Consider the following 128,882-nt stretch of genomic DNA (forward strand, 5'->3'; position numbering starts at 1 on the left):
CATCTCTCCCCCCCCCCCACCCCCCCCCCCAAAACCCCCCCCCCCCCCCCTTAACAACCCGCTTCCCCCCCCCCCCCCCTGCGCAACCCTCTTCCCCCCCCCGCCCCCCCCCTTCCCCCCCCCCCCCCCCCGCGGCTTCTCTCTCTCCTACCTCTCCTCCTCCTTCCGCTTATCCTCCGCCATCTGCGTCTCAATCTCCATCTTGCGATTAAACTCTACCTCCGTCACCTGCTTCTCGCGCGTAGAGTACCCCTTCTCCTTCACGCTGTAAAACACCCCGCCTAGCTCCGCGAGCCACTTAGGGTCGACAGACGTCACGGTGGACATGTACTCCTTCGACGTCAGGATCAGCTCGTGGTAAACCACGTAATCTGGCAAGTAACCCAGCCTATACAAGGCGCTGGTGGGATGCAACTGGATCGCCACACTCGTGCACAAGTTCACATACTCCCTGATCCCCTTCACCTTCGCCGCCTGGTGATAGTACCCCGAGCAGATATAAGAGAAGAGAAAGAGAAGAGAAAGAGAAGAGAAAGAGAAGGGAAATTATAGAAAGGTAGAGGAAAGTAAGAATAGTTATAGATGTTTTATTTATTATCTTATGATTTTAATTACATGTAATATACATAAAATCTAGTTAACTACTTATCGTTCTCTGTCGTTTTAGATATGATAATTATAGGCGAACTCGGGCTGTCAGGTACCGCCTCGACGAAAGATGAGTTCGTTTGTAGACTATGATGAGATATCGTCGGCACCTCGAGCGTATCCCTCCTCGCCCTACCTCTCATCAAAGCACCTGGCGGCGTTGAGATGGTATGCATCTCAGATGATGTCCGGTCGAATGGGAACGAGGCATCGCGCGGGCTATGCGAAGGCGATGGCGACGGATGGCGTATCGAGGCTGCGCTTCCTGTAAAGCTCGCTGCTCTCGACGGTCGCATCGGTGCAACACTCCCATCTACATCCCGGGACTCGTTGAACTGTTTTCTTGTCTGATTCAACTTCGGGTTTCGCTCCTCTTCGCCGGGCAGGGTTGGCCAGCCTGCTGCTATTCCATGCTTAAACGCGTCGTAGTTAAATCGCTCTGCTGAAGGGTGGGTGATGTCGCTGAACTTTTCTAATATTTTGGCTATATTTCGTCTGTTGCCAACGTCCATTGTAGAGCCCGTCGTAGACCTGCCGAGTTTCGCCATTCTAGACTGTCCTGATGTCTCGCCAGGGGTAGAAAAGCTACGTCCCATAGCCGTAGATCGCGCGTCTGGTTCGCTCGATTCTCGCGCTGCATTCACGCTGCGCCGTTCAAGGTCATCCGTATCCGCAGAGATGACAGAGTCGGGCGATGGAACATGGCCATCTCTAGGGGTATCGAGTCGTTCTTCTAGTTCACCGCCTGCTAAGAGCAGGTATAGCGATCCCATCACGGCAAGAACAGTTCCTGCGATAGGTGCCCATTGGCCTGAAAACTGTCAGCTATGCCACGGCGATAGAGAAAAGAGACATACCAATACTAGCCATGGGTTCCGTTTTATACCTGACCTGCGCGCTGAAGAAATTCCTCTCGCCGATGATGAGGATGGCGAGCACGGCGGCACCAAACACGGGGATTTCGACGGCAAGCATGAATTTCCTAACTTGGTTTTTGACACGCATCATCGCGGCATTAGTGGCGCCATTCGTCCCGTCGATTATCTTGTTTTCTTCCCCTCCATCGCCAAAGCTTGTCTTCCACTTGATCTCGAGGATCTTATACCACATGGATATCAGCGAGAGGACGGCGGGGATGCAACAAGCAGCTGACAGCAGTGTGGCCATGCCGAAGGTGAGTATATCCGGCGCTGGGACTACGTAGACGTCGTCTGCTGAGCCACCTCGCATGGGGGAGAACGGGCCTTGATCAGTGTTACAGATGAGACCACACGTCGTGTTGTAGCCGAATTCGCTCGCCTTTGGGGATACTGCATGTCCAAACTCGTCGTGAATGCAGTCCTTTGTTGAAAGCCTGAAGAACTGGACCGTCAGGCTGAGCAGACCTTTGCAAGGTTAGTCATGATCGTCGTAGAGGAAAGCCGACTTACCAGACAGGATGAGACCGGTCCACGCAAAGATGGCGTTCCGGCCAGGGTCGTTAAAATATGTTCCTGACACCTTGACCGTCACTGGAGCGGCCAAGATGCCTATCGAGCAGAGCTGGAACGCCCCAAAGATGTCCAAATCAATACCGCCTACAGCCGTTAGTCACCGAAGCAGAACATCAATAGCTTACTTACCATCCGTGGGTACCGCGGCGAGAACGATGCCATGGAGAGCAGCAACGGCGGGGAAGAGCAATGTGGCCGCTAAACAAGCTTTTCTCAACCATTTCACGTTCCGAGCAAACACGCACGCAGCAACAAGGACATAGTATCTGGACGTGTCAGCTATGGCGTTAGGATTTTGCAAGGGGGCTGGACATACAATATTCGTGAGCCTAACCCATACTGGCCGGATACAGGCCACGCGCATACGACCTGCAAATATGGGTTGGCGGTTGCATTGGCAGCTGTCGCGTTTCGAACGACGAGCGTATTCATTAGCGACACGGAAGAGAGCGCCGGCATGGCTCGTCGTCTGTCCGCGCCCCAGCCGAGAAGGGTTTCGGATACGCCAGAGAGTTCCGTGGTCTATCTCACATTCGTTCAGAGCCGAGTGAAGTTGTTGTTCAGACACGCTGTCCTGTTTTCATTGTGTTCTCTCGCCCGACGCATGGTCTGTCGGGAGAGGTAAGAGAATCAAGTGACAGGTTCGTGGGTTCGTGATTACGCAGATCACGCTGAATCACAACGCAGGTAAGATGGATGTATGTCTCCGAGGTTCAGATCAGATTACGTGCAGTAGGAGAGTTGGCGTGTGGGGATGGTGTGGGCTTCTAGAAGGTTTATATGGGGATCTCAAAGGGAGAAGGAGAGATCGCCCGAAAGTCAATCCTACGGGACGGACTGACACGAATCTCCCTCTGTAGACTCTCCACTCGGAATCGCACCGCTACGACGGAATGTGCGGCTGAGGGATAACTGGGAGGCGGCAATGTGATGCGCGACTTTACTCGAGCAGCAGGCTGCACGGTACTTGACCCCGCATCCTCACCGGCCCTGCACTTGCACTCTTACAGTAAGCGGCAGACGTCAGTAGTTATCCAACCCGCCAGACTATCCCGCCCCGATTGCCCAAGACAGGTACGACAAGCGACTAGTGTATCATATCTCGCCGTATCTGTGGGCTCTCTCCACACCGCCGCAAATAGGCAGCAGGATATGGAAGGCGAGCCTCATTTCAGATGATCTTTATCACTCTATGCAACTGTATGAGGACAACAAGTTCCTTTCGAAGAGAAACCCACTCCCATACTCTCATACACAGTCTTATCCCCAGCCAATCCTCCCCGGCCTCTCCCGACCTCCCCCCCCATTGTGATCGCGTGCCTCTGATCGTTTCCCTGTTCTATCCAATTTGTACTCCATCGTTCTCTGCCAATCCCATGCCATGGCCGCCATCCTTCCGATTTTCCGACACAGCCTCACTTTGTTCGCACAACCGCACTAGTTGGTCTTACCCACGCTGCGCCTCGATAGGCACGTGCACGCTTTATTTGGTTTGGCAGTTCAGCCTTGTTCAACCTCTCGAGCCAAGTATCTCTGGGCCCTTGGCCGACAAATAGATTGTTCGCGATCCGTCTCCAAAAGAAACTTGCCGACGGGCTGTGTCTATTGAGCAGAGCTTTATCTCATCGACGAAGACGCTCTTAAGAGGGCCTCCCTTCTCGATCTCGATCTGCTCGACTGCTGCAAGTAATTTTTTTTAAGAATACCAGCTCCCATTGCATCTCATCTTCATGGCCGTCTGTGCGTCGCGATAAGAGCAACAGCTAAGCTGTACTTCAACTTGTGCCAACTGAGGATTTGGCACGGCTACCCTTGCATCCAAGCACACGACATTCGCGCGGCAGCATCTTACCCTCGAGAATGCCCAGCAATGGCTCACACTGAAATGGAACCAGACACTGACACCAGTCGCATTCGAAACTGGCGATCAATTGTCACATTGCTCGTTTTCATCATCACCAGTGAGTGAAATATTTTCTCGGGCAGGACATGCTGACGCCCACAGACTGCATCGTCCTGTTCCCTTTCCATATCCCAATTTACGTCCCTCGGTCGCTCTCAAATGCGTTCCTTGATACCCTGAGCACATTGCGAGTAATATCGCCGCGCTCTCACCATGACAGTGATGATAATGGCAAAGTCAAGCCCTTTGTGCGGCTGAACTTCCCCATGAACTTTGTAACTGCGCCCCTAATAGCAGACCTATTTCTACTTGCCATCCTAGCTATCGGCCGCAAGGAGGTCCACGATGGCACGATTGGCGCAGACAACATCTCCCCAATTGATATCATGGCCTTCTTCATCACGTTGGCGTACATCGCCATTTCCATCGACGCTTCCGGCCTGATCAGATTCTTGGCATTCAAGGTTCTCCAAAAAGGTGGTAAAGTTGGGCACCGGCTGTTCTTCTACCTCTATATCTTCTTCTTTGGCCTGGGCAGCTTCATAGGGAACGACCCCATCATTCTGTCCGGCACCGCCTTTCTCGCCTACATGACCCGCGTGTCGAGCAACATCGTTCACCCCCGGGCATGGATCCACACTCAATTCGCTATAGCAAACATTGCGTCCGCGATCCTCGTCTCCTCTAACCCGACCAACCTTGTCCTCGCTGGTGCTTTTAACATCAAGTTCATCAATTACACCGCAAACATGATTGTGCCTGTTGTTGTCACGGCCATTGTCCTCTTCCCTTTCTTGCTTTACATCATCTTCGCGGACGAGTCTCTTATCCCGCTCTCGATCAAGATGCACGAACTGTCAGATGAAGCGAAATCGAGAAAACCCGCAAATCCCAACATTCCTCACTCTAGGGGAAATGTCGAGGAAGAAGAGATCTTGGCGGCAAACGACGAGCAGGCCAACACTCTCTCCTTGGAGGAGATTATGAATCCATTCCTAGACAAGGGAGGCGCGGCATTCGGAGCCGCTGTCATGGCGGCGACTCTTGTTACTGTTCTCGCGCTCAACGCTGCTAGCCAGAGCGGCAACGAACGTCCTGTTTACTGGGTGACTTTGCCGGGCGCGTTTGTCATGTTTTGCTGGGACTTGGGATTCGGGTGGTTCCATCGGGAGGAGACACGCAGTATCGCGCGCAAAGGCCGGCAAGAAGTCGAGGCTGCTCGAGCCGAACGTGCAAACAGAGAGTCTGCTCTTGACCAGGAGGGCCCAGTATTCGGACATGCCATGGTTCTGACAGAGTCGCCTGTGGCTGAACCAGCTCGGGCAACTGAGAACGAGGGACAAACCCACACGCCAACCCCGTCCGATCGATCAGCTAGCGCTATTGGTATTCTCGACGAGAAGCAGGAGTTAGATCGAGATTCTGCTTCCAAACCCCGAGTCGTAGTGACTTTGAGCGAACCGGCGGACGACAAGATACCACCATCTGAGCGAAGTCAAAAACATGAGCGTGCAACGCTTACATCGCTCGGTGCAGATGCTTACAGATGGTCTCAGGAGACATTCCCTACCGTCACGGCCGTTCTAGCGCATCTACCGTTCGCACTTATTCCCTTTGCTTTCACCATGTTCATCCTTGTGCAAGCGCTGGTTACCAAAGGTTGGGTATCTGTCTTTGCCTACGGATGGGATCATTGGGTTTCCAAGACAGGGACTGTCGGTGCCATTGGCGGCATGGGTTTCCTGTCTGTTGTTCTTTGCAATGTAGGTCTTCCCAAATGACCAACAAATGTAGCCAGCTAACAATGAATAGTTTGCCGGCACCAATATCGGCACCACCATTCTTCTGTGCCGTGTAGTCCAAGCATGGACGGATATCCACGACGAAAACCTAATCCCCATCAGCAATCGGACATTTTGGGCAACAGTATATGGAATGGCTATTGGCGTGAACTATGGAGCGTTCAGCACGGCATTCAGTGCGTCGCTTGCTGGTATGCTATGGAGGGATATCCTCGCTCGGAAACACATCCATGTTAAGAGGCTCGATTTTGCACGGGTGAATCTTCCAATCATCGCAATCTCGATGGCCGTCGGTTGTACCGTCCTCGTTGGCCAGGTCTATATTGTTCGAGATACCTCGCCTTACAATGCGTGAAGATGAGTAATTCTTCACATAGTGCTGGCGACGACGTCTTTAAGCTTTGAGGTGTGACTGGTGGTAGGGGAAATACTATTTCTCCACAACCACTCTGATCCCACAATCATTACCGCATCAACCCAATATCAGCACACACATACCCCGGATTCTTCGTCTGGCCCATCGAAACATTTAGCAATTTCACGAACTTAACGACTAAAAGTAGCGTTGTACATAGATATATTATAATTGATCCTCTCAATAGATTCTGGCGATAACATAATATTATATTGATCTATGAGAGCCTTCATCCGATGTTGCAGCTCATCCCCTTGCCTCCGCCGTCGCAGTATAACTTTGATCTCCACGAGTATCAAATCCCTAAACGATAAATACCATCACGTGGAACCATCGGGGCGACGTCGGGCCGGTGGAGCTGCCATGACGAACTTTATTTGGACCCCTGCACTAAATATTTTGACCCTCGGCGTTCCTTCAATCAATTGCACTTTTGTTACTTGCTTTGTTCTGCGTCAGGCACATGGCGATACCCTCCCAGCCGATCAATTGCATATCCCACCCATGAAGAACCACAAGCTCACGGTCGAGAAGATCGCGGCCAGCGTGCAAGGCTACTTCAAACAACGCGCTCCGTTCCGGATCAATCATGGCTCAACGAACAGCACCCGCCAGGCGTTCCAACGCCAGAACACGGTCGACATCAGCGCTCTCTCCCGGGTCCTAAAAGTCGACACTAAAACACGAACTGCCCTGGTCGAACCGAACGTGCCAATGGACCGTCTCGTCGAAGCTACAATGAAACATGGCTTAATCCCACCGGTTGTCATGGAATTCCCCGGGATTACAGCTGGAGGTGGCTTTGCAGGAACCGGAGGCGAGAGCAGCTCTTTCAAGTATGGATATTTCAACGAAACCGTTAATTCGGTGGAGGTTGTACTTGGGAATGGAGAAGTTGTGACTGCTTCGGAAAAGGAGAACGCCGACCTCTTCCATGGAGCCTCTGGTGCGGTGGGAAGTTTGGGCATATCAACTTTGCTTGAGCTACAGCTCATTCAGGCAAAGAAATACGTCAAGGCAACTTACCACACAGTTAAATCCGTCCCCGAGGCTGTCAAGAAGGTGAGGGAAGAAACGGAGAATGCAAAACTTGATTATGTGGATGGCATTCTCTTCTCTAAAGACCACGGTGCGATAGTCACCGGCACGATGACAGACGAACTCCCACCAAATGCTCATGTACAGACTTTCAGCGACGCGAGGGATCCTTGGTTTTACTTGCACGTGCAGGACAAAACGAAGGGAGTCGCAGAATACACTGAATATATCCCATTGGCCGAGTATCTGTTCCGATATGATCGTGGAGGCTTTTGGGTTGGCGCGTCTGCTTTCAAGTATTTCCGATTCCCGTTCAATTGGCTCTCTCGCTGGTGGCTTGACGACTTCTTGCACACGAGGATGCTGTACAAAGCACTTCATGCTAGCGGACAATCCAGAAACTATGTCATCCAAGATCTTGCCCTTCCATATTCTACAGCGGAAGAATTCATAAACTACACGGCTGACTCATTCAAAATATGGCCCTTATGGCTATGCCCGTTAAAGCAAACTCGCCTTCCAACTCTGCACCCCCATAACCCCGAGATGGACACCGATGGCAAAACATTAAAGCCAATGCTTAATGTTGGCCTCTGGGGATTTGGCCCTGCACAGCGGGACAAATTTGTTGCCAAAAACCGCGAGCTGGAGCACAAGCTTCGTGACCTTGGAGGTATGAAGTGGCACTATGCCCACACGTACTACGAGGAGAACGAGTTCTGGAAGATGTTCGATCGCAAGTGGTATGACGGCCTACGGAAGAAATACCATGGCGAGTCGCTACCCAGTGTCTGGCACAAGGTTAAAGTTGATCCCGACGCCGCGAAGAAGGCAGATAATAGTTCGTGGGGCACATGGGCGCTCCAGTTCTGGCCCCTTGGCGGGATTTGGGGACTCCGGAAATCTATTGAAAGTCGTGAATATCTCATCGCAAGGAACTCGACTTGGAAATCAAAGAAGGGTCCAGAGGAGGGTAGATGAGATTAAGGGCGTGCTGGTGTAGGCAGTTGCAGCTTCAAGGATCCAATATTGCTCAAAGGATCTCTATTGCCATCCTCCCGAAGCAAGATCCCGCTGGAAGATAACTCACGGCTACAGAAACGGATGGGCGCCAAACTTTCGAAGGTCAGGCGGCAGGGTGCCGCGGTACGGATGTATCGAATTTCTTGAGCAAACCAATGCTCGGCATCATCTGTTAGAGTGGACATCTCCGGGGCGTGCTACACCTCTCTAGAAGGCTGGGAAACCACTCTTCGCCTCAACGTTAGAAACTGACTTCGGGTTAATATTCAATTGTATATATCAATGTAGACAAACTATTCATGTATAGTATAATTCAACTCAACGAGCAAGATGAATGCTTTGTAAATATATAATAAAGATATTTTCCAAATATAATTACAATTCAGACATCATTAATAGTCAGCTTCAGCTTTAAGACCTCAAAATTGCTTTGAGAATCTAACAGATTTTATAAAGTTCCTAAATAAGTAGAATATATAATTTTATACACTGCTATACCGAAAAATATGGGTTGTGCATCTTCTGAGCGGCATATGTGTCCGTCCCATACCCTCCCCCTCCGTATCCAATACAAATTCACCGCCCTACCTATCCAAGGCCTGGCTCTGACACATCTGGTAGTACACGCCCTTCTTGCCCAACAGTTCCGCATGACTTCCCTTTTCGAGTACTCTTGCGCCTCCCGCGCCACCCCCAAGCACAAAGATCACGTCCGCATTCTGAATCGTCGCTAGACGATGCGCGACGACGACCATAGTCCTACCCTTACCCGCCTTCTCAAACGCAGCCTGGATCAACTTCTCGGACTCGCTGTCGAGACTGGACGTCGCCTCATCTAGCAGCAAGACCTGGGGATTGCGGACAAGGGCACGGGCGATTGAGATGCGCTGCTTCTGCCCACCAGACAGAGCCACACCCTTACTGCCAATGTCAGTGCCATACCCGTCAGGAAGCGACTCGATAAAGTCGTGGATCTCAGCCTCGCGGCAAGCTTTGAAAACCTCTTCGTCTGTTGCGTCGTCCACCCCGAGAAGGATATTCTCTTTAATGGTTCCCTGGAAGAGGGTTGCCTCCTGCGCAACAAGGGACATTATCTTGCGGTACTCCTTAACATTCAGCTCCGTCACGTCCTGCCCATCGATCAATATGGAACCTCCTTGGACTTGATAAAACTGCTCTAACAGCGAGATAATCGTGCTCTTTCCACACCCTGACGGCCCCACTAATGCGGCGAATTGGCCCTTCTTGATAGTCAGGTTGAGACTTTCAAATATCGGCAAGTCTCTTGTCGGGTATGTGTATTGCACATCCTTGAACTGGATCTCGACTCCACCCTCGGCCTCAAAGGATTTCCCAGAATCGCCAGTGCCCACGTCTCTCAACTTGAGAATTCGATTGGCAGCAGCAGTCGCCTGGGCTACATTTGGGCCAAAACTCATCCATTGCCCAGCCGCCTCGGCACCCTGGATAACAGCTGTATAGATGATAATGAACTGTTTGATATCATATTCTCCACTCACTTGCAGGCGTCCTCCATACCAAAAGGTCAACGCCATGCAGAGCATATTTATACTGTCACTCAGAGCGAATACTAGAGTGCTGTACCGGGACTTCATTCTGCTCTGGTAGAGGTGGTGGTCCAGAAGGTCTTCGTACCGCTGGCATATTTTGTCTTCGAGGGTAAGGCTTGCCACGGTTCTGACGGCTCCGAACGCCTCTGATGCAAACTTCGAACTCTCGGCAAAGACATCGGCGTTCAACTTTTCGAATTGGATCTCATACCTGACGCGGAAGAAGCCAGCAGTGAAGGTTAGTGGGAGTGCAGCAACCAGCGACACAAGAGCCAGTTTCCATCCTATGGCCAAGGATAATATGATACAGGCCGTCAGCGAGGATATGGCGATATAAACAAAGCCCATGTTCGTGCCCATTAATTCTTGCAGCTGGGTTGGGTCAGACGATAGTCGAGCCACGAGAGTTCCTGTCGAATTATCCTCTTGATCAAAAAACTTGATCGGCTTGTGCACAACGCCCTCAAAGTATTGCTGGCGATATGTATTTGCAACATGCACAGATAGAGAATTGGCACACCAGCCCATAACGAAGTACGATACGCCAACACCTATTGCAAGGTAAACAAACGCCAATGCCCACGTTTGGCTAGCACTTGACATTCCCTGGACGTCGTCGGGTCGGTAATCGCTAAAGACTGAAATAACGTTCGCCATGAGGAATGCTGTGACGGGAACGGCGGCTACAAAGGTCAGCTCGATACGCCAAGGTGATGAACGCATTTCTTACCTCCTCCACCCAGTGATCCCAGTATCGTCAGAAACAACCAAGGCAGATGTCTTCTGTTTTCGAAAAGCAACACCCCAAAACTCCGAAAGACATCTTTCTGCACATAAGTATCGACCTTTGTTTCGACGGCAATCTTTTCCGAGACCTCTGTTGCCTCTAGAGAGGCGGTTGAGTCCTCTTCAATCTCCCACTCCTTGGTGCTGCCCATTATGATCTGCTGTGCGTGTACGAGGTTGTGATATACACCATCCTCATCCTTGACAAGTTCTTCGTGTGAGCCTTGCTCGACCACCTTTCCTTTCGCAACAACTATGATCTTGTCGGCCTTTTTGATGGTTGAAAGTCGATGGGCAATTGTAATCGTGGTTCGGTCTTTGGCTACTCTGTCAAGCGCAGCCTGGACAATTCGTTCTCCGCGAACATCGATGGAACTGGTGGCCTCGTCAAAGATCAAGATCTGGGGGCGTTTCACAATCGCTCGTGCGATGGCAAGTCGTTGCCGTTGGCCACCACTGAGCTTCATCCCACTCTCGCCAACCTGTGTGTCATAGCCCTGGTTATCGTTAGCGAAAGTCGACATCTAATAACAAAGATCTTACAAGGGGTAGTCTGGTAATATACTCGTCGGCGAACGACTCCTCGCACGCCTCCTTTACCCGCTCTCTTTTGATTGATTCCTCTGCGTCTTCCCACTCGGTACCAACCAGCCCGTATGCAACGTTGGCAAATATCGAATCATTGAAGATAAACGGCTCCTGTTGAACAAGGCCGATCTGAGATCTCCAGTACTTCAAGTTTATATCGTCTAGTGCATGGTTTCCCATCTTGATGGCTCCACCCAGCTGGACATTTTCAGATTTTTCTGATTCCTCGGCCTCCATTTCTGGCGTGAGATTATACCATCTCTCAATGAGGCCGACGATGGTTGATTTCCCAGATCCAGATGGCCCCACAATGGCTGTGAGCTTGCCCTTTTCAAATACAGCATTAAAGTCATCAAGAACTTTGACATGCGGCCGTGTCGGATATGCGAATGTTACATTTTCGAACTTGATATCGTCAGGAGTCAAGACAGCCGGATCGCTCAGTCCATCCCGCGACAATGTTGGCTTGTCGATGATCGCAAAAAACTCTGCGGCCGCCGCAGCCGACTTCGTGGCAGCATTCAACGGTGTAATAACGCTTCCAAGTGACATGACAGATATCAAGACGCTCATAAGGACACTGCGATAGTCAGTTATATGTTCCACGAGTATCCAGAACACTCACATTAAAATCGTGCCGACACTATCAATGTGCCCATCGTTATACAACTTCACACCATACCAAAATGTCAGGGCGTAGTCGGCAAAGACGCAGAGAAAGGTTGGACCAAGTTGGGCACCAAGGAGAGGCGACTGCCTCAATCCTCTTTTCCTTGCTTCACCGACCCAGTAGCCGTGTTTTTTTGAAACGCGCTCCTCAGCACCACAGGCAACAATCATTCGAACCGCTCCGATGGCTTCGCTAGCAATAGATGTAGCCTTGCCGTTTGCGTAGTCGACTGCTTTCTGAGACTTTAGCCACACGGGGATGACGAAGCCAAATAAGACAATGATACCAAGCAAAACAGAGCTCGTCACCAATGTCAGTTGCCACGAATACTTGAATGCGACGATGAAGGCGCTCAGAATCATTGCCGAGAATTGCAAGAGGGTACCAAGCTTGTCTGTGATTCCAATCTGGAGGGTATTGGCGCCACCAGTAATCGTCTGGGCAGCAGATCCTGCTGGCAGCTTGTCCAGCTCCGATATCGACTGGTTGAACAAGGCACGAAGATAGTCTAGCCTGATGGCAGCTGAGAGCCGCGTCCCAACGAATCTGAAGGAAAACTGAACGGTGTCAGAATGCAACTTAAAGGGGGAGAACAAGGCATAGCAACCATGGAAATATAAACGAGCACAAATTTTCCTATGAAGAGATAGACAATGTACAATCTGAGAACCGTTAGCAGTAACCTTGCGATTCAGCGTTAAGAACTTGCGCATTCTTGTTGATCGCCCCAGCCAACACTTTGCTCATGGTAGCCTTATCCATGCTTGCCGCGTTACTGAAGTCGCCAATTAGATTCCCAAAGACAATATTCATCAACGGCAAGGTCTGATTATTAGCCACATATCTTCACTGCAGAAGGTGTACAATCTGAACTTACGATCCCGGCCCCCATGGCTGCCGCAGCTCCAGCAACGAGGAAGACAAAGTCCCACGACTTCCCATAAGAGAATATCCTCTACTCAGTTTGTCAGTGATGAGATAATCGGGGCTGACGTGGAGCCTACAATGAAATGGGAAAACGAGGCATTGGTATGCTCCTCGTCCTTCTCTTTCTTTAACGCGCTTTCAACCTCCAGCTCGGTTGCCTCAATGATGGCATCTTGAGCTTCAGCAGGGGCAGCAGGCGCAACAGCTGGCGCGACTACTGGTATTCCCTTTTCGACCGCGGAGGGTAGACCAGCGTCGCGTGCCTCCAGCTCTTGTGACGATCCCATCTTCCCTATTCTGAAGGGTTGGCGAGTCGGCGTTCACAGGAGGCCGTAGAGCACTTCACTTCACTATCAAGGCAGACAGCGCTGAATAGCGCAGGGTAATATTAGAATGCCAAGCCGGAATTTGGTGGTCTCCCGTCCAAGATGGTGGCTGTTTTCTGAGCTGGGCGTCTCAGCCCTTTCACTTATACTCTACCGCCGTTAATTATATACAGTGAAAGATGAAAAGGTAGAGTACGTATGCACTTCGACAACGTTGCTAGCGACATATCTACGAAAATTACCACTCACCAGCAACACCCCCCTTCGTTCAGTAACCGAGCGTGCAATGTCCAATATCCACATAAAATGACAGCCAAGCTTCGTCTATTTTCGTAAGCTGCCGCTTGTGAGTTCTAGCCGCTTGTAACCCTCGTTTACTCGTATTGCTGCCTAGTTTGCATCGAAGGAGGTTTCGGAAGAACAGCCATCCGAGTGTGTTAATTTCATCGCCGACTCGCCGACTGACTGTTCCCCCAAGGAGATTTTGGAGATTTGCATCTAAGCAGCGGCACATTGCGCCAGATGCAGAATAGTCGCCAAAGCCACCCTTTTCGCACGTGCCTCCAATTGAAACTCGCCAAGTTCTTAAAGAGATTATCATGCCACGTTGTAGAGTCTCTCTCCAAAGGAGTCAAGGGAGTCTATGGAGTCATATAGTAACCACAGGAATGTTCCAGAATCGCATCGCCATAAAATCACCACAGGACACACACACGTACACATAACTCACATCATCATCTTCGAGACTTATACGTACAATGCATTAATTCTACATCGACTGACCGCAAAAACGCCCACCAAACACCACCAAACTTAGTTCCTGAATATGATACCCATCGCGCACACCACACCCCCCTGACGCCTACCTATCCCCCTTCCTGTCTTTGCCCTGTTTCTTCAATGTGAACTCAGCCAACAAGCTCAAGTGGTCGCTCGGGAAGTGGTAGTTTGGGAAACCGGGCAGCCGCTTCAGATACTCGGGGTCGACTGGCCCCAGGAGGCTAGTAACTTCCAGCGCATTCGTCGAGTACCAGATGTAGTCCAGAATTCCAGTGTATCCCGGCGTGTAGTTCGTGAACGTTAGCGCCTCGGGCGTGCCGTCTAGGTTTGCATACGACGAGCGCAGGGAGAATGGATGCTGCATGCCATCACGTGTAAAGTTTCCGTACTGGTAATCGCGCATTTCCTTGTGGTTTGGCTCAAGGGAGCCGTGTGCGAGCAGTTCGTAGACGGCCGAGTCTGGAGTGGAGTTGAAGTCGCCACAGACAAGCAGCGGCAGCTGGGTGTTGGTGTATTCCATCGACGGTGCTGGCTCGCCTTGGTCGTCGTTGTCCATGCCATATGCCTTCTTGTCCTTGCAGGCTGGCCACCTGGCATATTTATCGGTCAGCTTTGTCACGTACTCCATGAGAATCGCCGTCTGGATGATCTTGACGTCGGAAAAGGCCAAGTCCCAGTAGATGTGCACGTTGACAACAACCACGCGCGCCCCGGTGAGTCTATTTTCGAAGAATGTGACAACGGAGATGTTGTCTCTTGGCATGACACGGTTGAAAATGTCATGCTGGTTCTTCATATCAGGCCGGTTGATTGCGATGTTGGCGAAATCGATGAGCTGTTTGTCAAGCAGGATCCACTTGTTGCCTTTGTAAAAGGTGGCGCATCCATCAACTACCTTGGCGTCCTTCTCCGACATCGTTCTCGCTCTCGACTTTGGCCAGAATACGCCCTTGTAGCCGTTGTACGCCAGCTTCATGCTGAAGAACTCCTTGAAGCTGTCATTATCAACTTCCTGGAGAGTTATGAAATCGGCATCTGATGCTTGGACTTCTTGTAGGATCTGCTCCTTGCGGTATTCCCAGCTCAATGCTTCCGACGGAGTATAACCGTACATTTGCTCTGTGGCCATCTTGAAGCAGAGCGTATTGTACGAGAATACCTTGATATGTTCTTCAGACTCCGATGCTTCTTGGAGCTCTAACATCACTCGTGGGGGTGGGGGCATGGGGACTGACTTAATTAGCACGACCCAACACATCATTCGTCATAACAACTCACCAGGTGCAGTCTCTCTCAGGTGGAGGACCAGAGCCTTCGTGCCATTCTCCATAATCTCTCGCTTCAAGCCAACGTCCAGGGGATTCCCTTCTATTCCCAGCATCTCCAGATGATACAGCGAACCGAGTTCGTTTGGTAGCGTCCTGAGGTCGTTGTCAAAGAGGAGAAGGTGCTTCAGGTAGACGCACATGCCAAGCTCGGGAGGTAGATCCGACAATTGGTTATTTGACGCGTCCAGGTACCTGAGCTGGCGTAGTTTTCCAATTGAGGCTGGGATGTGGGTGATCTTGTTTGACGCAATATAAAGCTCATTTAAAAAGGTGTACGCAAACAGTGGCGGGGTCAGCACTCTTAGGCCTTGGCCGCTGATGTCCATATTGTGCCAATCTTGCCTCCTGATGGGGCCATCCTGATTTGACGGCCGGCCTCTGTCCTCGGTATCCTCATTTGCTGCGGGTTCAGCGGCTATGCTCCGATTCTCGTGCCCCTTTGTCCTCGCATAGTAGTTCGGCGCATGCTGCTCGAGCATTATGTTATGTGCCCGCTCAGTCTCCTTGTATGCCTTCAATTGCTCCGCCCAATGTTCAGTTATTTGTGTCTGCGCGCCTCTTTGGGGCGTGACGTGGCCAGTCTGGTTTGCTGGTGTAAAGTTTGGTGTAGAGTTGGATAGGACCCCCGATGAATACGCGGTATGGTGGGCCACATTTCCATTCGTGTGCGTATGATCTTGGTGGTGTTGTGTATGGGTTTGTTGGTGGGAAGTCTGGTGCTGGAAGTTGTACATTATGGGCAGTCGGTTGCCCGTGGTCGGCCGGCCATGCTGGCCTGGCTGATGGCCCTGGTTAAACATGCTGTACAGCCGTTCTGCTGAGGACTGTGGTGGCGATGGTGGGGATTGGTCGTCTGATATGAATGTGGCTCTGTTCGGCGGAGACGGGTTTCGCGTGTGCCTCGCCAGCTGATGTTGTGTATGGGGATAGTAGCTTCCTGCACTCGCCTGCGGAAACCTGTAACCATCGGCCATCTAAATACGCTGCGGTCTAGGTGATGGTCGCGGGCAGCACTCAGCGTGCTTTCGATATGGGTGGTCGGGTGCGTCGTGTTCTTCTTTCCAGGCACATAGGTATCCGTATGGCAGTTGCGATAATGCAGAGAGATGTCGCTAGATGGTCTTAGATAGGTCTATTCACGTAGGTGAAATGCGAGTATCTGGTGCCTGAGATTGGACACGTTGGGTCAGGTCAATCGTGCGTCATGCTACACCTGGGAGTCAGCAAGGTTCGACGGCGCGCGCATACACCAGGAGATATAAGCTTCCTCCAAGGCTCCCCAGCGCGAGCCCCACTGATATCAAGGGATTCCAAACGCACCGTACTGCGAGAGCATACTGCAATCCAGGTGAACACAATCTGGCAGGCAACCTCTTGTCTCGGGGGGTCTGTTGCTTTCTAGGTTCAGAGGACGTTGACTGTGGATGGGAGGACGACTTGTCGATTGCAAGCTAGAGATCTACTCTATCGGGGATCTTACACGCGATCTGGAATAGCGCCACAATCACGGGACGAGCGAGGTTGGGCTACTGTGAGGTGAGCAGAAGCGAAAGAGACCAGGCACAACCACAAATACAAGGTTGCAAAGAACCTCTCCCCCGCACACATGGGAAATACGGAATCCTTAGGGAGATGGCGACGGCGACTACTACTGCCGTACTTCCATTTCCTAGATATTCCATATATATCCTATAAAATATCGCGTCTCTGAACATATATATCCATATATATCCATATATATCACCCCATAACACCTCTATAAAATCTACCATCTCACCCACCCAACCAAATCCCGTGTTTCATAACCTGCAACAAACCACTGTCCGCTCCACACATGTTGTCAACAGTGGCACAGCCGACCGAATGGGGGACTCGTCACCTCGATTAGACAAGCTCCACTCCATCACCAACAGCACCAACAGCAACAACAGCGCCAACAGCTCGACAGATTCCAAAACTTCCTCCCTTCAAACCCATTCTCAAGCCAGACCTCGCAAGATACAAAGACGGCCGTCACTCAGCACTCAGTTCGCGTCGGCGTATGTGGTTGGCCCTGGAACCGCAGTTCTGGATCGACATTTGTATAGCCTGCAGCCGACCCAGCGCGTGCAGACACATCATGGGAGAGCTCAGAGTTTATCGAGTACCAGCCTCACAAATTCAAGTACGAATACTCCGTCACTGCTAGGCGGCGCCCCAGCAAAGAACGACTATGTTCAACGCCCCTTCACCATGCGTAACAGCCGGCGATATCTCGCCGATCCAACTCTGCGGTACCCCCTACCTGTGGACCTTCCAGAAATGCACCGCCAGGTCCTACGCACCATGCTTCTCGTAAATGTGTTTGGCGGGCCCGTCTGTTCACCAAACTTCCGGAACACCCCTCCCAAGAAGGTTCTCGAGGTCGGATGTGGGAATGGTTACTGGAGTGCGTTGTGCCACAAGCACTTTGCCCGACAAGGCCACAGCGTCTCCTTCACAGGCATCGATATTGCCCCTCTATCGGCCGATAACAGCACGAACGGAATGAAATGGCGATTTGTCCAACACGATTTACGAATATTACCGACTCCATTCCAGGATGAGGAGTTTGACCTTGTCATGGTCAAGGATCTAAGCATGATCTCATCGCAACTAAGCATGACGGCGAACCTCATGGACGAATACCTACGGATACTACGCCCTGGTGGCGCAATCGAGGTGTGGGATGGAGACCACACGATCCGCATGGTACTATCACATAACCCAACGCTTGCATCCCAGGATAGCGATAGCGAGGACGAGGAGACGGCACAAGCGGAGGGAACTGGTACATATATATTGACGGCTCAGACGCCATTTACGGAAGCGCAAAATCCATATCTGACCGAATACAATACTTGGCTTACAAAGGCCTTCGACGCCAGAGGGCTCTCGGCGATACCATGCACAAGCATGGCATCGCTGCTTCTCCAGGAGCCAGAGTTGGCGGACATTGAGTCCCGCAGACTAGCTATTCCTCTCGGCGAGGTCCGATGGGAGCGCGCTGGCACCGAGGGTTCCTCCAAAGGAAAGGAGGCGGATTCGGGCAAAAAGGTCCTCACAACTGGCCAAACAGCCCTTCGGCACACAGCTCTCCTAACCTTGGTCCAATACATGGAGAGTCTGGAGCCATTCTTACGGGAAGCGAGCGGGAAGAGTCAGGACGAATGGGACCGGTGGTATGGCGACATGATGAATGACCTTCTGCTCCAAAATGGAACGTCATGGGGCGAGTGTTTGGAGGTCGGTGCCTGGTGGGCGACGAAGAGGGACATGCCGAAGTCGAAGTCAAAGCCTGCCGACGAGAAACCAGACAAGCCCATGCCGTACCCGCCAGATCCACATCCTGGGAATGAGTGGAAGATACCTCACATGGAGCTGCTGTGAGTCTTGATTGTCCGATTGTCATTTCATACGACGCAAACGACCATGGGCATGGGCGTGGCGTTTCATGTTTTGAGGATGAGCAATTGATAACCCATATTTTAGTGCCAGTGCCACCCCACCATGGCCCTTTCACGGCTTATAATAGCTTTGACGCAGTGATCTGTACTTCTTCAGATAGTATCTGCATATATATTTAGCGATGTTTTTTACCCAGGTATAGGGTGGTGTATGGACGAACAATGCTTCGATCTCTGCGGCGCAGATTAGTTTTGTTCTTGAAAAGCAAACATTAAATCGGATCGTACCTTTTTGCACAAAATATGCCCTGTCAAGTGCCTTTCGAATCTCTGCCTCGTCCGTCAACCCAGCCTGACTAGAGAATGCCTTGTGCAGCTTGGGCCTAAAGTAGCTGTAGCCAAGGGGATAGTCCTTTCCTAGGTTTAAAAGCTCTGTATGGCAATTTAGCATAGCTCACATATGCCACGTAGAAAACCACAGCATCATACCCTTATACACCGCAATCACCTCCCTCCTCAGTCCATCTTTCACGGCGGTCATATCAACCAGCTTAACCGGAGCAAGTGAGGTATCTTCTCTAGATATTTAGAGGTTGTCAGACAAGTCAGTGGCTCGATTGTGAGGTATTGCACCATGAAGAGCTTCAGAAGTTGTCGGGTATAGTGGATCGAGTAGCTCCGGTAAGCCGTAGCGGCACGTCATGGCCTCGTACCTTGGTCCGTGCGGGTGTCTCTTTACGCGGGGTTGGAGCGATGGTGACGGGTACCCACGGCGACTATCTCGGCATCTCAGGCGGCCAAATCGATATAATATACAGCAGTTATTGCATATTCTCCATAGGTTTTGCTTATGTTTAGATGACGCCTGTCTGAAGCACCGCCATGATAGCAGCCAGCGTCCTCACCGGACGAGCACGAACGCTTCAATGCCTCTCCCAATCCCGGGTTGCACGCTCAATACCTTCCACCGCTAGAGCTTCGAGTCGGCCTTCCAGCAGCGATGCGGCAGCGCATTTGAAGGGCCCTGCGCTGCCTGCGCTATCTCCAAAATGGCTCTCCGATACAAAGCTACGAATCGGCAAATGCCTGACATTTGGTATGAATGCAGAGCAGGTGCAGCAAGCGGCTAAGATATGCAAAATACTGGGACAGGAATGGAAGGAGCTCCTCGCAGGAAGCGAAGGGTTCTTGACCGACGAGAAGAGAGCTGGCCTGCTCGGACACAGGGTTTCCTGGGGTGAGTTGGATAGCATGGTCAGTCTGCCCATCTACGGTGAAGAATTGGTACTAACGTGATTCCACTACAGGGCCATGTGAATAACGTCATATATATACGATACGCAGAGACTGCGAGGGTAAACTGGGCCTGCAATATTGCTATGCACTTAGATCCGGAGCATAAGCGGGAATGGATGGAGATGTGCACGCCGCTAGGAGATGGGATGATTCTGAAAAGTATCAAGACAGACTACAAATTCGTACGTGCCACCCCACCTCTTATCGAACAGGTTCTTTTCCAGTCGCTAATACAGATGATAGCCCATGGCATGGCCTGATAAGGTGTCCGTCTTTCACAAACTTCGTAAGATTCCAAAGGAGGGTGAGTCGTCGTTTGTCCTGGACGCCATGATATTGTCGGAAAGAGAACAGAGGCCGGCGGCAAGATGTCTAGAGGATATCGTGGTGTACGATTACCGCGTGGGTAAGAAGATCGCTCTCCGGCCGTTCATGTTGGACGGATTTGAGAAGATCTACCGGGAGCAGGAAGAGGCGCGTGAGAAGAACACAAGGCGAGTGCTTCAGATATTAGAAGACGTGAGGCAGATGGAGAAGGACTCCTGGGACAGAGCCGATGCAAAGGAGGACTTGGGTGGAAGAACGTAAGGCTATTAGATATTATGACATGCACATACATTTTGCCTACCTTGCTCTCTCTGCTATGCATACCTACCTACCAATGAACAGCCTCGGCCTTGGGTGCCGTCCTCCCGGACAACAGTCATCAAAGTATGGTCGTGCTCCGGCCTTCCTCCGACTGGGGTTTGAAACGTTGGAGACAACTGATGGAGGAAGCTGGAAGGTCGTTGGTGACCTACCCAATGAGAGTGTTTGGTCACACATAGTTAGGCTTGTGGGCATCTCAAAAACAAGCACAGCGATCGACATCACATGCCCGAAACAGCCTATGAGATTCGATGGATATTCAGCATTATAGGACTGGCCACGGTAATCTTCACCGCCTGATCGCTCAAACAGGAGCTTCATAGGTCAGGGAGCGAATCACAGGCAGAACGTCGAAACTCATTATGCCCTATACGGCACAAATGCCGAGCATTGCCGGCGCGATGAGTTTCCACTTGTGGAAACCATACCACGAAGTATGGTAGCCATAGATACGCCTTCGACTTTGTGAGGTGTGGAAGAGATATGGCGAGCAAGTCGATGACGGCGAACATGCAGGATGGTGAGGGGGAAAACTCGCGCATGTACGGCATCGACGATGGTCTTCGCGGCGTTGATGCTCCAGCCAGTCGTGTGCACAGACCGACAGGCTACTCTATCCGACCAAAGTACCAGCACGGAATAGATTCGGCACCGCACAGTAACAACGTTACAGTGCATATGATATTCAATACATGGAGTATCTGTATGGCCATTTGGAAGACAGCCGGCACATGCGCATGGCCATCCAGAGCACTCTTCTGTACTTATCTCTACGTGCAACCATCACCACCAACATCCTGGAGAACGCCTTTCGGTACTTGGAAGGTCGGATGCAGCCAATTCCCGGAGAGGACCCTGAGCTAGAATATGCGGGCGCCGTTGATGACTGAGATGGTGTGCACAGCGCTGTTTGGCACTGGATGGTTCTCCGCCCGGGGGGTTCCCCTTATTCTGCTTTAAGCACGGAGGTACAGACGGCACTGGCACTGCACCGGCGCAAAAGAAATACTTGGAAAGTAGTACTGTACTCCGTGCGGGCAGTACTACGGACAGTACTACTGCGGACAAACTACCGTGGAAAGATATCGGCATCAGAAGCAAGGAACCTCTCCTCTCGATCGCCAGTCCCTGAAGAACATCTCCAAATCCTCTTCTACTCCAAGGGTTGCGCTGTCATACCCGGCAGTCGCTGGTTGTTTCCTCCCGTCCTGTCTGCCGGCGTACTACTCCCACCCGTAAAAAGATTTAAGATTTTCTCGCCAGAACGCTCGGAAGGCCCATAACATTAAAAAAGCCTTCGCTTGGCGCCGAAATAACCCAGACACACCCAGAATAGCGTCGCCCACCACTCCGATACGCTACTTTTCCCATGCTGACTCAGCATTAAAACGGCTCCCGCTTCGGTGTGCGCTACTCAAACCACCGATTGCTGAATCTTACCAGACTTTCAAACAAACCTCCCCCGAATCTTCAGCTAGGGACCACACGTCCTTACCCGCCAGATCAACCACGTTCGCTCCTCGCGAACCTCACAACTCCATCCAACTCTACGCTCCATCCGCCGCATTCATCCGAAAACAACTGCCGGTCGTTCCAACCAAACCCCTTCATCTTGGCTACCTTACGACATTGGGTCTGGGACCGCCACCAGACTGAGTGCGCCCTGCAGCTTTGAGCTGGCTCAGGAAACGTCTGGGTCAGCAGAGGACGTATGGGACGCTCTGCTGCCAACAAACGACCACAAGGGCCAGCGACGAACCAGCACAACTCGAGGCACGAGAATGGCCTGGTAGGGCCAGGGAAGAGGATACAGAAGCAGAGGAGCAATGGGCACATCAATGGCGCGACGCAGCCAACTTCACAACCACCGCCAGTATCGTCGCTCCCCGGAACCCCTCCTCTGCATGAACAGACACGGCCGGGACACACTCGGCCTCCCAATGGTGCTTCGGACTCCAAGCTCGCCGCCTCTGTCGTCCGACGCGCTTCACTAAGTGGCTACTCCGAATCCTCCTCCTCCGAGTCGTACCAGAATGCCGCGACAATGTCAATTCCGCAAGAAACCCATCGCAGAATTGACGTGAACGCGGCCAAGAACCCCGCTGTGCACCGAGACGCTGGCCCTGTGACCTTCTTGTTCACAGTCCTACGCTCATGCCCGCTCTACGACACAATCGCCATCCTCATCGTACTCCTCCAAGTTCCACCCGCATTCCTCACTCTCATCCACCTCCTCTTCGCCACGCTCACCTTTGTGCCTCCGTCCACAGGCGCACATTCAAGCTTCACCTTTACCGACATATTTGAGGGGTCGTTGGGAACCCCATCCGTGGCCACACTCGTGGCTGTAGATCTACTTGTCTTGCTCGTTTGGCTATTCCTGTGGAGCCCTCTACAGGACCTGTCCTTGGATGTGGCGCAGACCGTTATTGCGCTGACACTGGGCGGAGGCACGACAAGTAAAGATGCGGGTTTCAACAACGTCCTCGTCTGTCTCGGAATCATTGGAGCATCGCATTTTGCTCGCAATGGCTCTCTCAAGCAGTCACGACTTAGCTTCCTCTTCAACTATTCGCCCGATGTCGATGATCCCCTCGAGAATTCTTCGGCAAATAATAAAGGTGCCTTCATCTGGGTCCGAACGATCTTAGCAGTCCACATATTAACTCAAGGAATTGTTCGATATATCCGGGATTGGTATATGCGACGGGAAAGACGGGACCTCATTGCATCCGCAGCTGGGGACCCGGAGGCTGCTAACGGCGCCATATCACAAGGGGAACCTACGAACCAAGTGAGCACGGCGTCAACAGCTACCACCTCTGCCGAAACGAATGGTTCGGCGAACACCGCAGACAAGTCACTGAATCCGAAAAAGAAACGCAAGGTTGGCGCTCAGGTCCGCATACAGCAGCCACTTTGGGCAGCTCTTGCTAGCACCAAGGTCGTCATGGCCAAAGAGTACGAGACCTCTCGCACGGCAGCAGAGTCTGCTGGGGCGAATGCCACTGATATCAACAACCTTGGGAACGCACCGTTCGACAGTGAAGCTGACCGTATCTGGATCACGCACATTGGTTCCGATGAGGTCTGCTTCAACACTAGCTATTTCCCTTCTCGGGCCGAAACCGACCCATCTTCGCCAGAAGACACCATAGACAGCTTCGGGGTTGATCGGTCGAAGCCATTTTTCGTCCGTGTGAATAAGACGGTATGGCAACCGACTCGAATTAACCCCCTCGACACAAATAGTGATCAATGGAGCGGCGAGATATTTGGGCTGGCTCCTAATTCAAACTACGAATGCGAATTTGTCGGCACCCTTGACGATGCCATTATCTTCTCGACCAATGTTCGAACAATGCCGGCTCCGGCCACAGATGCGACACCTCTTCCTGCGCTGTCAACCACCGCACCACGGTCAGCACGACCCGACTCTCCCACCACAACACTCAAAACGTCCATCCTCTCTGCAGAGGCCAAGCTTAATGAAGAACGCCTTCGTCAGAAGCGTGAACGCAAGGAGCAGAAAAGCAAGATGCACTCAACCCGAAAGGAGATCGATAAGCTGGGCAGTAACATTGCGTCGTCTGGCGGCAATGATGACCGGTTACGCCAGAAGGTGCAACAGAGCCATCTTCATGCGCGCCAGGCTGAGGATGCAGTTGCTTCGTTGACTGACCAACTGAGGAGCCTCGAAGATGTTCCCGACGACGACTTCAGGGGGTGGAAGTGTTCCAAGGTCTCATGGCAATCAGAGAAAGACATCCACAAAGCCTCTCGCAGCAAGTTTCACGAGGCCAAGGTCTCCTCGGAGCATGAGCTACACGCATTAACCGCAGAGGTGACGGCTTTCCTTCAGAAGCGCGAGAGGATGCAAAGCCGGATCAGCAAGCTCAACGGAGAGTTTGAGCGTATCACCGATGCCAACGCACGGGGTCTCGACGAAGCTCAACGCAAAGCAACCGAACGCGGTGCAAAAGAGGCCGAGCGCGCCCGCACCGAGATGATGTACCTCGAGCGTCTGGATCAGCTCGAGCCGCAGATCTTCGATATGCAGCAGTCCTTAGCGACACTATGGGCTAGCATCCATGCTCTCCAGAATGCCGAGATCCAGCAGGCCGCATACCTGGCGTCTCAGGTCCAGCAGCCCTCGCCGACGACGATGAACCCGTTCGAGTTTCCCGATAACGTCGCAGCATCCAATTACCCCTGGAATGCACCGAATGTCAATGTCGCCGACTACTCCGTTCCGAGCATGGCGTATACACCACCGCGGCCGCATCGCGGGCGCAGCAGCAGCATGCTGAGTGGCGTCAGCGGGTTTACGCAGAGCTCGAATGAAGATCCGGGGCCGGTACTGCCAATGCCTAGGCGTGGGAGGAAGATCAGCGACGATGGGAGCAGTGCCAGTGGGACAAGTGGGAGTGTCAGCGGTCCCAGAAGCCCAGTGGAGACGTCGCTCACCATCCCTTCGAATTGGTCTAACCCTCGGGACGGGTCGTGATTTGGCATGGGTTGTTAGCCACATAGAGAATATTAGTTTTCGCTTCTTACTTTCTGTCCTGGCTCAGTTGTGTTGCATTGTAAATTTGATAAAGTAAACGTGAATTGTAGTCCCAAATTCAATTTGTATGGGGGTATGTGCTAACTAAACCAAACTATAACCCATAGGCAAGCAACTCCTAGAAAATCGTAAATCACACCTCAATCTTAGATTCGGCTTAAAAACTTCAATCCCCGTCATCCATCTCTATCCCTACCCTGGTTTTCCATTTACCTTCCACTTTCCTTTCTCCTTCTCTTTCTCCCCCTCGCCTCCCTTCCACTTCCACTTCCACTTTCCCTTCTCTTTTCCCACGTCTCCCTTTGACTTCAACTTCTCCTTCCACTTCCCCTTCCCTTTATCCACACTCCTCTCCTTCTCTTCTTCCTCCTTCTCTTTCTCCTTCTCATTCACTTCCTTTGTGCCAATCCCCACAGAATACTCTCGCCCTCCCTTCCCTCTTTCAATATCAACTCCAATTGCATAACCCCCACTCTCAGTCTCTATATGCACTGATTTCTCATTCTCATTGCTCTCCCACCTAGCACACAACTCCTTATGGTTCACGACAACCCCCATACCCGACACATGCTTCGCTGGCATCGAAAGCTGCGCCTTGAAAAGCTCCTGCGCAGCCTCACTGTGTTCACAGAAATGCATGTTTGCAACGTACCATTCCATTCCCTGCGTCTCAGCAATTATAGGCTCGCAAAAGCGCGAGTGCTCGCGCTGGAAGCGGAAGGGTGTTATAGCTGCTGCGTGTGGGGCATCCTGGGGATACGCAATGCCTAGAGCACAGAAGGCAAGGAAGGAGTCCAGAGGTGCCTGGATGATGGCGCTTAGTGTCTGCTTGCAGTTAGCGCATGCTTTCATTCTGGGTTCAGTGGGAAGATTCTTACCTTCGGTGCGTAGACCTTATAAAATGGATCAAGCGGGAAAGGAGGCTTGGTTGCTAAATTATCCATCCCCACAGCGCGAATGAACTCTTCCGTTTCATCAGAGCGATAGTTTCCACATGACAGCGGGAAGGCACGGCGATCAACATTGTCCGACAGGTGGCTTCCCTGGTGGCCCCAATCGGCGATATGCACGTATCCCGCGTCAGAATCACAAACAGGGAGCCAGAACCGCGGAGCGCCGCCTTCGATATCCCCCAATGCATCACCACCCCAGTCAAGATACGGATCCGCATTGCCGCGAGTCTTGTAATACTCATATAGGCGCGCCATCGCATCCTTGACACCGAAATTGAGCGGAGCACCCTGTACGGTATCGAAGCCGTGCATGGGCATGCTGAAGCCACGCTTTTCCTGTGACCAGCACTCAATTTGGCATACTTTGTCCGGGCGCGGACAGATCCGCATCTGACGCTCAAGATCGGATTTGGGGGATTGTGGGTCATGGCCATCACCAGGGTCGCCATATTTTTCGCGTGCAGCAGCACTGAATTCCCAGTCGTTGAAGCCGTCGCAGAACATCTTAGCTTGGGGATGGGAGTTACATTTCATGAAGCATTTGGCGGCGCGGTAGGAAGCGGCCATCAGGCCTTCTTTCATGGCTGTTGTCATGAGGCTATAATTGGTCAGTCGGTGGTTGGGATTAAAGGAGAGTGGGACTAACTCTTCCATTTGATAAGGGTCCGTGAGTATTTGGACGACTCCAGTCTCGTTGGCCCAGATGGGGGAGGCTATCATAGATGATAATACCGAAGGGCCACTATCAAAAAACGTTCCGCGATTGAGCTGCTTCGTGCTCGCGCTCAAAGACTTGCGGAAGGCCTGGCTCGCTGCGAGTAGGGCGTTCCTCAACACAGTGATCTGCGTCGGGTCATCTGTTTTAATCATACCAAGGCCCTCGCAGAGGCGTTCGGGCGATGGGCCAGCAAGTGCCTTCGCGTTCCACATGCGCCAGATGCGCAGGGCCTTGCTGAAGATGAATACTGGGGCGGGCATGTCGAGAATCTTGCCAGGAACGAGCTGCGTTGCGGTTGGCGAGGCGAGAACCATACTGCTCATCATGGCGGCGATTCCTATTTCAGTGACGAAGTCGTTTACATTTTTGACGCTGGTGCGGATGAAGGTGCATGTCTTGGTTGCTTCTCCTGAGACCCTCTGTGTGCATGTCGTGATGATAGGGTCGATGTAGCCTCCAACATTTACGTGCGATGCCAAAAGAGTGTCCTACATAGTCAGTAACCAAGGGAGAGAATATATGATAGTTGACTTACATAGTAGGTCTTCAGCACCAGGTTAACCGTGTTGTGCAATTTCATCACAAAATACACCTTCCGTGCCAACTCTTTATCGCCTTGGTACTGCATCATGATGGTGCTACAGCTTGGCCTCCTCGTGCAGCCACCCATCTCCAAGCCACAATCATAATCATCATCTCCCAAGAACACATGGCCAAAAAGTCTCACCTCGCCATATGCCGCAAATCGCGGCCCCAGCGGCCCTGAGCTTGCCTCCTGCGTCCATGCTTGGTACCATTCCCACACGCCAGACTCCTCCAGGTTGGCAGCCGTCATCTCAAAGTAGCCGAAGTCGTCCATGCAACCACGGCCAAACTGGGGGAGCGCAAATGGCGCTGCTTTGGATAGGCGTCGCAACGAGGATTCGGGTGAAAATCTACTGATGTTGTAAGGACGAATCCCAGTGGAGTTGGAGAAGTAGTTGAACGTGTTGTTAGCCCCATTCGAGGCGACGATCGCGCATGTCTGTTCTAGCGCGGCGAGATCTATGGGAGCCAACTTCTTGCTGGCATCTTCGAAAGCAGAAGGACTGCAGATCATAGACGTCCAGCGTGCCTCGGATATATTCTGACGGTCAGCGAAACGGAACATGTCGGATGCAAAAGCATCCGCGGCAGCAAGAGTATTGCTTGTATTCAAGCTTGCAAGGCTCACGCTTGTAAGATTGTTTGCTTTGGCATATCCAGTGCCTCCAAATTCCTCTTTATGCGTGCCATTTAATATCTCTGTGATCACCCGAGTGAGAGATGAGTTCTGAGGTATAGTAGTCGTATTAAACCGGGGCGTTGTTGGTGTAGTCGGAGTCGGGAGATATGCCGTCGTAGACGTCGATGTCTCTTTGCTGCTGGTCGGTAACTCTGATATAGTCTTGCTTGTCAGTGTATATGTCAGCTTATTGCGAGTCGAGGTTGTTTTCAAGTTCGAGGTATGCATCGAGGAATGCGTGGAGTTGGAGGCCATCGTCGACGAGTTTGTCGCTGTCGAATTTGAAACGATGCCATTTCCACTGGTAGGGAGTGCAACTGCAAGCTGAATACCTAATAGATTAGTTACCCAGAGGGCAGGTGGATAGCGCATTATGCGGTCTTTGTTGATGAAAATGGAGCACAAGGCATCAAATACAGCAATAGTCGCCAAAGAGCCAGCAAAATGGGATAAAAGAGACAAGAATATGAGAGACTGCACTTACAATAAAATATCTAAGCTAGGAAATAATGAATCACGCCCATAATCACCCGGTGGGGTGTGTGGTTCCCGTCAGTTTGGTTGGCAGAAAAGGTTAAATCTCCATAGCGTGGACTCTAAATTAGTTAGCGGCACGCCCCTGTCGTCGCCGTCATGTCTAAACCAACCAAAATAAATTGGTAAGATATGAGTACCACAGAAAGTATGCCACAAGGCGGCCTAACAACCCGTACCTTGCCATCTACACCCATAAAGGTTCTCAAATCAGACAATATTCAAGGTCCGATGACTCCGTTTGAGAGGTACGAGTGCTTAGTCGCCACACATGGCCACGGATCGTGGGGACCCGGGACCAAGGTCTGGATGAAACTTTTCATGAATAACAGCCCATGTGTGGCCTGATTTAACGAAGATATAGTCCGACGACAAACCTCGGACTATCGTGGCGGCGAACGAGAAGAAGGAATATAACAAAGGCCTGTAGGAGGACTATGTCAGAGACGATCAGAAAGTCGGCCTTGGCCAGAGCATGCTCTAGGCCGAGACGGAACTTAAGACTCAGTTCTGATTTCGTATAACCAAAGTTAGTTATGATCTAGGAGCCGTAAGTAATGGTTTCCGAACGAAACTCAAACAGGGCGAAACTCACATCGTCTTCCTCCATCGAAGTTACTGCCGCATAGTAGATGGAGAACAGCAGGGCTTCATTCGCTGGCGTAAGGCTGTGCGCATGGCTGTCACGCATATCGCGGAGGTCGGAAAGCGGATGGAGCGACACACACGACGGCAATTGGTGCATGGCGCCAGCTTGTCACAGCGCACTTTTCGGCTTCAACAGACCACGCAGCTGCGCAACTTGGGGGTGGGGTCGGACCTAGATGCAGGTGGAGGCGGAGACGCAGAGGACATCGCGCTTTTCTCGGACACGAAAGACAAGCTTGTCGCGCGTGCGGTCTCTGATGCCGGAACCTTGCCGGCCGGCCCTGAGATTGCCGGGTTCAAACGATGCACTTTCTTTTACTGGAGATGTTTGGTTTTATTAGCGTGTGTGCGATCTGTGATTGCATGCGCGATCTTCTTGGCTGTGTTGCGGGGTAGCTACTCTATCTCACGGCACCTTGTTGGAGCTTGTTCCAATCCGTGGTGCAAACAAGCCTGCGTGAGCCAGGGACTACAATGCCTTACAGTGCAAGATTCACGACATATCAGCCCTGTAACGATGCGTCCCAGGAGGCTCATTGTATCCGATTAGAGGATTTTCAATCTCAACAGCAAACACCAAGCAGGACCTCCATGCCGCGTGGACCCATCCTGATCCTGGAGACTAGCGTCTTATGCCAGCCGGAAGCTAAAATATGACGTGCCCCACTTCAAGGGAAGGGCCGTCGAAAACAAACACAATCCTTGTCTCATAAAACTATAGAGTGCATAAAACAGTTATTGGGGGAGGATATGAGGAGGTGAATTGACGAAGCCTCTTGGTTTTGATTATGTTTGAATCAAATCCATACTCCATTCACCTTTGAACGAACCTAAGCAAGGACAGAATTACGGAGATCCATATATGTAGTTTTCACTTGAAGCTATCTACTATCCACTATGCAATACTGAAGTTGCTCGTATCTATAGGAAACATGCGTTTATTTAATGGTTACTTCCGCAAGGTTTGGATGTCGGTAGGCATGTAGCAGTTGAAAAATATAATGCTGTATAGTACATTCCTTCTCCGTTTGTATCTCAACATGAGATTGACACCAATCAACTGACAACCGGAAAGCTTAATTTGATTTCATCCGTTTGCTCGGTAGCAAAGGATTGGTATAAATCGCAAACAGAGAGCGTTTTCTCTTCCTTCTTCTTCCACCTCTCCAACAAATAGAATCTACAGTCAAGCCCCAGACCCTTTAGGTAAGCCGACCCAGCACCATAAAAGACGAGAACATCCCATTCCTGTCCATCAACCTCACAACCGCATCCATACCTGTTCACTCCATCTCGCAACCAAATCCATACTCACAAAAGAAGGTCTATCTACCACACTTTCACAATCACCATACCCCACACACCCTACAACCAACACACCACACCTCCCGACAAAATGGGCACCCGCCACCTCATCTGCGTCTTCTACCTTGGCCGCTTCGTAATCGCCCAATACGGCCAATTCGACGGCTACCCCGAAGTGCAAGGCCTAGCCGTCATCACCTTCCTCCTCGCTCCTAGCAACATCGCGCGCCTCAAAGCCGGGCTAACACACACCTACACCCCCACCGCCGAAGAAGTGGAGGAGATGACCCGATCGATTGCTCGACAGGGGGAGGAGTACCACGCCGCCTTGGTGCGCGGGGAGGTCAGCGTGATGAGCCGGATGAAACCTACCTGTCCGTCTATGTGGCGCGAGACGAGCGCGGGGGTGTTGGAGGTTGTGGCGGGTGCTACGGCGGGGGCGACGGTGCCGATTTATCAGGAGTTGGGGTTTATTCATGATGGGCTGTTTTGCGAGTGGGCGTATGTGGTTGATCTTGATGCGGAGGTGTTAGAGGTGTACAGTGGGGTTGAGAAGGAGCGTGAGGGGTCTAGTCAGCGGTTTAAGGATGTGGATGGGGCGGAGAAGGGGTGGGTGCCGGCGTTGGTTAAGAGTTTTGCTTTTGCGGAGCTCCCTGGGACGAAGGACGACCTTGTTCGGGAGATTAATGAGGCTATCGAGGTGAGGGCTCGGGAGGCGCTGGCTCGGGAGCAGGGAAAGGATGGTGGCGACAACGCTGCTGCTGTTTCGGCTGTTCTCTGAGAGCGGTCACTGCTGCGTCTGTTCTCTGAGAGAAGGTCCACGTCGCGCATTCAAGGCATTCTCGCAGGAAGTACCAGACTGTATTTGAGGTTTCTCATTCTAATTCTATTGTGATAAAAACTACTCGCTCCTCAGTGCTAAGAATTACTTTGGTGTACCAGCACCATCCCATCTATAATTGCCATGTCTCGCTCACTCATACAGCTCCCGCTCCATCTCTCTCTCCCAACACCCTTCCTTCAATCGCACTCACACTCCCACCCCTCATCTCACCCCTGTTCTTCACTCTCCCGATCCACGAGCCCGCGCCGAAAAACCTCATCGGTTCCTCTTCACCCGTCACCCAGTCTGCGCTCGCCCTTCTCTGTGGCGGCCATGCCCAGTCTCCACTCTCCCAAGTCATCGACGATGCGCGTCTCCCCGCCGTCACTCCAGCGACACTAGCGAAACTGAATGTCCCCCACTCCTCGCTCGTGCGGTGGCCGGTGCTGATATGACTGCTATGACTCCTCGCGCGCTGTCTCTCCTTCCCCTTGCCCTTCCCTTTCTTCTTCTTCTCCCCCATCACTAGGACATTTTCCCCCGTAGGTGAAGCGGGTATTACCTCCGGCACTGGCAAAAACCGCAATTTCTTCCCCTTCCTCTTCTCCTCCGCACTTTCAACCTCGTAGTCCCTCACTGGCGGACCCCCACGCACTCCAACGTCCCACATCCCCCTCTCGCGACACACGCGACGCCCCCTCTCCTTGCAGCGTCGGAGGATCTTCTCTTCGCGGGGCACGCCGCCGACGAAGCCGTCGCGCGCGAGGCGGCGGTCGAAGAGGACGGAGAGGCGGAGGAGGAAGATGAGGAGGCAGCCGAGGAGGATGAGGGAGAGGATTGTGGTGAGGAAGGCGAGGTAGGAGGCGGCGATGAGCTCGGCGGGGAGGGAGGTTTCGGCGTCGAAGTCGGGGCGGTAGGGGGGTTGGAGTTTGGGCATGGGGGGGGTTGGGTGGGTGTGGTGTGGTGGTTTTTGGATGGTAGGTTGTGGTGGTGGTTGTGGTAACGAGTGTGCTAGAATGAGTGAAATGCTTTTTTGGCACTTGAAGAGATTCTGTTGCTGTGGTTTGTCGAGTACTTGTTTCTCATGCGCTGAGTGAGTGTCTAATAGAGCTGTCCCTGACGTTCCTGACGTTTTTGCATTTTGAGAGGCAGGTGCGATATGTGACGTTCCTGCCGTTTTGAATATCGAGGTGGCAGGTGTGATGCTCCAACGTTCCTGCCGTTGTGGGCTTCGGGTATATCTGCTGTGCTCTTTTGTGTGGCAGGAGCGATGCTCTAACCTTCCCGCTGCTCTGTACAGCTCCACAGGGAAGGAGCAATGGTCCTACCTTCCTCTGCTGTTTTTTTGCACGCCAAAATGGCAGGAGCAACGCTCCTCGCTCCTTCCTCGTATTCGAGCTTCTCTCATCTCTATTCCACCAAATCCCTCTGTATACTGCTCATCCCCAGTATAATCCTTTCTCTCATAAAATTCGAACCCATATAATCCAAGTCCCTTGAAATCCGGTGTTCTATAGCTCTCTTCATTGATAACCCACGATCTTGGCGCAGCGATCGCAGTAGTACAGGTTATGTCCGAACTTGACCATGCCGCCGGCGCGGGCATCGTCGGCAGAGACGTCGCGGCCGTTGTGAGAGACGGTCTCGGCGCTCATGGCGCAGCGTGAGCAGCGCATGGTCTCGACTGTGGAGTGGCACTTCGAGGGGTCGAGGGGGGGTGCGCGGGGGGCCGGGGCCTCCATCGTATGCGGTTGCTGGGTTGTGAAATTGTGTGAGTGTTGGATGTGTTTGTCGGGGGTGTATAGGAGGTTCGCGGCGTTGTGTTTCGTGTTTCTCAGTTTCGTGGTTCGTTTGTGGTTGTGGCTTTGTGGTTGTATGGGTATGAGAATCTGCAGTGCAGGCAGCGGCGTGTGAGAGTGTATGAGCGTATGTGAGTATGAGCGCGAGCTGTCTATGATCTCTGATCTATGCTTCCCAAAAAATTGCAAAGGCGTTCCGTAAAGGTATAAAGTTTTTCTTGCTGGGGAGTATATAGAGTATTATAGAGTATTGCGATGGGTCTAACTTGTAGTGGGAGGGGGGGAGGGAAAAGGGCCGGTCATTATGTACTCTGGTAACAATTTTTGTTTAAAGATGTAACCAGGCATGGGGCTGGGATGGGCAGGGATGGGGCTAAGGATGGGTAGGAAGAGATAGAATGGGTTAGAGGGATTGGGGAGGGATTAGGGGGATGGGCAATGGGGGAATGGGTATAGGTGGGGGGAGAAAAAAAAGCAGCGGGCACCGCACGTAAGTCTACTCGTCTGAGATTTAGGTTAGGTTAGGTGAGGTGAGGTGAGGTGAGTGACGGTTGGGAATTTCGCATGTGGTTTGTTTCGTTTCACGCTTGTCCAAGGTTGCAGGAAGGGAAAAAAAAGGGTTTAGAGCGGATGATCCCTTGGGGGGCTAGGGAGGCTAGGAGAGCTAAGAGAAGTTACGAGTACCTGTGATGTAGTTGGGCTGTAGCTTGGGTTGTAGCTGGGAGTATAGCGCGAAAGGGAAAAAATTAGGTGTGGAGGAGGGGGAAAGGGTGGAAGGAGAGTGGTACAACTAGGTGAATTTGGGTGGAATTGGGTTGGGGGAGAGGTGGAGTATGAGGCTGGAGTGACTCGTAATATGAGTCGGAGATACTTATTAGGTACGGGACATATACATTAGGTAGGGTTAGGAAAGGTGTAACTTAGTGTTAGGTGTTAGGTGTTTGTGTTTAACTGGTTGTTGTCTTTAATGTGAGGGAGAGAGAGAGAGGGGAGAGGGAGAGAGGGAAAGGTGAAGGAAGGAGAGAGGGAGGGGAGGGAAGGGAAGACTAGGAGGTGAGAAAGGCGAGTGAGTGAGTAGACGAAGTACCATTTTGCGGTGATTGCTGCGGGTGAGGGACTTTCAAGGGTAGTCACGACGGACGATGGACGGGTTTGAACGTGGGTGGGCATGGGTAGACGATGGGGAGGGGCAGTGCGGAGGAGCAGGAGGGCAAAGATGACGTCGCCGTGCAGGGAGGGAAGACTAGAGGAAAACTATACTGTACATCGGTGTAGGTTAGTACTCGTAACTCTATGTAGGCTATGCAGGAGATGGGCAGGGGTGGGTTCAACGGGTACGGGTATGGGTACGGGCGATTACAGACGATACACACACGATTCGTAGAGACGATACACACGATTCGTAGAGACGATACACACGATCCGTAGAGACGATACACACGATACACACGATTACACACGATGCACACACGAATACACTCGATACCACTCGAGTACACTACGATACTGGTCGATACGCACTGCATTAGTGCCACCACTGGCACCACTGGCACCACTGGCACCATTGGCACCTGGCACCAACTGGCATCCAAGCTGGAAATGCCGCTTGACCGATTGACCTGTTTCATGTCGGAGATGAGTAAAGAATACAGCAGCGGTGGGTGCGTGCGTGGGTACGTGGGTGTCAGATCAAATCATGGGCCACAGCCCTGTGTGCGTGCATACGTGCGCTTGCACTGTATGTGAGATCTCTTCGTATGCAATGCACTGCACTGCACTCAGACTACGATTACGACTACGACTTCCATGACTGCTTCTGCGCTGGGACTGACTGGACAGTGCTGTGCGTGCTGTCTGTGCAGTGTCATTGCGCCTCAACAACAACAACAACAAATCGTGTACGACTCAAAATCTGCGCTGGACTCCATTATTTCTATTCTTATGATCTTACTATTATTATTATTATTATTTATTATTAGCATCTCTTCTCTCTCTCACCGACTATTCCTCCACTCGTCCCCTCTCTCTCTCTCACCGTCTGTTCGCCTCCTCTTTCCCGTCCGTGTTCGCATGTCCGCCTGTCCGCCGCTTCCTCCTTCGTCGCTCGTGACCAGGCATCAACAGCCCTCCCACCAATCCTCACCCTGCAGCACCGGTAATAGCAAGGCACCAGCAAAAAAAAACAGACACACCACCCCCCCTCCCTATCCGCATCCCCATCACATCCCACGCGACTCCATCCCATCACATCCACTGTACTGCCGCTTCCCTTCCCGTGCCTTTTGACATTTTGTCCCTCGCTTGGGCTGGCTGGCTACTGGCTGGCTACTGGCTGACTGGCAGCTCATTACATTACCACTCTTACTTACCACTCGGTCCGCTCTCGCTAGGCTGACTGACAGCTGTTCCCCTATGACTCTCCGATGTGATGGCTTGGGACCCGCGCGTCCTCCTTCATCTTGTGCCCTGCCCTTACCAGTAGTACACCTTCCCTCGGAGACGTTCTATCCGGCTGCCTGCACCCAACAACGCCCCCAAGCACAAACCAAGCACAGAGCACAGAGCACAACCATACAGGCCATGGGAAAAAACGGAAACAATATCCCATACAAAGGTGGGCCAGATTCAATATCTGCGCGACGTGATGTATACAATACAGTACGTACGTATGAGTCCTCGTACGCTTTGCCAAGGCAGGAAGGACGGAAGGAGCAGGAGATGAAGCAGGGCGCAACAAGACGCAAGAAGGCGCAAATAGAAAGAGAGAGAAAATTTGGTTGAGAAAGCCTGAGCGAGGAGGAGGTGCAGAAACACGTCGTCAGCCTCCGAGCGCACATTATTACCATGATAGTACCGCCGACGACGAGGCAAGGCACGATGCCACGATCGATGTCAATGGCCCCACGGTTTCCACGATACCGCGGCGGTATGGTATAGTATGGTATAGTACACACTCATCCTCGCTCGTTTTCGCTCGTTTTCGCTCAATACGGCCCAATGCCCGTGTCCCCCGAGCTGCACGTTGTTCTATTTATTTGCTGCCATGTATTGCCATTGCCATTTACTAACCAGTATATTCTGTGTATATACTATATATATACACAAAAATCATGATTACGTCTCATGTGTCTACTATTTTCCAAGGCACAAACCCTCACATACGCACACACAGACGGACAGACACATCCCGCAGACACATCCCGCGCGGGTGTGTCGGCTTCCCTGCTTCCATCCCTCCCTTCCACCCCTTCCATGCATGCGCCCGCCCTTCTAACTTCTTTTTTTAACCCTGCCACCCCTTAGGCCCCTACTATACTCACACTACCTCTAATTATCCAGTGCGCCGATACGATATGGTATGCCCGTGCATGCTGCCCCTCGCCATCCCAACACAGGGTCACATCGCGGCGGCGACCAGCAAACAAACGACAGGAAAAGCAGGAAAATGCATGATTGAGAGACCACAGACAGGAAAGAATAACGGTGTTCTAGCAAGGAACGCACATACGCTGCAGCATGCAAGTGTACAGCAAGTACCCTCTCCGTACCGCTCACAGACCTCGGGCATCGATCCAGCGACCCGGGCAGCAGGTTGGCTGGCTGGCAGATCTCCCGTCACTGACGATGTAACTTGTGTATGTACACGCAGTACAGAATGTACATCCCGTGCCTGTGCTGTGCTGTGTTTGCGATACCTTCGTATATACGGAGACATTCATACGATGGTACGAATCATTTGAACCAGCAAGATTCTATATTCTACGGTGCTAGGTGTGTAAGATCTTACCATACTCTACTCTACGGTGCTACTCGTGCTGCTACTCGAGCATCCATCTTATTCCCGTAACTTACCCACCATAGCACACAGCACAGCACAAACACATCAACTCGGTCATCGGTCATACTGAGCTCATCTCGCCGTTACAGTCACAGCGAGTGCCGCCATGCTAACGACTACTCCATGCTAACCTATCTCTAACAACCCATCCACCACAGCCGCGCCGGCAGTCTCGGACACGGCCTGGTGAGACTTACGGAAATGGTAAGACTCCGGAAGGGATGTGACTGTGGCATAGAGTTAGGGTGAGACTGAGGTATACTGTAGGATAGGGTGAGACCAGCCAGCGGCTCAAGGTGAGACCACGCAACGCTCTGCCAAAGCACCGCCGCACCGTTACGTACAGCCCCAGCCCGGCCCAGGTATACGCGTAAGTCAAGTCCAGTAGTTATGCCGAGCGAGCGAGCGAGGAAGCGAACGATCCAGACACACGTCCCGGGTCATCATCTATCCAGCCTTACAGCGCCGCACCGTGGTACGGTACAGTACAGTACTACAGAGTACACCGAAACACAAAGCCAAGGTCCAGATCAGATCCAACCAGTCTAGCCAGCCAGCCAGCCAGACCGACACATCCAGACCCCGTCCAGACCATTCCAGGAACGACGACACAGTCTTTTTTTTGCGAAGGTAAGCAAGTCCCCGTGACTACAAGGCCCGGTCTGGCCGTCGGAGAATTTAATCGGGGTTCGGTCCAGTTGCGTTGCCCCGACCAGTCCAGTCGAGTCCAGCCCCCAGGCCAGGCCAGCCCTGTGCGCGGGTCCCTGTTTTTTGTGTTTGTGTTTGCCCAAGATTCAAGGTTTGACCGAGGTGTAAGGTGAGGAAAAACCGGACGGGGCTGGTGTAATTAACCAGGCTTTTTTTTGGCGGGTGGTGGTGGATGGGTAAGATTAGGTGGATGGAGTTTTTTTTTTTTTTTTTTGCGCTTCACCGTTTATGCAGACCCGACGACCGACGACGATGTAATGCAAGCCTCTGGGTGGACCACCAGTGCAGGAAAAGGCGCTCCGGGTGTTGACAGCGCCGATCGGCGGATGGGATGGGAGGGTGATGTGATCTCGTGCTGTATTTGTGCAGCACTGTACTGTGTGTGCAGTGCGGCTGTTCGGTATGGAGTAGATTACAGTGCAGTTGCTGTTTATCATGACATCGCGCATCGTGAACCGCGCATCCATCCCGCGCTCGCGGACAACGAAGAACGAAGAACGCCTACCTACAGCCTGCATGTATGCATGCACGTAACCGTCGCTCTCTCGCTCTCTCGCTCTCTCTCTCGATATTTACATTTACCCATTTTACCCAGCGCACGCACGCCGCGCAGCCGGATTTTGCGTCGGAAATCCCCCTCTATCTTCGTAATCCATCCCCCCACGTAATGCGCGAAATCCCGCATGCACATGTGTATATGTGCAGTTGTTATGTACGTGCTGCTTGCTGCTTGCTGCAGCAGTGCAGAGGCCGATTCGCGCAGTAGAGAGGACGGCTACTGCATGAACAAACGGCCCAGTAAGTAAAAACGTCCGTCCGTCATTGACTCTCTCCCTCCCCTGTATACGCCCGCCCGACCGATAGACCGGCAGTACACCGCTCACCGCACCCCAATCCAATCTAACCCATCACACATCACACATCACATCACGCACACACCGCCGGACATTAAACCCGTCGATCAGCCTCTCCACCCCGCGCCGCGCTGACTTTCGCTCCCGCGGAGGACATCCACAGCCAGCTAGGTATGCAGCTCGCTGAGCTGGCTGTGGGAGTAGAGTACCAGCCCTGCGCTGCCAACCCTCCCCGTTCGTTTCAGGCGCGCGCGACGGATGAGCCGGGGCGATCTGGTCTGCGATGACGGTATGACGGCGGTGGGTGAGCGACCCCCTTTTCGCCGTGGCCGTGGTGGCGGATAGGGGGCGGGGCGTTTTGGGTGCAAATCTCCTGCAAGAAAGGGATACGAAACAGGCGGTGCGCCGATGGAATCGGCGCTAGGGGAGTTAGGGGTTAGGGGGGGAGGTGGGTTTGGTGGGCGGCGGCGGCATGGGTGCGGTAGTTGGGGCAGCGGGTGGGAAACAAACGGGTCTGCTTGTGAGAAGTACAGTAGTAGAGTAATGAACGGTGAGGAAGGTGTTGGTATTACGATTTTCCCGGTTTTCGGGATGGGGATAGGGATAGGGTGGATAGGGGAACGGACGGAGGAGGGTGGGACGCGGTGGTTTTGGAGGGGCTAGGATTGGGGATTAGGGATCGAGATATTTTCTGAACTAAATCGAGCTAAGATAGCTGACCTGCTCCAGCGGATGTACCTTAATTGACATAGGTGAGGTTTGCCGAGTGGTGGGGCGCGTCGAACGGCGGTGGTGTTTGGGGATGAGGGAGGGCAGGACGAATAGGGTGCACATGTTTGGGTGTGGAGGGTTGGAGGATCGGCGATGTCTGTCATGTCATTCAGCTCTCAGCGGTTCAGGGGGGAGGAGGGAAGGTGGATTAAGGGGCAGATCAGTGGATATGGTACGATGCTCGTGCTGGGAGTCGATGAGGTTCGTGCGATCACTGTCCGAATTGTATGCGTGTCGTCACACGGCTCGGGATATGCCCCCCTTCATCTCGGGGCTGTCACGGAAGCATGCCCATCCCCGTTGTCGCGGCACGATGAACCCCGGAGGATGCTAAGTCGAGTGGCAAATTAGCACGGGGCCGAGGAAGGAAGAGCTTCCTGCATCTCAATCATCACATCTCATCTGTCAATCGAGGTCTTTGTCAATCATTGTTTGAAATTTCTTCCTCCTCCTTCCTTCGTCTCCTCAATCACCCAATCTAGCTACACAGTATATGTATACAACCACCTACTCCTACTCCACATCTTCCCCCTTGCCCTTCCATCCCCTCTCATATCCCCTGCCTCCTCCTCCCTCCTTCCTAATCCTCCTCACCAACTGAAAACAAAACACACCAAGCACCACCATCACGGCACCAAAAGCCCAACAGCGCTCCGCTCTGCTCCCCAGTAATATCAAGAATAAAGAGCAATCAGAACGCCGCACAAACACGCACAAGAACGCCGAGCCGAGGATAGACACGTGGAAAACAAATGAACTGCCGCTTGCCCTGCGGGCGGGAATCAGGGGAGGGGAAACAAAACAAACAGGTTGTGGAAAAGGAAAAATAAACCAGTAATCAAGTGTGTGTCATGAGTCGTCGTGTAATATATAAAAAGAAGCGCAGTAAAAGGGCTGCCAAAAGTCGCTGGGCAGACATGCTGTTGAAGTAATGCGAGGTATATGAGGCGAGTCCAGGGCAGGAGATATCCCAGCCCAATATGGTGCCGCTTGAGAAAAAACGGCTTGTACAGTAAGTAACGTCGGTATCAGCGGATTAAGAAATCACATCACGACGCAGCATCCGCAGCCCTTCTTCTTCTCGGGCACCACCTCCGGCTCGAACCCGTGCACGGGGAACTGTGCCAGCATCGGGGATTGTATCTTGCTGGGCGCGTTCTGGATGCGTGGCATGGTGGAATAACCGCTTGACGTACCCGGGCGACTCGGCTCGGGGCTCCTGGCCTTTCTCAGCGGCCACTGCGGGACCAGCTCGTCCTGTTTCGCCTCGGGTTGCTCCTCTGGTGCGATAGCTGCTGGTTCGGGCATCTTGATCTCGTCGTCGTTGAGCGGGCGAAAGTCGCGGTCGTATACGTTCCCGAACTTGCCCTCCTTCTCCCACTGCTCCTGCTGCAGGCGTCGCGCGACGGTGGGGAGGAGCTGCTGGTCTGGTGGCAGGCGTGGGTCAGGCTTGTACATTGATGCAAGCCACGGCGGATCGCCCTCGGGGGTCTTGATTTCGCCGGAACGGGTCGTCGGGCGACTGTTGGAGCCGGAGCGTCCCTTTGGTTTCTGGTTTTGTTGTGTGATCGGAGGCTTGGAGGTCACGCTATTGGCAGACATCTTGCGGCTTGTAGGTGTCGCGTTGGCGGACTTCTTGGGGGAGCTATCGGTGGAGGCGAAGCGTTTTGGCGCGGACGGGGTGGTGGTCGGGGTGGGTTGGAAGAGGGGTTCCTCGGAGGAAGCTTTCGCACGGGGTGGGGGGTAGGCGATGGAGTCCTCTTCGCCGCCCCATACGGCGCTACGGCTGCGTTGCATAGGTGCGTCGCGCTCGAGGTACTCCCAGGGTATTGGCGCGGGGCTCGTCAGGGCGAGGGGTATCTTGGAGGAGCCTTTCGAGAGAGATCCGTAGTCGCGATAGCTGGAGATGCCATCCGCTGCGATTTCTTCTGGCGTTCGCGGATCCCATCCCGCAGTGTCATCATCTTCTAGCTCTTCGGCGGTTGGGCTCTCGACACGCTGCTGCTTTGCCGGGTGTTGCTCGTTTCTGTGCAGACCAGTGGCCGACGTGTCTCGACTCCTGTCCCTCCTGCTATATGCCCGCGTGCGGGGGAGTATGATCCCAGCTGCCTGTAGTTCGCGGCTCTCGATCCGTGCCAGTTTGTCCCTGTGAATCCAACCAGGGTCGTCTTCGTGATATGAAGCTACACCCATTCCTTCTCGTCCCCGCTCATTAGGGTCCACGCCGTTGGCTGCACTCTTTGCTGGTCCAGAGCTATAGAGGTCGACTAAACTGTCAGACGGGCTGTCTGTTCCACTCATGCTGCCTTTTTTGTTGATGTTGTTCAACCGTGGGGGCGCGTGGGCTGGCTCAGCTGCTGAATTTGATCTGGATTGCTTTGCTGCATCATTACGGCGCGTAGAGCCGTTGGGGTGGGAAGTCATTTGCTTTCGCTCTGCGTGAGAGGTCTCGTCGTGTTGCTGGCGGGGAAATGTAGATTGCTAAAGTTAAAGCAAGGTTAGCTTTCCATAACAGAGTAATCAACAGAAGCATTGGAGAGATTTTGCGCGTCCTAGATACGCCTATAACAAGGTTTCCCGCATGCCCAACAAGACGTGAAAGGTCCATACCTGGTTTCTAGATGGTACGGAGTAATCCCACGCGCTCGCATTCCCATCAGAGCTCGTAGGAGGTGTCAGGGCGCCTGTGGCTTGCGGTGCGGATACCGCAGCCATTGAGCGTGATCTTTCTCTCTCTTTATAAAGATTCGGGAGATATACGCTCCAAAGGGGTTTTAGGTTCGGTTTGTTTCACCACAAGGATGCAGGTGGCCGTGCCGTTGTTGACGCAAAGGTAAGGTTGTGGCTGTGTTTGTAGTCGAAAAGAGATGTGGGGAAGGTAAATTGTTCGGGCGATCGAAATTGTAGGTTCTAAAAGACCTTGCGTATCGGTAAAGGAGAATATGCGCTCAAAACTGGCTGAATGATCGTGTTGAAGGTTGCAAAACAACTGGAGCTTCTATCAAGGGGCCCACTGAAACCCAGGGTCCAAGTTCGAAGATTCGATGGTAGAGACTGTTGTGGCGCTAAATTCGACCTCAGTTGTCGTGGAAGGTTACAGAGCCTATACAGCAACCTGTCCTCTCAAGAATCAACGTCAATGGAGGTCTGAATAGTGTCGTTTGGTGGATAGCAGAGGGGTGCAAAACAGTGAGAGAGGGCGGCTGACGATGGTTGAAAGGGGATGAGGTTGTTGACAGGGGCAGGTGCTCCTTAGCGACTTTGATATCTCAAAAGGCTGGGACACGTTGGAAACGTGGAAACGGCATGTAAGGGAGCACAATATGATATGTCCCATGGGTAGTATTTTCAGATTATATATTATTAATTGTTTCTCATTTATAAAATACATCAGGCGGTATATCCTCTTTCACCCAGATTTGAATTCTTTGCGCCTGTGCCAGAGATTGGCAAGACGCGCTTTAGGAATCTGACACGGCAACGCTTTAAGCATTTATCCGCTGATCCCCATGCAAAAGCCAACCGCTGCCAATAAACCGACTTACTCGAATAGAATTCGGGTGGCAACTGAATTATAATTATAAACATAAATAGTAGAGTGGCGAGCCATAGACGCTGTTAACATGGGAAGTTATACTCCTGAGACTATTGGCCTTAGCTGCTTGGGTTACCAGATTCAGCGTCTCGCTAAATGCAACCCCCGGATTTTGGCAAGTCCGGGGCGGCCTCGACCAATGTAGTTGCGAAATCCTCTTTGAGACTACAACTATCATTCCCGCGACGACGACAAGAGGCGCATACTCCCTATTGCTTGGAGGCAGTTGCTATATTAGCCTCTGAATGGATGGACTCATGGGACGGACCATAGAGAGCCCGCTGTCTATTAGGTCAAGCTTCGAGGGCGCGCGCCTTCAAGCTCAGAAGGCCAGCTAACAGAGATCATGATGACCCGGCGATATGTACGCGACTACGGACCGGCAAGATTCGATCTGTGCTGACTTGCTCTATAGGTGCGCGCTATTATCCAGCTCTCGACAGCAACGGTAATCGGTATAATACTCCTCTTCCTCCTGGACAGCCGATTCCGCGTCCTTCCCGCCTCGGTCCACACCCTCCTCCCTGCCCACCACGCTGGGCTGGTGATCACAGATGTCACCGTCAAGACGTGCTCTACCGTTAACCTCTTCACGAGCTGCAAATCACCGGGCGAAACATGGCACCGTATCGAAAAGGACTTGTACTTGGGTACCGCCTGGGTGAACAGCGGATATGTCTTCGTGGAGAGGAAGAAGGAGGAAGACTTGCTACCGGATGATAAGATTGTGGTTGATCTAGCTGTCAGTCGTCTAGTGCCGGCAAATGGGGCTAAAGACGAGGCCGGTGGACAATGGGAGTCCAGGCCGGCGGGAATCTGGATAAAGCGTAGTGGGCGACGACACGCAAGCGATTCAAATCATGCGGTAACAAGCGTGGACATCCTTTTCGGCCCTGACGCAGTGGAACCGCGGAAAGGCTGGGAGATCAAGGACATGGCACTCCTACTGGATAGTGGCGTCGAGAAACACGGGGCGCGAATAAGCATACGACGCGGCAAGCCAGCTCCGATTAGAAAAACTGTTCCGCGAATTAACGACAACGGGAAGTTCAAGATCTTGCAGGTTGCAGACTTGCATCTGAGCACAGGCGTCGGCGAATGCCGCGATGCCTTCCCGGAGAATGGGGGACCCTGTGAGGCGGACACTCGAACCCTCGAGTTTATTGGAAAGATCCTCGACAATGAGAAGCCTGACCTGGTCGTTCTCAGCGGCGACCAGGTTAATGGTGACACAGCGCCCGACGCTCAAACCGCAATCTTCAAGTTTGCCGAGCTCTTCATCAAGCGCAAGATCCCATACGCAACTATCTTCGGGAACCACGACGACGAGAAGACACTCAGTCGTTCCGGGCAGATGGAACTCATCGAATCGCTACCCTATTCCATTTCTGAGGCGGGGCCCGAGGAAATTTCTGGGGTGGGAAATTATTATGTTGAAGTTCTTGCGCGAGGCTCTTCGAAGCACTCGGCGCTCACATTATACTTACTAGATACGCATGCCTATACGCCGGACGAGCGAAATTACGAAGGCTACGACTGGTTGAAGCAGAACCAGATCGATTGGTTTAAATCGACGGCCCAGGGACTGAAGAAGGCACATCGGGAGTATACGAAAGTGCATATGGATCTCGCCTTCATCCATATCCCATTGCCAGAATATGTCACCCCGAACATGACGGTTGTAGGTGGAGTTTTGGAGTACGTCACGGCGCCAAAATTCAACTCCGGATTCGGAGATGCTCTCGTAGAAGAAGGGATTCTGATGGTTAGCTGCGGACAGTATGTACCTCTTTGCACTTCCCCGCACTACACAGCTAATCCAAAATAACAGTGACCACGCAAACGACTACTGCGGGTTAGCCATGCAGAAAGAGCGTCCAGCGCTCTGGATGTGCTACGGTGGCGGTTCTGGATTCGGTGGCTATGGAGGCTATGGCGGATACCATCGGCGTGTACGATTATTCGATATTGACATGAATGAGGCGCGGATTACAACGTACAAGCGCCTTGAGTACGGAGAGACGGAGAAGAGGATTGATGAGCAGATCATCGTTGAAGGGGGGAAGGTGGTTAAGCCCGTACCACGGGATTAGTTGGAATCGTGGGTATCTATAGTATTGGCAGGGACGGTTTTTGGCGCTTGGGCAACATGGAAAGATTACGAGTGACGATTTGCTTGGATTTGTGTAGGCATATTGTATGTTCAGGAATTGATACCACTAAGTTACGCGTCATATTTTGGGTTGTGGGAATCGCACTGCTGTGGCCAAGGAGACGGTATGGCCGGATAGCTTGAATTATGAGGAGCACCAAAAGTATATTCTTTCTGTTTGTTCCCCGACCAAAGGGAACACACCAGTCGCTGTTTCTCGCTTTCTCAAATGGGCCAGCCAAGTGAGAAAAAAGCAAAAAAGAAATATCCGAATCGGATAGTAATCATGTGACCTACGCAGGGATCGAACCTGCAATCTCTTGATTCGTAGTCAAGCGCCTTGCCATTGGGCCAGCAGGCCAGTTTGATTGGGATGACTTAGGCAAACTTTAATTATGAGTGTCTCACATTCTAGATACATACCCTCTGACCACGTTGAATCTTATGCATCTTGTGCGATTTATAGCTATTATAACTCGATAAGTTGGAAGGAACATACCCGTCGCTCCTTCCATGAGAGATTTTTAAAGCTCACGAATTTCAGCTAGTTTATTGCGTAAGTTTCATGTATTTAGGTGTAATTGACGTAAATATATGTATAGTTAATTATATTTTTAAGAATAACGGAATTATTGAAGTTTTAATTAAGAGTTGAGTGAATTATATGTAATCATTGATTAAATACATGCAATACAGAATAGCCAAATCTAAAATATAATCCCATCCAGAATATGAAAGAGGGTATCGGGTATCTTATTTTCAAAAGTAAACAGGCAATATACATGATGCCTACACAAGAACATAGAGTGAGCAGATCATGCTCAGTCCCAAAATCATCGAGCTCCAGAATGCTGCATTATTCAAGACTCTCCTCCCCTTGCTCCACTTAGTTCGTTGTATCATAACGATAGGCAGCTGGCTCATCTGGGCCAGAAATCCGTAGCCGCGGATCTTCTTCGTAATACACGCCATCACGATCTCGTGCCCGATGGCTGAGATAAGGAAGGTGATTAGGGTCGCCATGGGCTTGCCAATGTGTGGTACCGATGCGATGTATACGTGCCGTCTGAAGAAGTGGTGCACGGGAATATTCCACTCGCGACTGAACTCAAGCCAATCCGTGCTGTTCCACCAGTCACTGTAGAAGTGGCGGTCGGCGAAGCGGGTCATCTCGGCAAAGGCGCCGAGGGCGTACTCGAAGATGACGAGGAAGACGAGGAGGAAGGTGATCATGAATGGGAAGAGGAGCTGGCTGATTGTCTCAGCGAGCACGAGGAGGGTCTCGGAGGCCGACGTTGCCTCTTGGATGCGCGGTCCTGAATTTTGAAGGACGGGAACGATGAATTCCTCGGACGTGATGGTGAGCAGGAAGATGACACCGAAGACTGCTAGGATCTTGTAGGCGAGTTGGTCCCAGCGGATGCGGGATGTGCGTGGGTATTCGAGCTCATAGCAGAGAGTCGGGCAGAAGAGGAAGTCAATAAAGTTTCCCCATGTGAGGTTCTTGGGGTATGCTTGGTTGCCGAGAGGGGATACGAGCTCGCGGGCCAAGTCCTCACGCAGAGAAGATAAATCCGATTTCTCGCTAGAGTTATAGGGGAAAAACCCCTTGTCCTCAGCTGAGATGGGCCCCGAGGGGGGGTATTGGTATGCGGGCTCTTTAGAGGCTGTGGACGGCTTGTCAAGTTCCTTGAGGCGTCGTTCGGCCTCGCTGAGGTGGCCGTTGTAGAAGGCGTAGGAATGCATTTTCATTAGGAGTGTAAGAGTGTGGAGAACCAGGAAAACCTGCGCAGTCCATGTCCACTCGAAGTGGAAAGGCACGGCGATCCATATCGAGAACCATGCAGCTTCAAAGAGGCTCTGGATGATCATCCCAGTGTTCTTCCACCGAAGTATGTCAAAGCTCCGGAACAGACGGTGTAGCGGCAGTGATATGCACATAGTTGCGGACATGAAGAAGTCGGCAACCGCCAATTCCCACGTCTTGACTGTGAACAGCTGCCATATTTCGTGTCTGAAAGGATTGCCAGTATCCTTCATGTTTCTCGCCATAGTGGTAATGGCCATGATTGCCAGACCGATCCAAAACAGGACAAAGAATCCCTGGAAATCTCGATAATCGCTGTCGGGATCGAAATGTGACACTCGGGATGCATACTCTATGGTTGGGAAGAGGCGCCGGCGGACGTCTGCTCTGACTTGTTTCCGTGTGCTCGACACGACCTGGACGGATGGAGGGGCATCTGACGGAACTGGCGTGGAACGACCACTGTGGACAAATGAGCACCTGCGCATGGTTTCCTTGGGGCAAAAGTTACCTTGTGTGTGAAGAGCTTGAGCCTGTTTCTCCCATGTCCATTGTCATGGATTCTGTACTTTTTGTGCGTGAGACCCGCGGATTGGCCGGCTTTCCCAGTCGAGGCCGCACGGTGCTTTCGTGGTTTCCATTGATATGTGCTCTGGCCGTGGAAGCCATTTTATTGCATAAAGAGAGGTGCTTGTTAAATAGCGCGTCGTATCTCTAGCCACAGTGGAAGGACCAAATCATTAAATACTTTTGCCGCCCCTCAACCGCAACGTACGGTATAGTAAGCAGCGTGTTTATACCGAGCTTGACGGATAATTGTGTTGGAAAGGAAGAATCAATGGTGCATGTGAAGGTAGATTATCGAAGCAAGAAGGACAGAACGGCCGAGATATCCGATAGTTGAGGGGTGGTGAGCGATATATGTCCTTCTACGAAGCTCTGGAATAGCATGAATTCGGGGTCGAAGTATCCGGGGCGGCGGACCCGCGGCAGCAAAACGACATCATCGGTATCCTCTGACAAGTGGCGTATGTGGCGCGTCGGCATTGTTGAGCCACAACCTCCGAGCCTCACCAATTGGGTGGGTGTCTCTAATTGGCTGCTGATTTTAGTATGCAACCCCAATGTTTCGCTGTGGTCCATCCCGCACAAGCGAAAGGTGTTGCTCCCTATGATCGCCCAGGGAAACCTCACTATATACGCATTTTACGGCCTTTCTATTTACAAATGATAGTTTAATCAACACGGCGAAGACGACCTGGACCTTATCTGCTAGAGGAGAACTGACTTACGCCCCAGACCGGGGTCTTAACAAGCCAGGATGAGTTCTTGTAGGCAACAAGTTGCCCCTCGGTCCTGAGGTTGAAGCTGACCAGTACCCAGTGAAGCAGTTCATCCGGAACGTTCGCGCATCGAAAACAATCGCCGACGAGCGTGCCGTGGTTCAGAAGGAGAGTGCAGCTATCCGCGCGAGCTTCAGGGAGGAAAGCGGAGACCACAATGTTCGGTTCGTTGGCTCTTGATAAGCCTCCATAGGGATGGGAGCTGACTCAAATTATCATACAGAAGGAACAATGTAGCCAAATTATTATACCTCTTTACCCTCGGCGAACGGACGCATTTCGGACAGATCGAATGTCTCAAACTGCTGGCCTCCCCTCGATTCGCGGATAAACGATTGGGATACCTGGGAACGATGTTGCTTTTGGATGAGAACCAGGAGGTTCTGACGCTCGTCACAAACTCTTTGAAGAACGACCTGAACCACTCGAACCAATACGTCGTTGGGCTGGCTCTGTGCACACTCGGAAATATTGCCTCGGTCGAGATGTCGAGAGATTTATTCCCCGAGATCGAGACCCTCATTTCAACAGCGAACCCATATATTCGGAGGAAAGCGGCCCTATGCGCAATGCGGATTTGCCGAAAAGTACCCGATTTACAAGAACATTTCGTTGATAAAGCTGCCAACCTCCTGTCAGACCGCAACCACGGCGTCTTGCTGTGCGGCTTGACCTTGGTTACTAGCCTTTGTGAGGCTGATGAGGCCGAGGGCGGTGAGGAGGGAATCGTTGAGAAGTTCCGACCGCTGAGTGGACAACTGGTGCGGACTTTGAAGGGACTGGCCAGCTCTGGATACTCCCCTGAGCACGACGTTACAGGCATCACCGACCCCTTCCTACAAGTTAAGATTTTACAGCTCCTGAGGGTTCTGGGACACGGCGATGTGCAGACGAGCGAGCATATCAACGACATTCTGGCACAAGTCGCAACCAACACCGATTCTACAAAGAACGTTGGAAACTCTATCCTCTATGAAGCCGTTTTAACTATTCTCGATATTGAGGCCGACTCCGGACTTCGTGTCCTTGGTGTCAATATCCTCGGAAAGTTTTTGGCGAATAGGGACAACAACATCCGTTATGTGGCACTCAATACTCTTATTAAGGTCGTAGCGATTGAGCCCAATGCCGTCCAAAGGCATCGCAACACCATTTTGGAGTGTTTGCGTGATCCCGATATTAGTATTAGAAGGCGAGCTCTCGATTTGAGTTTCACGCTTATCAACGAGAGCAACGTGAGGGTTCTTATTAGGGAACTGCTCGCTTTCTTGGAGGTTGCAGACAACGAGTTCAAGCCGATCATGACCAGTCAGATTGGAATCGCTGCGGATAGGTTCTCGCCGTCGAAGAGGTGGCACGTGGATACGATGCTTCGTGTTCTCTCGCTCGCCGGAAACTATGTCAAGGAGCAGATCCTGTCCTCGTTCATCCGACTCGTTGCAACCACCCCAGACCTGCAGCAATACGTTGTACAGAAGCTATACACCGCGCTAAGGAAAGACATCACCCAAGAGGGCCTCACATTAGGAGGAGCATGGTGCATTGGCGAATTCGCCGATCTTCTTCTGAAGGGCGGAAACTACGAGGAGGTCGAGCTAGTCCAAGAAGTCAAGGAGAGCGAGGTGATCGACCTCTTCTCAACCATCCTCAACAGCAGCTACGCCACCCAATCCGCAAACGAATACATCATCACGGCCCTCATGAAACTCTCAACGCGCTTCACTGATGCCGCCCAGATCGACAGGATCCGCCGCATCCTCGCGGGCCACTCTCGCAGTCTCGACGTCGAGGTCCAGCAGCGTGCCGTCGAGTACGGTAATCTCTTCGCGCACGACGCCATCCGTCGCGGTGTGCTTGAGAAGATGCCTCCGCCACAGATTAAGGAGGAGTCGCGCGTTCTCGGCGAGGCAACCAAGAAGCCCAAGAAGAGCGCGGCTGCTGCTAACCGCCGCACTGCGCCCGCCAAGAAGAACGCCAGCGAGGACCTGCTCTTCGACCTCATGGGCGACGACAGTGGTGCGCCGCAGGCTGATCTCGGCGCCGCGATGGGCGGCCAGCAGAACACCGATCTCCTTGCTGATATCCTCGGCGGGACTACCTCGCCTGCGCCGTCCGCTAAGTCCGGCAGCAATGTCAACGACATCATGAACCTCTTCGGCCCCTCCGGCGCGACATCACCCATCGTCCAAAACACCCCCGACATGTTCTCGAGCATGTCTCCCGCCCCCACCGCACCATCGCCACAACCCGCCGGCGTTCTGCCGTGCTACTCCAAGAACGACCTCAACGTGACGCTGCAAGTGCAGCGCAACGCAGAGGGCGTGGTGCTAGTGACCGCGCGCTTCGCGAATGCGTCGTTCACGGATAGCAAGTCTGCCGTTGGACTGCAGGCTGCGGTGCCGAAGACGCAGAAGCTGGCGCTGAATGCGATTACGAGCCAGGAGTTGGGGCCGGGGCAGGAGGCGACTCAGAGTATGCGGATTACGGGGAGTAAAGGGGTGAGTCTTGCATCTTTCTGTTTGGTAATGTGGAGGAGTTCAATACTAACGATTGTTTTTAGCCGTTGCGATTGAGGCTAAAGATTTCGTATGCTACGCCTGCGTTGGGGAGTTTGGTGGAGCAGGTGGATTGGTCGGAGCCGAGGTAGAGTGAGTGTGAAGGAAGGAAGGAAGGATTGGATGTTGCATTGAGCGTTTTGAAGGGATTGGGCTTGATGGGATGTGCGTCAGGCGGGCATGTCAAGGTGGTAAGGGGGGTTGGGTAAAAAGGCCACATTCTAAAATATTAAGCATAAACCTTCAGTATAATATGAGCGAGGGGCTATAGATGCGTGATATTGTTTATGTGGTGTAGGAGTAGAAAGACATCGTCTCATTATTTTCGAACATGGACGAGTTCTCATAATTTTTTTGATCACCAGCCAAAATTACTACAGAATTCGAGAGAGAAATGGACAAGTTAATATTATTATGCTGTATTCATACAGTTATAGTACACCACCAGACGCTTACATACACTACTATACAGAGCCACCCACCCCAACACCAACAGACATCCTTCCTCAGACTCGACTCGAACAAAAGATCAGCTCAGGTAGGAGGATTACGAGAACATCATGGACACAAGACACGACAACCAAAGCAGAAGAGCATAGAAGTCAGGTACTGTTATCATATATGTATGTTCATGGATCTCGTGGTGCGCCGCGAAGCAGCCTCCTCTCTGTCTGTCCTATCTCGATCTCATCCAGTCCAGTTCGGTCAAGTCCAATCCAATCCACTCACTTCTCTCTCTCTCTACCCTCCACCACCAACCACCTCTCCTCTCCTCTCCATCCTCTACCTACTTCTCATCTCCTCCCCTCCTCTCAACCTCCACCAGTAAACGGCAAAAAAAAAAGAGGTAACTACAAAAACAAGTCGAAAAAACTCATCAATACGACGCAAAAAACGGCCGTTAATAAGTTCATCAAACGGAAGGGTACCGATCTGGTCCAATCCAATCCAAACGCCTTCCCACCCACCATCCCGCTCACCCATCCATCCGTCAAATGCAAAACAAAAGCGAGAGAAAATGCCGCGCTGTGGCCCTCTCCGCCCATCCCATACCTCCTGTCCCGTGTCCGTTCCCAGTGTGTGTGTGCTGTGCTGCGCTGTCCTGTGCCGCCCGCCGCTGCTGCCTGTTTGCTCGTCGTGAAAATGCTCGAATGAATAGATAAAAAACAACAAGTGACAAAAACATGGAGGAACAATAAATAGTAGTAATAAAAAAAGTAGTAGAGGTTTCGGTCGTTACTGCGTTATTTGTTGGATATACATGGGTTTGAATCGAAGAGATCGATAAAAAACAAAAATGGTGCGAAAGATCAAATGCTCGGTCTCTCACTTTGTGGACTCGACAGGCCATCCCCGCCAGCGAGATCATCAGATCCCAACTCGGCAGAAGAAGACCCAGGAAAGAAGCCAGCTCCTACGCATACGCAGCAGCAGCTTCTCCCCGTCGGGACTGCGGATAGTAATCCGTGGTCTGTCCGGGGCGATAATAATCGCCATAAGTGACATCCTCCGGGCGAAACGCCGGCGCGTACTTGACCTCGCCAAAGAACGATCCGCCGCCAGGGCTGGACTGCTGCTGCACACCCCTCGGGACGTCACGCTTTGATCTCGGCGGCGCGTCGTCGGTGGGGGATGCGTAGTAGGTGGTCGGCGTGGTGCGGGAGCTGGTCCGGACGGAGGAGCTAGCGCGGGCCGATGATGTGCTGGAGCGGGTGACGGGTGGGCGGTCGGGAACGCGGGCGGGAGTGCCGCGGGGGCTTTCGCTGCGGTCGCGTCCCGATACGAAGGAGTCGTCGCGGAGAACCTTGCGGTGCGAGGAGCGGGCGATAGGGACTGCGCGGGACTTTTCGATGACGTATCGCTTTTGGGTGCCGGTCTGGATGGGGGGGCTAGTGCGTGGGGCCCGCGACGGGCTGGCGTAGCGGACGTGGCCGTCAGAATCCGAGTCGGAGGAGGAGGAGGAGGGGGGATAGTATTCGGTTTGGAGGCGATGTGGTCGAGGTTTCTCGCCGTTGTTGAAAGTCGAGGCGCGTGGGAGGGGTGGTGGGGGCACGGTCGAAGCAGATGAGCGGCGAGGGTAGTCCGATTGTATTGTTTGGGCGCGCTGGGGTTCCTTGCGGCGTGGTTCGGCAACGAGGGGAGGCGCCGAGGAGTGAGACTGGAGAGAAGGTTTGCGGGAAGAGGGGTCGGCGGTAATGATGTAGGGCTCGTTTCCTGGGGGAATGCGTGGGGGAAGAGCGTCAGAAGGTCGGCGAGAGCGAGGGCGGGCAGAGGAGCGGCGGGGTTCGTCGTCCGAGTCGGCATCGATGTAGGTCTGTGGGGGCGGAGCTGGGTAACGCGTGGCGTACGGCGGAGCGTGGTAAGTCTCTGAGCGCCGCATGGTTGGGGGACGGAACTCAGTCTCGGGGCTCTTGCCCTTCGACTTCGACTTCAGTATATACTGCGCGGCAGTCTCACTGCTATGTTGGAGCTTGCGTGTACGCTCGGAGATAGTGAACTCGTTGGTCTCGCCGCCCTTCATGGTGACGTGGATCTTGTCGTCGGACCTTTTGCTCGAGCGACGCTCGGAGCGCGGTGACCGGTATTCGTCGGAGTCGTCTTCGTCAACGATGAAGGGCGTGCGGCGGCTGCTCGTCTTCTCCTCGACGCCCTTCCTGCGCTCCTTGTCACGGGACTTCTTCGACGCGCTCAGGTTCTTCTTGTTGAGGTCCTTCTCTCGGCGCTGGCGCTCACGCTCCTCGCCGAGTCTTTGGTGCCTCTCATCTTCCCTCGAGGGCGTCTTCCGGTCCTCGTAGCTCGCCGCTTTCCTCGCGGACCTGGATCCCATGTCGTGCACCCTCGGTGGAGAGACCTCTTCGTACGATGAAGGCCTCGCATACACCCTCACGGGTGATGGCGCCCTTGAAGTCTTAAACCTCGACGATCTCGGCTCTGCTGTCCTGACCTCGTAATCGAACACAGGGGGGTTATGGGTTTGCGGTGACGATCTCGCGCTCTGCGGGGTGCTCTTGGGTACCTGCGACCTTAGTGTATCCCGGAAAGCGAACATCTTTATCTTCTCATCGTATTCGGTGCGTTTGTTGTCATCGGTGAGGAGCTCGTAGGCCTGTTGTACCTTCTGGAACTCATCTTGCTTCTGGGCCTTCAGGGTCGGGTCCTGAACCTTATCCGGATGGCACTTGAGCACGAGTTTCCTGTAGGCGCTCTTGACCTCTGAGATGGCGGCATCCTTGGCTACGCCGAGGGCCTTGTAGGGATCTGGGGGGAGAGGGAGAGACATCGAATGTGTGTTGTTGTAGTTGTGCTCGGAATCGGGCAGCCTGTCTTCGCTATCTCATCGCAGGTGGGGGTATCGATCGGTGTAGTCCGGAGGGGTTGGGAGACTTATCGAAGGGTGGCGGTATCGTATATGTCGACGGAGATAGTTGAGATGGTGGTTATAGGGATGGTCGTGTGTAGGTGTAGAGGTGTTGTTGAAGTGAAGGAGTACAAAGATCAATGAAGTGGCAAGAGAGAGCACTTATATGGGAGGCAAACAGACTGGCTGCGAAGTCGATGCTAGAGAGTGAGTCCCTGAATGAACGTCACTCAACGGTTCGGGCCAGGGCGGGCGTTTGTAAAGTGACAGATTCGGTCGGGGAGAGCGACGGAAGGGTTGCTTGGTAAGCTATCGGAAGGGCGAAGGGCCAATTGGAAGAGAGATTAGGGACTTAGTGAGCGATTAGACCAGGAACGAAGGCGAAGGCGGAAGATTTTCGCTAGAACGGGCGGCGGTGGCGATGAGGAATCACCGTATAAAGCTGACTATGGGGATGCGAATGCGTCGTAATGAGTGATGATGAGTCTAAGAGGTGATGTGTTGATGGTCGTTTGGTTCGGTGGTTTGGCGGGCTCCGGATGAATTGGGGCGGTATAGCAGGGTGAAACGGACCACCAGGGAACGATGATGAAGCAGAAACAGGGCGCTCCTGCTGGAATGGACGAGAAGAGAAGAGAAGAGGCGTGTGAGTGTGTGAGGGTGTGAGATTGAATAGCAACAGTGAGGGTTGATCTTGTCAGTCAGTTGGTGTTGGTTGTTGTATGGCTGGTGAAGGTGAAGGTGTTGTTATTGTTATTGTTATTGTGGTAGGTAAGGTATAAGGTAATGGATGAGAGAGTGGCACTTGTGGAGTGGCACTGTGCAGTGGCAGTGGGGTAGAATGGAGTAGTAGATAGTAGAGTGACCAGGAGAAGCGGAGGATGGCGAGGTTGATGATGCGGCCGGGTCGTTCGTGAGGTCTCAGGTCTCAGATGTGGATTGTGGATGGGGTCAGGTCAGGTCGGTCCAAGGTCAGGTATCCACAGGTCTGCTTGCTTTGCTATTATTGTACTGGATGGAGTATACGCAAGACGCAAGACGCAGCAACCAAGACGCAGCACTTAATTCTGGATAGTCGTGATAGTCCCCAAGACGACGAGAAAGCGGGTCGTCCAAGAGTTGGCCCCCCCGCGTTATTTGATAGCCCTTGACAGTATTTGACAGGAAAAGGTTAGAGTAAATGTAGTCGAATGTAAGTCGACCTGGGCTTCCCAGACGTGGCGGTGAGGTAGTCGCCCACTGGTTTAGACTGGCCTCGGACTGGCTCCAGATGGTCTGCACTGGCACCCAACTACCAGTCTAACGAACGAGGCGAATCGCAGGCAAGCGGATGATGTTCCTCTAGAAGGCCTGTATACGGTCCGGTTTGGTCCTGTATGTGGTCGATGTGGTCGATTATGGTCTGTATGCGGCCTGTATAGTACCAAGAAGAGTTACGAAAGTAGCCAATTGACTCGTGAGATCAATTCCGCGCTGCTGTCCGATTCCTGACCGGATACGCCCTGAATAGTGTATAGCCTTTCAATGCGATATGCGAAGTGGTCCGTCTTCGGCCAAATCTGCGACGAAGGTGAAGCGCAGCGCCCTGGTAGAGTGTGGGGTGGGAGGGGAGAGGAGGGAAGGCACGAGGGGGAACCGGGAGCCTGCCGCAGTTCGTTTGTTCGCTGAGCCGTACGGGGAATAAGGAATAAGGAAGAAGGTCGATGGAAGGGAGGGGATTGGGGGCACAGGATTGATGATTGATGACGGGCGGATTCAGGGCGGAAGGAGGCGCTTCGTTTGGCAGGATGAGAGGAATGGGATGGGATGGGATTGGGGGCAAGATACGAAGGAAGTAAGATATTAGGGATCCCAAGGCTGATCATATAAAAATCTGACATTCCAACGCCTCACTCTTGTTACATACCGCACGAGGCTGCTGCTTTCTTACAGAGCGTGAATCTATTTACAGTATACTCGAACTACAAAGAAGCCTGCCCCCACCATCACCGAGTTCAGGCAAGGCTCACTCTCCCCTACCACGCCGCCGTACTTACGCCCATCACATACCTCTCGAGTAGAGTGGACAGTGCCGCTGTGGCTGAACCCTTGTCTCCTGTCGCCAACGGCGATAGACATAGACCGCAGCGGGAACGGGGAGGGGGAGGGGACGGAGGACGGGGGGGAGGGATGAGGGGTGGTGGGAAAAGAGGACACCAGGCAGCCAGATCGGGACACCCAGGTCCGGTGTCACGATGCAGGAACATATAGCTCGAGGCGAGCGAGGGAGGAGAAGGCAAACGTCGAGATACGACAAGACCAGACTAAGACCAGACAAGACATGGCCGAGAGTGGCAATCGCGCTCAGCCATCACGCAGTCGTCACCCCGCGCTTGGGAGGTGATGGGATTGCCACGGACGCAGCCAGAGCCAACCAGGAGATGGCAGGTGTGCACTGGCGCGGAGCGTGATAGCCATAGCGGTGGTGATGGTGGTGTATGTTCCCTGGTGGTGGTGATGGGGATGGCGACGACGAAGCCGAGGGCAAGGGGAGAGGGGAGGGTCCACTATAGCTACTCTATAATCCACATACTGTAGATTATAGCCGTTCAGGGGTCTGTGAGAGAAGCAAGTATGGAGCTCAATATGGAGAAATGGCCACTTCAATGATGCTGTACCGTGCAGATACAAGCTGGAGATATGGAGATGGCTTGAGTCGAGCTGATACAGTCCTAAAGTGCTGTATGGGGGACAGCATGATCGATCATCAGGACCGGCCGCAGCGCACGAGAGTGGAGAGGAGTGGAGAGTTAACGTGATCAATAGGTGGTGAGTGGTGGAGTTGACAAGGAAAGGACCAGAAAGACCCTCTGCGCCGATGGAGGGGAGATGGCGGGAGAGACAAGTATCCACCTGGGTGTCTATCCGTCGTCATGAGAGCAAAGGAGTGTGTATCGTATGTGTATAGTAGAGCATGATACAGTATACTACAGTCCAGTACAGAACAGCCAGTCAGTCGCTCCTGCCCTCTCGTGCCTCTCCACCATTAATGGCCTCAAAACGGCCTCAAAACGTGCATCCATACATACCAAGTAGTAGTAAATCATGGCAACCCCCATGCGGAAGTTGAAGGCGAGGGGGTAGAGGGGTATCTTTCCCATACCCCTCCCACCACCGATCGTCAAACCCTCCCCCTTCCCTTCCCTTCCATCCCACCCTCCTCCCTCCCTTCCTCCCCTCTTCCCGCCCCTCACAACCGCATGCTCCACTCCCCCCCCCTCGCCCCCCATCCCAGTGCCATCCCACCAACCCAAACGCCGACCCAGAACCCGGCTACTGCGCCTCCCTCAACGAGGGAACCAGTGAGACGCAGGCGCCGAACCACCGACCCTGCGCGTCCGTCCTACCAGCGGTTGGCATGGTGGCACACACGCTACGCGCCGCGATGCGGGTGGGTTTGTCCGCGGACGAATCAGGGGGGTGGTGAGGCGGGGACAAGGCGGGTCGTCACATCGATCGTGCAGGTGAGGCCAACCAGTGCAGGGCAACTACCTTGTGTTGTTTGTGGTGTGGTGTGCTCAGTGGATTTGTTTTGGCTGGACTCCGCTGGGTGAGAGGGAGGGAGTAGGTGAGGGGTGAAAGGGAGACCGTGTGGTGCGTTTGGTGCGGGGTTAAATCGAGTCGAGTCGGTGGTGGTGGGTGATAGATGGCTTTGGCTTGAGGGTGCGAGCGCGGGGTGGTGGGGTGAAAGATGTGCGCACAGCATCCCTCGAGTGAGTACGCTGATAGGTAAGTTATGTCTCTCGATATAGCCAATTGCGGGAAGTGACGGCGCGGGGGGAGGACGAGATGGGCGATGGGAGAGGGATCTGGGCCGGGGAGAGGAGGACGACGTGACCTGTGGGGAGATGCTGTAGCTGCGTACTACTGATGCCGCCGTATCTCGTACTGAATGGACTGGATGGACTGGATGGGGAGTGAAGGTGGGTTTACTGGAGGACTACTGACCTCTACGATGGCCTCAGTCAGCTTGTACATTACTGTATGCTCGTTTACAGCGTTCGTCTACAGTTACGTTACGCGCGTATACGAGCACTCTCATTCTCACTCTCACGCTCACTGTATCTCACATGCCCGCTGTATCTCGAACACATCGACGGCACAGATACAGCTGACTGTGGAGAGACAGTGGAGAAAACGACGCGCAAGCCACAGCTCACTAAGTACCCCCGCGCTTCCGCGTCCAGTACCGGCCCGGCTGAAGACATGTGGCGAGTGAGTGAGTGCACGACATCGTCAGTGGCGCAGGCCCTTGAATCGCGGTGGACAGGGTATCCAACATCCCGCTCCGGAGAGAGATCCATCAAGGCCAAAGTCAAAGCCAAAGCCAAAGCAGACATCCCGCTCTCTCCCCCCGCTCTCCCCTCTCTAGGACAGGACCCTTACTCGCGACCAACCCTCTGGTCACACCCCCTCCCCTCCCCCTCTCAAGCAAGCACCCCCACTACATGAAACGCAAATCGGGAGCTGTGCAGCTTCCCCTCCATCCTCCTCCCCAACTCCTCTCTGAAACGATGACATTCCGTGCTCCTGCCTCCAACGCGGTGGTGCCTCGAAGGTAGGTAAGTAAGGTGGTGCGTGCGTACCTACATCCCACCAACGACCAACGACCCCCAACGTCCAGGCCGCAGCCAAGAGACCACCCCCTCCCCCTTTTGCGAACACCGAAGCGGCCGCAGGATGCAGGCCATTCCTAGATCCCCTTTTCCAACGCCCGGGTAACGAGGAAGGGGGATTTTGGGATGGGGCAGCCTTGTGGGATCAGGTTGGGGGGGTGGTAGAGCCTTGGTGGTTGAGGCTGGAGCTGGCTTTTGGGAAGAGGGGGTGAGTTGAGCCTTGTGAGTGGAGGCTGGAGCTGGCTTTGGGAAGGGGGGGGGGTTGGGATGAAGCTTGAGTGGGTTAGGCCTGAGATGGGATCGTTGGATGAGGCTTGAGTGGGTTAGGCGGGAGATGTCAGCGTTGGAGATGGCGGGGGTGGGTTGGGTGTTGGGATGTCATCTGGGGTTGAGGCTGGGGGGAGGGGGGATCGTGTGATGAGGCTATTTTGAGGTGGGATTGGAGAAGGCTCTGGGGTGAGGCTTGGGTGGATTGGGTTTGGAAAAGGCTCGTGGGAGACGGGGAGGGTGAGTTAGGCTTTGAGGTTTGAGTAAGGTTAGTTTTGAGAGGGAATTGTCGGGACAAGGCTGGGAATGTCAGGCTTCACTCAAGCTTCATGGGGACGAGACTCGAGGATATTAGGCTTCTAGAAGCCATCAAGGATGAGGCATAAAGGCGTTAGGCTTCACTCAATCTTTATGAGAATGAGGCGCGAGCCTGCCCCAAGGCTGGATCTCGGTGTGCCGTCGCTGAGCGATAGATAGTGAGGGAAATATGATAATCTGAAAATGGCGTCGGTGAGTGATTGGCAACGATGATAACCACACCAGATACTAACATCCCCTTGCTCCTCATAGTTTTGTAGCCTAAATCTGGGAAGGAACGAATGGATGGATGGAAGAGATTAGCTCTTGCCGTCTTAGAGTGTAAAGTAATAGCAAAGAGAGGAAGGCATGGCCATTGCTCTTTCCCTATGAAGTTGCTGGTAGATCTCATACATCGTCTTGTGAAATCTAGGAAGGAACGAACGGAAGGGTGAGAGTCGCTCTTGCCACTCTGGAATGTAAGGCAATATCAAAAGAGAAGAAGGTACGGCCGTGGCTCCTTCCTCATGAAGTTTCGTGTAGATCTCATACAATGTCTCGTGAACATAGGAAAGTACGGACGGAGAAATGAGGGTCGCTCATGCCGTCATATAATGTAAGGCAATATCAGAGAGAAGAAGGTACGGCCTTCGTTCCTTCCCTATGAAGTTACGGGCACTTAGTCCTCACAAACGTAGACATGACTTCCCCATCGGACGGGTCATTTGTTGATGATTAAGGTGAGTATATATTCTTCTACTCATTTCTTGTCTCGATTTTACAAACTAATTAAACACACCTTGTTGAGAAGAAATGGCACAAGTTATCGCGAGCGTGGAGAGTCTCGTACAGGGTTGTCCCTGCTGGGTCCTTTGACCAGGTCTGACGTCGATATGGATTCTGCACGCAAATGCATTATGGGGGATCAGGGTATCACAGCAAAGGCGAAGGGTAGTTATGGAGGAACTAGAGGGGATCTCACGTTTATGATGGCAGAGGCTGGTGACGACGAGATTGTTGTGGTGAGAAGAGAGCAGTGGCGATGAGAAGAGAGCGGCGGTGACAGGGCGGGCTTGCCACACGCAGTAGGCGTGGTGATACTCCCCTCGGTGTCGGTAACGTGAGCTGTGCCAGACTTAGTCTCCATGATTTCTTTGTCAAGTATTCCGGGTTATCTGGCAACTGATATGTCTTCGCTGGCGGCAACAGCATTAGACATGGGTTCATCGGCGATTTACGGGGATAGCGGTGATAGCAAGAAAAGCCACAGCTGAAGGAGGAACCATTCCCGTCCATTACGGCCGAGATTATAATTAGTTGGAGCTTAGAAATCAGTCATGACGAGATATTTCCTTGGTCTCCTGATAACACAAGCCGGCTCATATAACTTCTGTTACCATGGCAGTTCGGCCCGTTTAAGTTGAGCCTCAAAGCTTACCTATTTCCCGGGATGCTTACTTCATGACTCACTTCCTATATATCACTCACCAAACTCCACCCATCAACATAAATCATCTACCCTCCCCACCACCTTCATCAAACCCTATCATCATAACCACCAAACATGTCCACCCCACCTCCCCCCTCCTCCCCCCAAACCCACACCGGCACCTGCCACTGCGGCCACATCCGCTTCAGCATCACCTCCCCCCTCCCCGACGTCGTCAGCTGCGACTGCAGCATCTGCATCCGGCGGGGCGCCCTAATCCAACGCATCCCCGACGCCGATTTCCACCCCATCACTCCCACCGCTGCGAGTCTCGAGGACGGGACGCATGGACTGATCGAGTATCGTTTTAATACGATGGTGGCGAGGGATTATATTTGTCCCGTGTGTGGGATTTTGGGGTACCGGAGACCGAGGTTGGGGACGGGGGTTTGGGCGATTAATGTTAGGTGTCTTGAGGGGGTGGAGGTGGAGAAGTTGGAGGTGAGGAGGGTGTTTGGGAGTCAGTTGTCTACTGTTGGTGTTGAGGGGGGGGTGACGGGGGAGGGGAAGGAGGAGGCAGCGAAGAGTTGATTTGAGATCTGTGATGGAAGGATGGATGGTGCGGTGATTTTTTGCTGTTTGTCTGAATTGTGCATCGGCTGAGTTCATGACGTGACGTGCGTGGTTGTGGGAAATCTAGGGGAGGAATAGCTTCAGGGGTCTCCTAATCCGCAAGTTTACTCTCATATTTCAAACTCAGCACCCAGGGCTGCGCTGGGCTATATATAACCCTACCCATAACCCAAATATAAATTTACAGAGCCATTTAGCCAAATCCACGAGCCAATATAACGGCAAGGGACACATCAGAACGAGAGGACTGGTGTGCATCGGGATGATATGAGGAGAATGATTAGCCGTGGCACGTATGGATGATTGGATCCTTGTGTTCATGTTGGTGGTGGCAAATTAATGACAGAAAGCTAACGGGGTGAGAAGAGAGCGGCAGTGACAGTAAGGGAGCGGCGGTGGGTAGAAGAGTAGCGGCAACAAGGAGAGAGCGGCGTTGACAGGAAGCTCATACAAAACCCTTCGTGCAAAATGTAGTTTCTGGAACGGAGAAATGTGAATGAGAAGCGATCGTGTGATAATGTGATGTGTAGATGAAAGTAGGAAGAAACGAAATTACAAACCCAGTAATAATCATATAACAAATTAGCAAGGCTTAATAAACCGAGTCCTTGATCCCATGCTTCGATAATCATACAATTGGATGCTTTAATATACAGAACTATAATACACTTATCCTCACATCTGATACATACAATTATAACATCTTACTTGACAACCCGTCTGAAAACGCCCACAAACCCGCCTCCCACAACCCTGTCTCCCACTTTAGGACGGCAGACCATGTTCCACCCATCACCCTCGGGTTTAAGAGGCTTAGCTTCTTTCGGTGTGGTTTCAGCAATTGTCTCTGCCGCTGCCTCACTCCCCTCCGTCCCACTCTCGACAGCCTCTTCAGCACCCTCCACCTTCTCCGCCTCAGCCCTAACAAACGACCTGGCCCTCACAGCTCTAACATCCCACACCCGACCCCCCACTCCAGCCGCTTGACCAATCTCCAACGTCGACTCTAGAACCAATGGCAAGACCTCTTTCTTCGCCTGCTTAACACACGCAATAACCTGCGTGATACTCGGACAAAACACCAGCACCGTGCCGTCTTCCTTCAGCGCCTGCGAGATAGTCTCAAGATACAGATGGCAATCTGGTAAGTCTAAGATGGTGTGGTCGAGGAACGGCTCCGGTGAGGTAGCAAGACGCGATGCGATATATTCCGGAATGGAACCGACGTGGAAATCGACAGAGTGCGCGTACATCCCCTTTCGCCAACCAGCAACGACGGTCTTGGCGTGTGCGCTGTGGCGGGCGCTCACGTCGAGGGTGGTTATCACGGCGCGGCGGGTGGGTTTGTAGGCTTCCCATTTGTCGACCGCAGCCTGGTGTTCGGCGTCTACTAAGTCGGAGGAGGTGCCTTCCTCAGAGTCTGGCGCTGGGGCGGGACGCGGGGGGGAGGGAATGGGAGGTGGGGCTGGGTTGGCGGCGTGGATGGCGCGGGCGAGGTGGAGGGTAAGTGCGCCGTGGCCGGTGCCTGCTTCGAAGATTTCGAGTGGGGGAGAGGGTGACGAGGAGGAAGGGTCGGGGACGGTGGGGTTGAGGTCGAGGAGGGAGACTATTAGGTTCGCGTCTGCGGGATAGACCTGTTTACTCGTGTTAGCTGCCATATTTGAAGATATGGTTTGAGCAGGACACCTACAGGCGTGACAATCCGTGCCGTCAAATTTGTATACTCTCCCAACGTAGGCTTATATATCCTGTATTCCCCCTTCCCAGCCGCGACGACCGCGCGCGGAGAGAGCCCGATAATGGATTCATGATCGATGTGGCCGGTGGTGGTGTTCACGCGCCTCCCCGGCCGTAGGGGCTTGGAGAGGATCTGCTTGGCGGAGGCGTCGGTTTTTTTCTGAACGAGGACAATGTCATTCTCTGGAGGAGTGTCAGTGGAGTGTGGTGGATGAAGAAATGGAAATTTCATGGGGGATGGGGGGTCGGACCTTGGAAGACATAGTTGCTATAAGAGCGAGCAGCGCATGGTGAGTACGCGCTCCTTGCCACTACCCGATGAAGAGCACTTCCACATCGTGTGAAAGTAATTGGCATCTTGAAGCCGTCGAATGGGTACAATTGGCAAGTCTTGGAGGTCAATATAAAAAACGGTCCCTGAAAGCGGAACGGCGCGGAAAAGAGCCGAGAAAATTGGCAAGCCACCAAGGTTACTCAAATCGAGATTTGTGAGCACAAAATAGAAATCTAGGCTCGTATAAATTATGACGGATTAATTAATTATATAATAACAGTTCTAATTACGGAGGACTCGAAAAATGCATAGCCTTGGGAACCTCTTTCGTATATAACGGGTAGTTCCCATGACCAGCGGCTCCACCAGCTTGATCGTTACTGATATAGTCACCACTGCCCATGGCTGTCAGCGGCCTCTACGGATTGAATCCTGTCAGATAACTGTTACCGTTGCCACTGAGCTGTTGTTAACGCTTGGTATACTGTCACCGGTCAAGTCCTGTTACCGAGGTGAGGCGGGATTCGATGCGCTGGTTGATACCGAAACCCATATCATCTGCCAAAATCCCACCGCAGTAGGTGCTTCTTGCGAGATGGGTTAGTCTTGCTGCTGCGTATAGCTGGTGCGAATATGCCGTGGTGGCCAAACCCGGCGGCGTTGCGTTTGAGCGTTGACTGCGCCGTGAAGCTTGAATCTGCCATGGACCGCTGAGCAGGAACCTCATCGACGCGCTCGAATCCTGGTAAACCGCCACCGCCCATCCCATGACTGATTGCTCCGAGGCGATCAGCCTGCTGCGTTGCCATCGACGATCTGCGGACCGGAACCCCTATCATAATCGTATCGTTTGATATATATATAAAAACTTGTGTAGTTATTCGCGGCGCCGTTTCCTTGAAAAGCCCTCAAAATTCATAGCTGTATATTGCCGCCGAATGGTCTCAGAATTGGTCATGACCACATTATATTGATTTAATTAGATTTTGGGACAAAGCGAGGAAACGGAACATCTTATGGTTCAATCAGGGCTTCCGTCCACGCGTAGTGAGATACAGAGGAGTAGATTGCCTGCCTAGGATTCAAATTTCGCTGAGTGGTTCTAACATAGCATATGGTTGCGCTACAATAAACTTGACATATCAGTTGGTTGGAAGAAAAACATCGTATTCATAATCATAGCTAGTTAAACACACAAAAACCCATCAGGTAGCAAAAACGTACGGGTATATTACAACTTTGCAGCCCCCTTCGGGCTACCCTCTGCAGTCTCTACAGCAGCAGGTGCCGCGGCGGTACTCTCCTCCGCAACAGCTTCAGCGGCAGCCTGCGGCTTTGCAGTGGTCTCTGGCGCCTCCACCCTGGCCAAAATCCAATCCCCAACATCCTTCGCAAACACCGGTCTGGTCTCCGGCAAATCCGCATGCAGCTGATGCTGCCACCCCTCATAAGTCTTGTACTCCTTGTCCGGCACATCGCTCGTCGACGTCTCAAACCACTTCTTACTAGCCGGGTAGCTGGTCCCGCCATCAATTGTCCCGTGAGCAAGCCACAAGCTCTTAACACCAGGATTCAACGTCCTCTTCCCCGCCGACAAATCTGCCGCCCGGTCCAGTAGTCCCGCAAGCCCCTCCAGCGTCCCCGTAGACCACAAAAGCGGATCCTCTGTGAGACTCTTCATCACCTCCGGATCGCGCGTCAGCTCCTCAGCTGGGAGCTTGTTCTTCAGCTGGAACTTCGGCAGCAGCTTCCCCGCAAGCCGCCCTGCCATGATCTTGAGCGACGACGGCTGGCTACCAGGCGCCATCTCGACGTGGGGGCTTTCAAGGAGCCATCCGCGGATGCGCGGCGCGAGGTCCTTATACGCCGACTCAGAGGCAAAGGTCAGCGCCTCGGCACCACCCATGGAGTGGCCCATCACAAACAGAGGGATCGAGGCAGCCTCAGCATCCGCAAGTTCGGATTTAACGACATGCGCGATGTCAGCGATGACGAGGGTTGTAGGGCCGGTGAGACCGCGGTCAGAGGTGTGTTGGACGGTGCGGCCCCAGCCGCGCTGGTCCCAGGCTGTGACGGCGATGCCGCGGGCGGCGAGGGTGGGGAAGAGCTCGAAGTAGCGGTTGATGTGGTCGTCGTAGCCGTGGATGAAGACGAGTTTTGCGAGAGGGGCGGTGGTGGCTGGAGTCCACTTCTTCATGTAGACGGGGTGGCCGTCTTGGAGCTTGAAGGTGAGCTCTTCGATTTTGACGTTGGCGTTGGCGTCGGCCATGGTGGAGATCGTGGGCTTGGAGGGTTTTGCTTGGGAGGTATGGATTCGATTGGATATCTGGTCAGTGAAGTTATTGAGTGAGTTGCTTGAGAAGGTCCAGGTCCGAGGTCGAGAGGTGTAGATGCATTGGGACAAGGGTAGGTACGGGCTGACGACATTGTCTTGGCAACCTCGATTTACATGTGATGTGGTACAGAATCAACACCAAATGATAACTTGTTATATAATTGTAGGATTGGTAATTCTATATTGATGATTTACTAGTTTATTGAGCTATAGGCCACATAATTGTGAACAGCTGAGGATATTTCTTCTTTATATAATACAATATACAAACTATATACATCTACGTTCTCAGGTCCATCCACCAAGGTCCTCCGTAGCCCTTTTCCCTTACTCCCACAATATGCCAATTGGGTATCTCCAGTACTGTATACAAACCTCTAATTGTCTTCTAACTTTGACAAAAACTGCTGTAGCTTCCAAAGCCACTGCCTCACCGAAACCGTCTCTTGCTTATCCTTGACCACCACAAACTCGTGGCACATGATGTTCGGGAACTGGGCTCTCAAGCTATCGACGCCCTCTTGGCCAAGCAGCATAACAAGGTTATGCAGCGGAAGTTTCTTCTCCCAGTGCGGTGGGTATGAAATCGTCGCGAATTGACCAGGACCCTTCTCATCTGTGATCGGCGAGGAAGTCAAAGGTGCCTGAGGTAAGTTCGTAGCAGCTTCGCCCTCCACCCGCGGCTCTGGGGTATCCGTCCCCTCCTTGTAGGGCCCCAGCCATAGCAAAGCGCCCATCTGCTTCTTCTTCACCACGGCGTCCCACGTTTTCGCATGCGAAAGTTGTCCCTGATTCCACTTCATCAGCGCCACAAGCTCCCCCTCAACCTTTTTCCTCATCATCTTGCACACAAACTCATCCATATCAGCTCGCCACCTCAACTTCGCCCCAGGACCCACAGCTGGATTCGAAAACCGCGCCCACGACCCCGTCAACCCACTACGCTTCGAATTAACCGCCTCAAGCAGCTCCTGGTTAGCGAGCACATAGTTCCGTCGTCCCGGCCGGGAACGCTTATTTGTCTCCGTCTCGTCCCTCTCTTCTCGAGGCACGCGCGTGGTGAGGTCACGAGGGAGATACCACAGCTCGTCTGTATCCGGACGGGGTACTAGCTCGAAGGGCTGTAGGAACGAGCGTGGGAGCCAGGTGCGCGTTAGTGCGCACAAGCGGACCGGCTTGGAGAGGGCGACGGCGTAGGGGTTGCGCATGAGCCGTTTCTGGAAGGGAGTTGGATTTAGGGGTGCTGGGAGCTTGGGTTTGAGGCGAGCAGCGGTCCAGGAGGTGGCGATTGGAGCCATGAGTGGGGAGAGAGGAAATTTAGCGAGTTGGCGAGGAGTGAGAAATGAGAGAGATTGTTCGGGGCCTTGCTCTTGAGGTGGGCTTGAGTTTTGCTGCGACGTAAGACGTCTCGCGCTTGTAGTAAAATGCCGAACAGAGCTGTTGCTCACGGGCTTGGCCCCTAGGACGGAATTCTTGCTATGACGTTGGCCCAATCCTCGAGCTGTATTGGCATCTCGAAGAGGCAACGTCGCGCATCGTCAACTGGCAAATGATCCCTCTTTACCTGCTATCGCCTCCACAATGCGATCTACAGCCCCCAATGCCCACAAATTTCCCTCATCCCCTCCGAGCCACTTCTCACCCTCGCCCACTTCCTCGCCGCCCTCATTGATGCCCTTCCGCAGACCATATATGTGTGACACAACCTGAGGACCCACACCCGTCTGCGCGCGTAGACATGCGATGGCCACCAGTGAGGTTAGCACTCTTCCCACGGCGGGTTTATGCACGCCTGGGAAATCACTCAGGAGCGAGCCGTAGTGGTTGCTGAGGATGTGTACGGGTAGGTCGGGGTGTGCGGCCTTGAGCTTGGCTTCCAGCTTTCTGGAGTGAGGGTCGTATATTGAGTTCCACAGCCCCTTCGCTCTTGTCTCCACTTGTTCAAGGGATTCTGGTGTGAGAGTCCTGCGTCACCTATTGTCAGCCGTTTATCCTGAGTCGGGTGGATCGAGGGATTTACCGTGTCGGTGTCGTGGAGAGCTGCTCCGCGGTTTCTGTAGGGAGCGTAGCCCGGAGGTGTACGAGCTGGTTGAGGGCGCGGGGTATGCCATTGAAGCTGATCGTCTTAAGCCCAACTTCGCGCATGAAAGCTGCGTTTTGGAGGGAGGAGGTAGGGTTGTAAGAGGCGAGGCTGTGGAGGAGGGTTAGAGAGGCGGGAGAGTTGACGGTCATGGTCGCGGCTGTCTGTGAGATGTTAGCAGCGATGCACACAGGCGAGGCAGGAAGGCGCACGGTAAGGGCAAGCCATGGGAGAACGCCGAGAGAGTTAGAAGTAGCTTCGCGCTGTATGTCGGAGTAGATGGCAGTGATATTATCTGGGGCGGGGAGGGGCCCAGAGCGGGCGAAAGGCGCGTTGATTGCCGCCTTGAGGGCGGGGGAAAACCTAGACATGACGGCCATGAAGGGAAAGAGCGACCAGAAGGTGCCAAAACGGAAAGCACGACGTCGAGGAAGGAGCGAGGGAACGTAGTGTGACTCGTTCCTTCCTCAATAATGTATGGTAAAGTCGCTGTAGGAGGGATGCCTCAGTATTGGCCGTGCACACACCAATGCCGCCGCCCGCGTCAACCATATCTCCGAGCTCCAGCTTAACTTTCTCAACCGCCGCAACACCACTGAGCTGTTACAGCTCCACAATCTTCACCATAATGCTGCCATTACGAGTAGCTCGCGCCACAGCGCGCACTGCCATGCGTGCAGCTGCGAGGCCATATTCCTCCCGCTCGTCACTCTCCCAACAAGCACCACAAGCGTGGACACCCGTCCCATTTATCACCGAGACGATAGTGAGTAGCCAATGCGCCGACCCAAGAACCTAGCTAACCACCCCAGGGCGGCGGATGGAGGACATGTATGTAACCTGGCCATAGTAGGAAGAGCACGCCCCGACTAACCCCCACAGCCGATATCTTCTCCAAACTCCTCCAGGAGCGCATCATCTGCCTCAATGGCGAGGTGAACGACACCCTCTCCGCATCCATCGTCGCGCAACTCCTCTTCCTCGAATCTGACGCGCCCGCGAAGCCGATCACGCTTTACATCAACTCGCCCGGTGGCTCCGTCACGGCCGGCCTCGCGATCTACGATACCATGACTTACATCCACTCACCGGTGCACACGGTGTGCGTGGGGCAGGCGGCGTCGATGGGTTCGTTGCTGCTGTGTGGTGGAGAGAAGGGACACAGATACTGTCTGCCGCATAGTAGTGTCATGATCCACCAGCCGAGCGGAGGGTACTTCGGACAGGCGAGCGACATTGCGATTCACGCAACGGAGATATTGAGGGTGCGGAAGAGCCTGAATGAGATATATAGGCGGCACTTGACGAGGCGGAAGGAGGGCACCGTGAGTGGGGAGTGGACTCTGGAGGAGATCGAATTGATGATGGAGAGAGATAAGTTCTTGAGTGCTGGGGAGGCACTGGAGATGGGGATTGTGGATGAGATTCTGGATCGGAGAGGAAAGCCGGAGGAGGAGACGAAGAGTTCTTGAACGAGTGGCCATGGATGGCTACGAGACTGGGGGAGTTACTGTAAACTTACAGAGGAGTCAGGAACCACGAACTGTATAAATAGGGCATGTTGCTGGGCAGAATTTTAGAACTGGCGTCTGGAAAGTGGATATTTGAGGACAATATATGACTAGCATTAAACACCGTCGAGAATTGCTCATGGGGTATATTTCAATTAATGACTACTACAGTACTTCTCTCCGTACCCGCTTCTCTGCTCTCTCCGGCGATTAAAAGACATGGAATAAGTCCAAACAACGCAACTGCTAAGAAATAACGAAAAACTTCGCGATAACAAAACGCCTGCGATCATGCCCTGGTGTAGTCATAACTCTGATACATCAATCATACCCCGCCCCTTCTGCTTCCCAGCCCCTCCAGAGTCGTCTTCTTTCTTTCTCCTCCCTCAGTCTTGCCTAGAAACACATCAGAGATTCAAGTGTGCTCTTCCTTCCTTCTCCGTCGTAACCAAAATATCGCTCTGTAGCCTCATTCACACCCTTCTCTCCCCTTTGTCGTAGTTCGTGTCGAAGAATCCCCCATCTAAGCCATAACAGCGCTCTTCTCGAGATCTCTCTTAACAACCTTCTTCCTCATCACCGCATCCTGTCCCTTCATCCTACGATCCAAAGCCCTCTCCAGCTTCGCCCCCAGCGCCAGCTTCGACAAGTTCTCCGACTTCTCCTTGCTAGGCACGAATCGCTGGGACGCGAGCTTCTTGTTCTCGAGCTTAGCGAGGCCGGCGGTAATATCCGCGAGCTCAGCCTGCACGGTGTCGGAGCTGAAGGAGTGCATGGATGGGGCGGGGATTGTGAAGGTGCTGTAGCGCATGGAGGCGCGGTTTGAGGAGAGCTGCGGGGGGCGTGAGTCAGCTTGATGCGACAGGCGGGGGGGCGGTGAGGGTTGACGTACGAGACTTGGAGCCATGATTGGGCGGGAGGAGTCGAGAGAGCGGCCCATCGTGGTGGTTTGGATGGGCGTTTGGTTTTATTTGGGGGGGGGTGTGTTGGGGGGGAGGTTGTGGTTTTTGTTGTGGTAGAGGGAGAGTATCGGTTATCGGACTGCTGCGGTCGGTGGTGTTCGCTCGATTGCGCCCGGGAGAGACGGGGGTATCTGCAGTTTCTAGAGGTGTTGAGTAGTGGTGGATGTGTATATTTGTGTATTCTGCAACGATCCGATGAATGTATCGTGGGACTTTACTATTTGGAAGAAGGCGAGGAGTAGAGTATATAGGTCTTCGATAGCCGTGAAACGAGGTCAAACGTCGTCCCGTCCCCCGTTTGTGCGGGTGTTGGCCCGGAGTGGTTAGATTGGGTTCAGTTTGTAGAGTGGTGGATGGGTGATGGTGGGTAGAAGGAGGGCGGTGGGAGGGTGGATGGGGTGGATGGGGTGGATGGAGGGTGTGGTAAGGGTGGTCGAGGGTGGTTAGAGGGTGCGATGTAGTGTGTTTGGTGAGATGGGGACACGAGGGAAACAGGGATGAAAATGCCGTTTTACTGGTAGGGTAGGGGTTGTTAGGGGCTGGTAGGGGTTAGGGGTGCCTGTCCACAGTGCAGCCTGCAGGTGCCTAGGCGTTGTCATCCACTGCCATTCACCGTCATCCACTACATCCCGCTGCATCCACCATACAAAGTAGTGTAGAACAGTGCACAACTGTTACAAACGATAACAAAACGAAACTAAACTGAACCACCACATATAACAATGGCGTTCTATGCGTTTAAGAGTGTGGTTGTACACTGCGAAGAACTCGATTCATTGTGAACTGTGACCAGACGAGACGAAACACTCTGCCGTCAGACACAGATGAGGATATAGTATTGTCGATCAGGACTGCCAGGCTGCGTGCGCCCACAAATACCATGACAGCGGGTCGCCACGCCGAGAACACGCGGCACCGGAAACACGCCCGGAAGGGAAAAAAAGGGGCCCAACAGTGCTATAGCATGCGGATGGGTCTCTGATTCCCACAGCTGAGATCCTGAAACGCGCCGTGGCTATAGCATTGGATGCTATTTACGGAAGGATTGGACACACGGCATGTTGCTGCATCCGCCTCCCGCTGGCTCAGACCCACTACCAACTCAACCTGCCGCGGTCAGATCTCAAGCAAAGACTCCCAAGGAAGAAGGCAATATAAGGGTCTTCTACCGCAATATTGGCTTAGGGACTACGGTTTAAGGCCAAGGGCCCATGGCTTGGGGCGGTCAGATATCGGCTTTTCAAAACGCCACCTATCGTCTTTATGTGCATGGGTGCAGCGTCAGGCTGCAAGCTGGTGGGTCTAACGGTGATATCACTGATCGAACCGAATAGCCGGACGAACGCCTCTACATTGCAAGGTATTGAGTCACTAGACACTTGAGACTTTGCTACAATGGGGTATCTTGCCAGTCTGGTTGCAGGGAGCATTTGAATGGTAGCCCCGACATGGTCGTCATAAGTAAAGTGAGAAAGCCTTTGAATGGTAGCCTCATCGGTCACGAGTGAAGGAGGGGGTGCTTCATCTGTTGTCAGGTGTCAAAAAAGTGCGTTTGGACATAGCACATCACAAGCTAACCTCACACAATCTTCTCCCTCTGTAACCACTCCATCTCCACCAACCCATCACTCACCGCCCCCCCCAAAACCTCAACCACCATCTCAGTCTCCCCCGCCACCATCTCCCTCAGCGCCTGACTCTCCCCCGCAACAGCCGCCGCCAGAGCCCCCTTAAGCCTCCCCTCCCTCCCAACCCCCTCCTCCCCATCCACCAGCGCCTGTCTCGCGGCTCCTCTATAAAACACGCCCGCATTCTTCATCAGAACCCCCGCATCCACATTCCCCGGGTATCCCGTCCCATCTTTCACCCGGAACCGAAGCATCTCCGCGTCCCCCCGCGCGAGATGTATGCGCGCGAGGTTCATGGCCCCTGGGACCTTGGAGGCAGCTCCTAAGGCGGTTCCCGCTTGGGTCAGGGCACCCCACCGCGCTATGATCTGCTGTTGTTGCTGTCCGTCTTCGACGGGTTGTGTGCGTAGTGCAGCTGCAAAGGCGAGCATCGCGTCTGCTTTGTCAGTTAACCCCTTCGGGTCAGAAGCTAGGTCGAGGTCGCGGAAGGCCTCAGTGATAGCGCGCTCGTACGTCGCGGTATCAATGTTGCTGGCGCGGAAGCTAGCCTCTGCTAGTGCAGACAGGAGGTTTGCGCGCGTGAGACCTACTTCCGGAGCGCGGGCGGGTGAGGGGGCGAGGTAGGTGGGCAGTTTCACGAGGAGGGTTGAGGTGTACTCCTCCAGTGCTGCGAGACCGCGGGAGTCGAGCTTGGTGGCGAGAACGGTGAGGGTCTCGAGGAGGGCGAGGATGGTGTCGAGGAGCGTGTCGGGGGTGGTTGGTTCGACGATGCTGGCCCATTGCTCTTCGGATTGTTGGGGACTACCGGTTGCTGCGGCGGGGGTGAGGGGTGCGCCGCCGTCGGAGTCGATGGGGGAGCCGGGGATGTCGGCGGGGGCGTCGGCATTCATGGAGTCGCGCAGGGCTTCGGATTCCGAGAAGCGGAATTCTTGGAGGGTGAGACAGCGTTGGAAGAGCTCGACTGCTTCTTCGAGGAGGGGGACGAGGGAGCCCGGGTCGCTGCCTACGTCGTCGAGCGCTTCGGCGAGGGAGGTGAGGACTTGGGCTGTGTTGCTGGGTTTTGTTAATGACTGAGTTGAAAAGGGGGATGGATGGACTCACAATATGACATCGGGGTCGTCTTGCTTCAATGACAGAGCTCGCCTGCTAGATTCAAGTGCCACATGTAATAGGTCCAGTAGATTGCCTGGGAGCTGTCCTCGTAGCTTTGGGTGCTGTGTGATTTCATATTGTACGCGTGCTCTGTAGTGAAGTTAGAATTGGAATAAGACAGTATTTCGACATATCTTTACTTATTATAAGCCAAATCAAAGGAATCCGGGAACTTCGTGAGGCCCGTCTCGTATGTGTCGATAGCTCTGACGAAGAAGCGCGTCGACTTTGCTGCGTCCCCACCACGCCACTTCTCGCCGGCCTCTTCGTGGTCAACTCCAGCTGGTTATACAATTAGCTACCATTCCTGGGATGTCTATCAAAGTATCATACCAGCTAAGAACTCATCTGCGGTTTCTGGGACCTGTCACGTGTTAGGGTCGACGTCACACACGATTCGCGATCATCACTAAGATCTTGGGCGCACCTGTGGAGCATGCTTGGACAATTTCTTCTTCCTGCTATCATCCTTGAGGAATTGTTTTGGTTTAGGCATTTTGTTTATGATGGTTGAGAGTTATGTGTTTGATAGTGGGGGAGCTCGTCGAAGATATAAAAAGCAGTTGGATTATATCATTGGCGCGCTAATTGGCGGCGTTGTCGATAAGGAAACTACGACAATACTGTTCCATCTCTACGCGTTTGTTGACACTACAATCCTCTCCAGTGACCATCCAAATTGTGATATACCACACATTCAAGGTAAGAGAGCAATTTCTTAGTTTATATTTTCATGACCAAAGGGCCAGGATTGTGGGAAAATTCGCGAAAATAAGGATTCCCCAGGGGGGTATTCACGCTCCATCTAACAGGGCGTTGGTAGCGTCGCCATGTCGTTTATCCAGCTAGAAAATATCATCATCATTTCTTTATAACATTTCGATGTCATCTCTGTGAACGGCTGGTCACCCTTAATGCGGATCGAACTGTGCCTAAAGCTGTTTAAGAAGATGGACACGCTGTCACACAAGCAGCAACAACACCATGCTCCGAAAGAGCATTGCTAAACTGGCGTCTGTGCCCAATGAATTAGTTGGAGCAGCTGGACGTCGTTATCAGTTTAAGGAGCTGCTTCAAGAGCGCCCATTGCTTGGTCGTGTTTGGTTGGCAACGTCTGAGAATACCCTCTGTGTATACTACCCAACTCGAAAACTAACACTATCAGATCCGGACAAGACCAGTATATCTTAAAAGATATCCCCGAAGACATTATCTCTAACTTCAATGAGAAGATTCGGCCCCAACTTCGTGACAGCCCTTACATAAGGCTTCCGTTGGACACCATACCGGACCAGCGTGTACTTATATATAAATATCTCACCGATGACTTCTTAAGCCTGGTTAGGAAGAAGATCTCGATGCGAGCGAGGGAGAAAATCCTCCGGGATAGTCTGCAAGGCATTGCTGAATTGCATGATCACGAAATTGTCCATCTTGGTAATTTCTGCTCCTTTCCAATAGCGACAAAAACCAAGCGCTAGCGCTAAATGATATTTAGATATTAAGCCGGACAATATCATGGTCACCTGCAGCCATACCGGCCAAGAAACGACAGTTGAGCAGGTTCAAGTTACGGACCTTGAAAACGCCGCCCACCTTCCGAAAGTTAGATGTATGAAAGGGATGCTGGCCGGCAACGAAAATTGGCGAAGCCCCGAGGCTCACTTCAAGGGCGAGCTTAATAAACCGACTGATATGTTTTCATTTGGGATCATGGTGAGTTCCCCCCCTATATTACAGAATCTACTTTCTAACATGCGCCTACAGTGTATCTATGCTCTGCTCGGCCGAGTTATCCTCGGCGCTGATGACGATTTACAAAAACACGTTGCACAGGGCGCCTTGCCTTTTCCCATCCGCCTGCAACGTCAAGTTTCGTATTTTGGTAACCAGGAAGGAGTTGAGGGGCTCTTGAAGCATATTGGTGACGATGGCGTAAATTGTCAGGTCCTGCGGATGCCCTGGGAGTATCGCCATGAGGATAATATCCCGTACAAGCCATTCTCGGAGTGGGCAGATGTTACCGATGCTTCCCGGCGGCGGCATCAATCCCGGCGAGCAACATGAGATGGCCGTCTTGCGAGAAATGCAGGAGGAGACGGGCGGGCTTGTCAAGATACGCAGCAATCTCGGATGTGTTGCCACGACTGAAGAATACCGCAATGACCTGCACCAGATGTCATTCGGCTATGTTGCCGACGTTGTGGACGACTCTGGCAGTCCCAGTCTCACAGAGGACGAGGTCAACGATGGACTTGGTCACTTGTGGCTGTCGGTTGACGAGGCGAAGACCAGGATGACTGAGGCAGAACCGAGATCGGAATTAGGTCTCTATATCAAGGAACGGGATATTTACCTTCTCGATGAAGCGATAAAACGTACGGAGGAGGGGAGAGCTTGAAATGAAGTGGTTCACTGGTCTTCAGCTTCTTGGGTCAACTGATAGAGAGACGCTTATACGCCGTTAAAATAACTCTCTATTTGTGATACTACCTTGCATTTATAAAACGTAACTGGAATATACCTGTTACTAAAATGTCTATCAGTCCTCTACATGGTTCCAAGCTGAAGGTGCCTGAGCACAGCCACAACTGGAGAGGACCACCACGACCGGTGCCTAGAAAAGATCCGTGATATATCGTAAAGTGACCCCGGAATTCAACAAGACAGGCCTTGACGTGTCGCAAAGCTATTCATTTCTAGGTGACCCGTCACAGGATGCCAGCTCAGCCAATTACGCCCGCATATCCCATCGACAAGTCCTCTGCAGTCAATATTGACTTCAATGGCGACGAATATCTCTTGCGTTGGGATGGTGATTGGAGGGAGACGCCAGATTTAACATCTTTCCCACATGTAGATAATGCAACAGTCACTCTCATACCGCAGAGCGAACGTGTTAAAGAGTTATGGGCAACATCTCAGGTGCTCGCATACGGTGCGGATTCTCATATAAGGATCTTAGATTCTTGTGGGGATAAATTCTCAGTCTGTAAGGTCGCCATCAATGATCGCCAAAGGCAGCTGCTTCAAGGAGAGTTCTCCATTCTACGGCATTTATCGTCTAAAGACCTTCCTGTTGTTCGTATACACCAAGAGCCATTGGCTGACGAGGAAGGTATTTTTGGCTTTAGAATGGAGAGGCTATCCAATATTGATATAGGCGTTGCGGCCGAGTATATACCGGAGGTTGCAAAGGCATTCGAAGAAGTGCATCTTACTGGCGTTGTGCATTATGACATCTCTCCAAGCAATATAATGCTGAACCAAAATGGTAAGGTTACCATCATCGACTTCGGCCGAGCTGGATATATTGGGCAGGAGGTGCCTTCTATCAAAGCTGTGGGGAAGCCAAAGGAGAAGGAAATTTACTCGGTTGAGTCTGATAATATCTCTTTAGAAAGAGTCAATGGTATGTATCCACCTCAAAGATAACAGTTCCAAAGGCTCACTTAATAGGTATATTTCTTCGAAAGGGGCGCTTCAATTAATAGTATGTGCTTATACTCATCACGGATATTAAGGGATTTGAATGCATCCTCTTACCGTCCTTCTGTATGATATAAACGGGCATCCGTAATCGCATCCCCGCCCCCAGCCCGAAGCCAGAATATGCAACCACCCACTACAACGACGGCAAATGGTCTGTAATATTATAATGCTCCGCGAACGGATCCCAGCTCGGATCCGCATGCCTCTCATACTCCATATCTAGCGTCAACCCCTCTGCAATATCAACCCCATACACCTCTGCAATCCACCCAAGCACAGCATCAATACCAGCACTCACACCCGCCGAGCTCCACACCTTACCATCAACAACCCAGCGCGCATGCGCGATCCATTTTACCTTGGGCCCATACACTGGTGCATCGGCCCAGGCGTGCTTATTCGTAGTTGCATTGCGGCCATCGAGGACACCAGATCTGGCGGCGATGAAGGCACCAGTGCAGACGGTGATTAGGTATCGGACCTTGGGGAACTGCTCGCGGATGAAGGCGAGATGCTCGTCGAAGAAGGGGTCTGGGGAGCGAGTTCCGATCCCCCCTGGGATGAGGAGGACGTCAAGGGGCGGGGCAGTGTCGAAGGTGTGGGTGGGGAGGATGGACTCTGAGAAGGTGGAGTTGAAGGGGTTCATGGCCGCGCTGCGGGGGGAGGTGGAGACGGGGTCGAGGGTTGGGGCGATGAGGGAGAGTTTTAGTTGGCGTTGTGCGGAGAAGAGGTTCAGGGCGTCAAGGGGTCCGAAGACATCGAGCGCCTCGAATGCGGGGAAGAGGAGGACGCCGAAACTGGAGGGGACTGCAGGGGAGTATTAGTAAGTGTTTATTTGATGTATGGAGAGACGTACGGGGGTGATGTTTAGAGTTTTCGGCGCATGATGCGAGAAAGGGGTTGAGAGCGACGCCTGCGGCGAACGCAAAAGTGAGGAAGGGAATATGCATTTTGAGACTATTTTTGCCTAATATTTATCCTTGATTCTAGGATTTCTCCGCATTCTTATACTCTCAAGCTTCCTCATCTCGCAATTATCCATAGATATTAGGTCTGTTGAGCATATAAATATAAATCTGCGCAAAGTAATATAATTAAACCAACCGTTCTCAAAGCTTTCAAGCACGTTATACCGACTTAATATAAACCCGTCATCTTTAAGTCTGCAGGCCAGAGAGCCGTCATCCTTATTATGCGCAAACGTGCTCACCCATTCCCGCCAAGCTGTTCATCCTCACCTATCAGACGAATCCTGACCTTGCACTATATTTTCACGCGCCTTTCGCGCCAGCCTAAACTTTTGTTTCCATAGACTTGTAGTATCAAAGTGCCGCGTACCTCACGATGATATCGGGCAAAGATTGCACCGGAGTATAATCGTTGCATGATAAACTCTCCCATCGCTGAAGTGGGAGATCTCATAGGATGAGGGTGTCATGGGGAAGCGCCGGCATGAGATTTAATACGACTTTAATTTAGACGGAATAACTTCTAGTAAAGCTTGCCCTAAGGCCCATGAAAGCCGAGGCCGACTGAAACTTTTGCTTCCAGTAGCAATGCTGCCATCACAAAATTGAACGGGAATCCATATTTCACCTTACTGATTTCAACTTCACAAACCAAACCATAGAACTTGGGGTATCATTATCGGATATTTTATTCTCACAAGTAACAGAGCTACACGATCTTGTAAGAGCACATAAACGTCTTCCTATTCTCATATCTCATGTATGTGGATGCTTCTAACAGCAGCGACCACGCGCTGTAAATATGCACATTACACATCCCAATTCATACATGTACATATCCCATCCCACCATCTGAAGACGGGTATCCTACCATCGTCCCAAAATCCCACCTAAATCAAAATCAAACGCTCCAACACCATAAATGCGCCGCCCATCCCTACATCCCTATCTACCACTCCTCAAGTAAACTCAGGCGGCCCTCCCTGGCTACCCGCTCTACTCCTTTCTGCTCTCCTCCTCCTTCGCCTCTCTGCCGGGTCCTCACTCATCCCCGTCCCCGTCGGACTCATCCCGCTATACGCGGGCCCACTGTCTGGACTCCCTATACTCTCCGGCCCACTAGGCCTTCCGCTCCCACCCGACGGTCCGGAGTAATACGCGCTATCCTTTGCCCTACCTTTCGCAAACGCCGGCCTTGGTGGGCTCAGAGGCTCTAGATCTGCCTCTGCGCGCCTCTCAGCTCGTCGCTCCGCCGCTTGCCGGCTAGCACTCTCATCTCGTCGGTATCTGCCGGAAGGCCCAGCTGAGACCTCCGAGTCCGAGAGCGAGTGTCTGCGGCGTCTGCGAGCGTCGCGCTCTGCGGCCTCCTCGCGAGTTAGGCGTTGCAACGTCACATCCTCGGGACGGACGCGCACCTTGACCGTGGCAGAGGGGCGAGAGCCGTCCCTTTCGTCGTCACGGTATCCGCCGCCTTGGCTACGGCTACGGTGACGACGGCGGTCGACTTCGCTGGCTGCTAGTACGGCGCCAGCGGTTGCGGCTGCGGCTTCGGCGTCGCGACGAGAGCGCGAGCTTTGGCGGCGAGGAAGGTAGGGGTCTTCGAAGCGGTCGTGGCCGTCTCGAGGTGGGCCGGTAGGCATGGGCACGGGATCGACGATGTCGTGTCTGCTGCCTTGTGCGCCGATTGGTACTGGTGGTGCGCCTGGACCAAGGTTTGATGGGGGGATGGGGTCGCCGGCTCTGCGGGGGTGGAGGCTTGTGAAGTCGGAGCTCAGGTCACTCTCTTCATCGTAATCATGTCTCCTGGGTGGGCGGTGTCCATCTCCTGTGTATCGCGGTGGGCGGTTTCCATATCGACGCTCTGCTTCTAATCGCTTCTCATCCTCAAGCTCTTGGCGGCGGATGTCGTCGAGGCGCTCTTGCTCACGATCGTCCTTGCGATCCTTGAATTTCTTGCCCAACCAACCGAGTCCGAGGCCTGCGAGTATACCATTTCGAGCTCCATGCCCACCACTTTCATTGACGCGAGATGGGGATGCAATGGACGTGTAAGTGTCGAAACTATCGCGTCTTGGGTTTCTCCGTGGGGATTTAACTGGCGGCGGTGTCCTGGGGCGTTTAGCAGCACCAATAGCTGCTGCGCCTAGTGCACCTAATGCGGCGCCACCAGCGGCGGGGAGAAGCTTGCTGTGTCCTGGGCGGTCATCTGCTCGTCGGACTTCAATGGTAGATTCAGTGTAATCGCTCCCAATGGGTTCATGTCGTCTGGAGGGTCTGCGACTTGGGGTATCACCAGCCACAGCGGAATATTCGTCATCGTGCGCATGCCTCTTGTCATACTTCTTCTTGGCAAAAATGCCCGCGCCCGCTACAGCTGCACCGAGCATCAGCTTCTTGAAGAGACCTCCGCCTTCTTTGTGGTCTGGCTTTTCATCTTCAGTGAAGTAGCTGGCCGAGTCACGTCGAGAGTCGCGTCGAGAGCCGCGGCGAGATGGAACCACTTCATCGTCGTCATCGTGTCTGTGTGAGAACTTCTTTCCGAGCCAGACAGCGCCGGCGCCTGCTGCGAGAGGTGCCAAGTACTTCCCCCAACCACCGCTCTTCTTTTCTTCAATAACCGTTCCGCCCTCTAGGTGTCCTCCATGTCCCCCGTGGTGATGGGTGTCTCCGTACGCCCTGTGTTGGGCGATGAAGTAGAATATCAGGAGGAACGTCATCCACAGCGTGTAGAGGATGAACGTCCACTTTGGACTACCATAAAGAACCAGGCCAAGCGGGACCTGAATAATCCCCAGAATCGCAGTAGCTCGCCCCATCCACTGATGTATCATCAACTTGATAGGAGGGCGTCTGTACATCTTCTTCTTGAACTTCTTGCGAATCCAATTGCCAACCAAGGTTTGCCAGATAATCAAGACGTAGATAGCGACGCCAAGTCCATGATGCGGGTTCGTGAGGCTGCGCGAGGGGCCCACGGCCATGAAGCCGAGAATAAAGACGACTGTCGAGAGGAATAGTGCGAGAATGTTGAGGTATATATGTACCCTCACTCCTCGTCCCGGTATCTTGCCGTAAAACCTGGACATCAAGATCGAAGTCGGGATCAGGAGGAGGAATACGATCACCGCAATGATCCCATGTGCCCTAATCAGGTAATGATATTGTGGTTGCGATGCAAAACGGTTTCCCATGCCTAAACAAAACCTCGTCAGCACTGCGCAGAGCAGGTCAACATCACAGGAAGGGAATGCTCTTACCGTTATATCGCATCGTCTCAAAGTTCAGTCCCACCAAATTGGGGAGCAGGAACGTGTTCCTCTGGCTGTCCCATGTTCCATCGCCGACGTAGAGTGTATTTGAGGAGTATGTGCTGCTCCCCGGCGGCGAGAGTCCATCGACCGGAGCTGGCGCCATCGCAGCGCTGGTGCCGCCAACTGGCGGACGGTAGGATGAGAGTTACCTCAATGCGCCTTGAAGTTTTGGTACAATCTTCGAAATCCGAGTCCGAAATCTGGGTCCCAGATATGCGACGACGATATCTAGTTTCGCTTTTTCAGAGGAAATGACGGCTGGCCAGCCTCGTTTGGTAGCGGCGGTGAGAGTATCGTTTGCGTGGGTTTGTTTATATGGCGAAGTGAATAGACGAGATGTCTCAACTGGTTGAAAGGGTATAAAAAACCACGTCGCTGAAGCCAAGTGTGAGATATGAATAGGGATATACTGTCTCAATGACGACGTACGAAACAGAACACTGTGGATGCCATTATTGATGCACAAATGTCGGATAAGGGCCCGGGCTTGGTGAGCTGGTTGCGCGGGGTTACCAGCTGAACAGGGGTCTGAGGTGAGTTGGATGGCGGGACAACGGGATCGGAGGACGGGTACAGCCTCACTGAGTGATATGATTGGCCAGCGAGAATAGCATCACCACGTATGTGCTTGATGATTTCTATAACTTCAACTTCAATTACAATAATATAAGTATAGCATTATGACATAGCATCATCACGATAGACTTTAGACATAAAATTATAAAAACTCCCTTGAAACCCGGCAAGGTCCGAGACGCAATACTGCTTGAGACCTACAACCAAGGCTGCTCGCATGGTGGCCGGCAACCCGCATCAATAGCTAAATGTGATGAACCTTACAGAGTCTAAAAGGAATGCAGGGTGGTAAACTAAGATGTCAGGGGGAGAGTATTTAAACCCAGTCTTCTTCTTAGGCTTCATCATCATGGACAGTAACACCTCGAGGTAGCTCTACCCCGTTCTAGCTCCGAGCTCCCTGCTTTTCGTCTGGCATCGCAAAAAGAAGTCACCTCTGAGCCAAGAAATGGATGTCAGTACACTTGTAAAGAGCGATAGTGAGGTGAGCGGTGACAGGAAGCTAGTTCACGAGATACTTATCTGTAGCAAACACTACCCGCGGCGGCGAGAATCGAATAGCGACGAGAATACCGCTGCGCCAACAAGACAAACCGTAAGACCCCAAGCTGGCTTTTACGACGATGTCTGCTCTGTATTTCGTCATCCTCTTCTATTCTCCCGTCAAGAGTAGCAAGCGCTTCCTGTATAGATCCATCGATGCTAGCATTCTCGTCGTCGGAGATCATCGTGCGGGCATGTTATTATGTATGAATGGTGAAAATAGTTACGGGATAGTATGTGGTAAAATAAATTGGAGAATAAGTCCAGCTAGGTCATCGTTGACGGAGTGAAACTAGACATGACGCCAAATTAACCTTCATAATGTGTAGCCCATCGGAGAGTCAAGAGCCAGGGAAAATAGTCACGATAAAGAAGATAGCCAGGAGAAACCTCGATGCAGAGGAACGTGTACTGAAGGCGTATAAGTCCCCACAAGAGCGCGCGCATGCAAGCGTTCACTTTCTCATAAAATACCCTTGCACGACATTGGCTGCCACCATGGAGTATTATGCTTCCACTATGAAGTATTATGCGACAACAGAATCATGCGGTAACAGTAAACTGCAACGGTGAGAAGCTTCTCACCAACAACAAACGTGGCTCCCACTTGCAGCTGCGCCTGCTTTCCGGTCTTAATTACGCCGACAGAAAACCGGTCTGTCATCCCCTTCGTATTCTATTGTTCTTGGTATTTTCTCGAGGTCTAGCAATCACCGACTGGTATTTATAGTCTCGTTCGGCCCTCAATCCCTTAATTCTCACATCCCGCACAAGGCTGACAAAACTCCACACTTCCGACCCAGAACCTCAGCCTCGCCCCTCGCGTCTCGCGCCCATAAACACACCACCAGAGACGTCGCTCATCACCAGAACTCCCAAGCTGACTTCACCCCACTCTTACACTATTCACAAAACAGACAATCGCGATCGAACCCCCCCGACCAACAATATCCGCCAGGCCACTCGGCCGCGCCACAAAATGCCAACCGTAACCGCAACCGCCGACCCCTCCGTCCCCACCTCAACACAAGACCCCCAACCCTCCTCACCCCAGGCCGCACCCCCAATCGAACCCGGCCCCCGCGCCCGCGCCCTCCTAACCCTCCACGACGCAGCCCTCACCTCTACCCTCTCCGCCCTCCCCGCCCCCACCTTCCTCGCCTGCTTCCCCCTCCTGTCGACGCTAGCGCCCGACGCCCTCCGCGCCGTGCACGCCCAGATGGTTGATCGGCTGCGCGAGGCGGCTAGGGCGGATTTCGGGGTTATACTTGAGGAGAGGGGGGTGTTGGGGAGGTTGAATGAGTTGGAGGTTTTGATTGGGGAGGCGAGGGGGAGGAGGGAACGGGGTGAGGGGGGGGATGTTGCGTAAGTTTTTGTGATATCTGGAGAGAGAGAGGGAGATGGGGATTGATGGGGAGTTTGGGCTAATGTTGGTGTTGTGTGTGTAGACCGCATTTATTGCCGCCGGCGGACTTATTGGCGGCGCATCTTGGACCGAGTTTGGTGGCTGCGCAGGGACGGTTGAATGCGAAGGAGCAGACGTTGGAGAGTGTGAATGCGGAGTTGTATGAGGTGGTTAAGGGGCAGTGGGATGAGATTGAGGGGTTGGTTGCTGGAGTGGAGGGGATTGTGAGGGATTTGGAGAGTGCGGGAGGGGAGATGAGTGGGGTGGAGAGGGGGTAGTGGGTTGGGGATGGTTGGGAAGGAGGATGATGGTGGCGTTGTTTATATGGTTGTCTGGGAGCTTGGGAGGGGATGGGGGTATATCAAAATGGCGTTCGGGCGGGCACTACTATGCCATTATGCGACACAGAATCACCTATGCGAAAATAGTTATGGCACAGGATTCAAATTCAAATTCATGTTCAATTTCGAATTCCCGAACTCCTTCTAAATTTATGCATGACCTGGCACAGGAATGTGCCCCGTAGTACTCGTTATGTGAGTTATCCAAATTTGTACCCATCATATCCCATCCCAGCCCATTCCGGTATCTATATGTCCCGCCAACATAACAAAACAAAAAGTGAAAACTAAAAAGTAAAAATAAAAGAGGGGGTATGCAAAAGGATATGCAAAATGTTATCGCTCGACAGCCTCAACAGCAAACTGAACGCCAGTAACCCAAACATCTACACCAGACCAATCCAAAACACGCTCGCTCAAATATACAAATCGTTACCAGTTCTCAATTCCCATACCCGGGCAATCCAGCTTCCCCAGGCAACCCCTCTTCCACACCCTCCTCCTTCGGCACCCACCTCGCACACTTCCCCGTCTCCCAATCAACCACCCACCTCTCTCCCTGCATAATCACAAATGGCCCCTTTCGCGGACTCCCATTCAACAACGTCGCCATACACCGCTTCGCGTAGATGAGGTCATACAGCGGACTCCAGTTGTGGATGGGGCGCCACTTGCCGTCACGCGTGATGGCCGGGTTGCGTGCGCCGCGCGCGGCGAGGGTGGGGGGGTAGATGTTGTAGGGATCCGGTTGCGGGCGGTGTGAGGGGCGGACTATCGGGGTCGGGGTATCTGTAGATGTTCTCGAAGAAGGAGAGGAATCTAAGACTGAGGGCGGAGGTGCAAGGTGATCCGGCTCAGGTTCCGGTTCAGGCTCGGAGACAGGCTCCGGAATAGGTTCCGGGGCCTCGGGGACGTCGACGTGGCGGGGGGGAGGCGCTACTGCTGCTTCTGCGGCAGCGACAGCGGCTTGCGCGGCTGCTGTGCGGCGGGCAGCGGCGCTGCCTGGGGCGACGTAGCGGTCGCGTAATCCGCGGCGGCGAGGACGGGGGAGGGATGCGTCTTCAGGGAGGGAGCGTTCGTCGAGGGCAGGGGCTAGGTCGATGGCTGCTGCGAGGGCTTCAAGCCAGGCGATGTGGGTGGGTGCGTCGTCGGAGGCGAGGAGGAGCTGGTCTGCTTCGACGCGGATGCGGATAACGTAGCGGCGCTTGAGGTAGTCGGATGCGATGCCGGCCTCGGCGTGCTGGAGGGAGTAAGATCGCGGTGGGGCGAGGGGCTTGGAGCGCTTGAGGGAGAGGCGTGGAGCGGGGGCTATGGTGAGAGAGGTGCCTCGGAGGGTGACTTGGACGCGATGCCAGGTGCGCACTGGGGCTCGACGGAGGGGGTTGGAGAACTCGGAGGGTTCGCCGAGGTGGGGGCCTTCGAGCTCAGATTTGCGCATGAAGTGGGCAGTGAGGGTTAGATCGCAGGTGTAGGGTGGGAGGGTCTCGTGGCCTTCTTCGATGCGGGGAGTGATATTTATGGCGCTGCGATTTAGGATGCTGGAGGAGTAGGGCGGTGGTGAGAGGGAGGAGGACTGCTCGACCAGGTCGTCAGCGGTGAGCCGGGGAGTTTGGGGCTCGTCGCTGCTAGTGCTGGAGGTCGTTGTGGTGCTGGCGATGGTGTTGGTTGGTGAGGGAGCATCGCGGATCGGAGGAGGGGGGCGAGTCGGAGGAGGCGGGTGTATAGTTCTATCCGGGAAGTGGTTTTCCAGGTAGAATTGGTCAATTGAGACTCTGCGATGTTGCGACACCGTCTGCGAGAGCGCTGGGAGGTCCTCGAGATCTCCAGCGCCCTCGTCGATGGACGAGGAGGCCGTGCTCGACCACGGCTGTGGCGTATATTCTGCCCCATCCCGGTCTGTATATTCCTCCAATTCGTCGTCTTGCGGCGTGAGAGCAATGTATTTCTGCTTCCTCGTTCTTGCCTCCTCGTCCCTTTCATCATGGCTCACAGGCGCGGTGACTATGATATCGAGGTCCATCTGTGCTGCGCTTCTTCAGACCAGTCGAGCGTATCACAATTGTGAAGCGACCTCGCTCACTCTATCATTCTGGACGCCTCTCGTAGTCTCCCGGCCTTTGTCTATGGGAGGTAAATCAATTCACACGAAACCTTCTCGTTTGTCGTCACCACTCAACGAAGATCTGCCCTCCTCTCGATCTTGTGCCTTGCTAGTCCCTTGCCTTCAAACTTTCGTTCCGTTAGCTTCGTTCGGCGCACAAATCAGCGCAACGGTGCAGTGTGTCTCGGTAACTTGTCTAGCGGTCAATGGCAAGTCCGTCCGGCGGTTGCTCTAAATCGTCGTTGTCGGTCGTATGTGCGTATGTTTTTGAGGAAACAACAGGGGGGCATTCACGCAATGAAGAAGGGACGACTGCGGAATTTCCGGACACAGAAAGTTTCATTGATTCGTTGGCGTAGCGGAAGACAACGCCTCACATGAACCACAGTAATACTGGAGATCGCGGAGTGATCAGGAAGTAGGAGGAGGGCTATGGGTCTTGGCCCCACTGACGATCACGAACGTCACAACAACAGGGCACCGGGGAGGTGGCGTCAGCCCGTGTGGAGTTTGATGAGTTCAGTGGTATAACTCAACTTAATACACTCTACACTCAGAAACACTTGCTGCCATTTCTCGGCGCAATGCACCAGCACCGTACCGTATTCGAGTATAGTACTTTGCTGACAGCAATTGCAGGCTGGAATGTATGTACAACGCCGTTCGTACCGTACGTATTCACGGTTTTGTTCCCCAGTTTATGCCCCAGTTATAGTGCTGTGAAGCTATAACATAGTTTCTCTCGTAGCGGCTTGTAAGTGGCTTGTATGGCTTGTAAGTCCGAGTAGTGCCTGATAGTGCCCAGTAGTGCCTGGCTGGTCTCGTAGGGCATGATAGGGCGGGGGCTGGATAATCGGAATAGTACCTGTCCAGTACATGACCCTGTTTTTGCGCAGTTTCGCACAGTATTGCATATTTCTTTGCACTGCCCTATACGGACTTTCCTATCACCGATGTCATTTCGGAAGAAGTGGAAGTCAGTGGAGGGACGGAGAGTTGTTGCCAGTCAGCAAGGAAGAGTGGAAGTGGATGTTGGACAGCGCATTCTCCGCGAGGCTGGCCCATACAATAACCATCGTGGGGTCTGGGGTTTGTGGTTTCTGGTGCTGAGTAAGCGAGATCTCGGCCTTTCATGTCCCTTACCCGTACTTTACTACAACATACTCCGTACGTACCTAACCACCCCCCCCACTGGTTTCTTCCTATGGCGCAGCAACCAAACCACGGAAATATCGATACAAAATAAATAAATATCCCGTCCCTCCAGCCTCAGACGTCGCATATGAGATTTCTGGGCACCAATTGTTGACTTATGAAGTAACTCTCCTATGAAACAGTTAACTCATCAATCAATCAATCAATCACCTCCTCGACCGCCTGACCTCCATCTACCACATCTACGACCGCATGGGACGGACTTACATCATCGCGGCCATCACCGCCGCAATGCCTATCCCGTCCCCCAGTGACGAGTAATCACTGTACTGCTGCACTCCATCCCCATGCACAGTCAGTGCCGTACACCGGCCATCCCTGCGCACCTCATTCCCTCCTTCCTCATTCCACCACCACCAAAACAAAGCACAGATGAACTTCACACCCACCATCATGCGTCCCATCCAACTCTTCACCCTCTCTCCCCCAGAACCAGCCAAGCCAAAGCCCAGCCCTGCGCCTCCGCCATCCACGTCCCCCATCCCCTCCTAGTTTCTCCAGCACAGTCCCCCGCAGTTTCCCCATCGCGGATCGGATCCCCCAGAACCCCTCTCCTTGGCGCCATTCCTTCCGTTCGCGCAATCCTCGGACATATGGTCTAGCACAGTCTAGTGTAGCCTCATCCCGTACTCAACAGAAAGTCTTTCGTGGTCGCGCGCACACAAAAAACAAAAAACCCCCCCCCCTTTCACCCCTCAGTCAGCTCCGAACACGGCGGCTATTCGGATCACCGGCGCGACTATTTCGCCCCCATACATAGATCCTGTGCAGACTAATCTTCATCCCCCTTTTCTCGCATGCTGACTTATGCATGCATGTCGGCATTATCACTTCCGGTCGCTCCCCAATTTCTGTATAATAGCTCCTCTCATCCGCGTTCCCGCGAGCCTTCACCTCATATATGTGCACGTGACTTTGATTTCGGCACCACCAGCTGCTGCTGTGCTTGGAAATGTACGGGCTCAGAACTGATGCAACAGATATGAGAGTATCATGTCATATCATATCGAATGTGCTAGTCATCACAAGCACTGTGTGCAAATCTAGTCAAAGTTAGTCCACGTCACGTGACCACACGAATGATATGTCCAGTTTCCTGAACAAACCAAGGGATGCTCGCTGAAACAATCACAGGGTATCCACAGTAGCAATGAGATCATCCAACGCACAGTGCATCCCGTAAAGCTTATATAGATTGATTGATACACTCTCATCCCTCCTCTCGCCTCCCCTCCCCCAGCAACACCTCCCCCCATCTACACCCCATTCCCTCCTACATCACTACATCAAGACATCACCAGCGTCTTCATTTTCCCCAGCCGTCCCATTCACACAACCAGAAACCAACCCCATCACACCCCCACCCATGCAACCTTCCCGCACCCGCCCAAAACATAAAAAACGTGCTATGCATATTAAACCACGCGCGACCAACCGCGCACGATGACCAAGAGAGAAAAGACAACGAAGAGTCACTGCGAGATAGCAGAGCGAGAAGGAGAGTCGTCGCCCTTCGATGATATCGTAGGGAGCCGAACTCCATGGTAAGCAAGCTATGCAGCAACGGCTGTCAAACAGAAAACAATAAAATTATGGGAAGGTCCCTCGAAGAGAGGGGCCAAAGGCAATCCCATCGTCACCGGCTTAACAAGCGTACAAAAAACCAGGAGGATCCCCCAAAGCAGGAACAGAAACGATGCTCTAAAACGCCCCCTTTTCTTGCTGTGTGTCGTGGATGCATCGCTAAAGTAAAAAAATGGAACTTTTTCGCTTTGCGCCGGGCGGAGACTTGAGAATAGGGATGGATGCATAGGAGACGGTTGAGATCTGCTAGTGGTATGGTGACTGACGGTGATGATACGGAGATAAGAGTACAAGTCGATCTTGGAAAACCTAGACGACGGTGGGGAGAGGGGACGTCGTGGGCGCCGGTCGGATGTTAGGTGGCGCGTCAGACGCTAAATAGTAGCCTCTCAAGCGGTGGTGGTAGGGGTGCTCTGTCCGCGTCCACGGGGGGCACCACCACGTGCGGCGCCACCGAAGTTGCCACGTCCTCTCTGTCCACCTGGGCCGCGCTCAAAGCCACCACGGCCGCGGTTGTTCATGCCTCCGCGGGTGTTATAGGCGGCGCCTCCGTAAGCAGAGGACTTTGGGCGGCGGGGCTCGACCAGGATGGCCTCGCCGCCGATGTGGTGGGGGTTGGCAGCGAATGCAGCCTGGTAGCCGGCTGGGGAGGCGAACTCAACAAACGCACAGTTCTTCTGGCGGTTGATGTCAAAGTAGACGAGCTCACCGTGGGCGGCGAGAGCGGCACGGAGAGCATCGGCCTGGACGGCCTCGGTCACGTTGCGGACGTAGCCCATCGTGCCCTCCTTCTCGAGAGGGGCGGAGATGGACTGTGGGCGCTGGCGCTTGGTGTCAGCGCCGGCAGTCTGCCAGCCCTGAGACTGAGGAGCCTCGTTCTCCTTGTTGGCGGTTGGGGAGGCGGGGGCTGCGGCCTGGGCGGGGACTGCGACGGCAACGGCAGCTTGAGCAGCGGCAGGTGCGGGTGCGCGCTGCTGGGCGGGGGCTGGAGAGGCAGTCTTGGGGGCTGGGACAGCTGGGACAGCTGGGACGGCGGGGCGGGCGGCGGCAGCAGCAGCCGCGGCACGGTTAGCCCAGCTCATTGGCTTGGCTGGGGCGGCTGGGACTGGGGCAGCCTTAGGAGCAGCAGGCTTGGTGACAGCTGGGGTTGGGACAGGGTCCTTGGGGGTCTCAGCAACGTTGGCAGCCTCCTCCTCAAGCTCCTTCTCGGCGACCTCAGGAGAGACGGCAGCTGGGGCAGCGGCGGTCTCCTCGACGGCCTCAACAGCAGCAGCCGGGGCAGCGCCGTTGGTCTGGGTCTCCTTGAGGACAGCAGGCTCGGCATCAAGGTCGAGCTTCTTGTCAACAACATCGGCGATAACCTCGGACTTGGTCTCCTCGACGCTGGCCTGGGCCTTGGGCATCTCGACATCAGCGATGTCCTCAGTAGCTGGGGCAGCAGCCTCCTCGCTGACAGCAGCCTCAACAACCTCCTCCTCGGCCTCCTCGTTGATGTAGCGGAAGATGTCGTTAAGAACGAAGTATCCGGTTGGCTGTTGGGCAAGGACGAAAGTCTGGACGAACTTCTTCAGCTCAGCAGACTTGTTGGAGGTCTCGCCAATGACCTGGATGACGATGGTCTCGTCAGAGCCCTGGGAGTCGACGTTCGAGACGCGGACCTTGCAGTCCTGGAACTCAAGAGACTTGATACGCTCTTGGATGGCCTAGATGAATCAGCAAACGATTTGTAATATGTCCGATGGGTAACTTACTGGGCGGCCGACAGAGACTGGGGCAACCTCAGCCTCGAGGCCAGAGACGAACTGGGAGCGCTTGCCGTAGAAGAGCTGGGCTTGTTAGCAAATGTATGGTATAAGGTTGTTGGATGAACATACGTGAAGCTTCTCTGGCGACTTGCTGAGAGTAGTGTAGTACTGCTCAACGAAGTACCATCCTATCTCGTCCTTGGACAGCTCAGCGCTGCCATTGGCGTTTCCGCTCGCTGTCTCAGCAGCACTGGCAGTGTTGGTATACTGCTCAGTGGCGCTCTTGTAAGGCTCCTGCTGGTTCGAAACTCCATTGGTTGTGGCCATTGTGTTGACTGAAAAGGGTGAGGTTGACTGGACTGTCGACCTCACGGATTACTGAGTATGAATTCGAGAGAAGTCGTAGGACGTAAATCGGGCGACGCGAGGTATATATACGCCGTGTAGATGGGTGAAAATATGTATTTGAGCGTTTAGTCGTGTGCTCTCTTTTTCGACTCGTTCAAAATTCGTCAAACTTTGTTTCGCTTGAAGAAACGAAAACCACAGGAAGCCTAGAATCCGACAGGAGAGAGTGTAGAAAGACAAGACACAAGGTAGCTTTGAGGCTTTATTAGAGATGATAATGTATTTTGGAAAAGGAAGACGCGAGAGAAGTCGATTGAGACGTTTGTAGTGGGGGGGGGAAACTTTGATCGTTGATATTGGAGGTGGCCAAAAGACTGGAATCGAGTGGAGGAAATTGTCACCAATGGCGCTAGTGGGTTGTGCCCGAAATGTTAACGAGGCAAGCGCGAGCCGCGGCGAACCAGCTAGAACCATTCGGATTGGTCCCTCCAATATATGGGTCAAAGACGAAACATTTAGCTACCAATCAGTCTTTTTGGTTCCTGATAATGTTTTACCCAATGTATGGTTATGTTGGTGGCGCGTCATAGAGTCTGTGTTTTTATATTGAACGTTTGCAGAATATGCGTACAAAGAATGGTTCTTTCTTTGTTCTTACTATCTACCTGCATTATCCGGCTATCCGCGGGCTGGCTGCACGAAAACAAACCCTCTCAGGACGGTCTACCATGAAGTATCCTGAAGTAACAAACAAACGGATTTATTTCCTTTGCCTGGGCTATTTATTAAGGTACGCTAATTACTAGAGCCCAGGTTAATCCCATGGTTTAATGGTTTAGACCTAGGAGCCAACCGTACAAAGACTTCTCACGTGATCCCCCTGACCCAGTGTACACGTACATATGAGAGATCTATTCTTCCTACTATATTCCCATATATTATCCAAACTGTAGACTATATACAGTGGCAACTAGATTTTTGATATCGTGTACATAAACAGTAGATGCAAACAGCCAGGGGACCTTTCCCGCGACACCCTTCCCGAGACCCACGGATTTCGTTACGTATCACCCCATGCAGGCTCACCGAACCCCGAAGAGCGCCCCATTGAGTCCCAGGACCGAACCCCTTCCCCCTCGTAAATGGTATATCCCCCCCTTAAAAATCCCAGAACCGCTATAACGCCGACACGCCATCGCTAAGAGTGCACAACTAAACCGCTTTTCTTCTCACCCAGCTGGCCGGCTACTGCTGAGTCGCCAGTTCTACGGTGCTTTCCGTCTCGCTGATATCCTTATCGCCCGCCATGCTCGGTATGCGCGTGCCCCTCCCCATATCTAGGTTCGTCATTCCGAAGGTATTATTGCGTCTCTCGTGGCCGCCGTGGCGCAGGGTGCCGTCGCTGTAGCGCTTGACACCCATCCAGCCGAGCAGCTCCTTGCAAGCGTTCAGACTGGTAATCATGTAGATGAGGCAGTTCCAGAAGCCCTGAAGAGGGAGCACGAAGGCGGCAGCGTAGGTAAGGGGAATGGAGATCTGGCCCGGATGTGCGACACCATAGAGACGGTTAGCGCTCGATGGAATCCAGGTGATTAGCATGGCACTGAAGAAGAGCACGGCGACCTTAGTGTAGCCCCAGGCGGCGCGGTTGGCTTCGATTGTTTGGTAGCGCTTGAGGGCGGGGTCCTCGCCCCTTTCTTTCTCTTCCTTCGTCTTCTTTGGGCGCTTAGATACAGATGGGAAGGGTGGCATGCTGCCTATTTTGTAGACCGCAGGAACGGCGGAGACGGCAACTGTATACTGCGGCTGGCCATTTTGGCCGGAGTGGCGTCGGTCAGCTGCAGATAGCTGGCGGCCTAGGGCGTTGACGTCGATGGTTGGGTGGTCCGCAGTGTTTTCGTAGGAGATGGCGACATCTGTCTGTTCGTGAATGGCGCCATGATTGAAGGGGTTCGTTGGAATCATGTCAGGACCAATTTCACTCGAGGCGAATTGGCGAAGCTGCTTACGCTTGTTGTAGATTTCGCGGCCAGCGCGAATGTAGATTCCAAACGTGACAAGGATAACGAGCCTGGTTGTGATGTTAGCGTCCAGTCCCAAAATGGCGGCTCTAGGGAGACAAGAGCCATGATCCTATAAATAGATGGCACTCACCAGATAGGTCCGTAAAAGGTAGCAACGCGAAGATAATCATACTCCGGCGTGATCCAGCACCACAGGAGAGCATTTCCGTATATCCTTCCCTTTCCAGGAGACTGAGCCCAGATGTAGGCAAACGCTGGAATAAACGGGAGGCCGTAGCAAAGTAAAAAGTACCACTTCTCCATCTTCTTTAACCTCGCAACTCCAAACTTGTGGTAGAAGGTAAGATATACGTTGAAGGCCATTGCCAGTGTCCATAAGACATCCGCAGCCATAAACCTGTCACCGTATTAGTGTTTAAATATTCAAGGCATAGTTCCAGACTATAGGCCGGGTTAACTGCAATGATGCAGAACGTACATCTGGATTAAAAATCCCTGGGCCTGGCAGAGGAAGCCGGTCTCATTGTCTAGAACCGCCGCAGCGGTGACTGTTGCAATATTGGTGAACAAGTTGCCCACGGATGCGAAGAAGATGAGGCGGTTGATTGGCCTACGGAACGACTTCGAGATTAGGAACGTTATGATAACGAAGAGACATCCTGCCACTGAGAGCCCCGATGTGACCCTCTCTATAACGACAAGATAGTGGAGATGTGCCTTATCGAGATCGCTTGCTACTGCCATAACCACGGTTGCGACCAATCCAGTCGATAGGCTGCGTTCGTCGTTACCAATGTGCGAAAGGTCGTTCGACAAACGGGCCCAAATCTATGAGTGATAAATTCAGGAAAGGTTCGAATCGGGTGCGGAAAAATGTAATTTCGGTCAAATCCCGAAGTACAGCTGGAGAGGGGCACCCAGGCTAGTTATATAAAGCGATGAACCCAAGATCAAAGCTTTGGTGTTTGTGTGGCGTTGGTGGTGGATTCTTAGAATGGGGTCCGAGGGTTGTGAGCGAGACAGCGCAAGGGAGCCCGCACGACGCCGCGAATATCAATGCCGATCGCAATTGAAGTACCGAGAGGTAAAATGTTGGAGATTTCGCTATTCGGACTATTCAAAGACGAGCTGTTTGTCTTTGACTTTCTTCAGTCGCCAGGGAAATGTTTGTTGGAGATCTGTATCGACAAAACTTGGGATTTGATAGCGGGTGGGTGATGGGGCGCTGTGCCGTTAAGTGTGACGGGTAGTCTCCGTTGAACCATTGAACGGGGGCCCAGAGCGACGGAGCTGACTCCAATCGATTTGAACACAGTGAAGTATTCCGTCGTGGCGTCGCAAATGGATGGCACGGATGTGGAGTTATACAAGACGCTGTGGTAGTTGAGAGGAAACAAGACTTGTGAGGAGAATTAAGACGCATCGACGACGAGAGGGTCACGCCCTCATTTCCTCCCTAGAATCTGGGGACGAAAGGGATGGGCTGGGTTTGAAGACCATACTTGAGTCCTGTAAGTCTATGACAGGTACATATCTACAGTAATGTAGAGCACTGTTCCCTGCAATACGTGGAGTACTAAATCTATTACGATAGTTGAGCCGGGTGTGTCAGCTCAATACTCCGCTTTCACCCCGGATTTGCGTCTAGTCGTCCCTGTTTGGGGCATTTCGGGCGGTTAAATGGGGATAAATTGTGTGATTAATTCCGAATATATCTCTCCACCATGACAACCAGGATGGATCATAGTCGGCAATTATAAATTCTCCTTAGCTCGACCAAAAAAATAGGGTGCTTCTTTGATCTTTCGGCGCTTGAACAGTAGTCGGCCTAGTCACAGTCCCTAAGGCTTTTCCCTGCAATCACAGACCCCTCGAGCGATGGACCCTGTTGATACACCTTGGGCGATATATCAAGTATAATATTCCACCGCGAGACCGATGGTCTCAGCCGCCTGTTATGGCTTACCTCGATTTTGACAGCCTCGGGAAAGAGAAGAACGAATGTATTGGCTGGAACATGCTATATTTGTGCCATGGAAGATGTTCAAATTGTTGACATAGAACAAGCCAGATATAAGAGACACAAGCGTCGCACGGTAGTGCACACAGACTGGGCTGCAACAAATCCACGGTGCTAGTAGGAGCACCCAAGACTTCTTCATTTAGCCTCTATCAGATTTCGTTGGCTGATCCAAAATCTTTCGAGACTCTGGTGGTCTGAAACCCGACTAAGGTAGCACTACTTCACAGGTCTGTGCGATCAGCCTCTTGTCTCTCATTTTGCAAACACATCGTACGCCCACTGTCACATTCTCCATGTCCCTTGATGACTACAGCATGTAGTGCTACTCCGATAGACCGAGGACGCCGAAATCGAGTGGCTTCGACGGGTTATCTCAAGTCATACAAAAGCTTACCACGCGTTGCGTGTGTGGCGGATGAGGATAGCTGAGTGCCGCACGACACACAGTGCGAACTTTGTACTTCACCTACGAGAATGGAGACTGGCCAACTCGACACTGGACTGACATATTTGGTGGCGAGGCAAGTTGCTGATGAGAGAGACCCCTAGCCAAACCGAGGACAAAGTCCGTCAACTACCATGGTAGCTTCACGACGATCGCATGGGCGAGAGGACACCACTACCGCTTCCCGTCGTTTGTGCACATGGCAGAGACACCGGCGCCATGTCGCCCGAAGGTCGTCTCCACAGGATGGCCCTCAAGATAGGGCAGCAGGCCATGTGAAAAGACGAGGGCGATAATGGACAGGCCTGCAACCTGAATTGTAACCTACCCCTCAGCCGTTGACCAGCAAGGAATTATATTACTTTGCAGGTATATTGCAGGCGTATTACGCGAAAGCCATGTGTTTGATCCCTGTGATCTGGCGGGAGGGGTATCGGTCTCACGCGTCGAGGGTGCACAACACCCTCCCTCGACTCAGCTCATTGGACTCCCTTAGACATGCGCTGGATTTTCGTGGCCCGCAAGTCCGTGGATGCTTGTACGGCCTGAAGGACTTCATAGAGAACGATTGGGTGAGCCGCAGCCGTACCACGCTGGGATGAGGAAGGTCCGCCTCTACTACAGGCCGTTCCTTCCTTTTATCCCCTTCTCTCCCTTCTGTCCTCCAAACGTGGGGTCTCTCTTGTGAGACCTTGTACAGTGTACTTTTTGCTTTCGCGAAATACGATGACAAAAGCCCCCTCCCACCACTTCTTTTTTCACACGCTATATGACAGTTGCCGCACCTCCACTCCAGTAGATCCCTCTAGAGCTCCAGGGAGTACGTAAAGCAATGCGAGTGGTGGAAATCCTCCGAAAATTAAATTGGCAACATGTACATAGTACATGTTGCACCCACAATTCCCTTCACCCAATGTCAAATCGCTCCCGCCTCCGCAAATTCTAACAAATTTACTCTTTTCGGTTAGTTGATATGCTAGCATGGATCGACGCTGACCTCAAGTGAGACCCCTCAAGTGAGACCCCTCAAGTACGACTTCCGAGCAAATCCAGCCGGTTGGCTCTAGAACCGTCGTCTCCGGTACGCCGTGTCCCCGTCCTCTGCCGAAATGAGATGAATGTCTCCTTCGGGTGCCCACTTTACCCTGTTGGATGGTGGACTTCGGTGAATGCTCCGTTGCCACATGTGGATGGCATGCCGATGCTCCGTGGCTCGGAGATCCTAAGATAGAACATCGAGTGGTGTCGTCGGCGCACATGTCGCGACGACGAAGGTCTCGGGCATTAAATTAAATCCGCTGTTTCGTAGATTGCTTCTCACGGCCCTTACCAGACCAGCGGTTCCACTTCACACGGCCAGGCCTGACTTGACGCATATATTGGTGCTGCGCACGTTCGCTGATATATACACCCATGCCCCATTCCACGGCTTCACCGCACAACCCCACAACAGGTCCCAAAGCCTGCCCTATATCGGATCTAGTCACTGATAACACAATGGAGTGTTGCTTCCAGGGCGTGGATAAAGCCGCGGCTAATATTGTGCTGTCTGGCAATGTCAAGGTCGCTCTTATATTGCGATCGATCGCTGGGAGAACCTTGCAGACACGTTTTTCTGCTCAAGCCTAGGGGATAGTGTGACAGGGATGATTTATTTGGTCGCTCGTTTGCGTTGCTATTTGAAGTTCAGCCAGACGATAGTACGAAGTTTCGTCAAAACTTGTGGCGTCCAGATGAGGCTGCGAGCGCGTCCGACATTTTTGGGGGTGTAATTGCGCCCCTTTTTGTTTTTGTTGGACTTTCTGTTGGATGGAGCCGCGTGTCGCAATGTAGCATTTAATTTATACCAGGTCAAACCTTGCATTACTCATGCAGACAAAAGCCGTGGTTCACCCGAGAGCGAATATATTTTATCCGTTGGAACAAGGCCAGATCCCCCTCTGACATCCTTCCAGGTACGAGGTCGGCATGGAAGCCATTTCGGTCGCCGCCATTCCGCCCTAAGGCTAAGCCCCGAGCTTATGAAACAGACCCTCCAGGCACCGTAATCATACATGGTATCAAACGCGTTATATTGTCACGTCCCTTTTATTCGAATTCGGGCATTCTCGCACAGCAACCATGGCTTGCCATCACATGAAAGCGCGGCTTAAGATATTTCACGCACTGTACTGTATGAATTTACTTCAAAAACACTTTCTTAGCACAGAGTATAGAATTGTTACGTGTTCGTGCCCGAAGCTGCCCTTCAATCTGCTAATGCGTAGGCTTTAGCAGATGGTACCTCGTTACCACTAGGACGCAACGCCGTCTGCATCCCAGTCAATTAAAATCCGTCTCTCCTGCTCCTCGGTTTTCCTCTGCAAAAACGCATCTATCCCTTTTCTATCCCCCTCGTTAAGAAGCGCGAGCCTGCCCTCAAAAGAATCCCGAGCCCCAAAGAATCTATCGTCGATTTTTGACCAGTATATAGCATCGACAGCCGAGCTTTTCCTAGCTGCGTAATGTAGCCAGAAATCTCCATTGTCCCAGTTCTGCCGCATTTTGTGCGAGAGACAGTCCTCCTTAGTAATCCTCCCCTCTTCTAAGAACACTTGCTCGCGTTTTTCTAGACAGTGGAGGAATAGCTGAAGCCGCTTTTCATAATTTTCCGCCCAGCTGTCAAGCCCCTTAGACCAACGCTCCGGCATTTGGATGAGAAGCCACCAAGGAGGCGTCTGCGAAAACTTCGATGGCGCGGAGTATGCGAACTCCCAGTCGATAACTGCGACGACCTTGAATTCGGCATCGACGAGAACATTGTGCGGGCCAAGGCCGTCACAGAATAGCTTAAATGTCTTGTCGTTGCCATTTGTAAGCCGGTGCTCAGTTGCAAGCTTGCGGAAGAGATGCCTCGCTATGTATCTGCGGCGGCAATCCTCTGCTGACTCAATGGCATCGTTATGTTGAGTTGATAGGTGAGTAATGTGCGTGTCTGAAAGTGCTTGAAGATATGAAGCAGACGAATTGAATGTCTGCGACTTGAGTTGAGATGGAGGGAAGTTCCCAAGCTGAACGAGTTCGTTTGTGTTTAACGTCATAGCACGCTCTGCGACCGAATATTCGAACTCCTGGATCTCTACTAAAGAGCCAATTTCCGGGAATGAGCACTTGGAGAGTTCGAGTAGAATATCTGCCATTTGCTCATAGACACAGGATAACTTTTCGTCTGTGATATTAGGGTCAATTGCCATCGTATCGCCAGTTGAGCCATGCTCCTTAAATAGCCCAGTTAGATCATAAGCATGCTTAACATACTCCATGATTATAAATGGCCCAAGATTGTATGGGCATTCATCAGCCATTCCGTGGTGGAGGATAAGGGGCACAGGAATCGAAGTGTTCTCCTGGACATGTCGCATAGTCGCAACCTCCCTCTTAACTTTTTCTTCAGGAAACATAACCACGCCAGGGCAAGGGATCCGGATCATAGCTGCACCTCCATCTAAAAACTCAACTTTAATGCACACGTTGAAGCTGCCTCTTAAGGGGTTGCACAGCTGGTAGCAACTCCCCCTCTATGCTTCTGGACAAATCCGCCCATAGCTTGAAGAACATCGTTTCTGTATAGTTTATGCTTCCATGCATCAAATACATTATCGCTCTTTTCCCATGCAGCATCATCATAAGACATAGGCGTACACATTTCGCATTAAGAGATGAGATCTCCAGGCCTGCAAAAAATCTCAAGGTAAGAAAGGAGAACATCCACTATAGTGAGATTGTAGGGGAAAATATGCGTGAAGGTTTTGTTTCTATGATAGGCTGTATATTCGCCGCAGTATGGTCTTTTCAACGTCTTAATACATTTAGTTTTTAGACTTCTTGGACATTTCGTAAGCTCAGAGGGATAATTACTAGAAAGCCCCTTGACAATATTTTGGGCCTCATAATTTAGGCTGCAATCAACATCCCTGTCCACGTATCCAATCCATACATCATATCGTCGCGTCCAGACAAAGCATGGAAACCGCCCAAACAGTTCCACCCATTGATCTGTCGCAATACAATTCACACAACTCCAACACCACCTTTCCCACCACCTTTCTACCTCCCCAATCCTTCTTCACGACCACACCAACCTCACAATGGCCGATTACAACTCCCTCAAGGTCCCCGACCTTAAAAAGATCCTCACCGAGCGCGCTCTCCCCCTCTCAGGAAACAAAGCCGATCTCATCGCGCGCCTCCAGGAGGATGACAAGAAGAAAGCCCCCGTCAGCGCAGGTATGCCATCATCCCACATTATGCGCCCTTTGCGCCTGTCCCCCTTCTCTTCAATCGCACACTCGCTGACCTACTCAGCCCCAGCAGCTGCCGATGACGAAATCGACTGGGACGAAGATGACAGCAAGGTCGCCCCTGGCGCGGCCACTACCACTGCAGCAGCAACCACCATCGCGGCTGGTGGACAAGGCGCAATTGAGACACCTCTTGCAGTCCCGAACCAGAAGCAAGATATCGACCCAGCCACGACTTCGGATCTGAAGGTCACCGGCGGCGCAGATGCGCCTGCCGCCGCTGATGGCGCTGTAGCTGCGAGCGGAGAAGTTGAGGCGGTTGTTGTGGAGGAGCCGAAGCAGGATTTCAGCATTGGGCTACAGAAGACTGATGCAGAGAAGGAGGCAGAGCGCAGGGCGGCGCGCGCCAAGAAGTTTGGTATTGTGCCCGATGATGACGAGGTGAAGCGAGCAGAGCGGGCGAAGAAGTTTGGTGGCGGCGCGGAGGATGTGGATGTGAGTGGCTTGGATGGGGCACTGCCGGAGAGGAAGAAGAGGGGTAGGGAGGAGAGGGAGGGAAAGACTGGGAGGGAAGCAAAGAGGCAGACACCTGATAGGAGGGCAGAGCCACTGAAGAAGGAGGCGAGGCCGTCCGTGCCGAAGCAGGAGCCAAGGAAGGCGTATAAGAGTGTCATGGATGACCCGGTAGAGAAGGCGAAGGCGGAGGCAAGGAGGCAGAAGTTCGCTTCCGCTCCTGCGCCAGCATCAACGTGAGCGATGGGTGCAGTCGGGGACACTCTTGGGCGGTTTATATGCAGCCAGGCGCCGGGGGATACTTGTACACCAGCCGCATTTTCAATCACAGTGATGATTAAAATGACGTTATTAAGGGAGACCAGGGTTTAGGAGCCCGAATAGGTAGGTTTCTCAACGAGCGCGGCGTGCGGAAAATATATGGATATTTGTTTGCGGCCATACAGCATTTAGCTTCAAACTCGCGCGGGTCCGTGAATTGTGATTATGGTGGGCGTCTCATAGCATCAGCCGGATGTCTTCCAAGATCCAGAGTGCGAAACCAGTGCGTGTCTATCGAATGTCACATCGACATTAAATATGCGCTCTCCGAACCAGAGTTCCAAGTCTAAGACACGGAGGCTTCTGATTTAAACGGAACAAAGATATCGTTTGGATGTTTGAGGATATATAGATAGACGACTATCTTTGTAAGTTTAGATTGGAAAGTTCTATATCTCTCTCAAGCTCCCCCATCGTCCCTTTTCCACTTCTTTCCACTTCCCATAACCTTCTCTACTCTTTGACTCCACCTCGTCTCACACACCCTCTCATCGCCTATTCCCATTCTACTCCACCATCTTCAACATCAGCAATCCCTCTCTTCGCGAGCCTTCCACGCCCTCCTATCCAAAGCATCAATGTTGCTTTATCCTCACCCATATATCCCCCTTCCCTCTCCGCCATCCACGCACCTTCTCGCCCATCCCACCTTCTCTTTCTCCATCACCATTCGAGCGTCCATCCATCATGCCTCGCTCACGCCGCAACAACCATCGCCGGTCCATAACCTCAATCCGTAGTACCACACAGTCACAGCCACATCGACCGCTCCCGAACGAACACGCTCCACTACCACAACAGCCGCTTCCGGATGCCCATGTACAGTCGCAACAGCCCCTCCCAAATGCGCAGCAAGGTTTTGGAGCTATGGGAGGCCATTCCGTGAGCCTGCGAGGAGGGTTTAGGGGAGGGAGAGGCCGCGATGATGGGAACGGATGGGGCAGTGGGGGAGGGCATCAAAACAACAATTCCAATATGGGGAGTCTCGGATGGACAACTACGGAGACAGGGTCTGGGAATGGGGGAGAGGGGCAGAACAACAATACTGGGGGCTCAGTGTGGACGAAAGCGGATACTGGAGGCGGAGGATTTTCTGGGATGCAGGGAGCTGGAGGTGCGCCTGTAGAAGGGGTAGATGTGCATATGGGGAGTTCAACAGCAGATGGTTCGGGTGTGGGGACTAGGTGGGGGGGTGATCCGCCGGGAAATGGTGGTGGCAATGATAATGGAGGCGGCAATAATAATGGCGGCAATTACAACCACAGACACAACAGCGACTATCGTGGCGGGCGGGGGGATGGAGGGAGAGGAGATTGGTGGGGAGATAGAGGCACCAGGGGTGGCAGAGGAGGCATAATAGGTAGAGGAGGCAGGGGAGATAGGGGTGGCAGAGGAGGCATAAGAGGTAGAGGAGGCAGGGGAGATTGGGGCGTCAGAGGAGACAGAGGAGGCAGAGATTGGGGCGGCGGAGGAATCAGAGGAGATAGGGGTGGCAGAGGCGGCAGGGCAGGCAGAGGGGCATGGGGTGGTCAAAGAGACACCCACGACGCGCCAAACACACACAGCTCATCGGGCTGGGGCGAAACGGGCCATAGCTTTACAAATCAAACCGGGTGGGGACAAGGTACAGAGACACATACCGCAGCAAACACAGATGCATCATCGGCCTGGGGAGGGACAGGCACCAACGCCGTGGGAATAAATAATAACACTGGAAGCCGTGGCGACGGTGGGGATGCCAACAGCGGTTGGGGCGTCAACAGTGGCTGGGGCGTCAACAATAGCGTTCCTCAGACGGTATGGACCAGCACCGAGATTGAAAGAAACAAACGGCCCTCAGACCAGAGTGGAGGCAACGCAGCGAAGAAATTGAAGTCCTACGTCCTCCACGAGCTGGGACAAGTACGCCGGCGTGTCGAGGAATGGGAAGCGGGGTGGGATGAGGAGAGGGAGGGGGAAGGAGTGGTAGAGAGGGCTGTTGAGGGGGGAGGGCTGGTGGAGAAGATGGTGTGGCAGAGTGAGTCGACGTTTTTGGTCGTTTGGCCTGCGTGGATGTGGGGAGCGGCGGCAGCGGCGGGACTGGGTGAGTTTGGGGGGCGGTCTAGGATTGATGATAGGAGGTTTAGTTGGGCGAAGCAGATGCAAGGACAGAGAATGGTGGGGGCGGAAGGGGTGATGGAGCCAGAGTAAGAGGTTCGTGATTTGGGTTAGTTTTTCCGAGGGTATTAGGTTAAATTTGGTGGGATGGGGGTGGTTTAAAGCAAAAGGGGGTAGTTGTGGGATTATTAGATGGCATCTTGGAGTTTTAAGGAGTTTACATCACCTTCATTGAATTAAACATTTTGAAAACTGAATTGGTATATTTTAAATTTTAATCGCCATATTTTTATTTATTTATTTATGTGTAAATTTATTCTCTGGCTGAGCCCAGAAAAACAACCAGTGTATCATACTGCCCTACAATATATTAAAGCGATACTGTTTCACTTATAATATAATACGCTGAACCCACAACTGAATCGTCTAGACTGGAAAGGGGGCAACAACATTGATAGGGGAAGGAAGAAACGACGGACCACCCTTACGACGAACCAACACCACAAACTTCAGGGACCCCCTAAAATCTGACTGATCACTTATCAACATCAATATTCCAGTTGTTGACCCGCGCTGACTATTGGAATAGCAAACACCGAGAAGGGGAACCAGGAGAAAACATGGCGATGTGACGTATCAAAACACAAAGAATATTCAACAAAGCTCTGCTTGGCGCGCCTAGATCTTATCATCCCATTAAAGCGAGTTACGGGTCAGTCTTACAAGCGTGACTTTCCAAGGCTGAATCAGCATTCCTTCAATAAATCGACGCGTTTATTCCTCACCAACGGCGTTGGATTCCTTCGATATGCCACACCAATAAAGCTTTCCGCAATCGGGGCATATCTCCCATCCTTCAGAGACATTGTGGTAAGCTACCCACATGGGCCGGGCCATTCCTCCCACTCTGACCCGCACCCGTCAACGAAGTCCACACCCTCTTTGAAGAATTATACCAGGAAGAGGACACCACTTCGCCATCACGTTACTTTCAATAGCTGCGGGCGTCGAGGCGCCAGTCACAATGGCCTTGTCCAATCAGAGGTCTAGGAACCCTGTTCACTGAGCACACATTCCAGAAGAGGGTCTTCAGCATGAATCAAGCGCCCACCCTCCAACTTTTGCATCTCGTCGATTTGGGAGACATTCAAATTCAGCATGTTCGCAAAAGAATTATTAGGCTTCAATTTTTGAGAGTTTTGCGAATGCCACGTCAATTATCGGCGTTCCCTTGAAAGCAGACGTTTCGTGTGTGGCGAGTGCTTTCTGCATTGACTGCGCCTCACTTGGGATGGAGCGTTGGTCCTAGCTGCGTCACCGCATGCATAGCTCAGCTATGCTGGGAGACAGAAAATTCTAGTCATGCCGATCGCCCTGCGAGACAGTTTTACAAGGGAGGGATCCCCAGGACGTTGAATTGAGCAATATGGAATGTTGTTATTGTGTCGGGATTGGTAGAGTCAGGCGTGACTCTCCTATCAGTCGCACTGGAGACGGATAGATACACGTACATTCAGCTCATTACTAGCATGTACTAGGCAAGAGGATCATTCAGGGTTTCTTGCTGGCCGTTGCAATCAATGTCGTCGCCATACAGCGACGTATGGTGCTGTACAATAGCTGATAGGAGTTCTCCCTCCGACAATATGTCAGGGGGTACTGCCTATGACTCTAGGATATGCTATCGCAGCGTCGCAACAGGCTCGTGGGCTCTTCATGGGACGAGATCACGAGATGGCAGCATCCTACAGTGGAGACTGGGTTACATGGCGTGATTAGAGCTCTCTTTTCAACGCCTGCGGGTAAGGAGAGACATCTCCATGACTAGACAGAGACAATTGAGGGTCCTGTTTCACGCGGGATAGTGCTTTAGTGCTTTAGCTTACGGGGGCCAGACGGGAAAGTTGGGGGAGCCGCTGGACTATTAATCGGTTGGGTGTGAATAATCGGGATTTTTTTTCACTCCCTCCAATGACATTACAGAAGTGCCTAGCCTCAAAATATCGCCAATCCCATATGGCCGTTCTGAAAATGGATGGAGGCGGTTCGAGAGTCGCCCATCCAGTCAAACGAGACCGTGAGATAGTTGGCTGTTGAAGGCATATGGGATCCGCGCACCGCGAGGGGGCTGATCCGAGCCGTCGCGGAAGAACCTGTTGGTGGAGAGACGGCCGCCAAAACGCAAGGGCAGGGCTGGTGAACGCGTCTAGGCATCACGGGAGTTCCGTAAAAAGGCTGACTGAAAGCTGATGATCCAACAGGTCAGGTGTAAGGCACATGATGAAGGCACCCAATGACAGATAGAAATGCAGGTCAAGTTCCAAGGCTTGAGCAAGCTGCATACATAGCACTGTTTCCTACAGACCGCTCCTGCGACCTTACAGAAATAGAGCACTATATGGTACTTAACATGGGCCTGTATAGGCCCATTGCGACCAACAAGCGCCATCGTCTGTGGGATGATCGCCACCGCCGACAAGAGACGTGCAGATGTCCCGCTTTTCCCTCCCACTTAGCCGGCGAATGGAGAGTGTGTGACTTGCGACTATTACTGGAATTCAACCAATTCTGCCTCATCACAAAGTACCCATTGGACAAAAAGCATGTATGAAAATCCACCTGGATGTCCATCATAGGCCACGGATACCGCGAGCATATATGTGTTTCCCATCCATGCATGTCCGCGTAGGCACATTGGCGTGCTTGTGGCGGTGATGGGCGCAGCAGCCTCCGCGTTCGCGATTCCACCCTCCACAGTTCCTACCTTAGTCTCCTCCAAAATGGCAAGATGCGGCCTTCGATTTGCCTGGTTGTCCTACTCCAGCCCTGGTATAGGAGCTCTGCTTCGCCGATTCTACTGCGTCTCGGCGTCTCCTATTGCTTCGCTCATGCAGGGCCCATGGTCGTGCCCGACGAGTCGTATCGCGATGTTCGTTAGGTTGACCGCCACGAGCAATACTCGTCCTATACAAGACTGCTCTTTCGCCTCTTTCAGATACACCTCTCCATCTATCCCAAGCTACTCCCAGCCCACGCCCCCCATCAATTCGACTTTTTAAGACATCCCGGGTCTTACTTTCCTATCGACAAGCGCCCTTACAGGGTCCACACCATCGACCCCGCTACCGAGACCGCTCTCCACTTGGGATCTGTCAAACAGACGGCCCCATCAGTGTGTTGACCTCCACAACAGAGCGGTAACTTGGACCATAGAGGTCGAGGCTGCTTGCCTGTAAAGACCATTGGATATATACAGCAACTACCGCCACTGCCGTCTATTTTCGCCCCCATATATACTTGTTCCCGGAGCATTGGGCGTCGTTTGCCGTTTATCATCGCATCTTTTATCCCACTTCCTGCCTTCGTTTGCCTGGGCGCTCGCAACGGGAGCAACATTCTACTATTGTTTGATACATAGTGGAACTCGTCTTTTGATCCTGCGTTTTATTTTTGACTGCTTTTATTGCAAGATTTAATTAATCGTCCTCGCGGGCGTAGCTATTTCTCCGTACGGGTAAGACTCATCGCCCGATCTTTCCACTGTCCCTCCCTTGGCTCACCTCACATTGCCCCTAGATACCGACGACTATAAAGCATCAGTTCTTACGAATGACTATGCTAAATATCATATCAAGTGCATCTTTATAATCCAACGTTCTCCTAGAAATTTCGCATACAGGGCATGAGGGGCGTTGATTTATAATGGCCTCGTATAGATCTGGGTTTGATCCGCCCACGAGGCCTGAATACAGATATCAAAATACAAGGACTGGACATTACGTGGCCAACTCAACTGGCATCCAAGGAGCGAAGCGTGTGGAAAGGCCCTTTGAAGAGCCGGTAAAGATGAGGGTGCCTGTGCAGATGGAACCAAGGCTGGAAGCGCCAAAGAATTATGGGCGCCCATCGAATCTGCCAAAACCTCGCCCAGGTGCGAATCCATCGGAATATATGCCCACTGGAAGATCGAACTTTGGCTTTCGTCGACCTTCTGCGGCACGATCTACCGATGACGAGTCTGAGCCGCAACAGCCGCGAAACCTGAGAAAGAAACCATCCATTATTACCCAACCGATCAAGAATACCCACCCCAATAACCTGGCGGATCCTTCTCCACCATGGCCACTGCAACATTCGAAACAACACAACCAAGCCTCCATGCGAGCCCCCGAGGAACTCGGATACTATCCTGAACCGACAATACCAGTCCTCGATAACTCACCCCAGATAATACCTGAGCTTGATAGATATCGCTTTGGAACAACTGCGCCTGCAAACCTGTATCAGAGGGACGTGTCGGATATACCGTACAAGCTGTCGACACAGGACTTGCCGCCAAACCCTACCCCGTTGAGCTCAGGGCTCAGCGGCCATAGCCAGTATAGTGTCTTCAGCGGATTTAGTGCAAGCCCATCAACCCGATTCTCCGAATCACCTGCGCCTGGGCCTTACAGTAGGGACACTACTCCTACCTCGATGTCTTCGCAGTCTCCTGGACTTATGGTTCCCCTCAGAGGAACACCTCGTTTGCGGCAAGGAAGCCCCATGGACAACCGTCCCCCAGTAACTAGAAGGCGCATGGGCAGCGCCTCGGAGGAAAACGACGCCGTAGCACCTGATGGAAATGGGCTCCCCGCACTTCGAGAATCACTTACCTCCTCTTCATCCAACTCCACTGTCATGGATCGCGGGAAAGATAAGAAAAACGATAGCGGCAAGAAAAAGAAGAAGCGTTTGTCACCTCTACCTCCTAGCCCGCCTCCGAGAAGGTCATCGCAGAAATTCAAAGAAGCTTCCTCGGCAGATAACTCGCCATCGAAGGCATCAAAGTCCCCTGCGCGCCCAGTTATGAATGCTGCGCCAGCCACAAATCTCCCAAATAGGAATGTCACTTCACCGCGGACTAACATCACATCGCCAAACCTTGGACAAGCTGCCGGACCACCTCGTCGACCCAGTCGCGATGGCACACCAGACCTTCGAGACATCAAAGATACTGTCAATGTTGTACAATCGAATCTATCGGGCGTTCCTGCTGCAGCAGACCGTCGTTTAAGTGGACAAGGATTTGGCGGTGGCCTCACCGCTCCATCTCAAGCAGGAGCTGCTACCCGTCCCGGCACGAAATCTCGCCTGCCGAGAAGCGGTGCTCCAAGCCCAGTGAATCAAGTACACCGCGAGCCTACACCTTCACCAGCTGGCCTTGGTATCATTCCTGACCTTCGTCCTGAACCGACTCAAACGCGCTCTGGTCTTCGCACACCCAGCCCGTCAGCACAAGTACCTAAACATCGCTTTGGATTATTTGGGAGGCGCACAAAAACCGCCCCCGGAGATATTCCGACTACAGATAAGCAGGAGAAGACAACAAGAAAGGGCCCAGCTGCTGGCACAGGACACGAGGGATATCGCTTTGGATCTCGTGGACACAACACTACTGGCAACCGGGAAAGGAGGCCAAGTAATGCGGGTTCCATTGGCTCTCAAGATAGCTATTCGAGTCTAACAGCGATGCATGATCCCTTCTTGTCGCAGAGAATGAGCCCAGTCGTCATTTCTGGAGGTGGTGAGGTCAAGGAAAACTTCAACAACAGCTTGGATCTCAGCCGCACCGAAAGCAACCAGAGCCTGCCGTTGACACGCCCGAGCCTAGAATCCAAGGGAAGCGCTATGTCGTCGAGGTCCAACCTCAATAGTGAAGCTCAGAGGGCGACATTATGGCCATCGGCGATGCCGCGGAACGCCACTGCGAACAATAGCTCAGTGTCTCTCGCTTCAAAAGCCACTTTAGTATCTGACACTAGCGACAATGATAGCTTCTACCCAAAGAAGTCCCTTGCTGTGAGAAGGTCACTACTACGACTCAATAAGAGCGAGCTTCAGAGCCTGAATCTCCCAGCTCCAATCAAGATACCCGCTGCTGGCGAATCAGGACTGAGCAGTCTAGATACTGCGTATGTTTCCGATGGATCACGAGCAGACCGAGGAAGGAAAAGGAATGGACCCAATAAGCTTACGAAGCGCACCACCTCGCCAGCGAAAAAGTGGAATTTCTTCCAACGAGCGAAGAACGCGAAGACGGAGCAGAAACCAGTGCCTGTGGTTGTTTCCCCGGAGGAGAAAGATGTCCCATTTTACGCTATTATGGATTCATCTGAGCCGGACGAGGACAGGGTCTTGAGCGCCGAGGACATCGAAAATATTTTGCGAGAAGCTGAGGCTGCAGAGTTGCTGAAGTCTGGGAAATCGAGCGATATGCCGCCGCCGCCAAAAACCCCTGTTTCAAAACCATCGCCAGCACCAACTCAGCAAGATGTACCGGCAACGGCTCCAAATGGCCCAGGAATACCGAAAATGTGGAAAATGGAAGAGCGGCCTGAGCCAGCGGCTGCCCGACCAAGTAGACTCGCTCAAGTTGGCCGCATTCCTAGAGTGGTCCAAGCCAGGCCTGACACTACATCACCAAAGTCATTTTCTCGTCCTTTTGCGAGGATTAGCATGATCAAGGAGCCCGGGATGCTCCCTATTGTCGACCCGAACTCTGTTGCAAATGGCCCAAGCCCAGAGAGGTCTCCAAACCGGCAACCGCTTCCAGATAATTCTGCACCAACTTCCCAGCTGCCTTTCCTTGTGATCTCGCCAAGGAAAGGTTCTGAGACCGGCACCAGTTTCAGCTCTGGTACTGGAAGCAGCTATGCCGGAACTACGGCCATTATTCCAAAAGCCGACGATGCTCTGGAAGAGGACGAGGTCTGGTTTGAGTATGATGATCTGATCGGCCAGACCGATGCTGACAAGGTCCCTCTATCGGCTACTTCCTCGCACGGTGTGCCATTTCAATACGAAGAATTTGAGACTAGACGAACCAGACGGTATCAAGCTAAGGACTCGCCTGCCATTGATGCCGTGGCTGTAATGCCACCAACTGATGAGAAGTCGAGGGTGCCAAAATTGGCCGATCCCCGCCCTCCAAGCCTGAGGACAACCGTTAGGAACGCCCTTGGGGCTCCTAGCCCTACCACGCCAATGTCCTTTACGGACGTTATATTAGCGTATGGTGATAGAACTTCCAGCAGCGCTAAGGCTAGGCGTATCTCATCTTACCACAGCCAAAACGAGCTACGACCCGCATCGGGACATTCGAAGTCCGCCTCAACGAGCGATGTATCTCGTCGATCTAACGAGTTGGATGAACCGAAGTTGGAGCCAGTCCAGGAGTCGCCAGCTGCTCAAGTCAACCTCCGCATTGGCTCAATGACTGTTAGCAAGTGGTTGACTTTCGGACATGTTCTTTTCAGTCCTGCGCGAGAGTTGCTTCTCAACCCAGATCACACAAAGCATCACTCTATTCTCGTGATTGATGGACTTGGCAACGACGATTGGTCTTTCTATGCTGCGGAGACATACCCAGAGACTACCTTTTACAATCTGTCGCCCACACCTGGCCGCAACAGTGGCAAGCGCATGTCGGTATCGGCCGTTGCTCTTCCTGCGCCCCCGGAAAACCACCGTCAAGTGCAGCATATGAATCTGATATCGAAGTTTCCGTTCACCCCGAGCACGTTCACTGTCGTTGTCCTGCGTTTCCCACCTGCAGGCCCGGAATCCCTGATGAAGCATCTGATCGCAGAGTCTAAGCGCGTTCTCAAGCCCTCTGGGTACCTCGAGATGTCAATTCTGGACCTCGACATGATGAACATGGGTCCCAAGACAAGGCGCGCAGTTCGCAAGCTCAAGATCGGCATCAGCGCGCGGAACCCAGAAGTTAACTTGGTTTCCATGGCTGATACGGTGCTGCGACTGACTGGCAAGCGAGGCTTCACTGATTTGAAGAGCTGCAATGTGGGCGTCCCTGTTGCGAGCGTTGTGCCCAATACCTCCAGCGATGGCACGCCAGCAAGCAGTGACGGCGGGTCGAAGAAGGATGTCAGCCTAGCTGACCTGATGAAGGATTCTAGTGCCCAAGGTGACGAGGGCATCACGAAGATGGTGGCGAAGGTCGGGAGATGGTGGTTCAGTCGGTGCTATGAGAGCGATACCCTGGCACCTAGCACCAATGGACAGAGCATATTTGCCGATGGCAAGGTCATTGAGGAAGCGGAGAGGTGGGAGACTAATTTCAAGCTACTGGTTGCTTATGCGCAGAAGCCCGAGGTGCCAAGGCGCCGGACGGCGAGTGTTTGAGGTTGCATTTGGTGTTTTGTACTGCTCTGTGTTAGCGTTTCAGCGTGCATGTTTATACAGCTGTTGTTTGTTTGAGCTGTTGTTTTTCATTTCATTTTGGTTTGAGCGACGCATATTTGGGCGACTTAATGCGATCATTCCTCCATCGAAGACGATAAAGGCGCGAGCCTCATCTTATCTCATCTCATACATGGAGCAACAGACTCCTTTCGCTTCGCGGTCACGGGTTGGCTTATTATCAGCAGGCTGGTTATTGGGTATGGAGGATTTATTTTGGGATTGGATGAGGTTTTATCAGTTGGATATGGTGTCATGGCTGATGAGGATACGGGATGAAGGACGAGAGATGACTGTGATGCTTAATGTGCTTAGAGATACCCTTGATGCGAGCTAATATACGGGAGATGAATGGAAATAATCAGAGATATAACTTGCTATGTCCCTCATTGAAGTGATAACTACATGTCCTAAACCCCTCCCCGACCTCAGTCAGAAATGCGAAAGAAGAGATTTTTATCAGTGTATCTGAGTTTATCGCGGCTTGGAAAGCACGGCTGTGTGCGATACCCTGGAGCAGTGATTGAGTGACTGGAAATAGGGGCATGGGATTGGCGAGAACAATACAGCGACGACAACAGCAGCACAACGACAATAGCACTAACGAGAATAGCAGCCGACAATGTTGCGGGGGTGGGGCTGTTCTCTCTTCTTTTCCTTACTCGGTTCAATTGTCGTAGATGTTATTTGATCAGATGTTTTGTCTTCGAAGTGGTGGTAGAAGCACTTCGAACGCAAATTCAAAGTAAACAATGCTTCTGCAGGTTGCTTCCACTTCAAATTCTGTTATTGGTATGAGGGCATACAAATATGTGTTTACTGCATGTCTCGTTGATACCAGCCGGTTTTTTAAACGCTGTTAGGATTTCATAATTGAGCGAGTGAAGGTGCGTCCCGAGATTTTGGTGCTGTGTGCGGTTCTAAGATTGTTTCGAGAGGTTCAAGTCTATGTCACACGGAAGTAGAATAGGACTGAAACAGTATATAATGATAAACTTAGAACAGCTATGCAAAGATCAATAACATAACTCTTCCATCCCACTATGATTAAATCCCCATCCCCATCCGCAGCCGCTCTTCACACCACTCTCAACCAAGCGCCTTCTTCTCAAGCTGCATCCCCGTAGCCTTCTCTCCATGCGAGAGTTCCTGCGTCGGTGTGTGCGAGCCTTCAAGGTCCGCAGCTTTGGCCAGCTCAGTAACACCGAACAAGTCGTCCATCCTCTCCAGACTCAAACCCTTGGTCTCCGGCACGAAGAACCATACGAATATCATCATGGCGAAGGAGAATGATCCGAAGATGAAGTAAGTACCGTAGCCCTTTTTTCCGACGTTCTTCAACATAAGCGGCACGGACTTGGCGACAACGAAGTTGAAAATCCACTGCGTCGCAGCAGCCAGCGCGACGTTGAGACCACGCAGACGAGCAGTGGGGATCTCAGACACGTAGATCCAGCAGACTGGGCCCCAACCCCACTGGAAGAACCCGGCGAAGAGGAAGATGCAGACGAGAGCGACGTAGCCGAATGGTGGAATGTTAATCTTGCCATCGGCGCTGTTCTCCGGCGGGTAAACGCGGACGTAGATGCCGATGATGAACATGGCCAAGCCCTGCGCAATACTGGTCCAGAGCAAACTCTTCCTTCGGCCGAGGGAATCCGCTGCGAAGAGCAGGAAGGCGGCGCACGTAACCATCTTGACAATACCGTAAATTCCGGTGGCGAAGAGACCGTTGTTCACACCAGTGATACCCAAGCCACTGAAGATCAGGGGGGCGTAGTAGTTGATTGCGTTTGTTCCGGTCATTTGCTGGCAGACCATGAGGCCGATGGACAGAAGCGCGCGGTTGCGGTTTCCAGGGATCGTCCACATCTCGCGCTGCAAGTCCATGAAGCTTGCACCTCCGATTAGGCGGCGCTCATTCTCCAGCTGGTCAGCCATTTCGGTAAGCTCCATCTGGATGTACTCATGCTCGACTGGGAGGTTGCGGGTTAAGGAGAGAACGCGCTTAGCCTCATCCCAGTTATCCTGGCGTGCGAGCCAGCGGGGGGATTCGTTACAGAAGAGCATGCCGACCATGAGAGCCCTAGATTGGTATAAGTACGTTTCATCACTGATGGAATCATGGATACTTACACGGCGGGCAGCATCTGGAGAGCCAAAGGGACAACGTAGGTTTGCTTCCCCTTCAAGTGCAATGATGCGCCGTAGTTGACCCAGAATGAAAGCATGACACCAGTGGCGATGAATAGTTGGTACAGGCCGGTTAAACCACCGCGGATGGCTCTAGGAGCCTGTTCGGAAATGTAGACTGGCACCAACATGGAAGCGGCCTGCATGTTTATTAGAATGACAACCTTTAGTAGAGAAAGAGACCGTAGAAGTACATACACCGACTCCAATTCCACTGACAAAACGGCCGACGTACATCAGGGCAAGCTTACCAGAGCCAGCAGACCTGTTATCATTAGTATGTTGGAGAGGAGGCGGGGATGTGTGGTAGCGTACTGGAAGATGACACCGATTGTGGTCCACACAGCAGCGCCCATAAGAGAAGGTTTTCGGCCATCTGAGAAACGAGTTAGTCAGTATTCAATACAGCTCAGCGCAGCTCTACGAACATTTATCGGCAAACCCTGCAGAAGTCAGCTTCGATCTCATTTGATATTATTGGAAACTTACAGTAGGCAGCAAGACTTCCTACCAAGCATCCTGCTTGAAGCGTCGACACGATGCTAGATGTTTTTAGCAAGTTTCTCATGTTGATATTCTAAACCCTAATTCCACATACTTTGAGCCAAGGTCGGCCGAGTTATCAGCGGTGAGGTTATAATCCCTGGTTGAAGTTAGGTACGTCTTTCTCGTAATTCATTTGGAGAAGCATACTTCTTGAAAGCAGGAAGCCCCAAGATTCCTCCAATTGCGCCAATATCCCATCCGAAAATCATAGCACCAAAGCAAGCTATAGCGGAGATTGTTAGACCAGTCGCTGCTCACGGTGAGCGGTGGGATAGGTGCCTTACCAGAGCATGCCAGTGCGAAGACCCTCCATCCGTAGATTTCGGGAGGATCGGTCCTCATCGCGTCATTTTTGACGACTTTCTGAAGAAGACCCATCTTGGCGATATACTACGAATAATGCGTACTCGTATCGTTTGTACCAGAGGTGTCAGAAATCGAAGCTCTCACGAATGCACGATTTGAAATTGGGGGGAGCTCCCCTTCAAGTACAGCATCGACGGACAGGGAGGACACCCTCGACAAGGGTGTTGCGTGCATGGTCTACAAGATACGGCATACCGTATCAATATGGAGACATATTTGCCATGATCGCCGTCGTCGGATTCGTCGCGCGCAACCACGTTTTTTCCTGGCCTGCAGCAATTATCCGCCAAGAGCCTCCACCATGGATAAAGCCGGGAGCTCACCCGGTTCGATGCGATTTGCCAATCATTGCGGAACCCAACGTACCGCGTGGAGACATTGCGCACATTAGCACGTATTTGGGGATTGATATTGTGAGGTTACGTTGATATCGGCATTTGCATGGATGTACTACTTACAGTACACCCGGAGACGCCACTAACTTTTGGACTCCACGACATTCAAGTGTGACAACGTCTTTTACCCCAGACCCCGCACCCCCGCCAAGTTACCCGTAAGCCCTTGGGTGGTTCAAGTTTGGACTTCGCATCAGAGTGATGGCTAAATACTTAGTAGCAAGACTGGTACGGGCTAGACCGGCAGTAGCAACCAATGATGCGGCTCCAAATAACTCCCGGGCGATAAATAAAAGCGCGCGATGGCAGGACGACACCAATTTGCCAAGCTGGGGAAGCGGAGAATGGGGTATTGAGGTGGGCCCCGTTGGTCCCGCTAGAGGTAACTGACAGCATCGGCAAAGCTGGTTTCGCCCTTAGCCCGCGAATTGATGGTCGGCCATTGATCCCCGAGTGCCAATGCGACAGATATGGACAACTCGCTGCTCGTCCGTCTTATTCGCGAGGATCTACCAAGGGTCACAGTCAGTCTGCTAGTTGACAGTCAGTCTGCGAAGTTACAGAGCTAGGGTGATCACATGTATTCCACGATAAACTAGGCTTTCCAGAAGTGGACCAGTCACGCTTCCATTTCCCCAACATCGACATAGCCTTTCCAGCTTCCAGCTAGATAGGCGCGGATCTCTCTGGCCTCTCCTGTGAGCGGTGGAATTTGAGTTTCTCCGTATCTCACCCCCTCCCCTTGGCAAACGCGGAGAAAGCTAACGGTAAAAGAGGTCACCCGGAAGGCTTAAAGCTGTAATTAACCTCTCGCTACCTGTTTTGCCAAGGCCTGCGTTGCCTGCCACAACTGGTTAGGATTGTCCGTTGATCAATGCTCGAATCCAATCTGGAACCGCAGGCTTGGAATCCCAGCCGTCGAGATAGCTCTCTGGCGCAACTCCGGGGTTAGAAGGCTTTGCATAAACGCCTGTGGCATACCACTGGGTCGAGCCGGCCTTGATCGTGTGCTGCAGAGTGGGAATGATAGTCTTCTTCTCCACAATATTGGAGTTTGGATCCGCATTAACAATCATGGCCGTGCGATTGCTCGGCCGCTCGAGGTCGGCAATCTCGAGGTCGGCGATACCCACGGCACCTTTAGATACTGCAAATGCTCCTTCGGCGCCCGGGTTGCTTCCGCCCTCTGCGTCTAGGTCGTAGTTGCCAACTATGCGGGGTGATGTCCCTTCAGCGATCTCCGACTTGTAGGGGCGCAGGGCTCGACCATCGGCCTTGGCAATATTGTAGATTGCGAAAGATCCGTCCGCAGTCATGACGTCGCGGCCAGCCTCGATCCTGTGAACTCGGATGTGCCAGTTAGGGTGTTTTTCCGTAGACGGAATGAGCCATGTCTTGATGGTTACGTCCTTGAATGGCTTCCACACGGATACCAAGACGGGCAAATCATCATGAACCTCTATCCCAGACTCCTCACAATTTCTCCGCGTCTTCCAGACCTCCCCTTCGTCGTCTGACAACCCCAATGTCGAGTCCAACGCAAACTGTTCGAGTGTGTATCCTCCTGGAGGGACGGAATATCCATAAGCGCTGGAGTATGCGAATTTTCCGTACTTCGCATGAGTGGACTTCATTGGATAGCCACAAGCTTGGCCTGACGACAACAGCATCCTGTGGCCCCCATGGTACGTGATGATATGTTTGGGATGCTTCAGACTCTTGATGACGGGTAGTTGTTTGGATGGGTAGGGTTCCTCAGCTGATGCCCAGAATGGATGTGACTCTGGAACAGCTAAGCAGATGAAGGCCAAGCACGCCCAATATGGTGATCCCTGCTGGTCAGCATCAAGTCTAGGTTATGTTGAAAGTTACTTACAGGACTGTTATAATTCTCGAGCATGTACATATTGGGATATGAGTATCCAAGATTAAGTGTCCCTGACGGACCAAAAATATCCGGCTGCGTCTGCCACCAGCGCAGGTTCCTCAGCACAATACCCTTCACGACTCCCCAGGTCAAAGGTGCAGGTAGGTCAATCTCGGCGTAGGCGATGGCGCCCCAGAATGAAATCATGCCGAATCGATATCCGATCGAACGACCGAACGGGAGAGCTCGGCCTTCTTCGTCGAAGTAAAGGACAAAATCGAGCGCGAACATCTCTCCGCGGCGCTTGAACTCTGCGCTCGTCTCTGGATCCTGTTCTCCGGCTAGCTTGGCGTAGAGAAGCTGGAGGAATTGGATAGCAAAGGAGCCGGAATAGTAATCCATCTGGTGAATGTGCTCAGGCCCGTCGTTTGACCAGCCGTCACCGCGGTAGAAGGAATCAAGGTGCTTGATGTCCTGGACTAGCATTTCCGGGGAGTGCTTTGCTCCATTACGGAGTAATCCCAGGTTCGCAAAGACGCGGAACCACAGCCAGTTTGTATTTGGCATGACTCTGTAGTTGTTAGTAAAGAAACATGCCTTTTTTTCATGAGCCTTACTTATCATTAATCCCTCCAAGATACCTCTCCACATTCCCCTTCTCTTTCTCATCCAGCGCATCCCAAAATGCCGGCACCACAGCCAAAGTCCAGCCGATACAGCACATCTCCACCATACGCTGATCGCTATCCTCCGACTGCCCCCAGTACTCTTCGCTCTCTGGATTTGTGCCCGCCTTCAGACCTTCAATCCAGCGCGGCGTGTTCTCATAAGTGCCACCACCAGCAAGCATAGAAGCCAGTCCCCAAAGTGGGCGGGCATAGCCTTCAATCTCCGACGCAGTATTGTCGAAGCGCACGGCTGTAGCACCGGGGACCTTGATACGAGAGCATTGTGGAGAGAAATGCTGTTGGAGAGGGTCGAGGATAGTTTTTAGTAAATCCTGGACAGACTCTCTGTCTGAAAGCTTCACTTCACAGAAGGGATGCACGTCATTGTACCCCAAGACCTTGGCTCGGAAGTCTGAAGATGTCATTTTGAGAGGTGTATGGGAGGAATTGCGATTGATACTAATGGGGGTTAGATATATCTCCACATGAAACTACTCTATATAAACGTCCACCTTTGAAATCTCCGGACTCTGAGGCAGACCGGAGATAGTCCGGCGAAGCATTTAGCCAATATACAACGTGGGGTTCATCGCAACCCCTCATGCTGCGATGCGACTAGGGACAACAAGTGCCGAATATCCACGAAGCTGCACGACGAAATCACTTGACCCAATTAAAGTAATTAATGTAAGCAGTAAACGATTAGGCATATCATTCATCCTTAGGACTCCACGTCGGAGTCCAAAAAGGTAAAAATCTCCACCTATAAAATGTAAATCACGTGCAACCACTTAAACCCCTCGCGTCGCGTCGCGTCTCCCAACGCGCCTACCCAGACCTCATCCCAAGTATCGCGACCACAAGCATTTCACCACAATACTCAGCACCACTCCACCTCACTTTACCCCATATCCCTCTCTATACCGCGCACAATGATCCGCCAGGATGCAAAGCGCATCGCCTCCAACCGGCGCGCCGAACTCGACCACCGCAAAAAACAGTTCGCTACGGCTAAATTTCAGGAACACACTTACCCCCACCGTCTGAACTTCTACATCCTTCCCCCGACTGCAGATATCACGCTCGAGCAATTCGAACAATGGGCTATTGACCGATTACGCGGTTTGTCCCCTCCCATCCCCCCTGTCCCAAATTCGCGGCATGGAGAGAAGAGGGTGCTAACTCCCCCAAGTCCTCGCAGAGTTAGAAGCATGTTCCTTCCGCAACAAAACCCCCGCCGAGACAGCCGCGCACATGAAGCCACTGATGGATAAATACCTCCCCCTCTCGTCCTCCTCCAGCTCCTCTCCCAACCTCGCCTTAGAGAGGAAAAAAGACCACTACAGCCACTTCATCCTGCGCCTCGCATTTGCGTCGACCGAGGACCTACGGCGGCGGTTCGCGCGGGTGGAGACGGCGCTGTTCAGGCTGAGATTCCAGAGTGATGATGCCAGGGAGCGCGGTGCGTTTGTGGCGGGGCTAAATCTGGAGTGGGAGGCTGTTGGGGATGCGGAGAAAAAGGAGATATTGCCTGAGCTTGTGGCGGCGGGGCAGGGGAGGAAGGCGAGCGAGATGGTGGATGAGGGGTGGTTTAAGGTAGATTGGATGAAGGTCCCTGAGCTTGTGGAGAGCAGGAGGGTGTTGCTGAAGGGGGGGTATGCGTATGTGCCAGGACGGGAACAGATGAGTATGGTTCTTGCGGAGTTTACGGCGAGGCTTGATAAGGCGCTTGAGGTGAGTCCCCAGCTATCCAACCCAAGGAGATAAAACTAACATCCCCCAGCAAACTTCCCGCGCCCTCCCCCGCCTCGATGAAGACGACCGCCTCTCTCCCATCCTCGCCCACCTCTCCTCCACCTTCCTCACCCCCGCCTCCACCGCCCCCTCCTCCATGGTAGCAGGCACCATAACCGCAGCCTCGATCCCCTCTCTCCTCCCCAACTTCCCGCTCTGCATGTCGACCCTCGGCACCACGCTCGCCACCACACACCACCTCAAGCACTACGCGCGTCTACAGTACACGCTCTTCCTCAAGGGGCTGGGTCTGTCGCTGGCGGACTCGCTGCAGTATTGGCGTAGTGGGTTTAGTGCTGTGACGGACGATACGTTTAATAAGGAGTATCGGTATAATATCCGGCATGCGTACGGAGATGTGGGTGGTGATGGGAATAGACGCGGAGGAGGCTACAGTCCGTTCTCCTGCCAGAAGATCCTCACCGAGCACCCCCCCGGACCGGGTGAAGCGCACGGATGCCCCTACCGGCATTACAGTCTCGAGAATCTCACTGCGACGCTGCAGCGCACGGGTGTGACGGATGGGAGCGTGCTGAAGGGGGTGAAGGATGATAGGGAGAAGATGAAGTATCATATGGCATGTAATCGCGTGTTTGAGCATGTGCATGCGAGGGAATTAAAGAGGGCGAAGGAGGAGGGGACGAATATTGGGGGGGGGGAGACGATTGTGCATCCGAATGAGTATTTTAGGAGGAGTTTCTTGTTGAAGGTTGGGGCGGTTAAGAAGGAGGGAGGGGCGGAGATGGAGGTTGATGGTTAAAGTGGCTGGTTTGGGTAGGGGATGGAACAGAGGCGTTTTGGTGTGGGGGTTGGTTAGGCGCGAGGTATGCAGTGTAATATGGAATGAATGTATGAGAGTTTGTATGAGCGTCATTGTATTGTGCTATGTATCGTGATATATATACCTAAGAACGAAAGACTAGACGGATAATGACAGTCTGAGGGCTAGCAGCGACAGCTTGAAAACCCAACTTCAGGGTCAACGCGATGCTCTGCGTCTCCGGCGGGAGGTCTACGGAACGACTCCATACAATATCCTCTTGGGTCGTGGGTGGTTGTACCGGGTGAAGGCAGTCGGTGACTATGCTGGTAATGATTATTTCATATTCAGTTCAGATAGGAAGCCAAGGAAGGTCCCAAAATCCGGAGATGCACAACCTCAGGTATCGTTAATAGCCAATTTCGATCGGGATCAAGATTGCGAGAAACGACCAGGCGGCAAGAACGACAGGTTGCAAGAACGAGAGGTGGCAGGAACGACAGGTGACAAGAACGACAAGTGGCAAGAACGACTGGCGACAAGAACATCAGGCAACGAGAATGACACCTGTCCAAGACCCTGGTATAGACGAAGGCGGTCGTTGGTATCGGTCATGAGATTGTCGAATACATCTAGGTCAGAAATGGCAGAGGATAGGGCACTCCCACTCGATGGGGTTGGGGAATTAGGGGACTCTGTTATGGGGCCTCGAGCCTCAAGGTCTCTCAGAGCCATGTCTGAAATCCAGCCTCATTAACAGATTTCTCACGTTCAAGAGCGGCACTGGCCTGATGACTTGCAGCCGATCATAACCGAGTGGGTTTGAGGAGGGAGGCGGGCGGGCGGGGCAGGATGGAATGAAAGAGGAAGGGACGACTGGCTTGCCGAAGGAAGGAACAACTGCAAAACTAAAATAAAAGCAAACAACAGCATTTTTCCAAACGAGGACTAGATTTGCCAAATGTGTTGCCCAAAAAGAAAGGAGGAACGAACGACTAACTACTGACGGAAGGAACGACTGACTTGCCCTAGAAAAGGGGAAGGAGTGAATTACTAATAGAAAGGCGAAGAAAAGAACGACTGCACATGCCGGAGGAACGAACGATCGGCTTTGATGCGGCGGGAATATGGTAAACTGTTGACTTGATAAAGGAAGGAGCGAAGGGTCGGTGAAAACAGAATGGATGGTGTGGCATGATGCAAAACGTATTAAATGTGCATACATTGTGCCAAAGTCATTAGAATGTGGCGAACTGGCATACCTATTTTGTGTGCAAGAGATAGCCCTGTCGCAAATCAAGAAAAGGTAAGCCTATTCGCCATGTCGTAGAATATTTGCTGATGAAGCAGTTCAGTCAACCCAGACAGCCGCCTGCACAGTTCGGACAGCCCGGACAACCCCCTCACCCCCTTTGGAGAGGTCCAAGCAGAAGCTCTTGTCAAAGAGTACCAGGCTGGCAGTGCGATCCTAACGGCCCATGCGGAGAAGTTATAACAGTTTGAGAAGAAGTTGGATGCGGTAAAGGAGGCGATTGATGACATTCCCGTTTGGGAGAGGCGGTGAGAACGAGTGGTGGTGAGAATGACAAGCGGCAAGAACGACATGCGGCGACAAGAAGGATAAGTGCGTGGTCTGCGTCCGGGACACCACATGAGTTATGGGGCTGTGGGTGGTGGGATGGGACACGCAAAACCAACTTTTGGCGCGTGCAATATCGAATATTTTGCGGAGGTTGTTTGGCCCCTTCAGGGGATTGTCGAGATTATTGGTACCCCCAATGGCAATGAAGCGCCTCAACAGCAACTCCAAGTCTCCGCCCCACGATACAAAAGCCTATCCTTCTTCTGGCTCGGGCATTCCTTGACTTCAATTGTCCCTGGTTTCTCGGGGTCATAGGGTCGATTATACAGCAGAAGTTGAGATAGAGTCCCTTTTTTATATCCCCGTATACTCTGCGGCCCACATGTTCATATTCTGCGGTTATAACACGACTAGAATCTGTATGACAAAAATAAACCAGGCGGAGAATGACAGAGGGAGGTGAGAGCTTCTACAACCATCTCAAGGACCGATTACTGACAGATATCAACAAGTTCACGGGTGCCATTGACACGGTAGACGGGGGGGTGACACGATATAAAAGGAGGTCCAGGTCGTTGTTCAAACCTATTTCCATCAATCTCGCAAGCGCCGCCGTTCTTCACGGTCAGAGCGCACCTCGATTACCTCGGCGCGAAGGTTTGGAGAGCGGGAACTGCATTGCCATAGCGAGGAAGTGCGGGAAGAAATGGCATGTGGTGAGACTGATAGGTGGTGGTGAGAATGATAGGTGGTGGCAAGAACGAACAGGTGACAAGAAATACAAGCTGCAAGAATACCATCTTAACGGCACATGCTTGACCTGCTACATCACTTAAGGCACGTACGTCCATTGTGTAGATGTCATCTCATCTTTCCTTTTTGTCACGCTCCCTCAACAACTTTGTTCTTCGCGATCAAGTTCCCCTTCTGATATAGAGCGAGCTAATGATGATTCATGGAGTTTAGGCTAGAAGGAACGGCTGGTTTGTCAGGGAAAGAAGGGAGAGTTGACTAGGCTTACCGGAGGAAGAACGAACGAACGATTTGTTTTTGCCAAAGGAAGGAACGACTGGCAACTAAAGGAAAGAACGACCCGACTTGCCAAATATTGCCTAAAAGGAAGGAGGAAGGAAGGAAAGATCGATATGGCTTATGAAATTCGAGACTGGCATCGCCCACCGTCACATTAATCCGTACTCATAAACTCCCCACATCTCTCAGTCGCCCAGACCAGATTCCCAACGGTGCACCCACTCTACTCCACAATCACACATACTGCCCCAGCCGAGACACGACTTATCGCGCGTATAAACCAACCATTAAACACCAGACTCCGTCATCGAAGACTTTTTGCTCAGGTCGATGCTACATTCCACGAGCTTATGGAACTGCCACCAACTGACGATCGGGGGGTTGGTGTGATGGATATCTGAAGGGGGGGAACGCGTTGTTATGCTCGAGGTGAGTGTAGGGGGTGTTGCTGTTGCTGGGGTTTTGTTGTTGTTGTTGTTGTTGTTGGGCTTCTTCGTGTTGTTGGGCTTTTTTCTCGCTGGCGCTCGCTTTCTTGTCGTTGCCCCTTTCCCACCGTCGCCCCTTCCGTGACCTCCTCCCCCAACTCCCTCACAAAATCAACCGGCCACCGCCTACTGTGACTCCGGCGATTGAATATGTCCCTTGCCAGCCATAAAACCATATTTTGGCTTATTATGGATTGTCGCCCATATGATAATTTTCGTCGCGAGATTATCAGAGATCCGACGCCTAGGTTGCCATGAGAAGAAGGAACGACTGACTTGTTAGGGGAAAGAGGAAAGGACGACTGGTTCCCCAAAGGAAGAAAGGAGCGGCCAACTTGTCAAAGGAAGGAACGGCCGGTAAACTAAATTGAAAGAACAACCAAAACGACGACTAAAAGAAAAGACGAACGAACGAATGACTGCTGAAGGAAAGGACGACTGAGTTGACTTAGCTTGGTAAGGGAAGCAAAAACATACAACAGTGGGTATTCGCTGGTGGTCACCCACCTAACTACTAATCCACTAATCTCAAGCTTAAAGTGGATTGATGCTTAGGACGGTGCTATTTAGACTAGCGGGTAAGCGTCGCTACCCTTAAGTTTTTAATGCCTTACGATAATCTAGTTGTCCCCCTTAGCTACCTAATAGCGGCTACGTTAACACGTATAAAGTAGGTCTTGTATTAAGACGTGATAAACGTAATGTACTATAACTTTAGATAGCTATAGATAATCTAGTACCTAGGTAAGCGAGGGTAAGTGAGGGTAAGTAAGGGTAAGCTTAAAAATAGTATAAAAGGTACACTCCTACTATGTCTAGATTTTACAGCCTAATATCTATAACATTCTTCATTTACTTTTAAGAACTTACCTACTACTATAGGATAGAAAACCCTCTCTAAAGAAGGATGAAATGCCCTAGTATAGTTATAAGGCTACTTTAAGTAGATAACATCTAAATAATAGAGTATATTAAGTTAAATTAAACAACGTTCTCTCTCTAGTGCTACTAAAGTTAAGTATGTAGACATAGGGGAGGTATTCTAATAGTACATAAGACTTAATACTATAAATAGTGCTACTAATAGACATATTAGGTTTCTTGTTATAAAGGGTATATAGATAGATGTTACAGCTGAAACATGCAACCTATATGCTGCAAGATAGATTAATAAGGTGAAATAGCTTATAGCTAATTAGCAGCAGGAAATAGACGCAGAGATTGTAGGTAGCTTAGTTAATAATGGCACCTTTAGGAAAAGGTACCTTTCTTAGAAGGTACCTGGCAAGAGAGAGGTGCCTATTAGGAAAGGCACCTATGTAGAGTAAGGTGCCTCCTTAGGAAAGCACCTATGGGAATTGGTACCTGCAATAAGTGTAGCACCTCTTATAGGACACACACGTAATTTAGATTAGTAGGAATAGTGAGAATAGTTAGAGAGTCTGCTATTCTAACTATTCCCTTTAGCACAACGCTACTATATAAGTAGATAGTTATTCCTTAGATAGGAGCTTCGTGCTCAACTTAATATAGTATTTGTTATATACTATAACGTGTTTTACAAAAGCCTTTTGTGTCTAATCCCCTGCCTCCTCTGTTAAGTAAACTAACGAAACCTCTATGAGTCTTATAGTTTAAGACCTAGCGTTACAATAGACTTATTACTATCTATATAAGTACTATAGAGTCTAGCTATCTTTTGCTTTAGTTTTCTTTACTAATACTAGTACTAGAGGTAGTACCTATATAGAGTTAAGTTCTTATAGGGTAATAAATTAAGTAATTACTTATAAGGTATGTTAAGTTTATATAAAGCGCTACCTTACTAACTAATTAGGATTGCTATATTTACTTACTATAAGATGCTAATAGCAGTTTTACTTTTAAACTTAAAGTGATTTAGTAATATTTAAAAGGAAGACATAGTAATAAGAATGACAAGTATGTAATTTTATAGAAGACTATAAGTAATGCTTACTATATATAGCCTCTATATTGTTATAGATTTAAAAGATAATTTGTAATATAATAGAGTGATGTGTTTTTTTACTATAGTAATAGCTAATAATGCTTTTAAATGCTATAAGACTCTAGAAGACCTTATAAAGGCTTGCTTACTAAGAGGGAGAGATTTATAGACTTTAGAATAGAAAGACAAAGCCCTTAACTATCCTGTCCTTTAGATGGAATCTTTAAATAGCACATATAAAAGTAGGGCACTAACATTTATAACTTAATTTAACGATGTAACGGTAAGCAAGCTGCTAAAAAGGGCAGCTTCCGTTACTGTTTTACATAGCTCGTTTGCTAACTTTTTAATACTCCTACATGGTGGAATATCGCTATTACTGTGTTTTAGGTATAACGAGGAGGGTGGGTTGGGGAAGTTGTGGGCATGGAGGGGTAGTTGTTTGCGCTCCAGGAGTCCAGGGGCCTAGTGCCAAGCTTTTTTTATACTTTTTTTCGGGGCGGGACGGGGGAATCGTAGGATCTTTTCAAGACCCTGCACTACGGCGAATGCTGGGGATTCCATTCTGTGAAGCTTTTATTGGCGTCGAACCTATCGTTCAAAATTTTGTGCTGCCATCCCTGTTAATCTATTCTTGCCGCCCACAATGCTAGTAATATCACCGGAATCTCTATGAAATGAATTCTAAGAGGGATAAAGACACGGACAGGATCACACAGGAGAATTGTCAGAGCGCAGTTTGAGGATTATACAGTCATAATGGTAGCCCACTGGCTACTATGAGCGGCAGTCTGTTTGAGTGCCGAGTAAACGCTTCATTAAATCTGATCGTCGACTACGAGGACGATGGCTATTCTCCAAGAAGCTACAAAAGAACCCTTGAGAAGGGCGACTGCAGCATTGTCCAGCTCTTGCTATAGAATCTTGCTCAGCAGATTAAGACTCATATGGATTGCCACAACAAGGGTAAAATTCACAAGCTTCCGCTGTGATATTTTTCCCGAAATAATAAGCCCAGCTGGTGAAGGCTTCAGTCGGACTGCAGATAGGGATACTAAAGAATCCAGCCGTTGCGAAACCATTAGAGAATGGCACAGATCCAGGGTCTCCAGTAGTCGGCATCTTGTAGCCATTTTGCTGGAAATTCCGCAACCAACCATCATATGACGAGGAGACCATGTTTTCTTTAGTTACGGATCCGTACGTGCCATCTCCGTTGACAGATGAGATTCCAGGCAGCGCTCGGAATACTTGACCCTCACATGAGTTTGGCACTATTGTTACCCCCTGCTTCTCGCAAGTATGCAGATCAAGTAACCACAACGTAGTATCGCCATACGGTACTCTTGAAATATTTGCGTCATCATCTGATAGAATCCGCGAACTTTCAAGAATAGATGTGGTTCCGCGTCCACCACCAAGAGGATGCGGAAAATCTATGCTTAGCCGAAATCCATCTTCTGGAACATCGAGTTCGTCGAGGTAGACGAGCACAGGCCAGACATCCGGATCTAGCTTCCATGCTATTGGGATCAGTTTGGCATAAAATGCATCGTTTATTTGATCCGGAAAGTTGAATGTCTCGCCACCAGATTCCTCAAAAGGGTTTGTGAGGAAGAACCCATCCTTAGTAGCTTGAACGAGATCAGCCATACCAGATGGAGAGCCGTCAAAGATATGTGTTAGATAGCCACTTATAAGACCACGAATAGTATCAGAAAGTGCTCCTATGGCTTTGTCAAGGGCATTAAGTTTTATAATACTTTGTTCAAGCCTGTTATATTATTAGTAAAGTAATGTGATGAAGATGAATGAATATGACTAACGCTGGGATTTGATCTGAGGAATATGAGGCTGCAAAGGTCACAAGTGATTCAACATTGGCGTTATATGTTCCAGCTTTCTCAACACCGTCTGAGAATTTCGTAAATGTATTGGGATCTTTAATCACCTAGGTATATTTTTAGCTTCAGCAACATAAGGCTAGGATCTGTAGCTTAAATGTACCTTAGACCAGAAGTTGGCTCCTGCAAAACCAAGCAAGTCATCTAAGTAGCCTGCCACCGTCAATATAGTGTCAAAGGGTGAGCCAGAAACATCAACTGATGGGGAAAATGTCGTAACAATCTATAATCATTAGTAGTTAAACTAGGACAGACTAAAACGGCCACTTACATCAGATGCTTTTGAAAGTATGTCTGCTTGCCCCACAACTACTGTGCTATACATATTAGTATAGAAGTTATGGAGCTCTCCCCACGAACTCATAATGAGGCACATAGCGCCGACTCCATCCCTTTCAGTACATTGTTGACATGTTTGCGTGTTTGAACTACAAGTAGGTCAGTCAAGGGAGCAAATTTCGAGGATTATGGAATACGGAAATACCAAGGTGATTCGCCAATCGTGGCACAATCCCAACCCAAGGGTGCATGAGAGCCTCCCCAGTGATCTATCATCGCTTCAGCATATCTGCCCACGAGGACTCCAAGACTATCAGGATCGTCCATTGCGTTCGTGTACCAGTCGTTAGCGGTCGGCCAGAACGAATCAACGTTGGCAGCCTTCCATCGCACATCGTTGCCCTGTTTAGGGTCATCCGGAATAGCACAGTTGATACAATCATAAATATCTGTTTAAGCTCGCGTTAGCGTAAATGAGAAGATATACGTAGATATCTTGACATACAAGCGCAGTTAGGGTCCGAAGTTTTCTGATCGAAGATTCCAGAACCAGATCCACCACCTCCTCCATTGGGAGGGGCAGGACCTGGAACTGTGACAACAGGCAGTTCCGGTGTCTCAGGTGTAAGCCCGCCGTCGGGACAGACATTGAAATACGTATTGGCCGTGTTAGCCTGGGGATTCACAATAATGTAGTCTGCTCGGCCAACGCCGTAGAGATTCCCGAAGTTGATGCAGGAACCTCGGGCACTATAGCCTACCGCTACAATACCTCTATTAATCCAGGAGAATGAACTGCCGCTTTGCGCAGTATTACCCTCATTTGTCCAAGCCGTGACCGCTCCGGACAACGAGTCGACAAAGAGATAGTCAGCCCGACCATCTCCATTGATGTCGGCAAGCCAAATATCTAGGACGTCTTTAGCTGGATTCTTATACTATCCGTGGATTCAGATATGCACTTACGTTCTCGCTCTTTTGCTTCCGATAGTTTGATTTGGCCTTGGTTAACTAAGTTGTTGAGTCCTCGATTCAAAGCTCCTGTCATTCGACCATTAAGCTCCAGACAGAGATAGTCAGCTTTTCCATCTCCATCAATGTCAGCAAACCGAACGCCAAGGTCATTGTTAGTGTATCCATATCCTTGAGTACAAGGAGTAGCCCCCCCAGACACAACGCCTATGTTTGTGAAAGTAAATTTAGTGCCGTCCCAGTCGTTGCGGAGCATTGTTGTAGATCCGGTAGCTTTATCGACGAGCAGAATGTCGCATCTTCCATCGCCGTCGAAGTCTGCAAAATGAACCTTGCATTGCCTCGTTAGCTTGGTCGAATCTCTATGAGTAATGATCTTACCTCTTTTCGCGGTCGGTTAACATTGCCAATGATTCCGTATTGGATCCAGTTGGGAGGTGCATGTTTGTTGCCATACAGCCACATCTCCCCTGTTGATGAGATCCAGATATAATCATCGGCCCCAGTGCCTCTCATATCACAGTATCTTACACCGTCACCCTTGACCATCGTCCCTCCAACATCCTCATTTGAGAAGCGGTTTATGCTAATAGCCCCTCCGCTCTCAGAGATCTCAGAGTAGTCACCTCTCCCTGAGCCCCAAAAAGTGCCAAATGATATATTCTGAGGAGATGCGGCGCCGGCATGCGTTTGCCCCATTGGAACCCATACTGGAGTCAATCCAACATCATAGCCTCGCTGATTGATCCATGTCGTGACCTGGCCGTTTGTAGAAACATGAACGAGGTCGTCCCTGTGATCTCCGTTCAAATCAACGAATCGCCAGCCAGAAAGAGGTGTGAGATTTGGTAGACCACTAAAAACGCCTGACATGGGATTCCAATACTGAGGCTTAACGTGCCCCGGCGCACCATTACGCCAACCGAGGATACTAGTACCATCATAGCTAAAGGCAACATAATCTGCACGGCCATCACCATCAATATCAGCGAGTCGCACCTACGGCCCAGTCAGTTATCTGTGAGTGAGAGAGGTAGTATAGAATAAAAGGATACTCACCTGAGCTTGGAGATAGCCACGATTCGGGAATATTATGCCCATGGAAACCCAAGTAGGGTTTCTCGGATCTGAGCCTGGGGTATTTTCCCAGCAAGCGAGGTCTCCATTTGGGGCTAAGCAACAAAAGTCGTCCCGGCCATCTCCTGTCATATCCGCAAACCTAACTCCGCGGCGTAGACAGTAGATGTCGAGGGGGAAATGAGCATATGCTCCAAAGAC

General features: G+C 52.2%; 47 protein-coding genes across 47 annotated transcripts in view; 19 read left to right on the forward strand and 28 right to left on the reverse strand.

Annotated features, from left to right (window-relative positions):
• Positions 1-574: 574 nt before the first annotated feature.
• Positions 575-3,132, reverse strand: VE01_01970 (uncharacterized protein). The gene is made up of 5 exons (XM_018271485.2): positions 2,458-3,132; positions 2,271-2,407; positions 2,079-2,225; positions 1,506-2,033; positions 575-1,459 (listed from the first exon to the last, which is right to left on the reverse strand). The coding sequence occupies exons 1-5, from the start codon at positions 2,598-2,600 to the stop codon at positions 642-644; spliced, it is 1,773 nt and encodes a 590-aa protein (XP_018133524.2). The 5' UTR covers positions 2,601-3,132; the 3' UTR covers positions 575-641.
• Positions 3,133-3,374: 242 nt separating this feature from the next.
• Positions 3,375-6,463, forward strand: VE01_01971 (uncharacterized protein). Its single transcript, XM_018271486.2, has 3 exons — positions 3,375-4,102; positions 4,147-5,807; positions 5,857-6,463. The coding sequence occupies exons 1-3, from the start codon at positions 4,012-4,014 to the stop codon at positions 6,199-6,201; spliced, it is 2,097 nt and encodes a 698-aa protein (XP_018133525.1). The 5' UTR covers positions 3,375-4,011; the 3' UTR covers positions 6,202-6,463.
• A 182-nt stretch (positions 6,464-6,645) lies between these two features.
• On the forward strand, positions 6,646-8,721 carry VE01_01972 (uncharacterized protein). Its single transcript, XM_018271487.2, has one exon. It carries the CDS (start codon positions 6,766-6,768, stop codon positions 8,278-8,280), a length of 1,515 nt encoding a protein of 504 aa, XP_018133522.1. The 5' UTR covers positions 6,646-6,765; the 3' UTR covers positions 8,281-8,721.
• On the reverse strand, positions 8,664-13,791 carry VE01_01973 (uncharacterized protein). Its single transcript, XM_059463404.1, has 9 exons — positions 13,440-13,791; positions 12,942-13,340; positions 12,815-12,892; positions 12,647-12,762; positions 12,545-12,599; positions 11,893-12,494; positions 11,223-11,847; positions 10,624-11,176; positions 8,664-10,576 (listed from the first exon to the last, which is right to left on the reverse strand). The coding sequence occupies exons 2-9, from the start codon at positions 13,149-13,151 to the stop codon at positions 8,907-8,909; spliced, it is 3,909 nt and encodes a 1,302-aa protein (XP_059319977.1). The 5' UTR covers positions 13,152-13,340; positions 13,440-13,791; the 3' UTR covers positions 8,664-8,906.
• Positions 13,792-16,801, reverse strand: CCR4 (Glucose-repressible alcohol dehydrogenase transcriptional effector). Its single transcript, XM_018271489.2, has 3 exons — positions 16,619-16,801; positions 15,249-16,505; positions 13,792-15,200 (listed from the first exon to the last, which is right to left on the reverse strand). The coding sequence occupies exons 2-3, from the start codon at positions 16,270-16,272 to the stop codon at positions 14,053-14,055; spliced, it is 2,172 nt and encodes a 723-aa protein (XP_018133528.1). The 5' UTR covers positions 16,273-16,505; positions 16,619-16,801; the 3' UTR covers positions 13,792-14,052.
• A 360-nt stretch (positions 16,802-17,161) lies between these two features.
• Positions 17,162-18,706, forward strand: VE01_01975 (uncharacterized protein; the record flags this gene model as incomplete). The annotated part of the gene is made up of 1 exon (XM_018271490.1): positions 17,162-18,706. One exon carries the CDS (start codon positions 17,162-17,164, stop codon positions 18,704-18,706), a length of 1,545 nt encoding a protein of 514 aa, XP_018133529.1.
• Positions 18,707-18,835: 129 nt separating this feature from the next.
• Positions 18,836-19,264, reverse strand: VE01_01976 (uncharacterized protein; the record flags this gene model as incomplete). The annotated part of the gene is made up of 4 exons (XM_018271491.1): positions 18,836-18,887; positions 18,945-18,957; positions 19,012-19,155; positions 19,213-19,264. 4 exons carry the CDS (start codon positions 19,262-19,264, stop codon positions 18,836-18,838), a joined length of 261 nt encoding a protein of 86 aa, XP_018133526.1.
• A 341-nt stretch (positions 19,265-19,605) lies between these two features.
• Positions 19,606-20,607, forward strand: VE01_01977 (uncharacterized protein; the record flags this gene model as incomplete). Its single annotated transcript, XM_018271492.1, has 3 exons — positions 19,606-19,977; positions 20,031-20,201; positions 20,263-20,607. The coding sequence occupies 3 exons, from the start codon at positions 19,606-19,608 to the stop codon at positions 20,605-20,607; spliced, it is 888 nt and encodes a 295-aa protein (XP_018133527.1).
• Positions 20,608-21,150: 543 nt separating this feature from the next.
• Positions 21,151-21,557, forward strand: VE01_01978 (uncharacterized protein; the record flags this gene model as incomplete). The annotated part of the gene is made up of 2 exons (XM_018271493.1): positions 21,151-21,293; positions 21,341-21,557. The coding sequence occupies 2 exons, from the start codon at positions 21,151-21,153 to the stop codon at positions 21,555-21,557; spliced, it is 360 nt and encodes a 119-aa protein (XP_018133521.1).
• An 821-nt stretch (positions 21,558-22,378) lies between these two features.
• On the forward strand, positions 22,379-25,174 carry VE01_01979 (uncharacterized protein; the record flags this gene model as incomplete). Its single annotated transcript, XM_018271494.1, has 1 exon — positions 22,379-25,174. One exon carries the CDS (start codon positions 22,379-22,381, stop codon positions 25,172-25,174), a length of 2,796 nt encoding a protein of 931 aa, XP_018133646.1.
• A 129-nt stretch (positions 25,175-25,303) lies between these two features.
• VE01_01980 (uncharacterized protein) lies at positions 25,304-28,725 on the reverse strand. The gene is made up of 5 exons (XM_018271495.2): positions 28,654-28,725; positions 27,441-28,493; positions 26,834-27,393; positions 26,113-26,785; positions 25,304-26,059 (listed from the first exon to the last, which is right to left on the reverse strand). Exons 2-5 carry the CDS (start codon positions 28,422-28,424, stop codon positions 25,427-25,429), a joined length of 2,850 nt encoding a protein of 949 aa, XP_018133460.1. The 5' UTR covers positions 28,425-28,493; positions 28,654-28,725; the 3' UTR covers positions 25,304-25,426.
• A 60-nt stretch (positions 28,726-28,785) lies between these two features.
• Positions 28,786-29,448, reverse strand: VE01_01981 (uncharacterized protein; the record flags this gene model as incomplete). The annotated part of the gene is made up of 2 exons (XM_018271496.2): positions 28,786-29,244; positions 29,299-29,448. The coding sequence occupies 2 exons, from the start codon at positions 29,446-29,448 to the stop codon at positions 29,053-29,055; spliced, it is 342 nt and encodes a 113-aa protein (XP_018133459.1). The 3' UTR covers positions 28,786-29,052.
• A 1,170-nt stretch (positions 29,449-30,618) lies between these two features.
• Positions 30,619-31,552, forward strand: VE01_01982 (uncharacterized protein). The gene has a single exon (XM_018271497.2). The coding sequence runs from the start codon at positions 30,748-30,750 to the stop codon at positions 31,435-31,437; it is 690 nt and encodes a 229-aa protein (XP_018133458.1). The 5' UTR covers positions 30,619-30,747; the 3' UTR covers positions 31,438-31,552.
• VE01_01983 (uncharacterized protein) lies at positions 31,516-32,438 on the reverse strand. Its single transcript, XM_018271498.2, has one exon. The coding sequence runs from the start codon at positions 32,414-32,416 to the stop codon at positions 31,634-31,636; it is 783 nt and encodes a 260-aa protein (XP_018133457.1). The 5' UTR covers positions 32,417-32,438; the 3' UTR covers positions 31,516-31,633.
• Positions 32,439-32,990: 552 nt separating this feature from the next.
• VE01_01984 (uncharacterized protein) lies at positions 32,991-33,647 on the reverse strand (the record flags this gene model as incomplete). The annotated part of the gene is made up of 2 exons (XM_018271499.2): positions 33,018-33,647; positions 32,991-32,996 (listed from the first exon to the last, which is right to left on the reverse strand). Exons 1-2 carry the CDS (start codon positions 33,219-33,221, stop codon positions 32,991-32,993), a joined length of 210 nt encoding a protein of 69 aa, XP_018133456.1. The 5' UTR covers positions 33,222-33,647.
• Positions 33,648-39,865: 6,218 nt separating this feature from the next.
• On the reverse strand, positions 39,866-43,013 carry VE01_01985 (uncharacterized protein). Its single transcript, XM_018271500.2, has 2 exons — positions 42,060-43,013; positions 39,866-41,930 (listed from the first exon to the last, which is right to left on the reverse strand). The coding sequence occupies exons 1-2, from the start codon at positions 42,162-42,164 to the stop codon at positions 40,494-40,496; spliced, it is 1,542 nt and encodes a 513-aa protein (XP_018133455.1). The 5' UTR covers positions 42,165-43,013; the 3' UTR covers positions 39,866-40,493.
• VE01_01986 (uncharacterized protein) lies at positions 42,782-45,611 on the forward strand. Its single transcript, XM_018271501.2, has 3 exons — positions 42,782-43,408; positions 43,460-44,823; positions 44,876-45,611. Exons 1-3 carry the CDS (start codon positions 43,391-43,393, stop codon positions 45,135-45,137), a joined length of 1,644 nt encoding a protein of 547 aa, XP_018133454.2. The 5' UTR covers positions 42,782-43,390; the 3' UTR covers positions 45,138-45,611.
• Positions 45,612-45,778: 167 nt separating this feature from the next.
• VE01_01988 (uncharacterized protein) lies at positions 45,779-47,970 on the reverse strand. The gene is made up of 2 exons (XM_018271502.2): positions 47,515-47,970; positions 45,779-47,465 (listed from the first exon to the last, which is right to left on the reverse strand). Exons 1-2 carry the CDS (start codon positions 47,670-47,672, stop codon positions 45,986-45,988), a joined length of 1,638 nt encoding a protein of 545 aa, XP_018133506.2. The 5' UTR covers positions 47,673-47,970; the 3' UTR covers positions 45,779-45,985.
• Positions 47,971-48,144: 174 nt separating this feature from the next.
• On the forward strand, positions 48,145-51,347 carry APL4 (clathrin associated protein complex large subunit). Its single transcript, XM_018271503.2, has 4 exons — positions 48,145-48,334; positions 48,387-48,510; positions 48,570-50,844; positions 50,907-51,347. The coding sequence occupies exons 1-4, from the start codon at positions 48,325-48,327 to the stop codon at positions 50,991-50,993; spliced, it is 2,496 nt and encodes an 831-aa protein (XP_018133461.1). The 5' UTR covers positions 48,145-48,324; the 3' UTR covers positions 50,994-51,347.
• Positions 51,348-51,869: 522 nt separating this feature from the next.
• VE01_01990 (uncharacterized protein) lies at positions 51,870-56,162 on the reverse strand. The gene has a single exon (XM_018271504.2). The coding sequence runs from the start codon at positions 54,179-54,181 to the stop codon at positions 52,316-52,318; it is 1,866 nt and encodes a 621-aa protein (XP_018133594.1). The 5' UTR covers positions 54,182-56,162; the 3' UTR covers positions 51,870-52,315.
• A 4,000-nt stretch (positions 56,163-60,162) lies between these two features.
• On the forward strand, positions 60,163-60,777 carry VE01_10745 (uncharacterized protein). Its single transcript, XM_059464197.1, has one exon. The coding sequence runs from the start codon at positions 60,210-60,212 to the stop codon at positions 60,522-60,524; it is 315 nt and encodes a 104-aa protein (XP_059320180.1). The 5' UTR covers positions 60,163-60,209; the 3' UTR covers positions 60,525-60,777.
• On the forward strand, positions 60,778-62,231 carry VE01_01991 (uncharacterized protein). Its single transcript, XM_059463405.1, has one exon. The coding sequence runs from the start codon at positions 61,043-61,045 to the stop codon at positions 61,496-61,498; it is 456 nt and encodes a 151-aa protein (XP_059319982.1). The 5' UTR covers positions 60,778-61,042; the 3' UTR covers positions 61,499-62,231.
• VE01_01992 (uncharacterized protein) lies at positions 62,154-63,663 on the reverse strand. Its single transcript, XM_018271506.2, has 3 exons — positions 63,529-63,663; positions 63,231-63,460; positions 62,154-63,174 (listed from the first exon to the last, which is right to left on the reverse strand). Exons 1-3 carry the CDS (start codon positions 63,632-63,634, stop codon positions 62,245-62,247), a joined length of 1,266 nt encoding a protein of 421 aa, XP_018133596.1. The 5' UTR covers positions 63,635-63,663; the 3' UTR covers positions 62,154-62,244.
• A 375-nt stretch (positions 63,664-64,038) lies between these two features.
• Positions 64,039-64,617, reverse strand: VE01_01993 (uncharacterized protein; the record flags this gene model as incomplete). The annotated part of the gene is made up of 2 exons (XM_018271507.2): positions 64,203-64,617; positions 64,039-64,138 (listed from the first exon to the last, which is right to left on the reverse strand). The coding sequence occupies exons 1-2, from the start codon at positions 64,388-64,390 to the stop codon at positions 64,039-64,041; spliced, it is 288 nt and encodes a 95-aa protein (XP_018133597.2). The 5' UTR covers positions 64,391-64,617.
• Positions 64,618-64,621: 4 nt separating this feature from the next.
• VE01_01994 (uncharacterized protein) lies at positions 64,622-65,917 on the reverse strand. Its single transcript, XM_018271508.2, has one exon. It carries the CDS (start codon positions 65,818-65,820, stop codon positions 64,783-64,785), a length of 1,038 nt encoding a protein of 345 aa, XP_018133598.1. The 5' UTR covers positions 65,821-65,917; the 3' UTR covers positions 64,622-64,782.
• A 346-nt stretch (positions 65,918-66,263) lies between these two features.
• Positions 66,264-67,184, reverse strand: VE01_01995 (uncharacterized protein; the record flags this gene model as incomplete). The annotated part of the gene is made up of 1 exon (XM_018271509.1): positions 66,264-67,184. The coding sequence occupies one exon, from the start codon at positions 67,182-67,184 to the stop codon at positions 66,264-66,266; it is 921 nt and encodes a 306-aa protein (XP_018133599.1).
• A 240-nt stretch (positions 67,185-67,424) lies between these two features.
• On the reverse strand, positions 67,425-68,337 carry VE01_01996 (uncharacterized protein; the record flags this gene model as incomplete). Its single annotated transcript, XM_018271510.1, has 3 exons — positions 67,425-67,851; positions 67,907-68,130; positions 68,179-68,337. The coding sequence occupies 3 exons, from the start codon at positions 68,335-68,337 to the stop codon at positions 67,425-67,427; spliced, it is 810 nt and encodes a 269-aa protein (XP_018133600.1).
• Positions 68,338-68,377: 40 nt separating this feature from the next.
• On the forward strand, positions 68,378-69,623 carry CLPP1 (ATP-dependent Clp protease proteolytic subunit 1). The gene is made up of 3 exons (XM_018271511.2): positions 68,378-68,732; positions 68,779-68,797; positions 68,849-69,623. The coding sequence occupies exons 1-3, from the start codon at positions 68,496-68,498 to the stop codon at positions 69,436-69,438; spliced, it is 846 nt and encodes a 281-aa protein (XP_018133601.1). The 5' UTR covers positions 68,378-68,495; the 3' UTR covers positions 69,439-69,623.
• Positions 69,624-70,000: 377 nt separating this feature from the next.
• VE01_01998 (uncharacterized protein) lies at positions 70,001-70,417 on the reverse strand (the record flags this gene model as incomplete). The annotated part of the gene is made up of 2 exons (XM_018271512.1): positions 70,001-70,309; positions 70,370-70,417. The coding sequence occupies 2 exons, from the start codon at positions 70,415-70,417 to the stop codon at positions 70,001-70,003; spliced, it is 357 nt and encodes a 118-aa protein (XP_018133602.1).
• A 1,601-nt stretch (positions 70,418-72,018) lies between these two features.
• Positions 72,019-73,745, reverse strand: VE01_01999 (uncharacterized protein; the record flags this gene model as incomplete). The annotated part of the gene is made up of 5 exons (XM_018271513.2): positions 73,647-73,745; positions 73,553-73,583; positions 73,360-73,501; positions 73,169-73,309; positions 72,019-73,120 (listed from the first exon to the last, which is right to left on the reverse strand). The coding sequence occupies exons 1-5, from the start codon at positions 73,713-73,715 to the stop codon at positions 72,019-72,021; spliced, it is 1,485 nt and encodes a 494-aa protein (XP_018133603.1). The 5' UTR covers positions 73,716-73,745.
• Positions 73,746-74,203: 458 nt separating this feature from the next.
• Positions 74,204-75,620, forward strand: VE01_02000 (uncharacterized protein; the record flags this gene model as incomplete). The annotated part of the gene is made up of 5 exons (XM_018271514.1): positions 74,204-74,331; positions 74,385-74,656; positions 74,718-74,935; positions 74,987-75,154; positions 75,237-75,620. The coding sequence occupies 5 exons, from the start codon at positions 74,204-74,206 to the stop codon at positions 75,618-75,620; spliced, it is 1,170 nt and encodes a 389-aa protein (XP_018133501.1).
• Positions 75,621-75,937: 317 nt separating this feature from the next.
• On the forward strand, positions 75,938-76,710 carry VE01_02001 (uncharacterized protein; the record flags this gene model as incomplete). Its single annotated transcript, XM_018271515.1, has 2 exons — positions 75,938-76,631; positions 76,679-76,710. The coding sequence occupies 2 exons, from the start codon at positions 75,938-75,940 to the stop codon at positions 76,708-76,710; spliced, it is 726 nt and encodes a 241-aa protein (XP_018133500.1).
• Positions 76,711-76,844: 134 nt separating this feature from the next.
• Positions 76,845-77,661, reverse strand: VE01_02002 (uncharacterized protein; the record flags this gene model as incomplete). The annotated part of the gene is made up of 2 exons (XM_018271516.1): positions 76,845-77,518; positions 77,568-77,661. The coding sequence occupies 2 exons, from the start codon at positions 77,659-77,661 to the stop codon at positions 76,845-76,847; spliced, it is 768 nt and encodes a 255-aa protein (XP_018133499.1).
• Positions 77,662-78,343: 682 nt separating this feature from the next.
• On the reverse strand, positions 78,344-81,436 carry VE01_02003 (uncharacterized protein). The gene is made up of 2 exons (XM_018271517.2): positions 80,937-81,436; positions 78,344-80,872 (listed from the first exon to the last, which is right to left on the reverse strand). The coding sequence occupies exons 1-2, from the start codon at positions 81,091-81,093 to the stop codon at positions 78,639-78,641; spliced, it is 2,391 nt and encodes a 796-aa protein (XP_018133498.1). The 5' UTR covers positions 81,094-81,436; the 3' UTR covers positions 78,344-78,638.
• Positions 81,437-82,875: 1,439 nt separating this feature from the next.
• Positions 82,876-83,792, forward strand: VE01_02004 (uncharacterized protein; the record flags this gene model as incomplete). The annotated part of the gene is made up of 2 exons (XM_018271518.2): positions 82,876-83,474; positions 83,558-83,792. Exons 1-2 carry the CDS (start codon positions 83,089-83,091, stop codon positions 83,790-83,792), a joined length of 621 nt encoding a protein of 206 aa, XP_018133497.1. The 5' UTR covers positions 82,876-83,088.
• Positions 83,793-83,986: 194 nt separating this feature from the next.
• On the reverse strand, positions 83,987-87,618 carry VE01_02005 (uncharacterized protein). The gene is made up of 3 exons (XM_018271519.2): positions 87,379-87,618; positions 87,106-87,282; positions 83,987-87,056 (listed from the first exon to the last, which is right to left on the reverse strand). The coding sequence occupies exon 3, from the start codon at positions 85,873-85,875 to the stop codon at positions 84,298-84,300; it is 1,578 nt and encodes a 525-aa protein (XP_018133496.1). The 5' UTR covers positions 85,876-87,056; positions 87,106-87,282; positions 87,379-87,618; the 3' UTR covers positions 83,987-84,297.
• An 802-nt stretch (positions 87,619-88,420) lies between these two features.
• On the reverse strand, positions 88,421-91,447 carry VE01_02006 (uncharacterized protein). The gene is made up of 3 exons (XM_018271520.2): positions 90,630-91,447; positions 90,507-90,581; positions 88,421-90,458 (listed from the first exon to the last, which is right to left on the reverse strand). The coding sequence occupies exons 1-3, from the start codon at positions 90,825-90,827 to the stop codon at positions 89,145-89,147; spliced, it is 1,587 nt and encodes a 528-aa protein (XP_018133495.1). The 5' UTR covers positions 90,828-91,447; the 3' UTR covers positions 88,421-89,144.
• A 646-nt stretch (positions 91,448-92,093) lies between these two features.
• VE01_02007 (uncharacterized protein) lies at positions 92,094-93,616 on the reverse strand (the record flags this gene model as incomplete). Its single annotated transcript, XM_018271521.1, has 3 exons — positions 92,094-92,919; positions 93,003-93,269; positions 93,351-93,616. 3 exons carry the CDS (start codon positions 93,614-93,616, stop codon positions 92,094-92,096), a joined length of 1,359 nt encoding a protein of 452 aa, XP_018133494.1.
• Positions 93,617-97,546: 3,930 nt separating this feature from the next.
• On the reverse strand, positions 97,547-99,195 carry VE01_02008 (uncharacterized protein). The gene has a single exon (XM_018271522.2). The coding sequence runs from the start codon at positions 98,808-98,810 to the stop codon at positions 97,635-97,637; it is 1,176 nt and encodes a 391-aa protein (XP_018133493.1). The 5' UTR covers positions 98,811-99,195; the 3' UTR covers positions 97,547-97,634.
• Positions 99,196-99,360: 165 nt separating this feature from the next.
• Positions 99,361-100,797, forward strand: VE01_02009 (uncharacterized protein). Its single transcript, XM_018271523.2, has 2 exons — positions 99,361-99,606; positions 99,685-100,797. Exons 1-2 carry the CDS (start codon positions 99,468-99,470, stop codon positions 100,371-100,373), a joined length of 828 nt encoding a protein of 275 aa, XP_018133492.1. The 5' UTR covers positions 99,361-99,467; the 3' UTR covers positions 100,374-100,797.
• Positions 100,798-101,429: 632 nt separating this feature from the next.
• Positions 101,430-102,644, forward strand: VE01_02010 (uncharacterized protein; the record flags this gene model as incomplete). The annotated part of the gene is made up of 1 exon (XM_018271524.1): positions 101,430-102,644. One exon carries the CDS (start codon positions 101,430-101,432, stop codon positions 102,642-102,644), a length of 1,215 nt encoding a protein of 404 aa, XP_018133619.1.
• Positions 102,645-106,044: 3,400 nt separating this feature from the next.
• Positions 106,045-111,163, forward strand: VE01_02011 (uncharacterized protein). The gene has a single exon (XM_018271525.2). The coding sequence runs from the start codon at positions 106,254-106,256 to the stop codon at positions 110,733-110,735; it is 4,482 nt and encodes a 1,493-aa protein (XP_018133620.1). The 5' UTR covers positions 106,045-106,253; the 3' UTR covers positions 110,736-111,163.
• A 718-nt stretch (positions 111,164-111,881) lies between these two features.
• On the reverse strand, positions 111,882-113,909 carry VE01_02012 (uncharacterized protein; the record flags this gene model as incomplete). Its single annotated transcript, XM_018271526.1, has 9 exons — positions 111,882-112,878; positions 112,929-113,125; positions 113,184-113,250; positions 113,301-113,361; positions 113,414-113,428; positions 113,475-113,527; positions 113,584-113,628; positions 113,679-113,754; positions 113,816-113,909. 9 exons carry the CDS (start codon positions 113,907-113,909, stop codon positions 111,882-111,884), a joined length of 1,605 nt encoding a protein of 534 aa, XP_018133621.1.
• Positions 113,910-115,146: 1,237 nt separating this feature from the next.
• VE01_02013 (uncharacterized protein) lies at positions 115,147-117,252 on the reverse strand (the record flags this gene model as incomplete). The annotated part of the gene is made up of 3 exons (XM_018271527.1): positions 115,147-116,124; positions 116,169-116,730; positions 116,777-117,252. 3 exons carry the CDS (start codon positions 117,250-117,252, stop codon positions 115,147-115,149), a joined length of 2,016 nt encoding a protein of 671 aa, XP_018133622.1.
• Positions 117,253-117,670: 418 nt separating this feature from the next.
• VE01_02014 (uncharacterized protein) lies at positions 117,671-119,491 on the forward strand. The gene is made up of 3 exons (XM_018271528.2): positions 117,671-117,949; positions 118,020-118,561; positions 118,611-119,491. The coding sequence occupies exons 1-3, from the start codon at positions 117,760-117,762 to the stop codon at positions 119,379-119,381; spliced, it is 1,503 nt and encodes a 500-aa protein (XP_018133623.1). The 5' UTR covers positions 117,671-117,759; the 3' UTR covers positions 119,382-119,491.
• Positions 119,492-119,526: 35 nt separating this feature from the next.
• Positions 119,527-120,233, reverse strand: VE01_02015 (uncharacterized protein). The gene has a single exon (XM_018271529.2). The coding sequence runs from the start codon at positions 120,114-120,116 to the stop codon at positions 119,814-119,816; it is 303 nt and encodes a 100-aa protein (XP_018133624.1). The 5' UTR covers positions 120,117-120,233; the 3' UTR covers positions 119,527-119,813.
• A 4,969-nt stretch (positions 120,234-125,202) lies between these two features.
• VE01_02016 (uncharacterized protein) overlaps positions 125,203-128,882 on the reverse strand; it is a 5,567-nt gene continuing 1,887 nt past the window's right edge. Inside the window, exons 3-11 of the mRNA XM_059463406.1 lie at positions 128,664-128,882; positions 127,986-128,603; positions 127,599-127,935; positions 127,138-127,542; positions 126,838-127,081; positions 126,625-126,781; positions 126,457-126,576; positions 126,276-126,400; positions 125,203-126,223 (exon numbers count right to left, since the gene is read on the reverse strand). The exon at positions 128,664-128,882 is cut by the window's right edge and continues 75 nt beyond it. Coding sequence (XP_059319983.1) covers positions 125,386-126,223; positions 126,276-126,400; positions 126,457-126,576; positions 126,625-126,781; positions 126,838-127,081; positions 127,138-127,542; positions 127,599-127,935; positions 127,986-128,603; positions 128,664-128,882 — 3,063 coding nt within the window. The 3' untranslated portion in view covers positions 125,203-125,385. The remainder of the gene's footprint in view (positions 126,224-126,275; positions 126,401-126,456; positions 126,577-126,624; positions 126,782-126,837; positions 127,082-127,137; positions 127,543-127,598; positions 127,936-127,985; positions 128,604-128,663) is intronic.

This window comes from Pseudogymnoascus verrucosus, assembly GCF_001662655.1.
Source record: "Pseudogymnoascus verrucosus strain UAMH 10579 unplaced genomic scaffold scaffold_6, whole genome shotgun sequence".
In the NCBI taxonomy this organism is placed as follows: Eukaryota; Fungi; Ascomycota; class Leotiomycetes; order Thelebolales; family Thelebolaceae; genus Pseudogymnoascus; species Pseudogymnoascus verrucosus.

Coding starts and splice junctions, on each gene's coding strand:
- CLPP1 (XM_018271511.2), top strand. CDS start 68,496: ATGCCGCCGCCCGCGTCAACCATATCTCCGAGCTCCAGCTTAACTTTC.
- VE01_01986 (XM_018271501.2), top strand. Junction 44,824..44,875: donor CTGATGGTTAGCTGCGGACA/GTATGTACCTCT, acceptor CCAAAATAACAG/TGACCACGCAAACGACTACT.
- VE01_02008 (XM_018271522.2), bottom strand. CDS start 98,810: ATGATCCGGATCCCTTGCCCTGGCGTGGTTATGTTTCCTGAAGAAAAA.
- VE01_01992 (XM_018271506.2), bottom strand. CDS start 63,634: ATGCCAATTACTTTCACACGATGTGGAAGTGCTCTTCATCGGGTAGTG. Junction 63,461..63,528: donor TAGCAACTATGTCTTCCAAG/GTCCGACCCCCC, acceptor ACACTCCTCCAG/AGAATGACATTGTCCTCGTT. Junction 63,175..63,230: donor CGGCACGGATTGTCACGCCT/GTAGGTGTCCTG, acceptor ACGAGTAAACAG/GTCTATCCCGCAGACGCGAA.
- VE01_01994 (XM_018271508.2), bottom strand. CDS start 65,820: ATGGCCGACGCCAACGCCAACGTCAAAATCGAAGAGCTCACCTTCAAG.
- CCR4 (XM_018271489.2), bottom strand. CDS start 16,272: ATGGCCGATGGTTACAGGTTTCCGCAGGCGAGTGCAGGAAGCTACTAT. Junction 15,201..15,248: donor CCTGAGAGAGACTGCACCTG/GTGAGTTGTTAT, acceptor TAATTAAGTCAG/TCCCCATGCCCCCACCCCCA.
- VE01_01991 (XM_059463405.1), top strand. CDS start 61,043: ATGTCCACCCCACCTCCCCCCTCCTCCCCCCAAACCCACACCGGCACC.
- VE01_01988 (XM_018271502.2), bottom strand. CDS start 47,672: ATGGCTTCCACGGCCAGAGCACATATCAATGGAAACCACGAAAGCACC. Junction 47,466..47,514: donor TCAAGCTCTTCACACACAAG/GTAACTTTTGCC, acceptor ATTTGTCCACAG/TGGTCGTTCCACGCCAGTTC.
- VE01_02005 (XM_018271519.2), bottom strand. CDS start 85,875: ATGGACCTCGATATCATAGTCACCGCGCCTGTGAGCCATGATGAAAGG.
- VE01_01982 (XM_018271497.2), top strand. CDS start 30,748: ATGGGCACCCGCCACCTCATCTGCGTCTTCTACCTTGGCCGCTTCGTA.
- APL4 (XM_018271503.2), top strand. Junction 48,511..48,569: donor AGCGGAGACCACAATGTTCG/GTTCGTTGGCTC, acceptor ATTATCATACAG/AAGGAACAATGTAGCCAAAT. Junction 50,845..50,906: donor GGATTACGGGGAGTAAAGGG/GTGAGTCTTGCA, acceptor GATTGTTTTTAG/CCGTTGCGATTGAGGCTAAA.
- VE01_01972 (XM_018271487.2), top strand. CDS start 6,766: ATGAAGAACCACAAGCTCACGGTCGAGAAGATCGCGGCCAGCGTGCAA.
- VE01_02015 (XM_018271529.2), bottom strand. CDS start 120,116: ATGGCTCTGAGAGACCTTGAGGCTCGAGGCCCCATAACAGAGTCCCCT.
- VE01_01990 (XM_018271504.2), bottom strand. CDS start 54,181: ATGTCTCTCCCTCTCCCCCCAGATCCCTACAAGGCCCTCGGCGTAGCC.
- VE01_01985 (XM_018271500.2), bottom strand. CDS start 42,164: ATGGCTGCGGTATCCGCACCGCAAGCCACAGGCGCCCTGACACCTCCT. Junction 41,931..42,059: donor CCGTACCATCTAGAAACCAG/GTATGGACCTTT, acceptor CTTTAACTTTAG/CAATCTACATTTCCCCGCCA.
- VE01_02011 (XM_018271525.2), top strand. CDS start 106,254: ATGGCCTCGTATAGATCTGGGTTTGATCCGCCCACGAGGCCTGAATAC.
- VE01_02006 (XM_018271520.2), bottom strand. CDS start 90,827: ATGGCCACAACCAATGGAGTTTCGAACCAGCAGGAGCCTTACAAGAGC. Junction 90,582..90,629: donor AGTCGCCAGAGAAGCTTCAC/GTATGTTCATCC, acceptor TAACAAGCCCAG/CTCTTCTACGGCAAGCGCTC. Junction 90,459..90,506: donor CAGTCTCTGTCGGCCGCCCA/GTAAGTTACCCA, acceptor TGATTCATCTAG/GCCATCCAAGAGCGTATCAA.
- VE01_10745 (XM_059464197.1), top strand. CDS start 60,210: ATGATTAAGGTGAGTATATATTCTTCTACTCATTTCTTGTCTCGATTT.
- VE01_02014 (XM_018271528.2), top strand. CDS start 117,760: ATGATCCGCCAGGATGCAAAGCGCATCGCCTCCAACCGGCGCGCCGAA. Junction 117,950..118,019: donor GGCTATTGACCGATTACGCG/GTTTGTCCCCTC, acceptor AACTCCCCCAAG/TCCTCGCAGAGTTAGAAGCA. Junction 118,562..118,610: donor GGCTTGATAAGGCGCTTGAG/GTGAGTCCCCAG, acceptor AACATCCCCCAG/CAAACTTCCCGCGCCCTCCC.
- VE01_02003 (XM_018271517.2), bottom strand. CDS start 81,093: ATGGCGCCAGCTCCGGTCGATGGACTCTCGCCGCCGGGGAGCAGCACA. Junction 80,873..80,936: donor TGAGACGATGCGATATAACG/GTAAGAGCATTC, acceptor GGTTTTGTTTAG/GCATGGGAAACCGTTTTGCA.
- VE01_02009 (XM_018271523.2), top strand. CDS start 99,468: ATGGCCGATTACAACTCCCTCAAGGTCCCCGACCTTAAAAAGATCCTC. Junction 99,607..99,684: donor GAAAGCCCCCGTCAGCGCAG/GTATGCCATCAT, acceptor TGACCTACTCAG/CCCCAGCAGCTGCCGATGAC.
- VE01_01971 (XM_018271486.2), top strand. CDS start 4,012: ATGGCTCACACTGAAATGGAACCAGACACTGACACCAGTCGCATTCGA. Junction 4,103..4,146: donor GCTCGTTTTCATCATCACCA/GTGAGTGAAATA, acceptor TGACGCCCACAG/ACTGCATCGTCCTGTTCCCT. Junction 5,808..5,856: donor TGTCTGTTGTTCTTTGCAAT/GTAGGTCTTCCC, acceptor AACAATGAATAG/TTTGCCGGCACCAATATCGG.
- VE01_01983 (XM_018271498.2), bottom strand. CDS start 32,416: ATGCCCAAACTCCAACCCCCCTACCGCCCCGACTTCGACGCCGAAACC.
- VE01_01973 (XM_059463404.1), bottom strand. CDS start 13,151: ATGGGATCGTCACAAGAGCTGGAGGCACGCGACGCTGGTCTACCCTCC. Junction 12,600..12,646: donor GGGGCGATCAACAAGAATGC/GCAAGTTCTTAA, acceptor AACGGTTCTCAG/ATTGTACATTGTCTATCTCT. Junction 12,495..12,544: donor TGCTCGTTTATATTTCCATG/GTTGCTATGCCT, acceptor GACACCGTTCAG/TTTTCCTTCAGATTCGTTGG.
- VE01_01980 (XM_018271495.2), bottom strand. CDS start 28,424: ATGGCCTCCAACTCCACGCATTCCTCGATGCATACCTCGAACTTGAAA. Junction 27,394..27,440: donor TGGTGCTGAAGACCTACTAT/GTAAGTCAACTA, acceptor CTGACTATGTAG/GACACTCTTTTGGCATCGCA. Junction 26,060..26,112: donor ATAAGGTCTACGCACCGAAG/GTAAGAATCTTC, acceptor AACTGCAAGCAG/ACACTAAGCGCCATCATCCA.
- VE01_01970 (XM_018271485.2), bottom strand. CDS start 2,600: ATGCCGGCGCTCTCTTCCGTGTCGCTAATGAATACGCTCGTCGTTCGA. Junction 2,408..2,457: donor GGGTTAGGCTCACGAATATT/GTATGTCCAGCC, acceptor TGACACGTCCAG/ATACTATGTCCTTGTTGCTG. Junction 2,226..2,270: donor CGCCGCGGTACCCACGGATG/GTAAGTAAGCTA, acceptor TAACGGCTGTAG/GCGGTATTGATTTGGACATC.